At 41.0% G+C, this 144179-nt stretch overlaps 1 protein-coding gene across 1 annotated transcript; it reads right to left on the reverse strand.

The window, feature by feature from the left end:
- Window positions 1-9016: 9016 nt before the first annotated feature.
- BGN (biglycan) lies at window positions 9017-65013 on the reverse strand. The gene is made up of 8 exons (XM_070935177.1): window positions 64703-65013; window positions 32109-32362; window positions 25853-25965; window positions 25047-25260; window positions 20737-20847; window positions 18415-18508; window positions 13308-13446; window positions 9017-9232 (listed from the first exon to the last, which is right to left on the reverse strand). The coding sequence occupies exons 2-8, from the start codon at window positions 32344-32346 to the stop codon at window positions 9035-9037; spliced, it is 1107 nt and encodes a 368-aa protein (XP_070791278.1). The 5' UTR covers window positions 32347-32362; window positions 64703-65013; the 3' UTR covers window positions 9017-9034.
- Between the last annotated feature and the right edge of the window lie 79166 nt (window positions 65014-144179).

Here is a 144179-nt window from a genome sequence, read left to right on the forward strand (position 1 = left end):
ATTATAAATTTCATATGTTTTTATATGTTCTCTGTATTTGGATTGTATTTGAGTATAAGTCCACCAGTCTATTTCTCTGTGTAAATCTGTCTCCAATTGTTGTTTTGTCTTTAATTTGCCTTGATAGTCAATTGTATCTTTATATCTAATTATTTTTGTCTTCTCTGTTAAATTTGGGTGTCTAATTGATTCTGCCGGTGCTAGCCAATTTGGTGTCTTCATATAATGTGCAGCTCCTCCTCTATCTTTTGTATCCTGAAGCAGCTTAAATTTTATTCCTGGCCTTTTCCCTTGCCATATAAATTTAGATGTTATTTTATTCAGCTTTTTGAAAAACAGTTTATCTATTTTAATTGGGGTGACCTGAAACAAATATAAAAATTTAGGTAATATAGTCATTTTGATGGCCGAAATTCTTCCTAGGAATGAAATGTGTAAATTTTCCCATTTTTCTAAGTCTTTCTTTGTTTGTTCTAGTAATTTATCATAATTGTTTTCTTTAATTGCTGATGTTCTTGTAGATAACCAGATTCCTAGATATTTTATTTTTTTTGTTGTTGTTTGGATTTGTATATTATCTGTCAATTCTTTTGTTTGGATTTCCGTAAGGTTTTTTACAATTAGCTTCGATTTACTTTTATTGATTTTTAGTCCGGCCACTTCTCCAAATTCTTCTATTTTTTGGAACAAATTAGGTATAGATTCCATAGGATTTTCTATCAAAAACACTAGGTCATCAGCAAAGGCCTGAGCTTTGTATTCTTCTCAATTGATCCTTAAACCTTCAATTCCTTGGTCTTCTCTAATTTTTTTCAACAGGATTTCCAATGATAGAATATATAGTAAGGGGGAAAGTGGACAGCCTTGTCTGACTCCTTTTGTTATATTAAATTTGTCTGTTATATCATCATTCATAATTATCCTTGCTGATTGCTTGGTATAGATTTCTGCTATAATTTTCGCAAATTTTTCCCCAATTTGCATATTTTGTAATTGTTCAATCATAAATTTCCAATTTTGATTATCGAAGGCCTTTTGGGCGTCAAGAAAAACAACGCTGCCTGCTTCTCCGGGTGTGATTCATAATATTCTAGAGCATTAAGTACTATTATCATGTTGTTCTTTACTTGGCGTCCTGGCAGAAATCCATTTTGGTCTGGGTGTATATATGTATTTAATACTGATTTAATCCTTTAGGCCAAGATTGCTGCAAATATTTTGTAATCGGCATTCAATAATGAAATAGGTCTGTAGTTTTGAATTAACTGGAGATCTGTATCTTCTTTTGGAATGATTGTTATTATGGCTTTTGTCCATGAATTTGGTATTTTGGCTTTCTCCATAGCTTCATTATATAATCACAACATATTCTCTCCCAATACTTCTTGCATTGTTTTATATATTTCTACCGGTAGCCCGTCGGGTCCCGCTGTTTTATTGTTTTTTTGCTTTTTCAGTACTTCATCTAATTCTAATTTGGTTATTGGCCTATTGAGAGTTATTCTTTGTTCTTCTGTGATTTTAGGCATTCCTGATTTCCCTATGTACTGTTTTATCTTGTCTTCCTCTATTTTTCCCTGATTATATAAATTCGCATAAAATTTCTTAATAATTTCTTTTTTGGCCTCTTTACTATGTTGAATTTCTCCTTTCAATTGGTATATCGTTCTTTTTTTTGTTCTTTTTTCAGTTTATAGGCTAGCCATCTGCCCGTTTTATTTGCGTGTTTGAAATAATTTTGTTTCGCCATTTTTATTTTTTGGGCTAGTTCTATTTGGTTTATCAAATTCAATTTATGCTTAATCATTTCCCATTCTTCTCTTATTGTTTTGTTCTGGGGCTTTTCCTGGAGTTTTTGTTCTATTTGTTTTAGGTCTTTCTCTAAATTATTTAATTGTTTTTTCTTCTCTTTATTCTTTTTCCTCGTATATGCTATTACTAGGCCCCTTATATATGCTTTTAAAGTATCCCATGTGTTTTGTAAAGAGGTTTCCTCTATTTTATTTATCTGAAAAAATATTTTTACTTCCTTTTTTAAGATCAAATTAAATTCTTTTTCTTTACATAATCTTTGGTTCATTGTCCATCTCTTACGTCTTCTTTCCCCTTTCCAGTTTATGAATAGTGGATTGTGGTCTGCCCATTGGTTTGTGCCTATCTCAATTTTTTCTACTTCTATTTTGATATTTGGGGTCATCCATGCCATGTCCAATCTTGACCAGGAGTTATGCAGATGGGAGTAAAAGGTGTATTGGGCCTCTTCTTCATGTGTTTCCCTCCATATGTCTGCCAAGTTTAGTTCTTCAGCCATAGTAAAGAATTCTTTTGGAAGTATTTCTTTTTTCTTTTGTTTTCTTTTTCCCAGTTTTGTAGTCCTTCTTTGCATTTACTATTGCATTATAATCCCCTATTACACAAATATCGTCATATTCTAATTCTGCTAATTTTATATGTAGATCTTTAAAAAAAACCTGTAGTTTTTGGTTAGGTGCATAAATCACTACAATTAACATTTTCCTCTTTCCTATTTCTAGTTCTACCATCACCACTCTACCTTGCTCATCGGTATAAACTAATTTAGATTGTATTTTTTCTTTTACGTAAATCACTACTCCTTTTTTCTTTTTTTGGGCCAGAGATGAATATAGTTTTCCTAATTTGGGGTTTTCTAGGATTTTTTGATAGTCTTTTTGAATGTGTACTTCTTGCAGACATATCACATCTGCTTCTAATTTTTGTAATTTTGTGAAAATTTGATTCCTTTTCTTTGGGGCATTTAAGCCATTAATATTTACCGTTCAATTTCCCCTCAAGCCTTTCTTTGTGGACCAAAATGGAGCTAAAAAACAAAAAAAAATTATAGCTGTATTTCTGAACTGTTTTCTATTATCATTTGATCAGACATTCGAGTAAAGAATCACCTCAACTATTCCCTCATGGTGTCTGAGCAGGTTTGCACAATCCAAAAACCATAGTTTGGTTTAGTTGGTTTATTGAAGAATTCATAGCTGGGAAAGTTCACATAAACTGCTAGGCCATAAGCCAACTTTGATTTACAGACCATAATGACTGCATTTATACTACATGCTTAGCCCAAACCAGACAAACTACTTGGCTTAGTTTAGCACAGTATAAAAATCAAGCATCTGAATCCTCATAGATCTTCCTTCAGCTATTATTCCAACTCATCCTTGTTAGTTTGCAGCTATCCCTATTCTACAGTAGCTGTAGTGGCAGCTATGGCTATTCTAACCATAGCTGCCACTCATTGGTCTTTAACCAAGGATATTCACAGGAAAAGGGTGTCAAGATATTGGCTGCAACTGCATGGTTGTAACTGTTGCCCCTTTTATGTCATTCCAAGTAACAGAAGTAAAAAAAGGGGGGGCAGGGCTAACATAATATGGTTGAGGTGGCCATTTTGACTTTTTTCACCACCCTTGAGGATACACCTGCCAGTAACTATAAACCAATGAAATCCCTTAGAATGCTGAAGTTTTCCCCAACCTGATGCTTTCCATGTATGTTGGAATTTTAGCTTTCAGGAGCATCAATCAGCTTTGGTACAGAGGGTTGTGACTACTAAAGCCATCGTAACTTCTTAATAACTCTAAAAGCTTTAGCAGAAATTGACATGTTTCCAATAGCAAGCTATTGTCATAAAAGCTCCTCAGTTAAGTATAACCAGCTAATCTTTATAATTATCAACAAAACTATATCAGAAGATGCACTAATTTATAATTTTTCCACATTTTATACAATTGCCATCCCTTAATAGTGCAGTGATAATGGCTTCCTTGTTAAAAATTAAGAATTTGTGCTGTTTAAATGTGCATTTATGTAAAAAATTAGATTTGAAGCAGGCTGTTTTTCCCCCATCACTTATTTGTACATCCAGTAAGAAGTCCAATTTAGCTGTAAATCTCTCTTCAGCATATATGTGGTAAAATAGATGTTTGCGGCTATTTCAAGGATAGGAACAATATGCTGAATGCCAAAAATTTATTTCAGTCAGAAATACATTTGCATGTAGTAAACTAGATGGCCACATCACATACAATATTCAACAGCAGGTTACGTTCTTTTGCCAGTTACATACTTTATATTTTTAGATGGACACTTTAAAAAGTCCTAAAAGCATACATAGACATCTAAAGAAAATAATGCACAAAGTTGCTTTTGGTCTCCCTGCCTGTGGCTGCATTGGACTGCTGCTTGAGTTTCTAAATCGAAAAGATGTTTTATTCACCAACCCCAGTGATAACAGCTAAAGGTGGCAATTACTGCTAACTTTATTGGACACTTCTACAAGAGTCAATATTGCACTGGGCTTCATAATGTTTTTTTATATATATAAAACCCATAAATCTACTACTTTTTTTTAACAGGAGGAAGGATAAAACTAGGAAGTCAGTTCCTGCTAGCCAGACAGGCTTAATTATCCAATTCACAGCTAGACAGATTTTAGCTACATGACTCTACAGGAACTGGACATCATTGTGAAAAGTGAGTTTCTTTTTTCTAAAAAGTTCACCAAGAGAATGTGAGAAATCAAGAATTCATACCTGGGCAATTGTTCTTATTTTCCCTCATCCCTATAGTTGCATCCTTTCCTTTAACTAGATGTTTTTGTATTGAGTGGTTAACTTTTCCCTTTGTTCTACCTTGTGACAGTTTAAAAATATGATAATGCAATTCAAGACACTGCAGCGCTGCTCAGTTAACATTAATGCAGTAAAGATGAAGTCCCAGAGATCGCCTATGCAATGTCATTGATGATGAAGTGGCTATGCATAGCATGGCACTACAGGATGCAGAAGAAGCAAATAGGCTGGGAAAAAAATTAAGGTTCCCTTTATTCCATCATGCATTTCTGGACTATAAAAAAAACCAGAGGAAGGAGGTGAATAAAATAAAATTTCCTCTTCTCAAATTATTTCTTTACCGCCTCAGCTTAGCATTGTTTGTATCCAGAGATGGGGAACTGGCCCTTTTATGACTTGTGGACTTCAACTCCCAGAATTCCTCAGTCAGCCACAAGTCTTAAATGGACCATAGTTTCCCACCTCTGGTACATGTATAACTTGCCTGTTGATTTAAAAAAAAATCTTAAGAACTGGGCAAAAAACTTAGCAATGATATAGGATCCTTCACTGATGGGGCCTACGGTATATGTATCCAATCATGCAGATGGAAACATGTACATTTATTGATGAATGGAAACCCGTTATGGATTTTTTTGTGTAAAAATGAACTTGTGATTTATAGTTTTGATGATGAGACAGAATAGATTACAGAAAGAAGAGAGTCATGAGGTAACTTTAGAGAGAGAGAAGTTAAAATATAATTGTAGCTGTAACTGTTGTGAAGAAGACTGAAAACCACATCTTTTTATCTTTATATCTTTTTTTTCTTTTTCTCTAGTTTTCTTCCGCTCTTCTTTCTTTTAGCACTTTTAACTTTAACCTTTAACTTTTATTTCTCCCTTTCTCTTTCATTGTTCTAGTTTGCATTAGCTCTTACTATTGTTGTTAAAACTTTCAATAAAAAATATAATATATATGTTCATGCATGTGTGTAATTCTGTTTCTCATAGTTTCTCACAGGTTCCGTCTTCTTGCATTGCAGGATTTAGACTTGGTGAGGTTCTAAACATCCCTTGTTAAAAGGCTACTGTAGAAGGTTTTTGCTAAGGTCCATATCAAAAGAGGATCTTGGGTTGCCACAAAAAAATTGAAAATGTGCGTGCCTCTGTGTGTGTGTGTCTGTGCAATATACTGTAGGTGCGCACATTTATGTATGTATATATAAGCCTTTAAATTATTTAATAATATTTAAAGTGAAAAAAGTATTTCCAAATGTTTAGTGATTTATCACTGGTCTGGCTTGATTTTGCTCATAGATTATAATACAATATACCTGGAAATAATCATTAAATGTAATTTTAAAAATAATTTTAAGATACATTAATATACATACCAAACTGCTGACAAAATTACTTTTTTAAATATCACTAATAATGAGCTTGTTTGCAAAATCAGAAAACTGACATTCTGAAATTTTGTGGGGTCCAAAGCTGTTCCTTGTTTAGCTTCTGCCTAAATCCAGCACTGCTTCTAAGAATATCTCTTCTGATATCTACTTGGAAATGAAAATTGTTTGACCCAAAACTTGTGGGTAAACAATTCTCTCAGCTTTTCTTAACCTCTCTGGAGATTTCTTATATTTATTTCTTTTCTTTCCAGCCTCTGATTGAGCAAAAAATACCCCCCCACACACATACACAATTAAAGATTAAAAACAGGGAGATGTATTTTCTGAATTAGGGTTGGGATTGTCATAGCTGAGAGCTGACCTGAAGCTTCTGAGTTTAAAGTTCCTTGTCTGGGCTGAAGATCTGCTACTTAATGATATAAGGTGGATTGAGAAAAAAAAAAAAAAAGAGGAATCAGTCCACAACTGTGAAATGATAAAGTTGTCTTTGGGTCACACTCAGTGTAGGGTTATAGAAATGGCTTGTCATTGCCCTTTTCTGGAATAGTGCTTTTTTTTTAACCCTTTACATTCTCTGGGTAATTGAAAAGTGCTGTCCTACCACCTCAATTCCTAGTTTTCTCCCCCCACCCCCACCCCCAGCTTCTTCAATATCTCTACTTCTTTGATCATCCTCAATGTGCTGTCAAGCTTGCACCAGAGTGAAGAATAGAAGTGCAGGATTTGGGGCCTGCTTCTTCTGGTTTCATTATCCATGTCCTTCGGTTCCATTTCTATGGCACTGGGCAGAGCTGGGTATTTTTTTTAATCTAGATCCATTAGGTATATCTGGGTTCCAAATGCCCTATTTTTACCCCTTCCTATTTTGAGAAATCCCGTTGCTATCTATTCCCTGCCCACTTCTCATCTACTGTATAATAGGGTTGTGCAAAAGCTTCACATTGGCGATTCAGTTATGTAATAGTTGGACTGGACCTCTGAATCAAATTAACTTCCAAATCAGATTGACAATTTGGATCAAAAGGTCAGGATGCCGGAAAACTTGATTTGCCTATACAGAAAGGCTTTTGAGCATGAGCGAAAATCTCCCCCCCCCCCCCGCCCTGCCCCCCATTAATACAGAAAATCAGGCAGACTCAATTCTTTGAATCAGTTCCAAGTTAATCAAATTAACCATTCAAATCTCAGATCAATGAATCAGATTGGAGCTGAACAGCCTACCCCAATTGATACATGTCTAAGACTTTTGGACAAAAAGCTTCTCGGAGTTACCAACCGAAGGATCTCCTGCAGTTATTCCATTATTTACCTCCATAGCAGGTTTTTCTAAATGTTCTTGTAAGACAGAAAACTAAATTGGAAAAGACAGGTGAGTTACCAATGTAGGACAACATTGCTGGACCCCTCATTATATTCTCTGCATATAGCAATGAACACCTCTTTTAAATGCGTCTTAGCATCTGGGCCTCAGGAAACCAAGCAACCATGGGGGAGTTGGGGGGGGCATACATCTAATGATATTCAAAACACTTTGAGGGGGACGTGGCCGCAGGGACCAAGTCTCCACTTCACTTTTCCGGAGTAAATGAAGGCAGAACAAGGAGGGGTTAGAGAAGAATGGGGACAGTGAACTGAGAAAACTTTTCTGGATTTTCTGTGCACCCACAAGTTACTCTTATTGTCTTCTTCTTCGATGCAAGGCATGGCTAATTGGAATAGGAGACATGCTGGGCCTCTCTTACTTAAGAGAAAGAACCCTCAAAAGGGGGTGGCATTTCTTCCATCATCTGCCCACCCTTGCCAAAAATGTCACACTTGCTATGGTAATTGGAACCTGAGTTGAACAAAGTGCGATATGCTGTACTTTGATTTGTATTGAAGCTAGGAACTTTGGTAGCAGAATTTGCCCGGGATTGCTGATGTTGCAGTTGTTGCTGCTGCTGTTGGATGAGTTAAAAATCCCACATTATAGTTGCTCACATCTTAATCTTCTCAAACAACCAGCATTTCCAGATATCGAGACAGGCCACTTATACATTGTATAGGATAATTTACAAGGTCTATTTTTCTTCAATAAAGACGGTAATAAAGAGTAGAATAATGGGTGTTTGTCCAGCCACACTGGACAAACACCTTAGAAGCCAGATTGCCAGCAGCTAGAGGCTTAGGTATATAGAAGCCACAGTAGAAGTTTCAGTCTGTTTAATCCCTTCCTTGTCCCAAGGAATCTTGGGAGTTGTTGAGGTTTTGCAGCCAGATCACCAAACTATTCCTAGGACACTTTGGCAGAAGCCATGATAGTTTAATTGGTATAAGATTGATGTACATTATATAGAGGTGCCTTCCTCTTTTGTTTTTGTTTTTTTGTTTTTTAAAAAAGATATACAGAGGCTGATTTTGCAAGTTAAAGAAATGCAGAAACAGAATTCATTGGATCACCCAACACATTCTATAACATATGAAGGTTGCGGTCAGAAAATGACATCCATACTGCAAGCTGATAAATTCAGGGGGCACATAAGTCAATCACAAATCAACAATATACCGGTGTAGCAGGTCTGAGAGAGCGGACTGCTCATGCAAACAAAACTATAGGCCAGAATCCCTTCAAATCCCACCCCTCCACCCCTTCCCACCCTGTTCTGCCCCAGACAAGCCAGCAGTAGCATCAAAACTTTTTTGAACTAGAAAGACAAGTACTTGTTTGCAGATCATAACGAGCTGATTTCAAATGCAGGACTAATGTAGGCTAGTTAAATGGACCATATTGTAAGATCTTCATCTATTTCTCTTCCCTTTGCTCTATGAACTTCCTTCCCATCCCTTGCTCTATCCCGGACATTGGCTGGCTCATAGAAGTCAATAATTCTTGACTTTTTCTGTTAGCATGACTCTACCGGTGACTCCCACTTCTCCAGAATGGGCCTCATTTCACCATCGCCTGATTCACATCCCCCTCCCTACTCCCACCCCCTCATTTCCCCATTGGGTTTACCTTGTCCCTCTACCCAACCCTCCCACCCTCGTTTATTCTTGATTTTTATTTTTTGTAGTTGCCAAACTGGATAGCCAGGCGATCAGTGGCACAGCGGAAGGTAGCTGGTTGAACTTCCCAATAAGGCACAGGGTTGCCAAAAAGGCTGATTCCATGGTACGAGGCACGCTTGACCCCAAAGCCCACAGGGCAGAAATCATTAACGCCAACATGAGTAATGTTGTTGGAATGCAAGTACACCACCTGTGGAAGAAGACAGAAGAATTGGTTAGAAGCGGAGGGTCAACTGGGCTTACCTTCATCAATTGAGACATTTGTCTTGAACAAAGGGAGAACTCAACTTACGACCACAATTGGGGCCAGAACTTCTATTGCTAAGCAAGGTGGTTGTTAAGTGAACTCTGGCCGATTTTATGACCCTTTTTTTGCAATGGTTGCAGTTCTTAAATGAATCACATAGGCATTAAGCTTCTCCCACTGACTTGGAAGCGAGATGGGAAGGTCACAAATGGCAATCACATGACTCCAGGGCACTGCAACTATCATACAGACTTGATGGCTGCCAAGGACTCAAATTTTGATCGTGTGACCATGGGGATGCTGCAACAGTCACAAGTGTGCGGACCAGTCATAAGTAATTTTTTTTCAGTGTCATTGTAACTTTGAACAGTCGCTAAATGAATGTTTATAAGTTGAGGACCACCTGTACATCAGTTCAGATCTTAACACTTTTCAATGTAAAGACCTATCAGTATCCCAAAGGTGCTTTTTTCAAGAGGCAACTGGACTTTCTTGTTTTTCTTTGAAGATGTTTTGCTTCTCATCCAAGAAGCTCTGACCAGATGGTGGGGAATGGAATGATTTATACTCCTTGCAGACAGCTGGTCATTTGCATTCTTTTAGAGAGTCGTTGAAGCCACTAGAGGTTTATCTTAGGGTCACCTGAGTAGTGCAAATGGGTGTGGCGCCTTCTTGGAACTGTTGAAAGGACTGTGTTGTAGACTGGAGATACAGTAGATGATGTTGCATCCTTCCCCCTCTGTTAAGAGAAGGCTGTTCAATTTTAAGAAAGATGGCCTCTTTGAGCCCTCTTTCAAACCAGCGATCCTCTCTGTCCAAAATGTGGTCTTTACTGTCTTCAAAGGAGTGGCTTTTGTCTTTTAAATACAGATGGACTGCTGAAACTTGTCCTGATAGGTTTGTTCTTTTATGTTGTGCTATGTGTTTATGAAGTGGTTGCTTTGTTTCCCCAATGTACAGATCTGCACATGTCTCACTGCATTGTACTGCAAATACCACATTGCTCAGTTTATGTTGGGGTGTTTTATCCTTGGGGTGGACAAGCCTTCTGCCTTAGTGTATTCTTGGATTTAAAATGGACACGTATGTTATGTTGACTGAAGAATGTAAATCTGTTGACCTGGATCACTGAGAATTTCTATAGAGACCTATCTGTATGCTAAAACTAGATCCAGTGTTCAAGTTTCACATTTAGATATACTTGATGGCCCATAGCCCAAGAAATTAAGGTAAGATTAAGATTTTGAGGAAACAAACAGGCTACTTTTTAAAGCCTTGCCTCTCCCCATAATGAGAAGATAGGAAGTAACATTTCTGCACGTGGTAAGAACAAGAAGAGCATAAGCAAGAAGGAACATATGTATCTTCAGGGGTGGGACTGAAAATTTTTTTCAACAGGTTCACTGCCTGGTTGCTGGGTGGGCATGGCCATGGGCGCGAGGCCTACTCAGCCTCCTCCACCACGACCAGGAGTGTGTGCGTTTTTGCCCTCCCCATGCTCCGGAGGCTTTCCTTGAGCCTCTGGGAGGGTGAAAACGGTCTTCCCCGGGCACCCGAGATCCTCCAGAGGCCAGAAACGGGCCTGTTTCCGGACTTCCGGTAGGCCCATTTTTTGCCCTCCCAGAGCCTAGGCGCAGGCCCTGCACTTACCTGGCATCCAAAACAGGCTGTGTGGAGACTCCTGGGAGGGGTGGGGTGGGGTGGGTGGGGTCAGCTAGTCCTTGCAACTACCCATTCGCTGAACCAGATTAAAATTAACATCCAGTTCGCCCGAACCTGTCCGAACTGGCTGAATCCCACCCCTGCATATCTTTCTCTCAGATCACATTCATTTTGTTTTATTGTTGAAGCTAATAAGATGGCTGGAGATACCGCATGGAATCTATCATTCTTGAGACCATCATATATAAAAAAATACTCAGCTCAGCTTATTTATTACCTAAAGCACTATCCTGTTAGAGCAGCCAATGGCCATATTGGCTGGGAATAATGGGGGCTATAGTTCAAATACAGCTGGAAGGCACCATGCTAGGAAAAGTTGTTTCAGATATTGTTTACTTTGCCAACAATGGTTTTAGGAAGCCAAAATTAAGAACAAAAAAACCCAGAATCCCAGTTAAGTCATTGGGTCCTTTTGTATACCCATTTAACAAAGCTTATTTTAGCAACAATTAGAATTTGTTCGGAATGTGGTGGGGTTTGATTTTGGGGGGAGGAGAAAGGGAGGGAAATTCAATTGATACAGGTTGTCATAGGAAGGTTAAGTGTCTAAAGATCATGAATTCATATAATAGTTTTACAGCAACCAGAAATAAGCTCTATTGATTTCTACACAGTGTCCTTCCAAGGACATAACAATTTCCAGCTTTGCTGTTATTTGTATTGTTAACTGAGTTTTGTAAATTGTACACTATCCATTTCCCCTAGCAGGATAACTATATTTAAAACTCTCAGGTCTGTATCTGGACAAAATGGTGTATCATAGGGCAAAACCTTTTGAACCAAGCAACCTCAAATGGACTAACTTAGAGAATGCATCCAAAATCTGGGACCCATGACTCCTGTGGGATTAAAATTTGGCAAATTTTGTACATTTTATGGTAAACATTATCATAAAGCATTTTATGACTATTAAAAAATGTCATAAAGCATTTCGGACTCCTGATGTTTGACTGCACTATACAGTTCAGCATGGGATAATTTCAAGATAGATTCATTTATAAATATCTTCCTGAATTTTTAAGAACTTTTCAGGTACATTAGAAGCTCTGCCATTGTTGAAGGCATTGAAGGATCTGGTAAGGATATTTGAAAAAATAACCGAAAAGATCATGGATTTTCTAGTACATTTTAAAATTCCAAGCAAATAACCATGATTATTAGAGTAGCACAAGATACTCATGAAACTATACAGAATATAGATAACTACGATATATTGTTTTTATACACCACAGAGAATTTGCAAAATCAGTTTGCTGGGTTGCAGAATCATAGTTCTGGACCTGCAGTGCAACAGAGCCAGATTCTGTATGGAAAAGGATATGAAAGACAGTTTGGAACTGAAAAGGCAATATGTGGCAATATGTAAAGGACAGCAATGTCTTGTTCCACTTGCATGTTCCATTTGCATAGGTATTTCAAAACAGAATCAAGAAAACAGAGTTCTGGATTTCTTTGGGTTATGTCAACCCAATGAATTTTCTAAGGTTGCCCACTGTTGAAGCTTGAAGTATGATCTCCTAGACTTCATGCACTCCCTGAAACCTAGGAGATCATAGAATCATAGAGCTGGAAGGGACCTGGGAAGTCTTCTACTCCGACCCCCCGCTCAAGGCAGGAGTCCTTACTGCATCCCAAACAAAAGATTGTCTAATCTTTTCTTGAAAATTTCCAGTGATGGAGCATCCACAACTTCAGGAAGCAAGCCATTCCATTGACTACTTGTTCTTACTGTCAGGAAACCTCTCCTTAGTTCTATGTTGGATCTTCCTGTGATGATCTTCCATCCATTGCTTCTTTTCCTGTCCTCAGGTGCTACCTCCTCTTCCCTGTGACAACCATTCCAAGTATTGGAAGACGGCTATCATGTCACCTCTTCATTAGGCTAAACATACTTAGTCTCCTTAGCCGTTCATCATATAGTCTAGCTTCTAGACCCCTTATCATGTTTGTTGCTCTTCTGTCTGACTCTTTCTAAGATCTCAGCATCTTTTTTGTTTGATGGCGACTAGAAGCAGACGCAGTATTCCAAGCATGGCCTTACTAATACTATATAGAGCAGCACTATCACTTCTCATTACCTTGACGCTAGCCCTGTGTTGATGCAGCCTAGGACTGCATTGGCTATTTTGGCAGCTGCAGCACACTGCTGGCTCATATTTAAATGGAACACCTAGTTCCCTCTCACAGGTGTTGAGCCAGCTAATGTCTATTTTGTACCTGTGCATTTGGGGGTATTTTTCCTGCCTAAGTACAGGGCCTTACTTTTCTCGCCACAGAACTGCATTTTATTGGATACCTGCAGAAACTTGAGATCAGGTAATCCCGGAGGGACTCTTGAGAGCTTGTTGTTATCCAAGTGCAACTCACGTAGGATAGGCAAGAAAGCAAGACTGCCATTCTCAATCATGCGAATATTGTTGTGTCCGAGGCCCAATCTATGAGGAGAGAAAGGGGATATAAAGAAAATGGAGATTTAGTGTGATGCTTTACAGTGTACTTTACAGTGCAGGAAATCAGCCCTCACTTCACTCCCTCACTCTGCCAGTGAGGTATTTTTCCTCCCCTACGCCACCACTCTGCCCCAAAGTTCTTCCTCAAATTACTGGACATCTCAAAATTCAGAGGTGGGAAAGAGCCGTGAAATGGAAGAATAAGGACTTTTCTAACGTTTCCTTCCTTCAGCTATGAAATCTTTGTTGCAGTTGGCCTGTCTTGATTGCAAAAATGTACATGGAATTCTGATGATGGGAAGATTACAAATACTAATCACATGACCCAGGACAGTGCAACTGTCATAAATACAAGCCAGTTGCCAAGCATCCGAATTTTGATCACATGACCGGGGTGGGGGGAAATGCTGCAACGTTCGTAAATATGAAAACTGGTCATAAGTCACTTTTCTTCAGTGTCATTGTAACTTTGAATGGTCACTGAATGAATAGTTGTAAATTGAAGACTACCTGTGTATAGCACTCTAATTTTTCCTCTAATAAACTTTTGGGGAAGGGACCACTAAGAGACAGAGCCAAAATCACTCAGGTAGTTTCTGTAACTGAGTTAGAGTTGAAGCTGGGGCTTCCCAGCCCGAGTCTAGCATCTTCACCACTTCACCACTCTGGCTCTTACTTGTTTAGGGTTTGTCCAACTCAGTCCATTTCCATCTTATAAACAGCATAAGTTTGTAGACAGGAGCAAATCCCGCCCTTTGATAAAGCTTCAGTTCTCTCTCTGGGCCAAGGGAAAGTAAAATAGGAAGACCAGATTTATTTTGGTCCTGGTTGCTTTTTTGCAGCTTATCCATCAAAGATGTACATATCTGTCTATTTTACAGACTCCATATCAAAGTTCAGGTAATATATTTAAATATTATAGATGACAGATGAAGATGGTGATGAATGAGAAAACAAAGACACAGAGCATTTGGGCCCAGGGCATTTGGGTACAGACATTTCAATTTCCAAATGAAGCAGAAAGCAAATGTATGATTACGCTGCCATCTTCTGTCTGATTCTCTCTAGTCAGCTACCTCACTCCTTCATGCAGCAAGCAGATGTCTCGGTGTGCCACAACAACTGCAGCTAAGGATTGGATAAGTGGACCAATAAGGAAAAGGTGAGAAGGAGATGCAGAAGGATTTGGGCTGCTGTTTAGTGTAAGATATAAAAGTCCATATTTCTAGAGTGTAGCTGGCGATGCTATTGGGAGCCTATTTAAGCAGAAGTGAACGCAACAGAACCTTCTTCTTCTTCTTCTTCTTTTTTTTTTACTGTGCCACAGTGTTTTTGGTGGCTAGGGAATGCAAGCTGGGAATTCTGGGAATTGAAGTCCACACATCTTAAAGTTGCTGAGTTGAAAAACAGTGCTGTACCATCTCAGAATACACGGGAGGATGGGTGGGGGGAGAGAGTTGCGTGTCTGAAAACTGTGCTCCAGAAGTATTAGTGCTCTATGTGCAACTTTGTGTGAAATAAGGCCAGCTTTAAGATAAGTGACTCCCCTGCATGGAAAGACTGCCAAATTTCCTGGGTATGGCTTCAACTTGAATTTCAATTATTAGGAGCTGTCCCCAAAGGGGAGCGGTGCGGCAAAACCAGAGGACAAATCATATCCCTGTGTTTATTTATTATTTATTATTCATATTTCTATGCCGCCCACTCTCCGAGGACTCTGGGCAACTTACACCAAAGACAGTATACTAAATAGCATATTGCCCCCAACAATCTGGGTCCTCATTTTACCCACCTCGGAAGGATGGAAGGCTGAGTCAACCTTGAGCCGGTGAGATTTTGTTGTTCTCTTAACTGTGTCTTATCCAAGGCTAGGACTGCCCCATGCAGAAAAATATGTGGGCCTCCAATGGGCACTGAGTTTGATCTTATGGGGCAATAACAACTTTGGATGGCGATTCAATATGGGGAGCAACCCAAAGGGAAATATTAAATCCTTTTTCTAGCACTGCAGTTAAGCTTCTGAGCTGCTATTAACATTTTTTTACAAAAAAACCTCAAAAGATTCTTTCCTCTCCTTTCATTGCATCCAAATCAGCCCAAAACCAACGTATAAAAATCAAAAGTGGAGGGATTCAATCTTGAATCGATGACCTTAATCCTTTGGGCTTTGTCTGATTTTTATACAATAGAAGTGATGAAAGGAATGGCCCCTTGGGAGGCAGGGAAAGCAAATTCTTAGAAAAGGCTTTCCTGATCAAGTTTGCTTCTTCAGATCAAAATGCTTCAAGGAAAAGAATTAGAACACCCCTTAAAAAGTTGCTGACAAATATTGCTCTTTCCCCCTCTAGTGGCTGAAATATATATTGAACTTAAAAAGGCCAGACCATATTTAGACCTAGTTTAAGTACGTATTTGTGAAGCTTACAGAGTGTATAACAAAAAACTCCACCTCCTATTTCCCCCCCTCCCATTTTTCTCAGATGAAGCCTGACTTTATTGTATCTATGTTACATTATTTAGAACAACATTAGATATCCAAATATAAATTTGTGAGTTGGGGGGGGTAGACTAAAATTCAAAAGCCTGACTGGACAACTTAATATGGCTGTATTACTTCCAAGAGCGATTTTACTTTAGTTATTAAGTCATTTCCTAAATCAGATTAACAGAAAGCTATTGAAAAATTAAGAAAACTGGATTTTTCCCAGTTGTTTTTCCAGGCCTGCCTTCTCGGCCCGCCTAGAAACTGTTTAATTCTTTGAAATTATACTCTATAATAAAATATGGTGAAAAACAAATATTTTACCATTCTGTGACTCAAGGTCGTGCGTTCAATTTGTTTATCACATCCACACGGCCATCATCTTTGTTCATTGACAGTTTTAGATGTGTTTCTTTGGTTAGTGATATAGAGACCACTCAATAACTTAAACGGCCTGGTGCTGGCTGTTTTAAGTCATTCATGACAGGGTGAAAAGAAAGGAACCAGCTGGCACAATTGCACATGGTCACGCTTAATTATACACCATACTGAGCACGCTGTGCTAGTAGGCTCTACGTCTGCATATTTCTACCTCCCATTTCATGCTTGGAATACCTTCTGCTAGCCTGAACCATGGAAGATTACTTGTGATGAGCTCATACAGTCGCAATTCTTCTCTAGCTTGGAGGAGCAAGGTCACGAAAGCATCTCAACTAATCACCGTGCATGGATGAAAATGCTTTCACCTACAGCCTGGAGGGCAAGGGGGAGGGTGGCAGTAGAAATTTCTCAGGAGCTTGTTGCTAGGGAGACCACAGTTGAGCTGGGTGGATATTTTAAACCCTCAGACATTTTAACGTTTTAACCAGTTAAAGATGCTGAAGGAGTGCTTTTGTGGTACATACACAAAAAAGGAAAATGAGAGGGAGGCACTCCCGACCTCTCTGACACTGGTAGAAGATTGATGTTGCAGATATAGGTTTATAAACAGAGAAGTGGAATGAGTCTTTGCCTGCCCAGGGGGTTCTCCTTGGTTTTAACAGAACTCCTCTCCTTTCCTCTCCTCTCCTTTCCTCTCCTCTCCTTTCCTCTCCCCTATCCTATCCTATCCTATCCTATCCTATCCTATCCTATCCTATCCTATCCTATCCTATCCCTTCCATTTCTTCTCCTTTCTTATTTGGTAAAACTTTTTAAAGAAATGTACCTCTTAAATGCTGAACCAGAATTTATTGCCCGGTTGTAGGGATTGCAAGTCAGGAACAAGAGAGTGAATGGTTGTTTGTATTTTTTGGGCACCGGCTGGTGAAATGCTCTATTTTTGTGTTTTGAATTGTTTTCTCGTTGCAGTTACTGTTCGCTACTTAATAGATATCTGTGCTTTAAACACATGTTTCTTGAAGATCTAAAATCCTCAGTTTTAGCTATAATTTGTAGAAGGTTTTAATTAGGAGGATAGAAGTTGACCTTGGTCCCATACTTGGTATGGGCAGATTGCCCTCTGCATAGAAAGGGGCTGAAATCTCCAATATTTGTCAACTACCAAGTTATAGAAGAGATGGAACAACTTTGCTTATATGTGCATAAAGTTTAAAACTCAGTGGACCTCCTCCTTTGCTCCTTCTAACTCCATATATGGCAATACAACTTTTGTGGTCAACATGAAGTGATTCCCTGCAAAGATCTTGGAATTACAAGCTCAGAGGAAAAGGAAATGCAGAAGAAGGTTCAAGGCCAGAGACAAAGTATTTTTGTTACATCGTGCTAAGAATTGCATCTCTAGAGAAACTAAAAGCTGTATCAAAAGTTTCATGAGGATGACCAGTAAAAGAGAAACATTCCTTCCATTTTTTTTTAAAAAAAGAACCCTTACTATATGTTCACTCTGAACACATTCCCTATTTTCTCAACACATTTTTGTCAACTTGATAAAACACAGATTTGCCTCCCACTATTGCAGGGGTCTCCAACCTTGGCAACTTTAAGACTTGTGGGCTTCTACTCCCAGAGTTGAAGCTGACTGAGGAACTCTGGGAGTTGAAGTCCACAAGTCTTAAAGTTGCCAAGGTTGGAGACCCCTGCACTAATGTATTCCCCCCTCTTTTTTTTCCTTCTTCTGTGCAACTGACTTTGAAGCAGGGAGCTGCTTTGACTTCCTTGCTTAGAGTGCACAATGAGGAGCTGTGGACAGACTTGAGGTAGGATAATTTCCTTTTTTAAAAAAATACTCAAGCTTATTTTCATTTCTGATCTTTATGTTGCGAAGCCTGAAATCAACTGCCTTGTATCTCAGTCATACCCTAATTGGTGGTTCTCCAGATGTTGCGACTCATAAAAGCTGCAGATAGCTTAGCCAATAAGTTAAGTTGTTCTGTAACCTCTGAAGATTAGTGACTTTCCTACTTCTGCCCCAAATTTCATCTGCACAATCCTGGCAAGCTCTTCAAGAATTATTATCCTATTCACACTACCTGTAGATTTTGGCGTAGCGGATCAGATCCTCTAACTCAATTGCTTGGATCTTGTTGTGGTCCAGATGTAGCTCAGTTAAGGTTTCAGGGAGGTCTGGTTGGAGGAGAAGAGTAGGATAATATTAGCCTTTCTAAAATACAGAGCATCCTACAGGGCTTCAAAATAGGTAAAGCAACAATAAAAAGAGAGAAGCTATATTTACACAATGCACTAACAATGGTTAGCCAACTTTTATAGTCCCCTGTCTTAACTCAATGGCCTGAGTTCATGATTCAATATAGCATTGAATCATCATTAACCAAATAAGCTTGTTTTGTTGAATGAACCTTGCCACGAATGTTTTGAACTGAAAATGATGCTGCAAACGAAATAGAAATGGGATATAGCAATACAAGTAGTCCTCAACTTAGAACAATTCATTTCAAAGTTAGAACAGCACTGAAAAAAGTGACTTATGACCATTTTTCACAATTATAATCTTTGCAGCATCCCCGTGATCATGTGATCAATATTCAGATGCTTGCCAACTGGTTCATACTTATGACTGTTGCAGTGTCCCAGGGTCACACGATCCCCTTTTGCAACCTTTTGACAAGCAAAATCAATGGGGAAGTCAGACTCACTTAGCAACCATGTTGCTAACTTATCAACTGCATTGATTTGCTTAACAACTCTGTCAAGAAAGGTTGTAAAATATCACTCAAACAAACAGTCATAAGTCGAGGACTACCTGTAATGCATTTTGAAATGTTCCGAGGCCACAACATTTGGACTGGTCTACCGAAAAGGAGAAATTTTCCTTAACAGGAGAATAATTCCATTTCTATTTAGCCTTTATGAAAAAGTTCTGATCCCAGTGGAAAGAAACAGAATCTGGAAGGAGAGAGAATGACCCGTAAAGCTTCATCGGGATATTGTTACTATGCCATTCAATATGTCACCTCCACTACTTATGATGGCTAATCAATGCCTCATAGTCGAATTGTATGTGATTTCCTGGAAATTGCAAGGAGTTTTGCCTCTCATTGTTTAACATTAAATACTTCCCACCCCACATGATCTAAAATTAGCTCTCTACATGGGGCTCCCCTTGAGGAGCACCCGGAGGCTCCAACTGGTCCAGAATGCAGCTGCGCGGGTAATTACGGGAGCTGCATGGCGCTCCCACATAACACCGCTCCTGCGCGAGCTGCACTGGCTCCCAGTGGTCTTCCGGGTGCGCTTCAAGGTGTTGGTTACCACCTTTAAAGCGCTCCATGGCATAGGACCTAGTTATCTTCAAGACCGCCTTCTGCCACCGACGACCTCCCATCGACCCGTGCGCTCCCACAGAGAGGGCCTCCTCGGGGTGCCATCAGCCAAGCAATGCTGACCCCCAGGGGGAGGGCCTTGTCTGTGGGGGCTCCCACCCTCTGGAATCAACTGCCCCCAGAGATAAGGAGAATCCAAGACCTTCGTGCCTTCCGCCGTTCCCTTAAAACTTTCCTTTTTCAACAAGCCCGGCTGGCCTAACAAATCCTTTTAAATGATTTTAAATGATTTTAAATTTGTTTGTCTTTTTAAATTGTGGGCCAAATTGAGATATTTCCTTTTAATCTGTTCTTAATCTATGTATTATGTACTTATGTGTTTTTACTTGGCTGTACACCGCCCTGAGTCCCTAGGGAGAAGGGCGGTATATAAATCTGAAGTAAAATAAATAAAATAAATAAATAAAAATTAGGGAACTCAAAAAAGAATCCTTGCAGGAAAAGGAAAGATGGATTTTGGGGTTAAAGAGACCAGAGTTCTAGTGGAAGAATAAGGGAAAATAAAGAATTCTGTGTCTTATTTTTCTAAAATATAGTCTCCTTCCTGAGTCACTGTTGCGTTCCTGAATTTAGCTGGTACCTCTCAGTATTCTTTGAAAAAGCAAAATAGTAACCAAAATAACATTCTTTCCTGTGAGAGCCAAGGACGTCCCTACCAGGTCCTTGGAAGGCATGTACCAAAGACAGCTGGAGGAGGATTGTGACCTGATTGGGCCATGTGATGGATATGTGACCCCCAGTGGATCACAAGAATATCAGCATGAACTTTGGGTTTTGATTTCGGTGTGCAAAACCTCAGGTCCTTCAGAGTTGGGTTTTCACCAGCTGTGCCAAGAAGGCATTCCTAATAAAATTTTACTTTGAGGAAACTCCAGGTCTCTGAGCTTTGATTTCATTACTTGGAACCCTGACATATTCATTACTTCTAGGATTAAAAGCTGAGAGAAGCCGTAGCCCTGAATTTTATTAAGAGGTAGATATGGAGAAGAGAGAAGATGGAGAAGATATCACCTTTGGGTACACCAGTGAGCTTTGCTTCTGAGATCCTCAGGTAGTTCAATTTTAGGCCGTCAAAGGCTCCGGGTTCAAATCCACTGTTCTCCAGAGGGTTCCCACCCATCTCTGCAAAAAGAAATAAGTTTCATATTAGAACAACAGTGTTCGGCTCTATCAGATCCAGATTCAATCGAGCTATCGGACATCTTTGTAGAACTCTTGGCTTTCTATATACATGGCAGAAGGAGTACAACCAAATTATGAGAAACCCACTTCTTCCTGTGCACACTGATCTTCCTCATCTATCAATTGGCAGACTTAAATCCAGGAAGCCCTCTCTGGCATTCGCTCAACAGCTGTCTAACAACTTTGACGTCAACCCACTGTGGAAAGCCAAATGGACTGCTCAACGCCCAGATACAGGCAGACGACCCTATACAAAAGGTGCCAGGTTTTTGACCTTCCTCACCAGGATCCGTACCCAACATGGTGTCTGCCAGGATTCATTGTTTAAGTGGGGTCTTGTCTCCACCCCTCAGTGTGACTGTGGTGCTCCTCGACAAAATATCCATCACATTGTGTCCGAATGTCCATCAAGAGCTTACACTGGCCTAACGTGTGATTTTTTTCAACATAGACCACCCTGTCCTTGAATGGTTGGGTGGACTGGATAGTAACATTTGAACTACTATAAGTCCATGTATTTGCCATACGCTAAAAAATTAAATAAATAAAATCAACCAAGCCCTCTTCCACAACTTATGGCATATCTTACATTATTTATTTATTTGTCCTTCTCCTTCTCTCTCTAAGATAGCCATGTAAAGGAAGAATGAATGCAAAGAGTTACAAACATGGTGAGACAGATATTGCACATCGTGATCAGTCTTTAGGAGCCAAAAGTACAATCTGTTTCTATTTGATTATGGATTAGTAAGGCCCATCTCCTCCCACCCTCTTCCAACTCAGCTCCAAATTACCCTTTCTTGAACCCATTTTTTTTTCCTCTTGGAAAAAGCAAATTGTACTTGCTTGCCTGAAACATACAGTTCCACCCTCAAAGCTTATGGAAAAGCAATTAAATGTTCGCTAAATGCAATGGTGATGTTAAAAGAATAAGATATGTACTGTATATTTGATTCTATGCTTTGACTCAATCTGAATCATTTGCATTTTTAAATAAATTTATTGGTGAAGCAATTTGGGCATTTTTCTCCAAGTGATCTTGCCATTGTAATAAAGGCGGGGTACTCAGATGCATTTAACTATGATACAATTATTTTTTGATAAATGCCATTTCTGCCCCTTCCCCCTTGTCCTGCTGATATGCTCTCATTTTGCACCCCGGCCCATGAATGAGACAGGGTGGTCTTAAACTATCCTTAGCAGAATTGATTTTAAAATAGTGTTTCCCCTGTTATTCTGATTCTGTCCAACTACAGACTCAAGATGTATATTATCCATTGCAATTCACTACCCCTAAAAGTCAGGTCACTAGTAGTGAGAATAAGCACAGAAGTGCCAGTTGGGTACTTCAGGTTCATGATGGATTTCCCCCTCTTTTCAAGTCCCCAGTCTCCTTTTTTTTGCCACCATTTGGCTATGTGCTCCCTACAGAGCAGGACAGAGTTATTAAAGAAAACTACATGGACATGTCCTTCTTGTTAACTATGGTTGATCCTGATCAATAGGGGAGACCATATTACTTTTGAAAGCAAATATGATGTGGGAATTACATTGGGAACTAGAGTTTCTCAGGACAGAAATGTCAATTATGTCAAAAGCCAATAGTTGGCTTTGAAAACTGAGAAGCACAAAGCGAAATATTTTGAAATAGTTCTGAAGAAGCTTCTTGGATGAGAAGCAAAATATTTTGAAGCAAAAATATAAAAAATCAAGAAAGTCCAATTGCCTTTTGAAAAGCATCTTTGAGACAACCATGACCTGGATGACTGAGAATCTCCATAGACACAAGGGGAAAGGGAGAAATGCTGGAATTAAACCATTGGGATTGATAAGAATTTGTTTCTATTTTCTATCTTTATAGAGGGCAGTCAACTGTTTAAGATGTCTTCATCCCAGTATATAAAGATACTAAGCTAACTGTGCTATGTCAGATGTATAGCTTGCTTCGCCTAATTTTGGGCCCTGGAATCTGATGCTTGTGGAGAATGTAGAGACCACGATTGTGTAGGTCAGGGGTGTCAAACTTGATTTCATTGAGGATTGCATCAGGGTTGTGTTTGAACTCAGGGGGGGGCAGGGGGTGGTGGCCAGCTCGACGTCACTCGTGTCGGGGGCACCTGTGGCAGCCATGTGCTAAGGCAAGGCTTCCCTCAGACCCTCCCTCTCATTATAATCTCCTTCCTTCCTTCCTTCCTTCCTTCCTTCCTTCCTTCCTTCCTTCCTTCCTTCCTTCCTTCCTTTTCTTCTTTTTCCTTCCCTCTTCATTCTCCTTTCTTCTACCTTCCCCTCTTTCCTTAATTTTCCTTCCTTGTTCTCTTCCCATCTTTCCTTCTTTTTCTTTGTATTTCCTCTTTCCCTTTTTCCTTTCCTGTCCCTTCTTGGATGCTCAAATGCAAAAGGGGAAACATTTCTCCTTTTGTTTTGTTTTGTTTGGCTTTTAGTTTGTTTTTCTAGCCCTTTGCCGGTGAAAATGGAGCCCCCCCCCGGTTTTCGGCCACAATGGCCTCCTGCAGCCCTCTGTCAGCAAAAACGAGCCGTGTTTTCGCTGGCAGAGGCACCGTGGGCCAGTCCTTTGCTGTTTCGAGGACGGCCCCATGAGCCTTGAGTTTGACACCCCTGGTGTTGGTAGTTCGGCAGATTTGCACTACAGGGATAGACCGTTCATCTGATATTGTTCTAAGAACTGTCTCTATTGTTGTAGCCTTGCTGCAATGGCGGCCCACTCTCCCAGGAAATGCTAAAAGTGACTCACTTCCCTTTGTGACTCTTATTTGTTTTTTTTTAAAACCTGTAATTCAGCTTGAGTTGCACCTGAAAGGGATATGGAAGAAGGGGTACACAAAGTAGCCTAGCAGTGCCTAAAAGACTCCTGATGTCACACCTATCTTGTTCCTGCAGCTGTGCAGAGATTGAAAGATATTTTCCCTGCCTGTTGACAAAAGTGCTGAAGGGTTTGATCAATCCCTTGATCAATCACAAACTGCAGATGTGTATTTAGGGCAATATCCTTTGGAGCAGATTTTGAGTCAATGCAATAGATACAGGACAGGGATTAGCAAGAGAGGTGGGGACATAAATTTACTGGTGATGCAGTTTTCTGCCAATTTAAAGGTGAATAGTTAGCAAATAAACTCAGTCATGGGGAAAGGCCTAAAAATCTTGATGGGATTTTTAAAGATATAATGGATATTGTTGATTATGGCATCATATTTTGAATGAGTCGAATTTGGGGGAGGTGAGAGAACTCCTCAGCTTAAGATACTCTAAAAACTTAGAAATTTTCCAAAGCTGATCCAGGCATATAAAAGTCCTTTCAGGAGCCAGTAGAATAATTTTGTGAATATATTTGACTTTCTAATGGAAATGCTCAAGTTTTGCTGGATTGTGCTTTAATCAATTCTTAAGCATACTTAACGAACACAGTGAAGAAGAAAAGTATATGCAGATTCCCACTCATGTTTTGTTCCTAAGTAACTAAATAAACCAGAAATGAACACATTCAAACTTCATCTGAACCCAAAACCTAATTTATTCCTCCCAAATTGCTGGCTTGCAAATTTAGAGTTCTTTGGAAAGGTGGGGAAAAAAAATTGAACCCTCTGTTCTTGATTTTTTTTTAATTTGCTCATATGTTCACATGAACAATGGAAAAGAACTTCTATGCAAATTTAGCCAATTGACTCTGATTTGTTAGTGTTTATTCTCTCTCCCTCCCTCTCCCTCTCCCTCCCTCCCTCTCTCCCTCCCCCCTCTCTCTCCCCAATTACTTATCACTCTATGCATGCTATGTATTTATGCAGGGGAAGATGGTTATGAAAATGTATGCCAGGAAGGCAAATAAAGTCAGAATATAGATTGACTTACTAACTACTGAAGAAATTGTTAATGTATATTTGCAGTTCCAAAATATTGGGTAACATTGGGAACACAGAGCTCCAATGGCCTTTTTGTCTAGTCTTGCTTGATATTACACATGTTTTTTTAAAAGGACCAACCAACATGCCACACAATATTGGGTGCAATTTTCTGCATTCTAAAGAACCATTCATCAGGATCTGTGTCTTATGTTTCTAAAGGAAAGGAGCAAATACAAAGCATGACTTTGGGAAAGAAAAATGGGGAAAGGTTTGATGCCTCACCAATGCAATTCATGTTATGGAGTCCATTGAACACGGCCTTTGGGATCTTCTTGATTTTGTTCTCATGGATCCGGAGTTCTACCAAGGAGTTGGGCAGGTTAGGAGGAATCTCTACCAAGTTGTTCTTGGAGATGTAGAGTTTCTGCAGCTTAATCAGAGGACTAAAAGCCTTTGGATGGATCTTGGAGATCTTATTGTTCACCAATACCAAGGCCTGTGGGTAGAGTCATAGAAAGAGATGACATGTGAGCAGCATTTAAGCATGTGCTAGCATAGATGTAAGAAGGTGGAATCCGTTATTATCCTGGCAGCTAATTTTTGCAGCTAGAGAAATTTGTGAGGAACTCTTGCAGAGAAATTAAATACCAGACTCCCATTGGTACAAATAAGATATCTGCACACTTCCCAAGTCTACTTGTAGAAGGTAACATATAAAGAAAGAAGCAATATTGTAGATAAGTTAGATGCACTTGAAAATACAATTTAAGGAATGGAGCGAGACTTGTAGAAATCTTTTAGCAGAGTATCATGATAAATAATACAGGTAGTGGCTCAAGATTTCCAGGAAGAATAATCCCTGGGGTCCTGTGTTTTAATCCCAAGTGTTTGAGAGAAATGGCGGTTGCAAATAGTGAAGGCCATTTGTGTTCAGAAGTTCAGTGTTCCAGGATCCAGTCCTGGCAGAACGAATAGATTTTAATGCTACACCTGAGTGAAACTACTGTTTATTCAGAGTGGACCCAGCTAGGTTCTCCTGTCCTGCTTATATCCATCAGAAGTGGGGAGGGGTCTTTGGCAGTACATACATAGAGACGAAAGAGCCCTTTAAAGTCATCTTTGCGCAGCTCCGTAATCTGGTTGTTTTGCAGATCTAGTAATGTGGTGTCTGGAGAGATTTCCTTAGGCACTTGCTTGAGACCTGGAAAAAAACAGAAACAGGCAGGTCAGAAAGTCAGGATTGGCTACACAGACAGATGATGGGATATCCAAGATCAGCTAGACAAGACTGGAAAGCCAAAATGGACGAGGCCCTGTACTGTCAATCACAGAGAAGAGAATGAATTTAGCCCTTGCTGAAATTAAGGCTCTGGAGCAATGGTGGAATTCAATTTTTTTTACTACTGGTTCTGTGGGTGTGGCTTGGTGGGCGTGGCAGGGGAAGGATACTACAAAAACTCCATTCCCACCCCACTCCAGGGGAAGGATACTGCAAAATCTCCATTCCCACACCACTCTGGGGCCAGCCAGAGGTGGTATTCACTGGTTCTCCGAACTGCTCAAAATTTCCGCTACCAGTTCTCCAGAACCTGTCAGAACCTGCTGAATTTCACCCCTACTCTGGAGCCCTGACTTCTTTCGCACTTGGCTACTCAGCCCCATACATCAGTCACAGCCCACATTGATAAGACCATCTACCCAAGCAATGAGGTATTCAAGTTCTTCTTGTTTCACAATTTGTCAGCGAATTTTTTAAAAACCTTGCAAACCCTAGAAATATATTAGCAATATAGTATTCCACCACTTCCCCACCCCCTTCCTAAATACCATGAAGTGTAATCACTGATTGGGGTGAGTGGGTGAGGTAGAAAGCATCATGGATGGCCAGGGGAACTGAAAAGGGCAGCACTTCTAGTCCAGGATGCTTTCCAGTTTCTTTGCTCCCTTTGCTTGCAATTGTTTCCTTGCCAACTAACAATGTATGACACAAAGCAGCAGTGTGTGGGTTTTCCACACACCTGTGAGCCAATGACTTGAGACAGTCCAGCACAGAAGCATCACATTCACAACTTGACGGTTGCAAATGTCCACAAGAAAGAGAGCACAAAGATGGGATAGCTCCATCTTTTAGAGTATCACACTGCCTTACAGTTACCGGTAGCTCTGCATCAATATGCAGAGGGCATACGATCCACCAAGTGCTGTTGCTCAATTATTCCTCGCTGATGCTATTGTACCTAAGCCACTGAACCATAGGAAGCCATAAGCCGCCTTTGCAAGATTTGCTGTTTCTTCGAGAACAGTTATGGTCTGGTGACTTTCAAGAGCTGGGCTCCCCTGAATTGTCTTTAGAAGCTGTTTCGTGTCATATTACAGGGGAACTGCGTATTTAAGGATGGTGTATAGCTCAAGGGCAGAGGGGCAAATGCCTTGCATGCAGAAAACATCATGTTCTTTCCTTGCTCTCTGCAGCCAAAAATGGATCACATGGAAGAAACTGATGGGAAGGAGGGCGGGGGTGGCAGAGCTCCAATTGAGAGTTTGGAAGGACATGGCCACCACCAGCTAGAACTGGTGTAGATAAAACATAAATGCCTTCAGCAATTTGATTGTCCTCTTTCTCTCTAGAACAGAGCAAAAAAAAAAAAAAAGTGTGTTGCTTCAGGAGCTATTGTGCTCAGAAAATGGGCCACTGGCGGAATGCCAGTTCTGGCTCTCCTTCGAGGCTCAGCTGGTGAGAGCTCTGATCTCAGCATTTTGAGCAGCAGCGAAGATGTTTGCATGGCCAGCGCTGAAATATTTTGCAGCGGTTGGAGATGGGAAATGAATCCATGCAGAAGCGTCCTTTGATTATCTTCCCAACACACGTTATGACCTAGAGCTCCACATGTACAATATGCCATGAGCTATTCCATACCCGGCTGTCCTTCCTCCTCCTCCTCCTCCTCCTCCTTCTCCCCCTCCTCCTCCTTCCCAACAAATCTTACAATCTGGACTGACAAGCTGTGCCTGGGCTCTGATTAATGTCTAAAACAAACAGATGTCAGTTTTCCAAGGAATTTCTCTCCCTACATGGGTGGAACAATATTGGCAGCAGAGGTTACTCCTTCATTAGCTCAGTAAAATACAGGCCTGAGCCCTGGCACTATAGTCGTATTCTGATCTGAGTTCTGGATCACAATAAACCATGCTGTATTTTGGGTTGCTATTACAGTCACAATATCCTCACGTGGATTCGCTGTGACCCTGCCCACATACTGCATTCATCTATTTACCCTGTTTACAGTCACACAATGCTAAGTCACGCTTGGTAAATCTGGTGTGGCTCATGCGTGATTAATGTGCTAGAAGCAAACGTTATTCAAGGCTGCAGGAGGGAGGAGGGAAAAATACTGTGTCTGCACATGCCTGAAAAATATTAACAGGATTGTGGCTGCTGTATTAAAAGTTTGTGGTAGAGATCTTGTGTTTTCTTTATCAATTGCGTTGGGGATGCCTTGTCTGGAATGAACATTAAATTCATGCAAAAACTGCATCTGTTGAATGTCTGCCTGCTCCATGTTGCTTGCCTGTCTCTGATTTATTCTCTAAGTCTTAACTATTCATTTACGGTGATTAAGATGGCCTAACTCACAACAACATGAAGAAATCCTGTTGCACAGCTCAGAATTGTCAATAGTGAATTGTATTTTACCTTGACCGCTTCAAACAAGGCCATTAATGAGCTTGGCCAATGAAGAATGAATAAACTACTGTAAATGCCTGTTTCAAAAAATCAGAAGCAAAATAGAGGTTTCCAAAAGAGAAAATTATTTGCTCTGAAGCCTTTGTGAGTTTCACAAATACACAGATAACCTGACAATCAAAATTTCATTCCTAGCACCCTCTCCTTTTTACACAGAAGTTGGAACCATATCAAAATAACACATTCAGATACAGCTGCGCATTACAGACAAAAGTCATTGAAAGATTAACATTAAAATAAAGATGTTCCCTCACATTTATTCTTTGGGAATCTTTGTTTAAGTACTCAATTTCTTGGCTAATTCTGGCTACATCTTGACCTAGGAACCAGAAAAATTGCTTCACATTCAGAGTCTGGTGACTTGGCCATCCCTGATATGCCCCTCCTCTGTAATTTCTATTAGATTATACAGGTAGTCCTCACTTAGCGACCATTCAAAGTTAGGATAAACTTCCCTAGAGCTGCTTGCATCCCACTTCTGGAGTTCTGATGTCCACACATCCTGTGGTCATGTGATCACATTTTGGACGCTTGAAAACTGGCTCGCATTTACAGCAGTTTGCAGCATCCCACAGCCACATTACTGCAATTTTTTGTGGGGTTTGCCATTTACTTCCAGTTTCTGTCAAAAATTGCAAATTGAAGAAAATGGGTTCATTTAACCATCAAGGTGTTCGTTCACTTAATGACCACCACCGCCAAAAGGTTATAAATTCAGTCATATAGTGACCCATTTAATGATTGCCTTAATGATACTCACTGTACAACTGTAATTCCAGGCTCAATTACGGCTGGAAATTGAGGAGTACCTGTAAATGCTTTGGAATCAGTGTGCCCTTTTGTACAATCGGAAGAACACAGGATAAATCTCTGGGGGAGCTGCAATAAGGATATCTGAGTCCTCACTGTTTGACCACAGCAGCAACACTATCACTAGATTGGAATTATCAGGCAGAAGAACTGTCAGCTCGGTTAAGTTCTGCTCATGAAAACAAACTTCTGGTCTCCAAATTCTTTGCTTTTAAGTGCATATATTTCAACTAAGTCTCCAGATTTTGTTGTTGGTGGGGGTGGGGGTGGGGGTAATGGGAGTTTTAGTTAAAAATGAAACTGAAAATCACATAATCCTGAAATTTGCCTATCACTGCTAATGGAGATACATGCACGTGTATGTACATAAATGCACATTGTTCTAACCCTGGAAAGGGGCTGAAACCTTTTATAAGTCCAAAACAATGAGATAACATTAGGAAGCGGCTCAGGCAGATCCTCCCTGATTTATTATATGAATAACAAATCATATAATGTGATTTAGTATGAGAAGGCAAAGGAGTGACAGCACAATCAGTCTTGAAGGACGTTCTGTCTTAATTATTAGTTTTTGTTAGTTTCTATCTCTTTAATTTACAAAACTGGATAGAGTTTTTTTTTTTTAAAAAAAAAAAGACAGTCTCTGTTTTACTAGTGTTTCAATAGCAGCCACTGGAATGGCCTGGCAATCCTATTTTAACCTTTTATCCTCAGGATGGTGCCCTTGTCTCAACTCTGAACTATGATTAATGCAGCCCTGCACTTGTTACACCTGCAAAACACTCATCCCATTGAGAAACACAAGGGAAAAGTAAAGAGCATCAGGACAGCTGTAGCCCCTCACCCTCAAGCCAAACATTTTCTTTTGTCAAGCCAAGGTCTGGATTTCCTCGGAGTTACTTGTGGGGGAAGACCAACTTACCGTGAAGTAAAATAATTTGAGACAAATAATTTGAGACTGAACTGCCATGTATTTCACAGAAATATCATTGAATGTGAAATGCGACTTTGAGCAGGTGCAAAGAAATGAAGCTCAAGTGCTCCCTTCTTCCATTTGCAACTATATTAATAAATTGATTTTCCATTCATGTTCTTTAATGTTTAAGTAGAAGAAATAATTTCCAGACTGTAAAGACAGTTCTGGAGACCGTAATGTAAAAATTAACAAGGCTCCTCATTATCAAAGAGACCCAAAGTCTCCATCCTAACAAATCCAAAGATATATTGGTTTTAAAATACTTTAGAATTCTTGTAACACAATCCCTTTCATTTCAGCAAATCTTAATCGGAAAGAACAATTTTCAAAGAGGCAACTAGGCCTTAGCTGATTAATCTTTTATTTTATTTTAATTTCAAGGCAACAAATTATTTCTAAATGTATCACTGCTTAATGTTTGAATAAATTTGCCATCTCGATTCTGATTTTATTGTATTGTTTTTTCTTAGTCTGAGAATGGTTTTATTTGCCTAGATGCACCATTTATTATATTTCCTAGTTGGGAAGAATTTGAAGAAAGCCCTGGAAAAGAACTTTATTTCTCTTTGTACATATAAGTCCTACATCTCATATATTCAAAATATTATTTTATCACAAATGCTAATAATAATAGCTGTGAAATAAGTAACAAGGATGTTTTGTAGTATGTCTTACTTGGCAATCTAGAAAATGCTGATTCCTAATAAAGATATGCTCTGAACACAAGTTGTAAAATCTTATCGATTAGAATGGCTTGTTTTGTTCATACAGCTCATCTAATAAAAAAAGACAAACTAGCTTATGAAATTCTACTTTGGTGTGAACCCAATCAACTGTAATTTACAATGTGGCTTAGCACAATGGATAAACCACATAGCCAGGTTCCTCTTCTCTTCCTCAGCTGCATCTAGAGTTTGCCAAAGAGGTCTTTGTTTACTCTCAGAAGCCTGTTTGACAGACAGAATGGGGGCAAGGAAAAGGGAGCCAGATAGAGAGCTGTTGTGGGAAGTCCTGGCAAGGTTCATGAGACGCACTGCAGACTTCAGCAGTATGTCACTTCCCTGTATTTATTAATACTTTGCCTGATGGAGAGATCTAAAGATTCCAGATCATTGCTCTTATCTGTGTTTCCTTCCTTCCTTCCATCCATCCATCCATCCACCCACCCACCCACCCATCCATCTTCTAAAAGCATATCTGGAACTAAGGAGAAATTTCCTGACTGTGAGAACAATTAACCAGTGGAATGGCTCACCTCCAGAACTTATGAGTGCTCCGTCACCGGAGGTATTTAAGAAAAGATTGGCTGCAGGAGATGACCAGGCTGAGCCCGAGGGTAAGGTCAAATGTGTCATCAGTCTTGCGTCCCTGCATGCCCACAAGAGATCTAAGTCCAGCCCACCTTGAATTCCATTGACTCTTATCTACTGCCAATTTGCTTTGACTTTTAGTAGTTCAGATTCTTGTACAGAAGTTTAAGCTTGCAATAAACCATTATGTTCATTTGAACTGCTTGGGTTTCCTGATTTCTCACGCTTGAGAGCATTTGGCTGGAATGGTATAGATCTCTTGCTTGTGCAGGGGGTTGTTCTAGAAGACCTCCAAGGACCCCTCCCAACCCTATTATTCAATGTTCTAATAGTTTTTGGAACAACCGTTTTATATTTTAAACTCTTTTGTTTCCTATGTTTAATTTTTCCAACAATAGATGTTTACCTCTGTTCATAGCACTAGGATCTACAGAATGAATGCTTGATCACAGACTTGCCCAGTTGCCCACCCCCACCCCCCCCCCCAAAGGAAAGAGACTCACCCAGATCAGAGCATTGGACCACCCTTAGGTGGCAATGACAGCCAAAGGGGCAGAGGCCTGGGTAGAAAGGAATGTCTTCTGCCTCAACTCCACTCGAAGTAGGGAAGATCCCAGAAGCCTCTTCCTCTTCTTGGACCGAGGGATCGTCCATGGAGAAGTCCCAGAATCCTCTTTGTACAAATGGCAGTTCGCTGCTCACCAGACCCAGGAGGGGTATCAGAAGAAGGAAGTGCTCCATAGTGGAAGGTCCCAGGCTAAGGTATGGAAAAGATAGGCAGAGATCAGAGAGTGCTTGGAGCTGAGTTTCTCGAGGTCCTCAGGATCAGACTTTCTTTGTTATTGACAATAATAACTCTAAGCATGTTATCATTGGGCACCTAGCACAGCCCAATACTTTGGTAAGAGGACCATAGCTAATCTTCGGATTTTTCTTGTTCCTCTTCAGTGACATTATAAAGGTGGGACAAACCTTGCTCAAGCCCATTCTACAGCTCCCCACATTACCCGTTTCACTGGTTGCTCTGTCACAACTATCCACTTTTCCCCCATTTTCCCCGCTCTATGAGATCTGGAGTTGCTGCCCCCCACTTCTTCTCATCCCCAGATGACCATGTGATAAATGGAAATGTCCCTTTTTGTCCTTTTGCATGAAACTGTGGTGCAACAAAGATCTTGCTGCCATGGATATAACCAAGGGAAAGGGAGGAGAAAGGAGAGGGAGGGAGGGAGGGAGGGAGGGAGGGAGGGAAGGAAGGAAGGAAGGAAGGAAGGAAGGAAGGAAGGAAGGAAGGAAGGAAGGAAGGAAGGAAGGAAGGAAGGAAATGCAATGGACCCACTTTTTCTCCAGAAAGTTCAAGAGGGTATAATTTTCAATTCTTGCCCTCTGATGCTAGGTGCTAAGAAACAAGTTTGAACTGAGTCTCATCAAACCAATCTAGTAGGACGACAGAGTCCTGACAGCCAACACTTCTGGCAGCCCCAGGGTAAGGGAGGTTGCAAATTACTGTAACTTTATTTTTTATTTATTTCTGTTATTTTCAGTAACACTCTATTAATTTAATTTAATTTAGTTTAGTTTAGTTTTTAATAGGGAACTTTATTTAATTAATGCAACACTGACATGGATGTGGCAACCTAGTGACTCCATAATGGAATCCAGATTTGAATCAAGCAGTTCCTAGATGAGATTTTGTACAGTTAATTATTTCATTATACGAAGGAGACGAGACAAAACCCAAGCCCTTACGAACCAGGAGGGATGGGTGATAAGTCGGGAACATCAGAAAATGTGGGAGAGAGTGAGTATACTCACTCCAGTGTTGATTGTGCAATAAATATCTTTCAAAACTCAGCCCAGAATTGCTGGAGTAACCACTTGGATCCTTGCCAATGGCCTATCCCCCAAAGCTGGGTTGACTTGGCAACATATAGCTTAGTTTCATTCAGTCCAGGGCCTGCAAACAGCTGTAACACTGCTTCTCTGAGGGTGCCAACTCGGTCTGCCAAGAAAGACTCGTTTGAGAGCACTGGTGGAAGATTTTGCTTTTCTTGTTTGCAAAGGAAATGGGTGAAAAGGAAACCAGGCTGAGCTGGGGAAACCTCTTTGTTACTAAAGCCCTCTGGGCTTGCTTATTTCAATTATTAACCACACCATACTTCAACCAAAGGCAATATGTTCTCTGGCCATCACCCAGATCCTCCATCTTTCAAACCCAACTTTTTCTAATTAATTTGGGGTATTCTCTTATCCTCATTTTTGGGAGATGGGAACAAAGAGTGCCTCTTAGTTCCTGGCCCACAATTCCTCCATGCTCCTAGTTACTGCATTTGGAGCCTCTTATTGCTTCATGCTTTGGTTTTTGACTTCTGCTTTGCAGTTCTAAGCACTGTCTTTTAATGAAAGGCTGCCTTACTTTTGTTTATGTAACTGAACGAAAGCAGTTTCTGGCAGGGCAGTCGACCGGGTTAAATGTATTCCCCACTTTCTGTTATATGAGGTACCTTACCATCTAGACAGCAGTCAACCTCTGCCTCATTTCTCCTCCTGTGCCAAAGCAACCGTCAAGCAGTTTTGTCCTCTACACAGCGGCTGCTTCATCCTTTAGATCTGAGCTAACCTCACATCTGGCCTGCCACATCTCTATTATCTGCCTTGGTGGTCCTCTCAGCTATCCTGCTGGGACTCTCCTTCTCTAGTCAGTACAGGATACAAAAGGAATACCCCACAGATTTTCAATGCAGCCAGTTATTTCTCCTTTTAATCCTACTTAGAACAATTGCCATTCATCCTTCTAACTCTTCTAGTCTTCATCATGGAACCTGCTTTTCTCTATCGTATCTTTCCTCTCCTTGCCTTTAGAACATTTCTATAACTGCAAAGGCAGCTGTCCCTGTTTGGTGCCTACCACGGTAAAATCTGTATTGCATCCCATGATCCTCAGGTTCAATTCGAAGAATTGGTGATGACCTATCCATGGCATACAGTCTGGTTGCCTAAAGAATGGACTTGCTCACATGTTTTTTACCCACCACCCCGGTAAGATTCAGCAGAGCGGGCATGCTGCAGGTCCCATCTTTGAAGCAATGCACCTAAGCATGCTTTCTTTACAGTGACACCTGTCCTCTGGAATACTAGTCCCCTCCCTCCTGAAGTTTGCATTGCATTGCCTTGACCTTGTCATATTCTAAGTGAACCTTGAAAATAGAATTCCCACCTCCCAGGACCTGACAGGTTTTTTTTTTTGTTGGATGATATGCGTGATTAGGTCTTGTTCTTTTTTTTTTAATTTATGTTTTTTTTTTAAATCTGGTTTGACTCTCCTGGGGGATGGGGAGTTATCATTGGTTGTTTTTACTGTAAACCATCCAGGGTTGGTTGAGTTAGAAATATGATCAAGCAAACAAACAAATCCTCATCAAGTTCAGCAACTGCAACCAATAGCCGTGCTTCCTGGAAATTCTGGGAATTGTGCTGCTAAACATTTGGGGGGCATCATTGAGGAAAGTATTATATACAGCCTACAAATAGATTAGGAACCTTCTTTATCACATATAGTATGAGTGAAGAAGAAGCTGGATTTTTACAGTGCAGATTCTTTGGGAGTCAGGCGGTGCACAAATGGAGCGAAAGCAAAACACATAAATAAAAATTTAAAGATCAATGACACACAGGATTGTGTCTTTGAAAAAAAACATTTCAAAGTGGAATCAGCATATAGCAGAAGGTGAAAAATCGTCTCATTCAAAATATCACCATCAAAATTTTGTGCGTCTGTGCCTTTAAGCCAATTTTGCCTTCTGGTGATTGCCTAAACCTTTCTGTTTTCTTGGCGAGATTTTCAGAAGTGGGTTGCCCTTGCTTGCTTCTCAGGACTAAAAAAAAAGGAACTAATCCAAAAATCACCCAGCTGGCTTCATGATCTCTTGCTCTCTAGACTCATGCCCTAACAATTACACCAAACTGGAAAACAGTAATCAATGAACTCACAGGAAACTGTCTTCGGGTCAATATCATTCAATCTTTTTATTAATAACCTAGTTAATTAAAAGGTAATCAAATGTGCAGGGAGGCCTGAACAATGCCCAATACCCTCTGGATAGATTGGAAGACTGGACTAAGATGCCCCTTAACAGGAAGAAACATGAGGCATTACACCTGAGAGAGAAATACTATAGGGAACATATAGAAGATATAGGATTGATGGCTTGAAAGCACTAGATTGGAAAGGGATGAAGGCGTGGTCACTGACCACAAGCTAAACATCAGTGAGTAGTGTGAGACAATTGCTAGAATGTTTAAAGCAATTCTGGGCTCCATCGTAGATTTGCTGCCTGAACAACAAGTGAAGTGCTTATTCCCCTCTGCTTTCCACTGGTGAAAACACACCTGGATTATTTTTTTACCACTCAAATTTCCAAAAAGATATTGACAGGTTAGAAAGATTTTGGAAGACACCAACCGAGTTAATATAAGGACTATGAGGATAGGTGGCAGGATCTTGGATTGTTCAGCCTGTGGGGGGGGGGGGAAGAAGATTGAGGGGAGATAAGATATCAGCCACGTCTTGTGAATAGAATAGAATAGAATAGAATAGAATAGAATAGAATAGAATAGAATAGAATAGAATAGAATAGAATAGAATTCTTTATTGGCCAAGTGTGATTGGACACACAAGGAATTTGTCTTCAGTGCATAAGCTCTCAGCGTACATAAAAGCTAGAAGTGATAAATCATGATCATAGTCATCATAAAAATACATTCATCATACATCATAAGATACAACACTTAGTGGTAGTCATAGGATACTAAATAAGCAATCAACATAAATCATACTAGGAAACTAAATAAAAACAATGTAAATCATAAAGATTCAAGCAACAAAATTATAGTCATAAGTAGAAAAGGGGAGAGGTAATAGGAAAGATGGGAAGAATAATAGTAATACAGCCTTACTAAATAGTTTGACAGTGTTGTGGGAATTAGTTGTTTAGCAGAGTGATGGCATAGGGAAAAAACTGTCCTTGTGTCTGTTGTTGTTCTCGTATGCAATGCCCTATATAGCATCATCTTGAGGGTAGAAGTTGAAACAATTTATGTCCAGGATATGAGGGGTGGGTGGTTTAACTGATTTTTTTTGCAGAGGACTGGTTGAGATTCTTATGTTCCCTTCCAAGTCCACAGTTCTATGACTCTACAAGTCTAAGAATTGTTAATTGCAATTATAATTTTAAATTCAAATTCTCCTCCACGTTATCCTAATTGCAGTTATTTTCGTATCAGAGTCCTTCAGTGTCATTATGGGCTGAATGTTCTGCATTTAGCTGAAAGCAAATGTCAATTCTCCTAAAATGATTCTCCTAGAAAATTTACTTACAGGCAAGTGCTATTCAGAATAAAGGTCTTGTAGTATTAAAAAAGGGGGGTTGTTTTTTGTGTATGGCAATAAAACTCTGAATCCTGAAACAAGTACTCTTTAATTAAAGACACTACAACTGGTATAGTAGTATATTTCCATTTCACTAAAAGAACTGCTCTTGCCATTGCATTGTACTACCAGCCATCCCCATTCCCTAAATTTCCACAAAAAAGGAAATTCAGAAGAAAAAAAAAACCAGGATGCAATGACATGACGTTCCTTGGATATTTCAGAAAAAGTGAGCGATCAAAGAGCAATATGAAAGAAAAGAGGGTCAAAGGAACATACTTCCTGCTTATTTTTAGCATGGTATTTCCCATCTTTTCTTGTTTTTTTTTTTTTTTTCTGATGTGTCAGGAGACTGAGCTGCCAGCTGAAAATGCCTACACTGACCGTATGTCATTTTTGCATTGTTAGGATGTGGAAAGAGCATGGGAACAAAAGCTGCAGCTCCCCGCCTGCCATCCCAGGTTTTTATGCAGCCCATGCCCTTCAAGCAGCTGCTGCCAGTTTTGAAGAAATGTGTAAACCCTTTCTCCAGAGGTGGGTTTCAGCAGGTTCTGACCAGTTCTGGAGAACCAGTAGCGGAAATTTTGAGTAGTTTGGAGAACCGGTAGTAAAAATTCTGACTGGCCCCACCCCCATCTATTCTCTGCCTCCCGAGTCCCAGCTGATTGGGAGGAAATGGGGATTTTGCAGTAACCTTCCCCTGGATTGGGGTGGGAATGGAGATTTTATCTTTTCCCTGCCACGCTCACCAAGCCACACCCACCAAGCCACACCCACAGAACCGGTAGTAAAAATTTTTGAAACCCACCACTGCCTCTCTCCCAAATTTTATGATTTTAAGATTGACTAAAACAGGAAAAGGTAGATGGCCAGAGAAAAGAAAATGGAATTTAAAATAAATCTTTTTTTTAAAAAAAATCTCAAGCTATATCCAATTTGAGCTGACTTTGCCCCTTGTACCACAGATATGCCATTTTTACCAGTCACACAGGGCTCTTAACCTACATAGCTTTGGCTTCAGTTAGGAATGTACAATCTGCAGGATTTTCATTCCTGTATTTACATTTAATAAATCCTCCAGTTTTTCCAGACAAAGCTTGCTGGAAATGTTGCAGTCAGATTCAGGTAAAGGACGACAGCAAACCAAAACAAAATAAAATTTAAATGTAGATTTGTAGTTATAATAATGACATTACAAAAAGTACATAAGTTGCATAAGTGTGACATCCAGCTCCAAACCACTACTGTTAAATCAACAGCAACAGCCCTCCAAACAAACAAACAAACAAAAAAACAACTGAGTTTGATACAGCGATTCGAGGCTCTGGGCTAGAAACTGGTGGAAGATGGAGATTTTTAGGCATGAAGTCATCTGGGTCTCTCAGGGCTAATGATTCTCTCTCAGCTCTGGGATAAAGGCAGAAGCCAACCACTTCCAAAAATACTGCTAAAAAAATAATTTTAAAATGAGTTAGGATGTTGATGATAACCTTTCTGCCATATTAGAATATGTTGCGCCATCATAATATGCTAGGTGAGAAAACAAAGGATTTGCTGACCATCATTGGTCAATCAGGTTTTCACCTTTGAGATCTGAGAGCCTTACATTTCAGTCATGAGAACTAGAAGCTTTTTTTTTAAAAGTACATTTTGCATAACAATCCGTTTAATTAACTGCCAACTTCCCTTCTGACCCAAAAAGAAAGATGATGGGCAGCGCAATCAGTTCTTGCATAGAATCCCTAGTTAAGGCAGTGAAGAGGGATCGATCCCTCCACTGCTCACTCCCCGAATAGAATCAAAATATTCCATACCTTCAAATTTCTTAATACTTATGACCTGATTTGTTTGCTATATAGGAGACTGTGCAAAGGTTGAAATGCGGGTGAATCTCAGATCGAAAACGCACCCACAGTCAACTAAATGAGAGGCCAGTCCCCCCCAGATTTATCTATGCTACTATTTCAGATTGCAAGCAAATCAGCATGTTTATAACTGTTTATAAATACTTGGGAGAAAATATGGTAGCTTTCCCTGGGTTTTTGCAGTAAGCAGATGTCCTGTAATTGCATAAAGGAAAGGCTGTAATTTGGCCGTTATTTTAGCCTGCCTGTAGGCCTGTGGTGTTCAGAAACAGACAGATCCCTTGATCCCCAGAGCTGCCTTGGGAGCTACTTTGGACTGAAAAGCAAGCCATGGACAGGAAAGACAGGGAAAAGAATCCACACTGGCCTTTTCTCTTTCTCCACTCCCTGCTCCCTGCTTGTGTCCAGGTCTTTAGATGTGGAAAACTACAACGAGACATGACTTCCCAGAGGCAATGCCTGGAGAGTTGAGATCATTGTGTTCCTTTCTTGTAGAGATCCACACCTCTCTTTCGTCTGTAAGGAAGTGGGGCTCTTGAGAGCAGATGTCAGATTGTGGTTCAAGTGTATCCAGGGCCCTTTCACCAGGCAAGCAGGGCAGCAGTCTCCAACCTGAAGCTAAACATGGGGGGGGGGGTTTGTTTTTTTTTAATTTTTTTTTTCAGACACACAAACATAAAATACATAATTTCTGAACAGAGTATTGACTGAGTCAAAATTCATACAGCTTATTTTCTCCATATTTACTATATATACTCCAATTTCTGCCAATATTCTACTTTCCCCCTTTTAACTATATTTTTATAGAATATATAATCAATATTACCATCCGCCCTCGCCTCCTTATCTTCACCTATCACATTTTTTTAATCTATTGAAACCCTTTACTTTAAGCACAGTCATTCAAACATTTAATTTTTCACAATTATTTCTTTAGTGTCAATTTTTCCCAAAGACGGACCAACTTTTATCCTATCTTACTACTTTATCTATTATTTAAGCCTTTTAAGTATATATTTCTTTATATTTGTTTTACCATCTTTATCATTAATCATTTTACCATTTTACCCAAAACAATACAATTCTTCCCATTTACTTTTATAACCCCCTTTTTAAGTAAACCTAACTTCCATTTCATTCCAACTTTCCCCTTCAAATAATTACTATTTTACAATTCAAATTTTACAGTCCCAGTATTAATACAATTTCTTTGCACTTTCAGGGTTACAAAATATACCTCATCTTATTCAAATACTATAATCATCAATAATTTCCCCTTCTAAATAAATCATTTTATCTCAAATCAGTTATGCTGAAGCTGAACATGTTGGTTGGTCATTATGGGAGTGAATGACCAACACTTCTAGAAAAACCAAATATGGGAAAGGATAAAGTAGGAATCTTTGATTTCAAGAGCTTTCATCTATGTAGGTGGAGCTAGAGAGGAGAAGGTGGGGAATTCCAGTGTAGTGTAGGCCAAACTAGGACAAAGAAAGAGAGAAATAAAAGAACATAAGTAAAGCTCAGGTAAATGCTAAAGTTGAAGTATATATTGGGGGAGGGAGGAAGGGACATACGTCGCAACTTCATAGTGCAATTTCTTCTTATGTACTTATGTATGATGCAAATACAAAAGGGTAAGATTTTTTATTGTAGCATCTTAATGCATTTTTTTACTTTGATGTTATAATGGCTAGCAACGGACACTTCTGACCTGAAGCAATTTTATGGTGGTTCAAATGTTCTTTTTAGGGACATGGATGAAATCTGAAACCTGAATGGCTATGTTTTCAATCAAGACTCTCTTGATTTGGATTAGCTGCTGCTGATTTTCACTTTTACCCTTCCTGAATTGCCACTGCATCCACCATTCACCCAAAACAATCCCGGTCTCCATCCATCCACACACAACATTTCTCATTGTTTGCAATGGCTTCCAAGCCTATTGGGTTTATACTTGCTTAGGTAACTTCTCAGAGCAAGACTATGAGGTGACAGGTCAATCCAAAGAGCTCTGAAGCTTCATTTGGAGAAAACGCCAGATAGAAGCATCAAAGCTCAAGGCTATGCTGGCAGCTTTCTTTTCGTTAAGCAGAATGAATCGGTTGCTCTGGATAGTAGAGCAAATCATTTATTAGAAATATTAGATGCTTTGCTCCATCTAAAAGTGGGACCAGTCTTGCTAATGGTACTACAAGTAAAAAATGCTTCCCCCTTTCTTTTCCTCTGATCAAAGAAGAAAAATGGGGAATGCTTGGGAAAACACATTCCAACCTCCTTAACCTAAGAGTACAATCACAGAAGCCCTCTGCAGCTCTCTGCCAGCGAAAATGAAGTGCCCCCCACCCCCGAGCTTTGTTTTCACTGGCAGAGGGCTGCGGGAGGCCACTGTGGCCAAAAATGGGACCCAGGAGCCTATTTTCACTGGCAGAGTGCTCGGGCCACCACAGGAGCCCCTGACACGAGTGATATCATGCTGGCTATGCCCACCCTGAACACGTCCACCCTGGTCCCCCAAGGTCAAAAGCAACCCTGATGCGGCCCTCAATGAAATCGAGTTTGACACCCCTGGTCTAGAAGAAGCTGAATAAATTGCATACCATTTGAGAAAACCATAAAAATATCATTTGCATAAACACACCCTTATCTTTGCAACCATTCAAGACAGGCTGATAATTCAGTGAGTGGAGATGAAAAATTCTTTAGTTAAAAAAAAAAGATGAATGGGAAAAGCTGGACTGGAGCAAAAGAAGCTGTCCTTGGGATGCCTCCCACCCACATCCCTGCAACGTTTTGAGCAATAATAATAAACAAGCAATTGCTTTGACATATCCCATAACATGCTTAGAAATGCTCTGTGTGAAGATCAAGTCTTCCTTCTTGGAGGAAAGCAGGAGTATTTCAGAGGAATGCAGTAGGTAAGCATTACCTTTAATTCTTAAACTCCTGCCCCCCCCCATACACACGCACTAATTTGGTGTTAGAGAAAGGAGTGATGGCAAATCAAGGTTGACTGTAATCCAATATTCTGGATATGTAGATGGAGAAAGCCAGTTTTTCTAGAGGCTGGAATAAGTATTGAATGGTGAGAAATCACTACAGTACTATACCATCAACTAAATATAGATGGACAGAAAGTGCAACCCTGGATAAAAAAATTAGTAAAAAATGTTGGAGATGTGATATGGAATTAGGGACTTATGAACATATGTGGTACAAATGTGATAAAGTTAAAAAGTTTTGGCAACAATTGGAGGAAATGATATTTGAAATGATGGGGAAAGCAATAATATTGAGACCAGAAACTATATTACTGTTGATAATTAAGGAAATAGAACCAACAAAATATGAGAAAGAATTGATTAGAATTATGATTATAATGGGTAGAATTATAATAGCCAGATATTGGAAATTAGATGTGAATTTTAGAATAGAAGAATGGTATTGTGAAATGTGGAAATTAGCTTTAAATGATAAAATGACATGTGATATTAAAATTAGAAATGGTGACTATAAAGAAGACATTTTCTGGAAAATTTGGAAACCATTTGTGGACTATGCACTGGGAAAATTGGATGCTTCGGTACCTGTACCCCGAGAACGTGGATTTTGGCGATCATGAGGATATATCCGAAGAACCAAATCTTCCTTTCTTATGTATAGCACAGGGTGAAATATTGTATATGTCTTCTTTTTAATAAATAAAATAAAAATAAAAAGTAATAAAAAAAAACAGAAAGTGCAACCCTGATAAGGACAGCAATATTGAGCAAACGTCTGTTTCTGAGCTACTTCTCCTCTGCTGTTGAACTCCTTCTGTCTTCTGCAGCAGCATTTTTCTTCCCTGTATTTATTTTATGCAGATCTATGAATGTTCAAATGTTCAAAACATCACATTAGGCTTTAATTGCAGCCAGTGACAGATGGTTACTCTAAGAAATGCATACCAGATTTCAACATTTCCTGGAAACTATGCCTCTAAAGCTTGAAGCATTTAATTGTGTGATCATCGTGATCACTCAGTATTCTTTATGCATTGCTCCAGCAGGGTCTTAGTCCTAAACCCATTAACTCAGATGGAATATCAAACACTGAGGATATCCACCTGCATGGGATACTAAAACTCCTGTATATCCAATAATTCAGAGTACAGATGTTCAATAGAAGCAATTTTTTTTCTTATTCATCATGACTTTCCAGGGATCTTGGTTCTACAGTATGCTGTAACCGTCTTTCAAATTCTCCTTGGCAGCTGGTCCACTAAAGCACCCTTCTTTACTTTCCTTTAATTTTAACCTTTCTAAACTTGACCAGGAAGAATCAAACCATTTAATATCCTTCATTTCAGTTCAAGTTTAGCTATGATTAAAATTGTTTCAGTATAGCTGTGGTAAATGTTTCAAGTCTGTAAAAGATTAGAAGCCAGAATGCTTCTGGGACAGATTTATGACTGATTCACACATGAAAAAGAGAATTGCAACCAAACTATAAAAATACAACAACTATTGCCAATTTACACAGCTCCTGCAACTTTCCATTAATGTATTGCAGAAAAAGGGATGCAGCCACAATGCACCAGCAATTGCTGTGCTGTCTGATCGGTTCAATTGACTGATACTCCAGAAGTAGCTTTTTCCAATCTGGTGCCCTCCAGATATGCCACAATGCAGTTCCAGAATTCCTAGCCACATCTGAAGAGCATCAAGTGGAGGGAAGCTATTCTAGGTGATGATGCAACAATACCACATTGGTAGTTTCTTTTCATTCCCATGTTGCCAGGAAGAGTCAAAAGCAGCAGGCGACTCGTGCACTTTTGTAAGTTGCAATTTGGGACTTGGATATGACATGTTTCAATACTTAAGTTGCAGAAAGTGAGGTGAAAGGATGTAATTTGTTACCACAAAGGCTTGTCACTGAGGTGGTAAATCTGTATTAAAGGACTGAGTTGCACATGATGTTAAACCTGTCACTTGTGCTGTTCCTGCTGTGTTACTATAAATAGCAGCATATGGGAGGAGGTTGTGTTCACTGATCAGGAGGATGTTGGTGCTGCTGGAAAGGGAATTCTCCTCTGCTTTGCCCTGTTAAAAAGAATTGTCCCCTCAAGTTATTATTAGTGCTGGGGAGCCATGAAAGGAAAATGTCATTGGAATATGATGAAGAAGAATATACCTACGAAATGCTCCAGTCTCTTTCAACAACATATACATACATCCCCATTCAGTAAAACCAGTTTATTTTCTACCCCAAGATTACAGTAAGAACATAAGACTTTGGGAATAGCCCGTTTGCCTCTTAGTTCTGCATTTTGTTTCTTACAGTGGCCAACCAGACACCTCTGGTGAGACGTAGATATAATGCCTTTCCCATCAGTCTCCCACAGCAGGTGATGTTTGAAAATGTACTGACCCCAATCCAACTAATATAGCCTTGAGAGACCCACGCTACTTGAATTTATTCAACTTCCTTTCAAAGCCACTCAAGCAACTGTCCACCACTACACCTTTGTAAAAGAAGGTAGACTTGGCTTTGAGCATATGGAAGAAAAGAATAGGCCAGGGGTCAGCATCCCGCAGCTCTGGAGCCACGTGTGGCTCTTTCATCCCTCTGCTGCGGCTCCCTGTCGCTCATCATATGAGTCACAACTGCCAATGTGCGATACCCATCGGCACACAATTTATTGAGTTTTTCAACACCCAGTAGGCCAACCATGGATAAATCCAAGAAAAGAAAAGTTTCAGAAGAAAGAATGTTTAATTCAACTACATATGCTAGTTTTGTGAAATAGTCAGGCATGGGAAGGGTTTTGTGGCTCCCAGTGTTTTGTTTTCTTTGGGAAATGAGTCCAAATGGCTCTTTGAGTGTTTAAGGTTGCTGACCCCTGCAATAGGCCATTGAAGTGGGACTTTGAGGAAAGATTATTTGGTCCAAAGTAGGGGGGAAGGGTGAGAAAGAAACTCACAATAATCCTGCCTTGGTTTTGTTTAATATAGAATGAGTCAGAAACTCATACTATACTAGGCTTTCAAGACTCTGCTCTTCTACCCTATTGCAAATAATCCTTGACATTCAACTATTGGTTTAGCAACTATTGGAATTACAATGGTACTGAACAGAGTGAGTTATGACATTTTTTTAAATACAACCATTGCAGCATCCCCATAATCACGAGGTCAACATTTGAATGCTTGGCAATTGGCATGTATTTATGATGGTTTCACTGTCCTGGAGTCATGTGATTACTTTTTGACCTTCTGACAAGCAAAGTCAATGGGGAAGCCAGATTCACTTAATAACTGTGTTACTAACTTAACAACTGCAGTCATTCACTTAACAACTGTGGCAAGAAAGGTTGTAAAATGGTGAAAAACTCACTTAACAACTGTTTTGTTTGGCAATGGAAATTTTGGGTTCCATTGTGGACATAAAGGCCATTCCTGGAATTACTGCTTTATCTGTTGGTTGACTTAATCTACCTTGAAAGACTGGCATTTTGTGATAATGAATTTCACTAATTTATTATTCACAAGAGTTTCAACAGGTTGGGGGCAATCTGACAAAATTGTTAATGCCCAATCTAAAAATCTTTGGAATCAAAACTATATTCTTAATTTCTAGAGAGGATTTAGAATTATATGAGTGTACACAAAAAATTAAGAAATTATTTTCCAGTATAACGTACTGTTACCAATTTGCTTCTCCCCACCACCCCCTTACAACTAAATGTTGAAACATGATAGAAATAATATTCTAGAAATAAAAGCCCAATTGTTCCTTCTTAATTTCTGGCTCGAATTTGTGTCTGTGCAAACATAGGAGATTATCCAACCCTTTTTCTGCCTAAGCAAATTCAGGCCTGGCCCTACCAGACAGCAGGAGGGAGAAGGCTATTTTAGGAGGAAGGATTTGGGAGAGATGAAGGCAAGAACTGATCTTTAAAAGGAGTCCCAAGTCTGTTGAAAACATTGACTGTAGCAGAGATGGGTGTCACCCTCTGCTTTTCTTTATGCAACAAAATTTCTTTAGCAAGGAACTGAATTTCCTATAGCCAACCCTGACAACTCATTTCTGAGAATGGTTTCACTTTGGGCTCTTCGGAATATGAGGCTTAAGCTTTAGAGGGGCAAAAGTTATTTTGCTGAACACCCTAATGCAGGGGTGTCCAAGCACGGCTGGCTGGGGAATTCTGGGAGCTGACGTCCACAAATCTTAAAAGTTGCCAAAATTGAACACCACTGCTTTAAAGGAAGCAGCTCTTCCTTCAGTCCAGTTCAGCATCTAATGATTTCAGTTTTGATTGTTCTCTCACACAGTACAATGTTAGTATCACCTCTGCCTGAGAAAATATTATCGTATGCTTAAGCAAATTTCCTTTGAGGAAAGTTTATATCCTCTTGAGATTTCTATTACTGTCTTGAATGCCTTCCATTGTTTTGAATGGAATATTTCAAAACATTCCTTACAACCCAAAAGGAAATGCTGACTGTAAGTGGGACATTTGGTATTTAGCACATTGTTTCACTGTCCTCTAAATGGAAGGATTCATAATGAATTCCCCCAAAATAATGGGGAAAGTAGAGATTTGTCCTATTTATGGAATACTGGTTTTAATTTGTTTTCAGGGATCTTTTCAAGAGCTAGTGACCATTCAACAGACCACTTTTGATAAAAGCAAAGCAGAATTTTAGAATCACTTTTCCTCTTGGTCACATTTCGATAAGCACATTGTGCCAGTTTCATCTTCTCTTTTCCATTCATGCCTCGAAAAATAATGATGAGAGTGGGGATTCAGATTAGCCCAATATTTTGTGGCCAAGAAAACTAGGGTTGCAGGAAGCCATGGCAGCTGAAAATGGAGCTCGTGAGGGCCGCGGGCAGTACTCCCAAGCTCTGTTTTCGCTGGCAGAGGGTTGCAGGAAGCCATTGCAGCTGAAAACGGATCTCGTGTGGGCTGCGGGCAGTACTCCCAAGATCTGTTTTCGCCAGCAGAGAGTTGCAGGAGGAGCTTGGGAGTCCATTTTCGCTGGCAGAGAGCTTGGGCCACCACAGGTGCCCCAGCACAAGTGACATTGAGCTGGCCAACGCCCACCCTGGCCACGCCCACTCTGGACCCCTAAGGTCAAACACAACCCTGATGCGGCCCTCAATGAAATCAAGTTTGACACCCCTGCTCAGTCCTCACAGCCAGAATTTATTAGGAGAAAGATGAGAAAGATAAAGATCTAAATATAGAAAGTGTAAACTTGGTGGGAGCGGGGAATGTTGACATGGCACATGTCTCTTCTAGAGAGGGGCCCCTGTTTAAGGGATTTTCTGATTCGCCCATGGACCATTTTGACAAAGCAAAGTTGACCATCATTTGAGCCCAAAAAATGGCTTTAAAATCTTTCTCTAATTCAAGTTTATATATGAGGCAAAATTCATCCAGGGAAGCTTCTAGATTCCACTTCTTCAGATGACTATCCCTAGTGGACCTCACACCATTCCTAAGAGGTCTGTAAGGGGGTATGCATAAGTGTACCAGCCAGTGGTGGGTTTCTACTGGTTTGCACCGGTTCAAGTGAATCGGTAGCAGTGACAGCAGGCTCAGACGCTCAACGCATGCACAGACTATAAATTGTGGTGAACAGATTCCCTTTAGAATCTGCTTCCTATTCTAATATAGGAAATTATGCAAGAAACTAACATCTGGGAAGAGGGCAGTAATTAGTGAATTATGCTCTATTTCCCCCTCCCTTCAAGGCCACTAGCTCTGCAGTGCTGTTGGCTCATGGCTGGCCTCAGCTTGCAGAAGGCAGTAAACCTGGATAGTTTTAACCTTGGCTTATTGTATTACAATTCAAGGACACCAAAGATCAGACTAAGTCATGCAAATGTAGCTAGCAAAGGGATCACCTGAGACTTTGGGAGCTCCTCTGTACTTGCCAATGCCTTTGACTTAGACAGCAAGGGGACAAAAACAGTACAGAAGGTCAGAAAGAGTACAAAAATTAAAATAACAATGGGTAGATTTACAACTAAAGCAGACTGCTGACATGGAGTGACCAGATTTCATGGGCTGTGTAACCAGATGAGCTTAGCATTCTCCCCAGTTGTCACTGAAAAACTAATACCATGCTTTTCTGCACATGCTTTTTTTTCCCCTGGAGCAACTCAAAGCACAACCAAACCACAGAGATAAGAGCCAACAGCTTGACCGTGAAGCAGAATGAAACAGCTGAGTGAGATGACAGATTTCAATAGCTAGTTCTTTTTCCATTGTCTTTAACTACACTTAGGGTAATTTACATTTACATATTGAGGTGATTGACATACTAGAAGATCACATGCTTGCACACTTTTATATCTACATGGACATTATTTTGCACAAAGCGTGAACAGACAGGGCAAGACCTAATTGGAACACTTTCTGTTTTGGTGGGTGCTTTCAAGGTGTTGGCTTTATTTTTGTTCAAATTGCAATTGTTATTTGGAGGGAATATGTTAATGAATGTTAATTAATTAATAATACAATATATTTTTCCATTGCTTTTGCTACTCAACCTGGTGTCACACACGCATCCTTAGTGTTTTAATTGACATATTATTTGCATGTGAGCACAAAACAACTTCCAGTTCAGACCATAATTTAATTTCTTCTTTATTCCAATCATGTTGCATAATCATGTTGGGGTGTGCATGTCTTTTGTTCTTTTGCTTTTTTAACATGGCAGCTATACACCCATAGATACAAGCAACTGGTAAAAATATGCAGGCTTAAAAATACTAATCAATATTATTATTATTCAAAATAATATTCAAAAATATTATTCAATGTATTATTATTCAAAGCTGCCCAATTTGTGTAGATCACAGAGAAGAATAGCCTTGGAGATTAAAAGCAATCACAGATTTCTAGTCTGCCGGAATGGGAAGGGAAAGATAAAGTAAAATTATGTCAAGCAAGTGCTATGTTTTTAAATACATTCCCACCAATAAGATTTAATGAATTATGTCTTGGATAAGAATGTATGTAATTTAATTATGTAAGGAAAGCATATTCAGCAGAAACCTTTATTAAAAGGAGGGATAGAATATAAAAGGAGAAACAAAAGGAAAAGAATAGGATGGGGACCATAACACGTCACATGAGTGAGCTAGATATCAGAATGCCAGGATAATATTGTATGATCATACAGATTGACATCCGGTTAAACTAGTTATGTTTAATAGTGACTCTAAAGGTTTATTCTGTTCCAAACATATTGGCCTCAATAAAATATTCCTTGTTACACACTTGAGGTTTCCTTCCTTCTTTTTATCTGTTCCCAATATCTGCGCTCTTATATTTTTAACAGCAGCCTGCCAGGGAGAAAATAAGCCCTGAAGTTTTTTCCTCTCCTTTAATCTCCATGTTGGAGACAGCTTCCAATGATTTATTTATTTTTCCTTGTCAGACCGCTCTGCTGATGGCACAGGAACAAAGCCAGGGAGAAAGGTGGCAACTCTATCAAGCAGATTGTCTTTAGTGGGACAGCCCAAAATATGAATGATTGCGTTCCTGAAAGAGCTACTTCCAGTAAAAGCTGCTTTCCACCCAGGCTGCAGCCAACAATTACAAGCAGCAAGCATCTCCCGTGTCCCTTCCAAACCCACAATGCACTCCAAAGCCCACAATAGCAGCCTTTATATCCCAGGTCCCAAATGGTTGCGATTATAGGTGGAGTCACACCCAGTTTTCTATTCCAATTTTGAAGCTGACGCCAGGCTGCTGGAAGTCTCTCTCTCCCTTAGCAACTCTCCCTGGCTGTACAGGTAGTCCTCGGCTTACGACCACAATTGAACCCAAAATTTCTGTTGCTAAGCGAGACAATTGTTAAATGAATTATGCCCCATTTTTACGACAACAAATGAATTATTGCAGTTGTTCAGTTAGTAACACAGTTGTTACGGGAATATGGCTTCCCCATTGACTTCGGTTGTCAGAAGGTCATGAAAGGTGACCTTGGGACACGGCAACCTCATAAATATGAGTCAATTGCCAAGATCTGAATTTTGATCAAATCACCAAAAAAACCCTACTTCTGACCATTTTTCACACGTATGACTGTGTGAAAAATGGTCATTTTTTTTCAGTGGCCTTGTAATTTAGAATGGTCACTAAACAAGCTTTTGTAAGTCGAAGACTACCTGTACACACACACTGGGCCTGGGACAAGCCAATGCAGCTTGGGCTATGATGTGGTGTGTGGACATGCTGGGGAAGGAAGAAGAGGATGCGCTGCTTGACCAACCCAGTTTGATCACTGTTGCATAAAAGCAAGATGACCCCAGCCAAGCCTGGCCCCAGCCCCTCAATAATATGAAACATGATGTATTGGAAGGTTTCCTTCTCAAACTTCTCTGAAATGAAGGGGAGCAGGGCTTTAATTAATGCAATATTAGAAAGCATTTGCAAATATGCACAATTTGTACAAGATGATTAATATTCAGAGTCTGGCCAGAGTCCAAGATTAAGCACTTTTAGGAAAAAAATATACAAGTAGTATTCTGGAATCCGGAGTTTTGCTGGCAGATGGTGGATGAGACGTGTTTGGTGGTCCTTTGATATGATTTTTATTATGTTCATTGTTGGGAAATAAGATTTTGTTACTCATCTTATTCCATATAAAAAAGATAGGCTTCAAGTCCACACAAGAAATTAAGTTCTAAAAAGACCCATGTGGGACTTCAGAGCAGCCTCTAATGTTCTGCAGCAGCTTAATTGTCTCAGAAATGTGGGACTCAGTCCCTGCTGATAGGTTGGATCATAGAAGAAGCTGGCAGTCTGATATCCCTAGATAATGTAGAGCAGGGGTGTCCAACTTTAAGGCTTGCAGACTTCAATGCCCACAATTCCCAGTCACCTTACTTCATGTAATTCCCATGAACCCTAACTAAGTATGGTCAAAGCTGCAATTCATGCAGTCCCAAACTTATCCAGGCTACCAGGTTACCTAGTTTTAAACTGTAGCACATCCAAGTAGGACCGTGATGGCGAATCTAGGGCATGCATGCCAGAGGTAGCATGCAGAGCCCTCTCTGTGGGCATGCACAGCGTCGCCAGCTGCTCTTCTGGTTTCTGGCACACACAAGTGCACCGGCCAGCTGATCTTCACGGGCACCGGAGCACCAGAAAACGGCCTGAAAAATGGCCAAAAAACAGGCCCAAAAACGGCCTGAAAACGGTCCAAAAACAACCTGAAAATGGCCCGAAAAACAGCCTGAAAATGGCCAAAAAACAGGTGCAGCTGGTCTTCGGGTTTTCTGTGCTCCAGCGCATACACACACACACACACACACACACACACACACACACACACACACATGTTCCGGTTTGGGCACTCAGTGCTGAAAAGGTTCACCATCACTGATGTAGGATGTAGGATGGTAGTTGTAATCCAACACAGCGGAAGGACTCCCAGTTGGGGCAGGCCAACCTTTTGTGAGAAGCACCACACTTCATCCCCCTAATTTTTATCAGCCGAAAGCCATTGTTTCTCAGACGATCTTTGATCAGCATTTAAATGAACAGTTCAAAGAACAGTTTTCATTTCGGAAAAAAAATCAGCTGTGAAATGTACTTTTATCTTTCTTCCAAGAAAGCTCAGAGCATATCTATATTATAGATATATCCACACATTTATCCCCAAAGTAATTCTATGAGGGATTAGAGCAGGGGTGTCAAACCCATGTTGTCATGGTGGCATCACGTGACATATCGTGACTTTTTTCCCCCTTTGCTAAACCGGGCATGGGCATGGCCAGCACGTGACTCATCCGGCCCACGGGCCGCAAGTTTGACAACCCTGGATTAGAGCAACTAGTAACTTTTGTGGCTTGGCAAAGTATTAAAACCTATATCCCAGTGTCCTAATTAAACTACTTTACTCCTATGCTGCTCCAAAAATAATAGAGAGCAGTGTGGTCTGTAGGAGGGGGAAGGTGGATCATAGCAATGCAAGCAGCATTGAGGCATTGTGACTTTAAGCTCTACCTGTTTGCTACATTTATGACCATGTGTTCTGCCCCAGCTCCGGATTCCCAAGGATTATGACACACACCAACGGTCCTTATCAAAGTTATAACGTACCAAGAATAAACAAAGTCCAGCAAAGGTTGGCAACCAGCCCAGAAAACAAAATACAATAAGACACTCACTCTCCGAAATGCTCTGTAATAATTACAAGTTGTTTCCAGCAAGAAATTACTAACTGCGTGTGACTTAAATAGGCTAAGGGAGTGTCCAATTATCCTCAAACCTTATTCTCGAGGAGACCTCCTCCTCCTGAGTAGCCACTCCTGCATTTTGACAGCCCTGCGTGCTCGAGCATTGAGGAGAGGCTCCTCCACTTCGCTCTCTCCACTTGAAGGAGCCTCTGGAGGTTCTGAAGGCCCTGGCTGAGTCTCTGCCTCTGGCACCACATTCTCTTCAGCCTCCTCGCTGTCCGATGTGAGCGCTGGCTGCGCAGGCTGCTGGCGCGACCCCACACCAGCCTCCTCGTCGTCGGGATCAGCCATAATCCATGCAGGCCGCTGGCGGGCCACAACACCATGTCACCCTGATGCACAAGGCTCTGATGCTGCTTTTGTCATTCTGATGAAAACAGTGGGAGCCCACTGTGGACAGAAAACACTTCAAAAGGTCTAATCTAAACACAGGTCCTTCAGTGAGCTTCTGTGGCTCAACTGCTCATGCTCATACAGCCCTGGGATTAAGACAAATTTGTTTCATAATGGACAAAGCATTGGCATTTTTCTTTTTCGAAACTAATCACTGGCTGCAAGAACCAGAGACTGAAGAAACGGTATTCATATATTTCTGGGTTAATTCCAAGAATTAAAAACTGGGCATAGAACAGAAACCTGGTTCATTGCAGTCTTTCCAGATGCAGTGTTTGCATATATTTAATAGGCCTGCTGTACTCAACCTGGGACCTCCAATTCCCAGAATCCTCAACCATCATGAATAACTAATAGGCTATTTTGGAAATTGTAGTCCCAATCTGTCTAAAGAACACCACACTGGGGGAAAGCTGTTCTGGTTGACCGCACCACTCTAAGAAAAGTAAGCTGAGGTAAAAGAAAGCACTGATGTTTCCACAAGTGTTTACTTGGCTTCTCACCTAGGACTTCATTAAACGTGGTTTGAGTTTGTGATATGACACTCTCCAACACACTCCTCCCATAATTCAAAATCCCAGCCCTGATTAAACCATGTTTCCTTCTTTATAAGAGTAGGGTGGGTTTCAGAAAGGGTTAAGGTCCATCCACAGTCTTTACCATACTAGCTGCCATTACTTGGCAGATTCAGAAGAAAAATGGTACTTCCTGTAGCTGTCATTCTTTTTGGTGACTGATTGATTGTGCCATCAAATCATGTTTTACTCCTAGTGACCACATCAATAGTTTTTCTGTAAGACAATCTATCCTGGCCTAGACTGATATTTTATGTCTTCCAATAGTGCACTCATTGCCACGGTGCATTCTCTATGACTGTTGCTCAGCCTCACCAAATTTAAAATGTGTGGGCTTCAGTTCCCGGAATTCCCTAGCACTGCTGAATGGGGAATTCTGGGAGTGGAAGCCCACCCATCTTAAAGTTGCTAAGGTTGAGTCACACTGCTCTATGATAAAATATTCAAAAGGCCACCTGGAATCCCCTCCTGGTGCCATATCCAATTAGAGAAGCATCTCTCCATTTACCCTAAGTGGGAGGGTGTGGTGTTTTTTTTTTTTTTTTTTTTTTTTTTTGGGAGCAGAACCCACATGTGGGTTTTGAATGGCATCCTGGGGGCCATAGTTCAAAAATGTAGACAGGGCCAGGACAAAAAAAAATTAACATGGAATTCATTTCATTTAAACCTTATTAAAATGTATGAAATATGTTTAAAAAGTTTCTCCCATGTGCATTTAATAATTTAGCCTTTCTGTCATATTGAAACCAGACTTGGCAGCGCTGTCTCTTGAACTGGTGTGACCCCACTTTACACATTTACAAATATACCTCTCCCTTTTTCAAGCTTGCTTTTCCTTCGGATCTTCCCTTTTGTTCAGAATCAAAGTAGATGGGAAGTCAGTTAACTAGCAACTATGCAACTGGCGTTTTTTAAATACACATTAAGCAGCATCTGTGGGAAAGGCTCTCAAAAAAGTCAAAATGGCAGAAGCAAACATATGATTAAATACCTACCCCTTTCTAAGTCACACCTCTTTTTTGATCACATGATCAAAGACTCCATCTTGACTTTTTTAAGTTCCTCCCCCACAGTTGCCCTTATGTATATAGGTAGTCCTCAACTTATGACCACAATGGAGCCCAACATCTATGTTGCTAAGTGATAAATTTGTTAAGTGAGTTTTGCCCCCTTTTACCTTTCTTGTTACATTTGTTAAGCAAATCACTGCAGTTGTTGAATTAGTAACACGGATGTTAAGTGAATTTGGTTTCCCCATTGACTTTCTTGTCAGAAGGTTGCTAAAGGTGATCACATGACTCCAGGACACCGCAACGGTCATAAATGTGACTCAGTTGTCAAGCGTCTGAATGTAAATCACGTGACCATGGGGATGCTACAACGGTCATAAGTGTGAAAAATGGTCATAAGTCACTTTTTTTTCAGTGGCCACTTTGAATGGCCACTAAGTGAACTGTTCTAAGTCGAGGACTACCTGTATTGCAAATATGGACGCTCCCAAATTTGAAAGGGTCTTTGCAATGTCATTCTGGATTTGAGACCCATAGCTCCTTATTTGCATTGGAGGGAAACCTCTCAATGACTCCAGTAGCTGATGCTTTGGCGATGGTAGGACTAATACAGCTTAGGATCACCATAGACGTCAAAGATCACATTAGAGGCCAGCAACATATGGAGCATCTGGCATCCTTTTACATTTTCCTGTGGGGTTCAAATTGACAACACTGGGGATAAAGTGGGTAAGTCTTCACCTGATGTCTTTCTCTCGCAGAAAAAAGACAAACAGCTGAGCAATTGGCAATTGGAAGCCTAACTGTTTGGGAGAAGAGGTGTTGGGGCAGACAAGTGATTTAGTTAAAGATAATGTTGATTTTCAAAATCATTTTGTTAGGCATGCCATCCTGAAGGTTTGGAATAGATTGATTTGAAAAAGCACCTTTGGGACAACCATGACCTGGATGACTGAGAATCTCCATAGACATTGACTCCTAAAGTTCCTTCATGATTGTCACCCCAAGAAGCATTTTTCGAAAGAGAAATTTTTCATTTCATTTAATTTGTATACCGCCCTACTCCCAAAGGACTCAGGGCAGTGAACAGGCACAGGATAAAACACATAGAATACAAAAATTTAAGAGCAGAAGTAAAATCGAATTAAATCAATTTAGCCCAAGACAAATTTAAAACCCCAGGTTAAGAACAAATTAAAATTTACATTAAAATTTACATTAAAAAGAGAATGGGAGAGGTTAGGCCAGACTAGCCTGGTGAAATAAAAAGGTCTTGAGAGTGCGGCGGAAGGTGCGTAGATCCGGGAGGAGGGTTAGGGTTGTGCGCCCTCCCAGCCCTGCAACTGCCAGCCAGGGGGCCGCGTGAGGAGAAGGAGGAGGGTCATCTTGTGACATGTGACACCCCTCCTGCGCGAGCTGCACTGGCTCCCAGTGGTCTTCCGGGTGCGATTCAAGGTGTTAGTTACCACCTTTAAAGCACTCCATGGCATAGGACCCGGGTACCTCCGAGACCGTCTCCTGCCACCAATAGCCTCCCACCGACCAGTCCGTTCCCACAGGGAGGGTCTCCTCAGGGTGCCGTCAACCAAGTTATGTCGACTGGCGGCGCCCAGGGGGAGGGCCTTCTCTGTGGGAGCCCCATCCCTGTGGAACGAACTGCCCCCGGAAATTCGTAAGATCTCCGACCTCCGGGCGTTTCGCTGCGCACTGAAGACCCTATTATTCCGCCAGGCCGGACTAACAACACAATAGCTTTTAAATTGGGATATTTAAATTTATTGGAGTTTTAAATCTGAGCCACTTTATTTAATTATTTTAAATTTTATATTGTTGTTTTGTTTGTGTTTTTAAACAGGCTGTGCACCGCCCTGAGTCCTTCGGGAGAGGGGCGGTATAGAAATAAAATTATTATTATTATTATTATTATTATTATTATCTTTGGGGAAGCTGCCACCACGGCTTGTGCTCACTCCTCAGCTGCAGGCCTGTCCCCCTTTCTGTCGTACCCTCCTCCTAGATCCCATTCCCACCCCACCGGCCCTCATGTTAGTGAGATTGGTGTTGGCCACAGCCGGGTTTGGCCAGTGTCTCAGGGCAGAGAGCAGGTCACGTGACCGGGTCGGCAGGGAGCTGCGGGGGGGGTCAAAGAGCCACATGCGGCTCTGGAGCTGTGGGTTGCCGATACCCGGGCTAGGTATATAGAATTTATAGCCCTTCACCACCCATGATCACAAAGGCAAAGTTACCAAGATATAGGCATGACCAGAGGTGCATTAGACGGTACAGATAACTTTCTTCCATCTGGTCATTAGCCCTCTGAACTTACTGTTCTGCTTTTCCATTCCCTACCTATCCAAATTGTAATCTGCTCAGTTAATAAAAAAAAATTATAGACACATTTTCTGACTGGAAACCATTTATGTACTTTTTGCTAAAACTATAAAAAAAACTAATTTGTGATTTATGGGTTTGAGAAATAGCTAGGGTAGAATAAGGAAAAAAACAAAGCCACAATATAACTATAGAGAGGATAAAATATAAATGCATTTACTGTAACTGCTGTAAAGATCAGAAGCTGCTTTTTTGTATCTCTTTTTTCTTCTTTCTTTTCTACCTTTACTCTTTTATTTCTTACTTATTTACGTATCAGTTTAGTTTTTTGTTCTTTAAGTTGATATTATTTTTACTCTGTAAAGAATCTCTTCAATAAAAAATAACACCGTAGTACAGGAAAAAAAAATTGTAGATACATTTTTATGCTTGATTTCCTGTAAGTTTTTTCATTTCATATCACAATGTATGCAATGCCCAGATAGGATGTCAGAAGAGGAGCAGACAACTTGGGAAAGCCAAAGCATTGTCTTGCAGTTCAAGAATATCGGGCCCACCCTATTCAGGCTGCAGCCCTCTGGTTGGTGCTTGCTTGCATGCTGGTGACTTGCAAAGCGTGAGGGTCTGGAAAGAGTGTGCATGCATCTGGAATTGCTGCAGATGTAGGATAGGAATTGGTGATGCAAACAGCCAATGTTAAGATGGCATGATTTTATTCCAACTGGGTGGGGGGGGCAGGGAATCTCAGGAGAAAGGGCCTAGAAAGGGAAAACAGAGCTATTTCAGCGACCAGCCCCATGCTGTGAATGTCAAAGCAAGAACTAATAAGATTTGAACTTTCTCATCAGCCTTGAGAACTGGCAATACCAAATTCTCTTTTCTTTCTTGTTTGTTTAACTTTTAACACACTTTGACAGTAATAGGGAGGAATGTTGTAAGGAATGCGATATAAAGAAATGTAAACGAAGGAGCTTTCCAAACAAGGGTTTTATTGTGTGTTTGCCCTATTTCTTGGAATACTAGTCTCCAGTGAGTGTGTGCATACACAGATGTGTGCATAGATTTTATCCTCTGCCTTTGGAATACGCCTGTGTTTTCCCACTGCTTTGTTGGCCTTTTTAATTCTGACAAAAAAAATGATCTTCTATGGATGGAAACGTGGATTAGGCACATCATATTTTTGACTGGTAAGGTATAGAAATGTTCACACAAGCAGTCCTTGCTTAACTACCACAATTTGGACAAACAACTCCATTGCTAAGCAACCCAGTTGTTGAACAAGACATCATGTGACTGCGGCTTGCGATTTTGTTGCCGATTTCTTCACCAACTCTGCTTGTCAGAAGCTGGCTAGGAGGCATGCAAATAGCAGTCATGTATTCACAAGACGCTGCATGGGTCATAAATGCTTGCTGGTTGCAAAGACCCAAATCTCAAACACCTGATTGTGCAATGTAAGTGCAATGACCAGTCATGAAGTTACTTTTTCAGTGCCATTATAACTTTGAATGGTCATTAAACAAGGCAGTCATTACATGAAGACTGTTTGTATCTGGAAGCTCCTTCAGGAGAATTGTAATGAAAGACTTTGAGTATTACCCATCAAAAGCCAATGACTAGTGACTAGCTATTCCATTTTTTCTCTTTAGCAGATTTGAGACCAGGAGGAAACATTGGTCCATTCTGGATAGGAAAGGAAGATTATGCAAAGTGGAGAACCCCTGTACTGAGTGACTTTTAATTCAACCTTAGCCAACGCACAGACTCCTGAACTAATTGGAAGTTCTCCCTTGCACTCTTGGTGCCCCATTGCAGAGCTATTTTGCAATTGTTATTTATTTCAATGACACTTTCTCAGCAGCCTTTCTGGAGTGGAATGTGCTCTCCATGATTGTTAATTAGAGCGTGTAGGGGTGGATTTCCTGCAACCAATGATCTTGAACCAGCCTTGAACATGTTCACATCTTGGCTCTGATCTTGCAGCTTTCCCCAAACATCATGCAGTGCTCTACATGAAGCTGTCAATTACAGGCATTTCCCCCTGTGGCTGCCACCATGCCAGAGCCAAATTCTGCTTTTCATGAACAGAGGAGAAGAGCTTTGGTTCCTACTCTCATATGCACTGCAGCTCAGCAGACCTCTTCACCCATTTCCAACATAAAGTATCAAAATTGGAGCTTGCCTTTCAAATCATTTGGCTTCTTGTCCATACAAAATGCTCATTTAGGGTCTGAACTTTATTTTTAACAATAGTGCCAGTTGGAAGACAATGGCAACATAAGCGTGCCAGCAACCAGCTGGCTAAGACACCGGAATATTCCAGATTTCAGTAATGTGTGTGTGTAGGGGGGGGACATGTTGAAAAGGGAGGCTAAATTGCTCGGGTTGGATGAAAGGAACTATTGAAAAATAAATGCAGAGCTCTTTTGTTGTTTTGCATCTCCTGCATGAAGCTTCCTTTGGATCTTTCTTTGCTGCTATGCTGCAACATTCTGCATCCATATTAGAGGCAAGAAATTATACCAGCATAACATTTAGTATTCCCACTGCTGATCCCCATCCTGCCTCTGCTGCACCTATTTCAGAATCACTGCAGTCCCCTGATTTCCCTCCCTCCAAGGCATGACTGAGAAAGCCTCCTACATGTTATACATCTTGAACAGAGGTGGGTTTCAGCAGGTTCTGACCAGTTCTGAAGAACTGGTAGAAGAAATTTTGAGTAGTTCGGAGAACTGGTAGTAAAAATTCTGACTGGTCCCGCCCCCATCTATTCTCTGCCTCCCAAGTCCCAGCTGATCGGGAGGAAATGGGGATTTTGCAGTAACCTTCCCCTGGAGTGGGGTGGGAATGGAGATTTTACAGTATCCTTCCCCTGCCACACCCACCAAGCCACACCCACCAAGCCATGCCTACAGAACTGGTAGTAAAAAATTTTGAAACCCACCACTGATCTTGAAGCTGCCCTTAAGATAGTGTCAGAATACAGGTAGTCCTCGACTTACGGCTGCAATTGAGCCCAACATCTGGTTTCCCCATTGATTTTGCTTGTCAGAACATCGCAAAAGGGGATCACATGAGCCCGGGACACTTCAACCGTCATAAATATGAGTCAGTTATCAAGCGTTTGAATTTTGTTCAGGTTGACAATGAGGATGCCACAACAGTCGTAAGTGTGGGAAATGGTCATAACTCACCTTTTTCATGCCGTTGTAACTTTGAACCATCACTAAATGAACTGTTGTAAGTCAAGGACTACCTGTATATATAAAGGGGAGGGTGGATGTGCTAACCCAGGTAGGTACAGCTCAGGATGTCGCAATACAATCTTATATTAAAGGTTGGGAACAAAATGAGGACGAGGTCGTGGAGATGCAACAAAAACAAGATACATTTCATCTTGATTAGGTATTACCAGTATTTGCAATTCTTATTATGTTTGCATCATGGTTAAGTACAATTGGGACAAAAAATTTCATGAGTCCCCTGTGGGGAAACCATTTCCAGGTGACGCTATAGAAGAAGAATATGGAAGCATATCTCTGAGTTTCAGGAGACAATTTTGTGGTGGGTGGGTGGGTGTACGCAGGAACAGGTGATAGCTTAATGGTAATGCATTTTATTTCCAATTTCTGGTATCTCCAATTAAAAATGTTCAAATAGGAGGCCTTGTAGTAACTGTAGGAATTATGATAAATAATGATAGGCCAAATAGACTAATAATCGGAAAATTCCTGTGTTTTCAAACTGTATTTCTTTTGCTTTTTGAATGAAAAAAAATATCTTACACCTGACAATATTTCTTGAGTTGTTTACTTGTTACTTGGATTACTCCTTGTTAGGATGTGCCGTTAGTCCATAATTGGTTGTATTGCTCATCAAGAAATGATGCTTATCCAATGTTTCATGTGAATTGTGTGCATGTTCGAATCCATCCATAAGCCTAAGAAACTCGCAGATTGTTATGAAGACAGAAGGAATAACGCCTCCCCACAAGCTCTTGGAGGAAAGGTGAAATATATATGTGTGATAAATAAATCAGCTTGAAATTTTGACATATCATGAGAATGATGTGCATAATTAGACTACTTTCATATTGGATAAAGAAATTAGTCACTATTGCTGCATTTCTTGCTTTTTTAATGATTTCCTCCCTTCTGAACAAATACTAGTTACAGTATATACTCAATATATTTTCTTCTTCTATAGGATATTCAATCTTTCCGCCGTGCCCTGAAAACATTTCTATTCCAACAAGCTGGTCTGGCCTAACTCTCCCTTTTTAATTGGCTTTTAAACTGGCTTTTAAATTGGGTTTTAAATCTCTTTAGATAAATTTGGATGTTTTTAATCTTTGAGCCTAAATTACTTAATCTGTTTCTTAATAGTTTTAAACTTCTATATGTATTTGTATTTATTATGGCTGTTCACTGCCCTGAGTCCTTCGGGAGTAGGGCGGTATACAAATATGAAAAATAAATAAATAAATAAATAAATAAATAAATAAATAAATAAATAAATAAATAAATAAATCTGAAATTCTAGGCATACTTACCTATACTTATATTTAACAGGGCTTTCTTTGAGTTGACAAGTCTAGATCAACAGTGTCAACCTACTGCAAGGGAGAGTGTATAATTAAAGCACTCAATTTGTAGATTGAATGTCCCTGGCCTTTTCCTCCCTAGTGATTTGTGATATCTTATAGTGGTAGCCATCATCCCTGTGCTGTTAATCAAGCCTGCCTTTGTTACTGTTGTACTTCAAGTCATAATGCTTGGATGAGGCTGAAAGTCACTTGGGGAGAAAGGCAAATTTTAATTCCAAATTAATTGCAACTTAAAGCCTCAAAGCTGGAACACTTTGGTTACAATGTCACCTTAACCATTGGTGACATTGTCTTAATGTCATTCTTAGCCATTGCACCGCAGCAACATTTTACTTACTCATTTCTCCATTTGCTTTATAACCCACTTTCCTATGAGGTCAGGAAAACAAGATGGCCTGCGCAGCACTCCTGCCTCTCATATTTACTCCCACGAAAACAATCCTCTGAACCTGTAAGGCTATTTTGCCAGATTGCAGGGATGTTTTAAAGGGGTCCAAACAAAACACAATGCCATAGAGATATTGTATGCCTAAAAAAAGCCCTAGAAGAGTGGGGAAAAACATAGGACTGAGATATTATGTACACAATGCCTGACAAATTGATTTCTCCCCTATGACGTAAGGATACAGGAAAAATGGGGACAGAATTCAAGTGTCAGGACTATTCAGGACTATGGCTGCCAGCTTTGAGCGGTGGATGCTGGAATCCATCCAGGTATCCTGATTCCAGCCATGAGAATGTGGCCTTTGGTACAATCATGGGAGAAGGGGAAAAGATGGCGACTGGAAAAACCAAGTGCAGGATTGACTGACCAACACAGCTCTGGAACAATCAAATTAAAAATAAGAAGCCTGTAGGGGTGGGAATGGGGAATGCCACATGCTGTGGGTCAGAGGAGCCCGTGTGGCTTTGATATCTGCGGCTGTGTGGAGCCAGCTTGAGGATTCTAATGGCAGGCAGTGGGTCATGCCTGCCAGCTCAGCAAGCAGTGGGCTGCCAAGGAAATTGCATGGCCAAGAAAGGCAGAGTTGGCGCAAGGATGCAGACTTGGCAAGCAGGCATATAGTTTTTCTCCCAAGCAGCCTTTCCTCCACAAGCCAGCTGGATCTGCTCTCCCAAAGATGGAGGCAGCAGTCAGGAGCTGTGTGTGCTTACCACATCTGTTGGCCTAAGCACTTCTGCCACTCCCCTCTTGCCTTCTCTGTGAAAGCCACCAACTCTTCCCTATCTCCCATTTTAGCTGGATGCCTCTCCTATGTTAACCTTAGATCAGCTCAGTCTGTCTTAATTTTCTCCCTCTCGTTCTCTCTTTCTAACATCTATAACCATCTTCCCCACCTCCTTAGTGCTTGATCCACTAAAAGGATTGAGGCGGCTTTGCTTAAATTGGCAGACATTGTGGGTTTCCTATCCCCCCTGGGGGCCTCCTTGTATAATTGCTTCCAAGGGTGGGAATAGGAAGCTCCTGGAGACACTGCTGGCTTTGCAGTCCCGGTTTGCAAACATTTATGCTGGCTATGAATGAAAAACCCTTCCAGCCTGCTGTGCTCATGTTTCGACTCACACTGGACAAATCCAAGACAGCTTGGATTTAAGAAAGAATTTTTTTTAAAAAAAAGGCTATGCTAAATTGAGAAACTACAGAGGAGAATACAGGGTTTCTCTGTATACCCTTAGCAAAAGATGGGAGTCTCAGTGTTAACTCCTTGGCAAGATAGGCGGCAAATAAATTTAACAATAAATATCTGTCTCTACCCTCTTCAACTACTAGAAAAATCTGGTGCTGATTGGCTAGGGAAGATAAAATCCAAAAGAGTGCCAAATCAAAGAACAGCAATAAAACAGAAAGACAGACAAATAAAAGTGCTCTTCTATAGTTTGCAACCCCGTGTTTCGTTTAGGGAAGCTGTTCCCGCAAGATGGAATGGGAGGCTAAATGACTCCACAAGGGGCTTAGACAGGGAAGGCAGTGACTTGGAAGCTAGTTAAAATCACCATGACCAGAGGCAGTAAAAACTCTGAATATGAGAGACTGAAGAAAAACATCAGGGAAAGGCAGTTTCTGCCCTTCTGGCGAGTTTTGCAGAGTCCTCTAGCTGCTCCTGGGATATGATCAAACCTGGACCAAAAGGCGCTCCTCTGATGCCCAACCTTGCATAGTTGCAAGTGGAGCTAGAGGGCGCTAGAGTCAATGAGCATGTCTGAGACTCTCTTTTCATGGGAACTCAGAAAGGCCCTTTGGAGCTGCATTTCCCCCCAAATTCACCCTTTGTTTTAATTTTAACTTACTAGTTTGCAGAGGTTGAGAACAGGAGATTGTATCTACCCCTGAGATGGAAAAACACGAAAGGGAAAAACACGAAAGCCAAACGAATAAAAGAGAGGTGCTTTCAAAACCAAATCCTTTGGAAAGCCCTGCTTTAGAAAAAATCTGGTACATTCAGTTCACTTCTCTCTTTGAATACAAGGAGTTTGGGCACGGAGACCTTTGATGTATTAGCTAGATAAGCACAAATATAGCTCCAGCTATAATTCCATACTTCCAGCTTGGTTAATTATGGGAATCGTTGAGGATCCACCCCAGTCAGTTCCTACATTTACTCTGTTGCAGAAAATCTATACCTAGAAATTAGAAAGATCCATATTCAGGGATCTCCACTGCCACAAATGTTGGGATCTAAGACAAAAATATAAATGAACATACACAACTTCTATCCCACAATAAGTGCCATTTCTCCTCACTTCCTCAAGGCTGAACTCCCCAGTGAACTAGATCCTGGGGCTTCAGAGCTGTCCTGTCTCCTACTTAGCCACACGTAAGTGCTGACTAAACACAGTGTTTGAGATGACGGTCCCAAATTCCCTTCTTAGTAGGGTTTGAGCCATCCTTCAAAAAAGTTGGGGATGCACCACAAGGCAACCTGAATAAAGTGTGGCCAGCTGCTGAGATCAGCCTAGGTTCCTTGTGTTACACACCTATCGTAGTTCCTTTCCAGTTACAACGCAGGGGTTCCTTAAAAGCTTTTCCAGGGAACAAGAATGAAACAATCTAATAAGTCTTATAAGGTTAGGCAGCTGCCAAGTAGATGAAAGGAAACTTGAGAATAAGGGAGCTTAAGAGCAAGCTGTTAACAGTAGGATTCTCTTCAGTTTACAGGGAGGGGGAGCAAAATGTAGGGAATGACAACTGGAGAGAACAATTCCACCCCTTATGAACACACGAAATGTATGCAGCTGGAGAAAGGGTGGGTGAGAAGTAGATATGCAGAACTCTTACAATTTATTCCTGAGAGCGTAAGAGAAGTGATCTCTAATAGTTAGAGCAGGGGGTGGGGAGACAGAGTGATGGGACAGTAAATGGAACAGAGCGGATTTTTTAAAAAAAAATTAGGAAGGAGGAAGTTCTAATGGGGTTAGAGTAAAAGAACACTGTGGCTTAAGTTGAGGGTGAGAGCAAGGGATCTAAAAATCCAAATTCCCAGTTTCTGCTGGTTCCGTGGCTGAAATTCCTGTGTGGTCCACTGCATTTAATCCATTTGCCCCAAAGACTCTCCAAGAGAGAGAACAAAAAAACAAAAAAAATCCCCACCAAACTTTGGAAAATGAGTTGAGAGAAGAAAAAGGGAAAAAGAAAAAAGTACCTTCAGATCAGAGTTTGGTCCTCGAAATCACACCTGAAGCAGATCCTTCTTCTCCACCCAAGCAACTTCTCCTTGGCCGCCTTGTTAAAGTCCGTCTTTTTTCTGTTCCTCCGCTTGTTTTTTGTATGATTTTTTTCCCCCCTTTTGCCAGCAGACTGGAGCTGAGTGTGTCAAGCCCTTCGCAGGACTGGAGGAGGCTGTACTGTACTAGAGGGGATTGAGAGGGGTTGACTTCCTTGTAGGCAAGCTGGTTTCAATGAGGTACAGAGCTCACACACACGCTCGCACACACAGACACACAAATGACTTCAGGGGCTGAACCATCATGTGGTTTCCATCAACCACCTGCCAAAAATGGGAAAAAAATTAAAAGAGAGAGAAAAAACCGCTCAACCTCAAGGATGGAAGTTTTCAGCCACTTCTCTCCTCCACTCCAAAATGACAGACTTTTTTTGCCTGTTCTTTTCAAAGTCGTCACAAGAGTTAGTGGGTTGGGAGGACAGCAAGAAGACAAAACTGGTCCCAAAAAAAGTTGGTGGAGGGGGGAGGGGGACAACACAACAACAAAAAAAAACCCTCTCTGACTTAGTGGCGCCAGAAAGGATGGCTTTTGTGTTGGTTTAAGGCCATGCAAAATATTTGTCTTCCCTGACTGGGAGAGCCTGGCTTGTGATAAACATAGAAGAAAGGAAGCCATCTTGTTGGTAAAGAAATGGTTCTGTGCTTTGAAGAAACAATAAGTGGAAGAAGATAAACTATAAAGGGGGTGAGGGGAAGTCCTGGGATATGAAAGAATGAGAAATAAGAAATATAGTATGAGGGGGGTGAGGGGAAAGAGATGAATCGTTGATTATAGCACATTCTTTATATAGAATAAAGATGGAGAGGCTTAGGCTGAGGCATAGTAATTCATTGGAGTGCAGCTTCTAGCAGCCCAGAGTAACTAATGGCTGTTGGACATGGATGAGAGGAATAGTAATTAACAATATCCAGAGGGCCCTTTTTTCCCCTCTCCCCGGGAGGCAGACAGAAACATAAGAACTCTGCTGAATTATGCATCCATTTATCTAGCTCTCTACAATTCTATTTATTGTGGACTAAAAATCCCAAAATCTATCGTTAAATCCTCTGAGAATTCTGGGAGTTGGGAAGGTGCCAGCTTGGAAAAATGATTTATTGTTGTTGTTTCTAATCCCACCAATGGCAACCTTTTTGTCAGAAACAAGCAGAGGATGGAAACAGATTGCCACACCTGGATGTACACAGTTGTTACGGAAATCAGCCGTTTTACAGTTTCCCTTCCAATTTGGTAGGAAGTGGCTGTGTGAAAGGATCATTGCAAGTGGTTAGATCATGAATCGAATGCTTTTTCCATTTTCCTGCTCCATCTTTAGCCTAAAGATATGTTGTACCACTTGTTCTCTTGTATACACTGGTTGGTTTCAGTGAGATTTACTAGCAGCAATTCTTGCTGGATTGTATCTTATGGGTGAGCGAAATGACAAGATTCAACAATGAAGTATTTAATCACATTTGTATAGTCTCTCAGCTCACATAGTGATTCTGGGAGGTGTACACAGTAACAATAAAAAACACACAAAATCCTGAAAACAACCAATTGGAATTAAAACAAAATTAAAACATGATAAAAAGAAATAAAAACAAGGTACAAGGAAAACATATAGAGAGTATATTCCATTAATCCATATAACCATCTAACAGGTTCCACTTTACTGTGGGATTCCCAAGCTGGCTGACAAAGCTATATTTTAAGGGTCTCCCTGATGGCCAATAGGCTTGGGTTCAACCTTATTTTGGGGGGAATGATTATTATTTATTGTTATTAAATTTATTTGCTGCCCATTTCATGGTTCCAGGTGACCCTGAGTAGTAGTTATGAGTTGAATGATGTTCCACAGGGAGGAGGCTAAGCAGAAAAGGCTTTCCTCCTAGGTTCCACACAATAACATTCCCTAGCCAATGGGACTCACAACATGCCTTCCCTGCCAAACCTGATGTATGGGGAGAGGCAGTCCCTCAAATATCCCAGTCACATGCCATGTAAGCAGTAGTGGGTTTCACTTACCTTTGCTATCGGTTCAGAACTGTGAGCATGCGTGTATGTGCGTGTGTGCTCACTTCGCTCGCACACAATGCTTCTGCGCATGCACAGAGCATCCGTGATGATGTCCGGAAGGGTGAGCGGAGCCTCCTACAGACACTGCTACCAGTTCGCCTGAACTGGGGCGAACCAGTAGGAACCCACCACTGCATGTAAGGCTTTAAAGGCATTTTGAATTGAACCCAGAAGCAAACTGACCACCAATGCAGCTTGCATAGTAGAGGTGTATTGTGTACAGATCTTGGAGCTCACAATAACTGCCTATGCCACTGCATTTTGTACCAACTGAAGCTTCTGGATACACTTGTAAGGCAGCTCCCTGTAGAGCACATTGCAATAGTTCATTTGGGTGATGACTACGGCATGACTGATTGATAATAGAAAGTTGACATTGGGCAAATAAGTAAATAAGTAAAACGTTCAGGCTCGTTTTATTCTTTACTATCCTTTCCTAGCCTGGTATCTTCCGGAAATACTGATTTCAGCTCATTTCCACCCAACACAATAAACAGGAGAAGCAGCTTCACTTCTCACTACTACAAATCCCCTATGCTGATATAATTTGAATGCTCTTAAAGGAGAGCAAGCAGTCAGTCATTCTATTTGTGCAAAGGATGCTGCATTTTACCCCAGGCAATATGGGAAAAGAAGTATGACAGGATTTACATATTACATTGAGCAATGGCTTGTTTACCCATGCTTTCTTGGATAAACCATAATTGGCTGGCTTCATAGAACGCCTTAAGCTATAAACCATCTTTTGTGTACCACAATGTCAGAGTTCAGCCAACATACTAGATCAGAACTAAGCAAACCAATATTGATTGGCATGTACATCATTTTGCCTATAGGCAACATTGGCCCTGAGAGAATATTATAAAGATTTTGTCCCTTAAAGATGAATCGGAACAGCTGGTTGGCTAGATTTTTGCAAAGATAAATTGATAACATTGCATAACAAAGGGTTGCGGATGCCAAAATCCTGCCTGCCAAACACAGTCACTTAATTTATTATCATTCTTCTTCTTGTGAGCAAGCCACCTCAGCATCAAAACAGCTGGCACTGACTGGGAACATACAAGCCCACATTTGCACATCCATGCGTACCGATCATAAACTCTGAGTGCCTTAATGAGGTTTCCCAGAACTGGGCTGCAAAAATCCCATGACCAAAAGGGGGCACCCAAAGAATACACAAAATTCTTAATTCCATGCTGCCATCTAATGGTTGTCCTCATTGTTGTAGCCCAGATCTGATAACCTTATTTAAATGTGTTCCCAACTACTGGAGCATAATTTATCCAGTGTATATAACTTCCTTTGACAGTCGAATCGAACCAATTTTTCCAATAAGCTGGGTTTGTAGATGACCTCGATCCGAAAGGCACACTGTGGGAAACAAAAGTAGGAATTGGGGCACCTCAAAAGGACATGCACAGCTGATGGAAAGTGCCCATCAGAATTGTGAGTTGGAGATAGAAGATCCCAGGGAAGAATTTTGTTCACAATACTTGAACATTTGGAATATAAAATGTTTGCACTGTATATTATAAGTCTCAAAACCTAATCTCTGTTTAGATCAGGGCTGTCAAACTCCCGGCCCACGGGCCAGAAGCATCATGCGCTGGCCACACCCACGCCTGGTTTAGCGAAGGGGGGAAAAGTCCCAATACATCATGTGACACCACCGTGATGACGTGAGTTTGACACCCCTGGTTTAGATCATCCTTCCTTAACTTTATGTTTTTTTAGGTATGTTGGACATCAGTTTCTAAGCAAACTGATGAATACAGTTAATAAAGTTGTCTGGACCCCCCCAAACCTAGACTGTTTACACAAGATTTGTTCTTATGTTAAGGTAAAGGTAAAGGTTCCCCTCGCAGATATGTGCTAGTTGTTCCTGACTCTAGGGGGCGATGCTCATCTCCGTTTCAAAGCCAAAGAGCCAGCGCTGTCTGAAGACGTCTCCGTGGTCATGTGGCCGGCATGACTAAACACCAAAGACACACAGAACCCTGTTACCTTCCCACCAAAGGTGGTCCATATTTTTCTACTTGCATTTTTTATGTGCTTTCGAACTGCTAGGTTGGCAGAAGCTGGGACAAGTAACAGGAGATCACCCCATTACGTGGCACTAGGGATTCGAACCGCTGAATGGCCGACAAGCTCAGCGTCTTAGCCACTGAGCCACCACATCCCTGTTCTTATGTTACAAACTCTAATTTCTAGATGTTGTCTTTTTGGAGTATAGCTAACAGGATAAAGTGCTAACTGTAGTGAAAGAACCATCCATAACACTATACATACCCGTAGTTATACAATACAATATTGCTTAACGCATTGTAAGCCGCCCTGAGTCTCCAGAGAAGGGCGGCATATAAATCAAATTTTAAAAAAAAATACATGGTTAAATACATTTTCAGGCTGGCATATTGTATGGTTATCTTTATGTCTGACTCAGACTGGACTCTCCCTAAAGAGGTTTTCTTAGACTTTAGACCTTTCTACCCTGGTCCTGTAGCTTCTATGCCTTGACAATGTAGTTCTTCTGGAGATAGTTTGCCTGCAGTGAACTTGAGAAAAAGATGCATTTACAGATAGTCCTCGACTTACAACAGTTCATTTAGTGACTGTTCAAAGTTACAACAGCTCTGGAAAAAAAGTGACTTATGACTGTTTCTCACACTTCAGAACGTCAGATACTTGGCAACTGACTGATATTTATGAGGGCTGCAGTGTCCTGGGGTCATGTGATCTGCTTCTGTGACATTCTGGCAATGGGGAATCCATATTCACTTAACAACCGTGTTACTAATTTAACAAATGCAATGATTCACTTAACAACGGTGGCAAGGAATGTCGTAAAAAGAGGGCAAACTCACTTAACAAATGTTTCACTTAGCAACATATATTTTGGGCTTACTTGTAGTCATAACTCAAGGACTACCTGTACTTACTAAACTTGAAGAGTTAAGCAGGTCTTTAGACACAGCAAAGCTTTCCTGCTTACAACCTGCAACCACTGCAGTCTCAGCTGCAGGTTTAAAACCATTTGTTTAGCAACCGTTACAAGGGCAGTGAAAAAAAAGTGAGTTATGACCAGTCTTCACACTTATGACCATTGCAGCAATTTCATGGTCACGTGATGAAAATTTGAGCACTTGACAACCGGTATATATTTAAGGAAGTTACAGCATCCTGGGGTCATGTGAGTACTGTTAGGGTGTGTGTAAAAAGTATTTGTTGCTTGTGCAACGAGCAGAGCAGAAACACACAGGGAAGGAGATAAACGTGCAGCTCGTGTGAGAGAAATACTTTATATACAAGATAATAAGCAGTCTCGGTGTAGGTAAAACAGTCCAAGGTCATAAACAGTAATATCAGTCCAGTAAGTATCTTCCCTTACCAAAGCAAACAGACTTTAGTAACTCTCGGTATACTGTACCATATAACAATCCAGTCTAACACCAATCAGCAGAAAGACGCAGGAAGCAACAGGAACAGGAACAATCAGGAACAAAGAACGCTTCTCTGCGCTGCTTATTTATGCACTGTAGCCTAATTACAGGGTTCAGCAAACCCTGATTACGTGGCTCAGTTGTTTCTTAAAGAAACAGATATATTGCCTGACCAACAGGTTAGGAGTAAGCTACAAGCTGAACCTAACAAGTACGATTCGCAACTTTCCCAGCCTGCTTCCGACAAGCAAAGTTAATGGAGGCAGCCAAATTCGCTTAACAATCACATGATTCACTTAACAACTACAATAATTTGCTTTACAACCATGGTGAAAATTCAGCTCCCAATTGTGGTTGTAAGTCGAGAACGAGCTCTACTGTGGCTACTGTAACGATGAAACACAGTTGTTTTTATTCCATTGGGGTGATTAGAGAAGTTCAGTACTTTTCATCAAGTTCTGTCAAAATCTCAGACTCATGGGGGGGGGAGTCTAATAATTGTGAGAGGAGGAGGAAACTTAGGAGCCAGAGTTTGTGAATGCTGCTGAAGGTATCTGAGAAGGATTCAGGTGTATTGGCTAGGGCAGGGGTGGTATTCACTTACCTTCGCTACCGGTTTGCAAATGTGAATGCACGCACCAACTCCGCGCATGCGCAGGATCTTCTGAGCATGCACAGAGCATCAAAAATGGGATGTGATGATGTCTGGGCGGAGCCTTCCGCAGCTGCCGCTACCAGTTCGCCTGAACTGGATAGAACCGGCTGAATACCACCACTGGGCTAGGGCAGTGTTGGAAAACCTTTTCGTCACTGAGTGCCAAATGCACACGGAGGACCACTGGAAACCAGAAGAGCAGTTCCCCAGTGTGCATGCATGCGCCGGGAAGCTGAGCTTCTGGTTTCCAGCATATGCATGCACGCTGTTCACCTGGTCTTCCGGTTTCTGGCATGCATACATGCGCAAAGACCAGCTGGCTGGCACACATGTGAGCACCGGAAACCAGAAGCTCAGCTTCCCAGCGTGCACATCATTGGTGGGTTCAGTGGTGGGTTGCTCCCAGTTCACACTGGTTCTATAGAACCAGTAGTAAAACTGGCAGGAAGCTCTACCCACTGACCCTGACATCACCAAAATGCTTCTGCGCATACACAGAAGAGAGCATGCATACGCGGACACACTGCAAACCGGTAGTAAAGCTAAGTAGAACCCACCCCTGGTGCACATGCGTGCCACAGTGCTGCTCTTCCAGTTTCTGCCGCTCCCGTGCACGCAAAGAACAGCTAGCTGGCACCCATATGCACACTGGAACCCAGAAGACCAACAGGCGACGGCTGGCGTGCCCGGAGAGATGGCTCTGTGTGCCACTTTCGGCACGCGTGCCATAGGTTCGCCATCATGGTGCTATGGTATTTTCAACCATAAGCTGCCTAAACTTTTTCACTGTTTAGCACGTCCCCTTTTCTCTCTTTTTAAATTAAAGCTTTGTTTCCAGTCAAATGCACATTTCCTGGTTCTTGCTCATACATGTTTCTCTTGTCCATTCAGGAGCTGGTCCCAGCTGGGTCATGACAGCAACTGCAAGAATGTACCTGGGATGGGACATTGATGTAGGCAGACAAATTTTTGGTGCATTTTTAATCTCTGAAGGGGCTTTTGCTGGAGTCCCTTGAGAATCTTAAATCCTGTACAGAGCAACTTAGAATTTCCCCTCCTTCGTACCCTGTTTGTCACTAAACTTTCCTGATAAATCCATGGCAAGTTTTGAGTAGATCGCTAACAGCATTTGGGTTCTGTAAGGGAGCCCAATGTGGCAATGGCAATCCTTGTATGGCTGTATTACAAAATCTCCCTTTTTCTCAGATGTGGTTTTTGAGCGAGAATCTCTCAGCTCATTCAAATTGTCATTTTTCTCTGAAAGTCTTAGCAATACTTAAAGAAGCCTTTGAATTGGGTTGGGAAGAAGATATGCCTGCTGTTGGCTTGTAAGGATGCTGAGACTCAATTCTAGAGCTGAGAGTGGTGGCTAGGGACTAGGAAATCAGTTTGGGATTTCTTGTTGGTCAACCACAGCTGCCTGCAATTTACTGCTGGTTCGAATCTCTCTAAGGCTCAAGGTTGACTCAGCCTTCCATCCTTTCTAAGGTAGGTGAAATGAGGACCCAGTTTGTGGGGGCAATAAGTTGACTTTGTATAAAATATACAAAAGAATGAAGGCTATTGCTTAACGCATTGTAAGCCGCCCTGAGTCTCCGGAGAAGGGCGGCATATAAATCAATTTTTTTTTAAAAAAAAAGTCAAAGTAGCCTTGACATGTGGTTTTGCTCCAAGTTGATCTCAGCAATAGCACAACATTCTTTGCATTCCAGGAGTGCGTGACCATTCCCTCCTCCACCCCTACCCCTTTTTTTCCTTCTTGGTAATTAGCTTCAGCAGATTCCTTTGGGTTTATTTATCTATTTTATTTAATCCACAGATATGTGTTGCATTCTAGCAGACTAACACAGACTTTCTACAGGAAAGAGGAGCCCAGATGCAACAGAAGGAGAAGGAGCTAATTCTATGGAACCAAGCCTGAAAAATCTCAGCTAGTACATAAAATTGGAAGGGACCCTTGTGAGGTCTTCCAGTCCAACCCCTGCTCAGGCTGGAAACCCTGTACTGTAACATTTCAAGCAAATGTTTGTCTAACCTCTTCTTAAAAACCTCCAGTGTTGGAGCACCCACAACTTCTGGAGGCAAGTTATTCCCCTGATTAATTGTTCTGACTGTCAGGAAATTTCTCCTTAGTTCTAGGTTGCTTCTCTCCTTGATTAGTTTCCATCCATTGCTTCTGCCTTCAGGTGCTTTAGAGAATAGGTTGACCCTCTCTTCTTTGTGGCAGCTCTATAGATATTTTCAACACATCACTGCTAGAAGCTCTAGTATCAGTACTAGTACTGTGTTTCCCCGAAAATAAGACCCTGTCTTATATTTTTTTTGAACCCTGAAATAAACACTTGGCCTTATTGCCATGCTCTCAAAAGACCGACTGGGTTTATTATCAGGGGATGTCTTATTTTGGGGAAAACAGGGTAATAATAGTATCAATAGTAATAGGCACCTTGGATTCAATCCCAAAACAACTGGAGCACCTCTTGAACACGATCAGTATTGACAAAATCACCATCAGTCAATAGCAAGCTTACATCTCACAATAATACCTTTAACACCACCAAACAACATCTGTCTGTACACATTCTTGGGAAAGACTCCATAGGTGGATAAAAATGCCAAATCCAGTTTAAACATCTGGCAACCAGCCATAATAAATAAATTGGTATATAACCCAATAATGGTGGTGGTCCAAGTGGTTATAGACATCCTGATCACCATACCAGAAAGCCTTGGACAGCACTTAGTAAATCTGCACATTGATAATTTTTTCATCTGTAAATTACCTGGAAACTACTTGGAATCACACAGATACCATGTCAAACCATTATAATATCCTGTGTTCCGGGGGCATGATGTGATGTGAATGAAAATCAATACCAGTTAAACAAATGGCAGCTGAGAATTCATGTTGCAATGTATATTTTTATTAATAGCAATAGCGCTTAGACTTATATACCGTTTCATGGTGCTTTACAGCCCACTCTAAGCAGTTTACAGAGTCAGCATATTGCCCCCAACAATCTGGATCCTCATTTTACTGACCTCAGAAGGACAGAAGGCTGAGTCATCCTTGAGCCGTTCAGAATCGAACTGCTGGCAGTGTGCAGAGTTAGCCTGCAATATTGCATCCTAACCACTGCGCCACCAGGATCAGACCACTGCAGTTTTCTCCAACATTGTAGATATGTGGGCAATGTTGTGGGCAATGTTGTGTACTCCCACATACCTGGAAAACACCATTCTATGGAAAATTTAGGACTAATTGACATCAACCACATTCCCACTTCCCAATCCCTTACAAAACAGTTTAAGAATGACCTATGACTGCCTTCATTTCTGCTGGTCTTGAAATACAGAGAATAGGCAAAGAAATCAATGAGCCAATCACCACTAACTCTCCAACTGACCAACAAGAGAATGCAAAACGTGTGTTCTGCCCCAGCTACGGACCCCAAAGAACGCAGCACACACAAAATCCGTTCAAACCTTAGTTTACTAAATAAACCAGTTTTTTACAACAACGGCTGTTAATTAACTGCATTAACAGCCGCCAAGAATTTAAAGAATAATACTGAAAGCTTACTGTAGTCGGCAGAATGCCCAGAAGCAATTTGCAGGAAGCTGATAAGATAAGCAAGACAAGACACAAAGGTATGTGAATGAAGTTGTTCTCTGCAAATTGCTTCAGTCGGCGTTCCTCCTTAAATAGGCTAAGGGAGTGGCCAATTAGCCCCAAGCCTTACTCTTGAGGAGACCTCCTCCTGAGGAGCCACTCCTGCCTTTTGACAGTTCTGTGCGTCCATGCATCGAGAAAAGGCTCCTCCTCTTCACCCTCTTCACTTTAGGGAGCTTCTGGAGGTTCTGAAGGCCCTGGCTGAATCCCCGCCTCTGGCACCACATCTTCTCCAGCCTCCTCATTGTCTGACTTGAGTCCCAGCTGCACAGGCTGCTGGCACAGCACCACACCAGCCTCCTCGCTGTCGGAAGCTACTAGCTGCACAGGCCGCTGACGGGCCACAACAACGTATTAACCAATCAGTGTCCTGCCTCCCTCCTGAACTTCTCCCAGTCCTAGAATATGAAATAATCCCTCAGTCCCACTCTGCATAAAGGGGAATAACATCAATGGCTAGGAGTCCTTCCCTCAGTACATGTGGCTTTGTATGATGGGCTGCAAAAGAAAAACTGCAACATCTGAATTATTGCAATGGGGCAAGGTTTTCACCACCCTTTCTCTGTTGCATTAAAATTCCCTGTATGTGGTAAAAGTGAAAGTATAGCATACTAATAATCTTGCAACCAGGTACTTTCCCCAATACAGGTAGTCCTTGACTTACGATGGTTCATTTAGTGACTGTTCAAAGTTATAATGGCACTGGAAAAAGTGGGTTATGACCATTTTTCACTCTTATGTCTTTTGTAGCAGCCCCGTGGTCATGTGATCAAAATTCAGATGCTTGACAACTAGTTCATACTTATGATCGTTGCAGCATCCCAAGTTTATCTGCTCACCTTTTTGCAACCTTCTGACAAGCAAAGTCAATGGGGAAGCCAGATTCACTTAACAACCATGTTCCTAACTTGAAAAAAAGAGTATATTTGCTAAACTTTTAGCCAGTTCATTTTCATTATATTTGCTGGTAGTTTTGCCAGTATATCTGAAAGGCAGAGTAAAAACAGAGTTTATGGAGAACATTGGGGAAAATCCTTAAAATTTCCTTAAGAAAATCCTTAAGATCCTGAACCTGATCTTAATACAGTTTGCACAGACTTTGCTCACAAAACTCCTGAATTTAGAGCAAGGGTGTGGTCATACATCCCCAGAAATGCTGGAATGCCCAGCCTTCTTTTGTAACAAGGGTCCTGAACTTAATCAGTAAACTGAACATAGAACTAAATTAAAATTAATCATTGGAATGTCCCATAGTTATCTCACCATGATTATGTTGCTCTCCCTTTCAAAGAAAAGATTAATTTTCTTTTAAAGTTCCATTTTCAATTTGTGGATTAAACTCCGTTCAGAATTTTTGCACAAATAAGAATGGGGTTGGAAATTGTAGGCAACTTCAACATACTACCTTCCCAACTCCATGATTCTATTAAGAAACTCATTCAACTTGACTCAGGCTTCCTATGAATAATTCATTGTGAAATGCAAATGGTTACCAAGTCCCCTTCATTATTTTTTCCCAGTAAGCAGCTACATCTATATGGTGATTGGAATATTGAGACAGCTTTTATATATGACTCATCAAACCACAGTGCTTGAATCACAAATGATTTTAAATATGTCGATGAAACTAAAGTGAGGATTAACTTTTAAAATATTTGTGTGTCATTTTCAAATGCAAGAGTTAGCGATCAGAAAAAAAGTTGAAGAAACTATCATCTTCCAGATGTTACGAAACTACAAATTCTGTTATGCCCTATCATTTGTTATGTTGAGTGAAATCTCTAGGAGTTGTAGTTCAGCAACATTTGGTGAGCCATAAGTACTCCAATACTAAATAGCAAATACTACATATTACACACTAGAGAAGAATATGGCAACCCACTTCAATATACTGCTAAAAAATAATAATAGCACTTAGACTTACATACCGCTCAATAGTGCTTTATAGCACTCTCTGAGCAGTTTACAGAGTCAGCATATTGCTCCCAACAATCTGGGTCCTCATTTTACTGACCTCAGAAGGACAGAAGGCTGTGTCAACCTTGAGCCAGTCAGGATCGAACTCCTGGCAGTCAACAGAATTAGCCTGCAAAACTGCATTCTAACCACTGCACCTCAGGGCTCTGAATGAAATAAACATTCCCAATCAGGACATCAACATAAGTTGGAGATGACTACTGGGAGCTTTTGATATCAAAGGGAGGTAGATCAGGGAAGAGTCAAATTTCAACACTTGGTTTCACAACTGTTTTTGATGGATTCCAATGAAAAGTACAGATTAACAGATTAATAGAGTTAATCAGGTTATCTAGTCCAACTTCCCGCCCAAGCAGGAGACCCTACACCATTTCTGACAAATGGCAGTCCAATCTCTTCTTGAAAGTCTCAAGTGATGAAGCTCCCACAACGTCCGATAGCATGCTGTTCCATTAGTTGATTGTTCTCACTGTCAGAAAATTTCTCCTTATTTCCAGGTTAAATCTCTCCTTGTTCAGTATCCATCCATTATTCCTTGTCTGGCCTTCAGGTGCTTTAGAAAATAGCTAATATTGGAACACTGCTATCATATTGAAATCCTGAAAGAGAAAAGCCTTCAAGAAGGATAAAACAAGATACTGAAGTCACAAAGAATTCCTACTAGAAGGAAAAATGGGAGACACCAAAGCAGACCAGTGTGGATTTTTAAAATGCTGAAAGAAGAAGATCAAGTAAAGATAATGGAACGAGAAGTAGATAGTTAAAAGAAGAATATAACACAATCCCTAGGAACTGTAGGGATTGTATCAGGCTAAAGCTCATGATAAGCTGAGGCTTGTGAAGGATACCAAGAATATCAACAAAGGCTTTGAGGGGTAGGACAGAAACAAAAAAAAGCAAAGAAATTATAAGATCTGTTCTTGGGAGAAGAAGATAAATTAGTCATGAATGATGGTGAGAAAGCAGAAGGTTCTAATTCATATTTTATGTCTGTCTTCTCTGAGAAAGAAACAATGTCCTAGCTTTCAGGACTAATAGCTGAGACCATATTACAATGCCAGGAATCCCTTGCATACAACCCAAAGTATGGTATGTAGGTGACACTTTTGTCATAATAAAAAAAGAATTAACTACAGAACAGAAACGAAACCATCAATAACATCTTCAAAGGAATAAGATTCACTAAGGAAGAAGAAAACAAGACACTATCCTTCCTGGATATCCTCATTAGCAGAAACAGTGATTGGCAAATTTGAAACACAAGCCTATCATAAAACTACCCACACCAACCAAGTACCCCATTACCAAATTAACAACTCAACCTCCCATAAGGGAAGTTGTTAAGAATACTATTTAGACAAGCACAAATATACTGCAGCACCCTTGAACATCAGAAAAAGGAAACAGATCATCTATACAATATCTTCCAACAAATTGGATACCCATGCAACATTATAAAAAATGTCTGACCGCTCAATCCAATATAGCACAAACAACACAAACTGTGGAAAAGATAACACTGGCAAACATCAAAAACATCTCAGAAACCATCAACAAACTATTACAACCACATAGCATCAACATAGCACACAAACCAACTAAAGCCCTTTAAAAATATCCTAAGTAAACAAAAAAACCCAGCAGCTCTAGAAGAAAACATAGGAGTCATGTACAAGGACTGTATAAGGACTGCAACAGTCACTATGTAGAATAAAAAGACAGAAGAGTAGCACAGAGCATCCATGAACACCAACTAGAAGTCAGAAGACATGATAAACATTACTTAATTTCACAACACATGGACAGACTTAACCATAGTTTCAGCTAGGAAACTACAAGCATCCTACATCAAGTCAAGTCCCAAAAATTAGAAGATTCCTGGAAGTCTGGCACTCAGACTGGCCATTAACAGACACATAGATATAAACAATATCTACATTTAAAAGAGACAATCAAGAAGCCAAAAAGAAAACAAAAAGACCAAAACACCTCCTCACCAGCACTCAATACCTAGATGAGCAGAGATTAACACCAAAATTAACATTAAACCACCAATCAAGCAGCAAACAATACCCCAATGAAGGAACCACCACTTCCACCAACTCTGACAAGGCAAACCACTAGGATATAAAATGAGAGCAAACCCCACTCCTTACTAGGACTGATGATGTTACCTAATTTGGTAATGAAATGTCTGCAAGTAAGCAACCAAGCTCAGAGTGCACCAAGGACCCCACAAAGTTCTAGTTTTTGCTCTATTACTAGTAGTAGCAGAGTGGTGAAGCTCAAATTAGACAAAGAGAGGATAAAAGAATACAAAGTTAATTTAAATGAATTCTGGTATCCCAAGCCAGAGGAATTACTTCCTATGAGACCAAAGGAACCAAGTGATTGCAAAATCACTAGTTATATTTGAGATCATCTGGAGAATTGGTACGATGTGATGGAATATAGTGAGGAGTTGGATTCCCCATGAGGGAGGCAGTGCATTCCAGATAAATAAGAGGCAACTCAGCCTAGATATCATATGTGAGAGAGGGGGGGTGAAAACTGTCTCTCCCTACTAGTTTACAGATTATATTTTAGATGTAGTAGTAGTCTTCATTTTGGCTATAGGTGTGAAAAATAAAGACTCAGCTTGAAAGAAATGTCAAATATCATTCTTAGTTTGGGGCCTTACCTATGGCTATCCAGCTTCTCAAAAGCCAGAGAAAGTTTGATGCTCTGGGTTTACAACTGGTATGTGGAATATCAGAAGCATGAATCCAGACAAATTTGGTACTGTTAGAGCACAAATATCAAGACTGAATATTAACATTCTAGGAACCAATGAACTGAAATGAACTTGTTTTGGTTACTTCACATCATAGGAGCATCAGGTTTTCTACCATATATAAGAAAATCATAAAAGAAATTGAGCAGTCATCATTATTGATTTACAACTAAAAAAAAATCATGATATGATTATCTCAGTTTGAATTAAAGACAAACCAATCAATTATAATGATCCACCTTGAGATGATATTGCTACTATTTGATGAATAAGAGTAAAGGCAATATCTATTTTTGTTTTATATTTTTTTACTAAGGCTTTCAACTGTGTAGAATAAAGCAAATTGTGCATAGTCCTTAAAACACAGATATTCAGCCACTTAATTTACTGAAAAATTTGTATGATCATCAAGAAACAATTAGAACATGAGGTAACTAAATAGGAAAGTAATGAACCAAGGTTGTTTATTGTTGCTTTACTCATATTGTTGCTTTACTATAAAAGAAGAAGTAGAAATTGGAATTAAAATTAAAATTGCTGGAATGAATAACAACAGTCTCAGATATGCTGAGGACTCTGTTTAAATAGCTGGAAGTAATTGGGAGTCTGTTTTTTCTCACAATATAAATTACTTTAATTTTTTTTTTTAAAAAAAATAACAGAACAGAAATTTAAAAACATGACAAGAAAAGAGAGGAAGAGAGAAAAACAAAATAAAAAAAATGAAAAAGAGATTTATAAGATGCACAAAACTTAAAGGTAAAGGTTCCCCTCACACATATGGCTAATCGTTCTCGACTCTAGGGGGCAGTGCTCATCTCCGTTTCAAAGCTGAAAAGCCAGCGCTGTCCGAAGATGTCTCTGTGGTCATGTGGCCAGCATGACTAAATGCCAAAGGTGCACGGAACACTGTTATCTTCCCACCAAAGGTGGTCCCTGTTTTTCTACTTGCATCTTTTATGTGCTTTCGAACTGCTAGGTTGGCAGAAGCTGGGACAAGTAACGGGAGCTCACCCCGTTACACAGCACTAGGGATTCGAACCACTGAACTGCCAACCTTTCGATCAACAAGCTCAGTGTCTTAGCCACTGAGAATGTCCAAAATAAAATTAGCTAAGTACTAAAGATGATCTCATATCAGTTTTAACTATTATTAAAATCAAATCAATACAATTAGCAAAGGCAATCAATATGGGAAGTGTTTTTAATCAGAATAAACAATAGGAATATCGGTTTAAGAAAGTCTATATTTATTATAACAGATCAGACAATATTTTAAATCTTACGTTGAAGAAAGCCTAAATTTCATGAAGTTTATGTGTGAATTACAGTCTATATATAGATTCTGGAGTCGAGTCAAGTCAATTCCATGTCAGGATCACTTGCTGAAGGTGAAAGAAGAAAGCACAAATCCACTTTTCTTCTAAGATAGATAATGTCAATAGGCAATTATAAATGCAAATAGGCAGAAAAGAATTGAAGCTAGTAATAGGATTTATCTACCTTGGCTCAAAAATTCACAGGGGCAATGACTGTAAACTTGAAATAAAAGACATCTGATTCTCCAGAGGAAAAACTGTGAAAAAAACAGATCAAATATTTTGCATGAAGATATCTCACTGACAACAAAGTCAACCCATGTTTTTTACAGTTCTAATATACAGTTGTGACCAAAAAGTGACCAAAGAAAGATTAACACCCTTGAATTGGATGCTGGAGAAAGTTGTTAAAAATGCTTTTTAAAAAAGAACAATTTATTCAGAACTAGTTGAAGCAAAAGAGACTGCTTGCTGGAAGCACTAATAACAAAATTAAAACCTATCTACAGGCCTGACCACTACAAATCTTCAGTTTGCTACAAAAACGCATGTGGAAATCTACCCTAATTTTAACAACCACAAAATGGTCAATCAATTTACTGAGTCTGACAATATATAAAGAAAGCATTAGATTTTTTTGTGATTTTATAATGCAGGGAGGTTTATACAGCAGAAAAATAATATGATGAAAATGTGCTTTTGGTATGCAGCATCAAAGATGAGGGTTTTCTATTAAATTTCAAGAGACAGAAGAGAAAAGGTCATGCATTTTGATTGGACTACTTATGAATTTCCTTGGGCTAGATGGATTCTTTTAATATAAACTTTTGAAGGAGACTTGAAAAACAATAACAAAAATGATACTGTCAGATCATGTGTTGTTTAATAATATGCCAACAATGTTAAATCTTAAATTGTCATTCCATTATGTCTATAACCCAATTGCTATCCAGAAAGTTATTTTGGCTTGGATATGCTGAAGACGTGCTGGAATGGATGGGCATCAGAATTCCTCTTCTTTCAGTCCCTCAGTGCCATATTCTAATTTATTCTGAAGACTTAATGAGATTTGTCATGGGTATCTATAATTAAAGAAGAAAAAAGCAAGGAAGAAGTAATTGCTTGTTTCTGATTCTTATTTTCCTACAGCTTCATCTCCTAAACCAGGCGACCTCTTAAATACCCACACACACAAACAAAAGAAAACATCTGTCATCAAAAAAAGAAAACACTAGAAGAAATATAGCTATGTTTATTTGCAAAGATGCAAAGGTAGAAATAACAACTACAGATTATTTCATCATAGTGGAAAGGCTGTGATGATCCTTGATTTATAAATTACTCCTGGCTGCGGCCCAGAACATTGATGGACTGCTTTAGGATGTCTGACTACACTCCTTAGCGTAGTTGAACTATAAACCACCCTTGGCATCCCAGTTCTTCAACTAGAGGACTGTGCTATAGAATGTAGATATTATGAATGGCTCATCCTATGTCAATTAGCATCCTCACATGTTAATTAGCATACCATCCACTCCTACTGAAGAGAAGATCTACCTGCATTGCCTGTCCCTCTGCCATCTGAGTCCCACACTCTCCTCTTAATTGTGTCTCCCTTTCATAGAATTTGAGATTAAAAACCACCCCCTTGGAATTGAACCCTATTCCCTACAGTACATCAAAAGTGCAGTGTTCATTGTTGTTATTAATACAGTAACTCTGATGAAAATTTTCATTTGTGTTTTAGAATGCAGCCACATACAAGGATCCACAGATCAGCACGATCACACATTTATTCACATTATAGTTTTAGTAAAGGTACTAGTAAAGGTTTCCCTGTCCAGCTGTGTCTGACTCTAGGATCAATGATGGGTTGCCCCCGGTTTGGACTGGTTTGCAAGACTGGCGGGAGGCCCCACCCACCACCTCGGATGTCGTCATCAGCGATCTGCGCATGCGCAGAAGCAAGGCATGCGCACAAGCAAAGCAGCATGCGCGCATGATCCCGTTGCAAACCAGTTGTAAGGGTAAGTAGAACCCACCCCTGTCTAGGACACAATACTCATCTCCATTTTCTTGGCCAAGGGAGCCAGTGTTGTCCGAAGACATTTTCCATAATCATGTGGTCAACATGGCTATATGCTAAAGACACACGGAATGCTATTACTTCCCCCCCAAAATTGGACCTGTTAATCTATTTGCATTTGCAAGCTTTTGAACTGCTAGGTGATGGGCTTATAGGTGGGCATATAGATGGAATATAGTTTTAGTAGATTTAGACATATATTCCATTTACAGCTGTGTCTGGAAAAAAATATTGGTGTAGACTGGAAACTATTCTTGATTAGTAGGAAATTCCCATGCAGATGAATCAAGACATCTTTTTCACATTTTCCAGGCCTTAGTTTTAGCTCTGAACCAGATTTCAGGTGATGACAGAAATTGTGCCTCTTCCCTATTCTGGCAAAAAAATTTAACCATTTTTCAAAGCTACTTGGCTCATAGTTAGATGATTACTGATTTACATTTACATAGATTATTTTGGCTAGTAATATCTACAGGACATACTCCACATCAGTGGTGGATTGCACCCAGTTCGGACCAGTTCACAAGAACCAGTAGTAAAACTGGTGGGAGGCTCCGCCCACTGACCAAGACATCATAGGTGATCTACGCATGTGCAGAAGCTTCTGCACATGCGTAGAAGAGCGTGCGCGGCTGTGATGCAAACTGATAGTAAAGGTAAGTAGAACCCACCCCTGCTCTACATGAAGCCAAAATGGGAAAAAGAATCGGTTTCTGAAGCTTGGTAACAAAAGTGGTTCAGTGGGTGCTGGGAACAGAGGAACAAGGGATATGGAAAGTGTACTCCATGGACTTGCAGCTTGCTTTGGGGAATTAATATTGCTAGGCCTTTAAATTACCTGCTAGCAGTAGTGGGTTGCCCCCGGTTCTCACCAGTTCTATAGAACCGGTAGTAAAACCGGCAGGAGGCCCCGCCCACCGACCCCGACATCATCAAAACACTTCTGCACATGCACAGAAGTACACGCGTGCGGCCCCACTGCGAACTGGTAGTAAAGGTAAGTAGAACCCACCCCTGCCTGCTAGGTCAATTTTTCTCAACCTTGTGGACTTCAACTCCCACAATTCCACAGCCAGGATGGTAGCTGTGGAGTTCTGAGAATTAATGTCCACACCTCTCAAAGTTGCCAAAATTGAGAAACACTGTACTACATCTTGGAATGATGGGCAAATCTAGGCTAACCACGTTCAGAAATTGCTTATTAATGGGATTGTCCTATTCTACCCATTCCAGCAGAAAAGGCTTGCTATGAACCCCAACTGTCAAGAAATTTCAGCTGGTAGGATCCAGGAGAAGAGACTTTTCCACTATGGCCCCTGCCTGTCAAGTGCAAGAAATCAGGGGTCCAGGCAGTTCAAATGAATATACAGGCTTATTGCAAGCTTAAACTCTCTACAAGGATCTGAACTACTAATGGTCAAAGCAAATTGGTGGTAGATAAGAATCAATGGGATTCAAGGTGGGCTGGACGTGGGACTCTTGTGGGCTCAAAGGGACTTAAGACTGGTGATACGTTTGACCTTTCCCTCAGGCTCAGCCTCATCATCTCCTACACTACCCTTTGGAATATTCTGCTACTGGTGAGATCCACCCCCAACCTTTTGGCCTTCTGAAAGGCTTAAAACCAGGTTCTCCTGGCTGGCCTGGGGCCCAATGAGGATGTTCTATGGTGGGAGTGCCTGATGGGGCAGAGAGAAGATCCCACTCCTTGCCGCCCATCCTCTTAGTTTTTACTTTCTATTTAATCCTTGCTAATTTTAACTTTTTTATATATTATGTTTTTATCATTCTTAAACCATCCATAATTGCATCAACATAAGATGGGTGACATAAATTTAATAAATAAATAGGAGTAGTCCACATACTAGTCTGGTTCCTCCATTTTCAGCAATACCAAAAAAGGGAGAGCCAGAAGCAGATTGGATCTATTTTATAAGGAGGCGCACCAGTTCAGGAAATGAAGAGCATAAAGTCTTTTGGCTAGGAAGAACAAGGAACTGAGGAATCTTTCTTCTATCTCCAAAATGTAAGCTCCTTGGGAAAATCCTGGGATTAAGATACAGAGATCCCACAAACCTTAAGAATAGTTTGTACAAGAAAAGGTAGCTGGCTCAGAAGATGGAGATTTTATCATCAAGATCTTCAGCTTGGAAGAGGACAATAGCTGTAGAAGGAATTAAAAGGAGACTGGCATTCTCGCTGCCCCCAAGCAGCTTTTCCAGTAATCAAATCCAGATGTGCATTTATTTCATCACCAGGCTGGGATATTTCCACTGTTGACTCTGAACCTCTATACCATTGACTTAAAGTGATGGTGGGAGGGGGGTGTCCTGGATATAGTGATGGGTGGCCTTTGTTTTAACTGGACCGAACAGCAACACAGAAGGCTCGAAGGACCTTTGGAAAAAATAAGTTAGAGGAGAGCTAAACTGAATAGGAAGGGATTATTTACTCCAAGCATTAGAAAATCAGTATCTTTAAATTCGATATGATAATTTTAGCAATCAAAGTTAGATTTCAAAGCTTTGAATGGATACTGAAGGCTTCCACTGAATTTCAGCCCCTAGGGCAAAAGCGCAACTACTGCAATTAGGTAATTTTAGACTTCAGCTTTAATAGGTTTACCGGAAATGCTCTTCAGATGGCAATGTGGTAAGCCTGCCCAAACAGTTGGGGGCCCATTTGTCCATTCTACTAATGGAGACCTGGAGTTCTCTCCCCAAAAATAATGCCATATGGTGAAATCATGAAGTCATTATTTCCATACCAAATGCCACAAGAGAACAGTAATAATTGCTCCAGAGATTAAAGTCTCTGGTGAGCCCAAGAATTTATGCCTCCCAGAGGAGGCTACTTGCAGCATCTCTGAATGATATACTGCTCTGGTCTTATTTCTTTCCACTCTACTTTTGATGGGAATGGTTTCTTGAATTTTTCAATTCTGCATTAAGTCAACCATTATTCTCAATGTAGAGGAACCTCTTATAAGATCATGATTGCAACAAATAAATAAAGGAAATTCAACTAACTTGTACCAGGTCATCTTAACTGCCCATCCAGCCAGGGGTGAAATGCTCCCGGTTCGGACCGGATCACCCGATCCAGTAGCGATGACGGTGGGTGGTTCGGAGAACCGGTAGCAAAAATCCCTGAGCCCCCCCCCTCATGCCCAGCTGAGCCGCACGATCATCAGAGGCTGTTTTTTTTTACTTTTAAAAGCAGTTTTTCTACAACCTCATTGTAGAAAAAAAAATGCCTTTAAAAGCCTCTGACGATCCCAGCTGAGTTGCCTGATCGTCAGAGGCTTTTAAAAGCATTTTTTTCTGCAACCTCTTAAGGTTGTAGAAAAAATGCTTTTAAAAGTAAAAAAAAAAAAAAAAAGTTGGCCATGCCCACCCAGTCACATTACCCCCACCACCACCAAGCCACAGAACCGGTAGTAACAAATATTAGATTTCACCCCTGCATCCAGCCCACTACTGTCTGCTATCCTGACTATGAGCAGAATCTCAAGAGCCAATCAACAATCCTCACTGCATACTTTATATATTGGGCTGAATCAGTGGTGAAATCTAATTTTTTTACTACTGGTTCTGTGGGCATGGTGTGGCTTGGTGGGCGTGGTTTGGTGGGCATGACAGGGGAAGGATATTGCAAAATCTCCATTCCCACCCCACTCTGGGGCCAGCCAGAGGTGGTATTTGCCAGTTCTTCGAACTACTCAAAATTTCCGCTACCGGTTCTCCAGAACCTGTCAAAACCTGCTGGATTTCATCTGTGGGCTGAACTTGTATACCAAATAATAGATGCCTCAACAGTCATCCCCAATCTCGTAACCACCAGATGTTTTGGGACAGCAGCTCCCAGAATTTCCCATTAGCAACTCTTCTGATTTGTATTTTGCCTATAATATTTTACCCATGATTAAGGAAAAACGCCTAGTCTGAATCATTAATATACTAGAATATTAATACTGGAATATTATATACTGGAAAACATTTTTAAAAAGTTTTTGTCCCAAGGTTTTCATTTCTGCCTCGCCCTCCCACTTCCCTCTTGTTAGCTTTGAAAACAAATCATTCTAATTCTAAAACATTAAATATTAAATATTCTTAGCTAGTACAGTTATGTAAGATGGCAGTTAATTTGGATTGCAAAGCATGTTTTTTGAATATTTGAGTTGCCAAATGCATGCTTTAATATTATTTTGGGAATAGATTCCACCGTTTGATGTGCAAGATGATCAGGATTTAAACAAAAGTTCCCCTCCACTCTGACTGCTGGATCACATTTACAGCATGCCATGCTAGTAAACTTTATTTATAAATCTTCCATATATTATAAATTTAATTATGCATATTCATACACATGCACACACACATACACGAAGATAAAAAGAAAGATTTTCTCATAGCAAATAATAATACCTAATTAACACTGATTGATTTCAAGGAGCTAAATACAGCTGGATTTGGTTAAAACTAAGATAGGAGACCACTAGGAAATCTATGGACTATATAGCATACATTGAAAAACTGAAAAATGGCAAGTCACTTCCATGGTGTTTTCTGGGAAATAATATGAAGGGCTCTATATCATCATCAGGAGTAGGACTTGACTCAAAGAAGAATTTGCCAAAGTACATCTGATAGGGATTAATTAAACACTTTATCTTCTCTGAACAGACCAATAGTCCAATTTAGAGCAAGCTGGAACAATGCCAAAATGATTGCAGGTAGTTCCCAATTTACAACAGTTCGCTTAGTGACCATTTGAAGTTACAACGGCACTGAAAACAGTGACTTATGACCATTTTTCACACTTATGACCATTGCAGCATCCCCGTGGTCATGTGATTTACATTTGGATGCTTGACAACTGACTCAACATTTATGACGGTTGCAGCGTCCTGGGGTCATGTGATCCACTTTTGCGACCTCCTGACAAAGCAAAGTCAATGGGGAAACCAGATTCACTTAACAACCATGCAGTGATTCACTTAACGAATGTGGCAAGAAATGTCGTAAAATGGGGCAAAACTCACTTAACAAATTTCTTACTTAGCAACATAAATTTTGGGCTCGATTGTGGTCGTAAGTTGAGGACTACCTATATTGGTTTTCATGCAAATTGCTTGCTTGGATAAAGACGATGCAAGCACTAGCATTTACCTTATGACATCGTCACACATGTATCTTCATTGGCCTGTGAGGTCAGTGCAGTGGTGAAATCCATTTTTTTAACTACCGGTTCTGTAGGCGTGGCTTGGTAGGCGTGGTGTGGTATGGCTTGGTGGGCGTGGCTTGGTGGGCGTGGCAGGGGAAGGATACTGCAAAATCCCCATTCCCACCCCACTCTGAGGCCAGCCAGAGGTGCTATTTGCCAGTTCTCCGAACTGCTTAAAATTCCCACTACCAGTTCTCCAGAACCTGTCAGAACCTGCTGGATTTCACCCCTGGTCAGTGAATCCTTCCTATCTTTTTAAAAAAAAGGTGCTGCTATTAGAATTCCTACCTTTTTCCTGAAATAGAATGTGGATTTCTGTAACTGGCTCTTTCTCGATACCAATTGGGACAATATAGTTGAGTGAATCTAGGATAGGCTCTCTTCTTCCATGTGTACACATATTGGCCAGTTTTGCTAAACCATTATTTTTTTAACCATGTCTTGTTCAAGTAGCCAATATTGGATGGGATTTGCACATTGCACTAAGCACAAATGCCTGGGTTCAAACGCAAGCCATATAAGGCAGCTCCCTAAGTGTCTCAGTGGCTAAGACACTGAGCTTGCCGATCAGAAAGGTCGGTGGGTTCGAATCAGTGGTGGGTTACCCCTGGTTCGCACTGGTTCTATAGAACTGGTAGTAAAACTGGCGGGAAGCTCTGCCCACTGACCCTTATGTCATCAAAACACTTCTGCGCATGCGCAGAAGAGCTCGCACGCGGCTCTGTTGCGAACTGGTAGTAAAGGTAAGTAGAACCCACCCCTGGTTCGAATCCCTTGTATAGGTCTCCTGTGTGAGCAGCAGGATTGGACTAATTGGACTTCCAACTCTGTTACTGTTACTTCGAAAGTCATAAGTGTAGAAAGCCATGCTTTTCCCTATCATTTTAAGTCTGTTTCTTACCTGACCTTCCAATGAACTTTAGGACAATTAAAACATCTAGGATTAAACTGGCAAAGCATGGTTTTATGTGGATGAAATTGGCAAAATTAACTTAATATTAAGAAAATCCCCTCTAGGTATTACAAATTCCTCACGATAGATGAGAAATAATAGATTTCATTGTGCAAACCCTTCACCCCAAGGTCACCAACTTGATTCACAAAAGGTAAAAGATTGCAAAACCACACAATGAGCCAAGCAGCGTTTCCTCTCTACCGGACCCGGTATGCTTTCCAGTAATCGCAACCAGGTTCTTGTGCTTTGTAAGAATAATAGAAAGACTACTCTATAAAAGTAACTGCTTTTAAACTAAAACTCCCACTTTAAACTAAAATGGCCATCTTCGATTGCTGTGATTGTTTTGCCTTTACTTCTACTTCAAAAAATTGTCCTGTATTCTTTGGAAAACTCAGCTTGAATCAGACCAAGAAATGCATCTAATATAGGGATGGATCAGGGGTGAAATCCAGCAGGTTCTGACAGGTTCTGGAGAACCGGTAGTGGAAATTTTGAGTAGTTCGGAGAACCGGTAAATACCACCTCTGGCTGGTCCCAGAGTGGGGTGGGAATGGAGATTTTGCAATATCCTTCCTCCAGGAATGGGGTGGAAATGGAGATTTTGCAGTATCCTTCCCCTGGAGTGGGGTGGGAATGGAGATTTTGCAGTATCCTTCCCCTGGAGTAGGGTGGGAATGGAGATTTTGTAGTATCCTTCCCCTGGAATGGGGTGGGAATGGAGATTTTGCAGTATCCTTCCCCTGCCACGCCCACCAAGCCACACTCACACCGGTAGTAAAAAAAAATTGAATTCCACCATTGGGATGGATTGCTTGTAAATCTCTATCTGGCTTGGCATCAAAGAGCCAAGATCATCTATTCCAGTCCGAAAAAACCTGTCTGACATGCACTGTTACATGTAAATGCCCAACATTGTGTGCCCATGGCAGGGCAAGGGTTAATACCACCCAACCTACCCAGCACTTCCCTTGACCCCTCCTTCCCTTGACCCCATCTTCCAGGTATATAAGGTTTTGTCCAGGAGTCCATGTTGTATTCCAGAAGGGTATCTGCAAGAGATAAGTAACATATATTAATAAACAACTCTTGATTCAAACTTAACCTTGTGCTGGAGTTATTGGGCTAGATCCTTAGAAACACTTAACAGATTGGTAGCATAGGATAGTTTGCCCATAACTCTGAAAAATGAATGGATCAACTGCTTGCTCTGGAAAGAAGAACAGGGAAAACGCAAGACCTTTCACCAGACAGATGGCTGTACAACTAACACCCAGGGGTGCTGCAGTGAGAGATACAATGACAGAGAGTGAGCAGGGCATCAGCCTGAACTCACTACCCAACAAAGAGAGGCTACAAGAGAGAACAACCGAACCTGAAAAAGAAATGCCACAAGAGAGGAGCGAGCTCAGACTGTCCATCCTGAAGCTGATGGAGTCGTGCAGCAATGAAGGAAACCTCATCGCGGACCTCCAGAGCCTTCTTGAGAAACATGGAGCAGCGATCGAGGCCCCAGAGATGACCCAAGGAAATGCAGCACCGGTAAGAGACAGGCCAGCCCAGTCAGACGACTCCGAGCTAGCCGAATCCATTTTTGCGCCCTTTTCCCGGTGGCCATCTTGGAATGGCCAGCAACCAATGGGAAGCCAGGATTCAAACCTAATGGCGCGAAACCGCCAAGACCACAAAACAAATGGGGAGCATCCAGGAAACAACTATAATGGACAAACCCAAGACAATCAGAACTCACCTAGCGAGCTCGAGATAGAAAAAGACTCTAGTGGCAGCCTTTGGCTCCGCATTCAAGCCTCCCACACCAACCGCAAGCTGCAAAGAAAACCTCGAGGGCCAAAAAGGCACCAGAGTGACCACCGGCTACGAGACACCAACCCTATCACTGCCAAAGGGGGCAACGTGCTTCCACGATGACCAAGAAACCCCGACCGCCTACGGAGCAGAACAAAGGCAGGACTCGAACTCACCACCCGCCTCACTAACTACGAGAGATCCAAGAAAAGAAAGACACGCCAGCTACTTACCTGCTCCGCAACCTCTGCCAGGCTTCTCCAACCGACCAGGGACCAGCACGTCCGGATCAGGACCAGCCATTGCTGCCACCGCCACCGCCGCGCCGCCGATCCTCAAGAGTCCTCGACTTACGACCGCTTCAATCCCGAGCTTCCAGCCGTTCTTCGCCAGGGATTCCACAGCCCAGCAGTGACTTCCAGGGTCCCATGACGCATCCAGACCCACCAGGGGTGAGTCAAGCGCTCCACCAGCAGGCCTAGGCCTAGGCCTGAGAACTGCAGCCATGAGCTCCTCTCCGGACGGCCTCCAGCACGAAATGAGCTTCGTGCATGACCGGTCGCCATCTGTAAGAAGAGAAGAGAGGAACATAGAGATAAGTCAGTATAGAATAACATCTACCATTCACATGCCATATTGCGAGTTCCCTCATCTGCAAAACCATGGACAGCACCAGACTGTGAGTAACTTACCACACAACTCAATGACTTTGCCAGCTGATTTCCACAAACTAAAGCTAGATGGGACTAATCTTTTAGAGTGGAATCATCAGCTCCAGATTGTTCTCTTAAGGGAAAATTTATTGTTCTTAATCAATGACCCACCAAGAAAACCTTGGACTTTTGATACAGATTGCTTGCACCACAGGGCTTATTACATACTGATTGCAAGCATCTCACCTAGCATCTACCCTAGCCTGGGTCACCACTTGACTGTAGCAGAAATACTGCAAAAAATATTCAATCTGTTTTATAGCAAGAGCGTAGCCACAACCACCAGGATATCTAGGGAGTTCCATTCAGCCAAGCACAAAACAGGGACCCCCATGCGTGAGCATATCCTAAGTTTAAACGCTACCAGGGCTGATACAGAGAGGAGAAGTAATCTCCAAAGAAAGCATGAAAAGCATAATCATTAACTCCCTAGATTCTAGTTGTGACAACTTTATAGTGCATCTAGATAGCCTCAACATCGAACATCTCATACTAGAAACACTTACAAACAGGCTGATAGCTGAAGATAGCTTAAGGAGGGACCGCGCCATGAGCCGCAGAGAGAGTAGACCAGTAAAGAGAGTTGAATTCCAAACCAGGGGTCACAACACCCCCGAGTACTTCACCTGTGGCTCCAGGAGCCATTATAAGAGGGACTGCCCTAGAAATTCAAGGGATAGGGACTACACTCAGCGCAGGGACAGACAAGGCCGAAGACAAGGGTTCTCAGACAGGCACTCATCCGACAACCGATACAGATGTAGGGACTCTCCCAATCCAAGGGACAGGAGGGGACACAGAGACAGCTCCAGGGATAGCCAACCTGGATCACTGTATGGCCTTAGGGAACATCAGAACACACACATGCAATCAGGAGAAGGGAATGCATGGCTCCTAGATTCTGGAGCCACCAACCACACTACTCATGACAGGAAAATCCTCACTTCATTCACAAAAAGGAATCATCACATCAAGGTAGCTAACCAGAATGAAGTGCTAGTGACAGGAGAGGGAAACACGCACATAAATGGGATAGGCAAAGTAGAGGGGGTATTACTCATACCTGAAATACCACACAATATATTAGCTACGCTCAAGCTTAGCAAAGACATGGGCATAGAGACTACTTTCAGAGGGGGAAAGGCCTATATGACTAAAGATGGGAAAGACATTGGTAAGATAGTCATCGATGGACGACTAACATACCTTCAACCCGAAGGGGATTGTCAGCCAAACACAAACACTAACATAGGAAATAAGGGGAACTCATGAGGAGATAGAGGGGGACTAGACAGATGACACCACCAAAGACAAACACCCTCACGATGCAACACAAAGGAGAAATTGTTCATTGGAAAGCCCATTCACAATAACTGTGCCCACTTGCTCCACCGGAAGTTGGGTCATGCCAGCTTTCCAGTCATCCAGAAAATGACCGATTGTTCAAATGGTTTACAAGTAAAAAACTGTAAAAATTACCTAGAGTGTTCTGTGTGTAAATGTTCCAAGCTTAAGACCAAACCTAGATGTAAAAAAGCCACACGCACCACCAATTCAGTTTTCCAATTAGTGCATATGGATTTAGTGGGCCCCATGAAGCCCTCTATAAAATACAAAAAGAAATTCTTTTTAACAATAGTGGACGACTTCAGTCGTTACGGGTATGTATACACACTCAACCACAAAAGTGAAGCGTTTCAAAAGTTTAAGGAATTTTATAAAAGAGTAGAAACACAACACAACACAAAGATAAAACAGATAATGACGGACAGGGGGTCTGAGTTCTTGTCAAGGGATTTTTCGAATTGGTTAAAGAAACAGGGGATATTACATTTTACATCTTCGCCGTTCTCTGCATTCCAGAACGGAGTGTCAGAACGAAAAAATGGTATTCTGCAGACCATGGTGAGGTGCGTGCTAGAAGATGCAGGGCTAGGACAATCTTTCTGGGCAGAGGCACTCACATACTCCAACTACACCCTGAACAGACTGTGGTCTAGTGTAGTGGGCAAAACACCTTACGAGGTCATGTACAACAGGAAACCTCAGATAGCACACCTACACATATTTGGGGTTACTGCAGATGTGCATATTCCAAAACAATTGAGACGTAAGGGAGACAAGGTGTCAAGGAGATTAAGGTTCATGGGGTATGAATCTGGAACAAAAGGATACAGATTCATTGACAAAGACAATAGATTTGTCATATCTAGAACAGCAGTATTCCATGAAAACACAAACTGGTCCAAAATACACCTCAATCAAGTACTCCCCAGGCAGGAAATTACAAATGACATAAGGGATGAGGGTAAACAAGACACAGCAGAAACCAAGGCACACAAAAAACACAAACCCAAGCTCCAAGGGATAACTACCAAAGAATGGAAAGAAGACCACCCAATCATAAAAGTAGACTCACTCACGCAAAAGGAAGCCAGGTACATGCACGACACCAAAACACAACCCAGTAGACCCATAAGGCAAAACAGAAATAAGATCCCAAAAAGACTTGAAGATTACGTACTATCCATACACACAACCAAGACAACACCCAACTCATACGAAGAGGTGCTCAGGTTGCCACAGGAAGAGAGGATTAGGTGGGAACAAGCCATGGAGAAAGAGATGGCCACTTTGGGAGAACTAAATGTATACACCCCATCTAAGGCCCCAGCAGACAAAACACCCATTGGAACAAAGTGGGTCTTCAAAATTAAAGAACTTGAAGACAACAAGACCCTATATAAGGCTAGACTCATGGCACAAGGGTTTGCACAGAAATACCCTGAGGACTACACGGATACATACTCACCCACTGTTAGGGCTGAAAGCGTCAAGAGCGCCCTGGTAATAGCATCCATACGAGGCCTCGAAGTTTACCAATTTGACATGCAGACAGCCTATCTACATGCAGAACTAGACAAGGAAATCTTTGTCAAAGCACCCCCTGGGAAAAATACGCAAAAGAGAGATACTTGGCTATTAAACAAAAGTTTGTATGGACTGAAGCAGTCTGGAAAGAGGTGGTACGAATGTCTAGCAAAAATCCTCATGGATATGGGCTACGCAGCCACTTCTGCTGACCTCTGCTTCTTCATCAAGAGAGAAGGCACTTCCATTGAATACGTGCTTGTTTACGTAGATGATATTTTATACTTTGGCCAACACAAACGGAAATGCGACAAATTCGCAGAGAAACTTGGGAAACATTTCGCACTGAAAACACTAGGGAAAGTGAACAAGTTTGGACCTAGGGGTCCAAATCAACAAAACACAAAAAGGATTCAGAATCTCCCAGAAAGAAAAAATATTAGAACTCTTACACAAATGCAACATGAAGGATGCCAAACCTTGTGAGACACCCATGCAGACTGACTTCCTGAAACACATGAACGAAGAAGGCGAACCATTCAACGACAACACACTATATAAGTCAGTCATCGGATCCCTACTACACATAACCAACTGGACAAGGCCTGATATCCTTCTAGCAGTCAACCTCCTGTCCAGGCACGTCAGCGAACCAAGAAAATATCACTGGGAGGAGACGAAGCGTATACTCAGATACCTTAAATACAGCATAGATGCCTGCCTGTGTTTAGAGCTGGTGAACTCCAAGGAACCACTATTAACATGCTACGCAGACACTGACTGGGCAGGCGACACGAAGAGCAGAAAAAGCACCTCAGGCTACCTATTCTTCATTAACAACTGCCCGGTACACTGGTACACTGGAAAACAAAATCTGGTGGCCACATCCACAGCAGAAGCAGAGTACATCTGCCTGTCAAAGGCAGCCAATAACTTGACGTGGTTTGATGACCTGCTTTCTAACATCTGGACTGAACCAACTTATCCGATAATTGTGCATGAAGACAATAAAGCGGCCAGAGACATTTCTACGACAGACGCTGTAGGCCAAAGGTCAAGGCACATAGACATCAAACATAAACACGTCAGGCAATTAACAAACATTGGGTTCATCAAAGCTGTACACTGTGAGACTGTCGAGCAGATTGCTGACATCTTAACAAAACCCTTACAAAATAAACAGCACCTTACCTAACTTCAAAATTGGGTGTACATATACAACACGCGCACACTACCCCAACCGTTAGGCATTTAGAGGGGGATTTGTTACATGTAAATGCCCAACATTGTGTGCCCATGGCAGGGCAAGGGTTAATACCACCCAACCTACCCAGCACTTTCCTTGACCCCTCCTTACCTTGACCCCGCCTTCCAGGTATATAAGGTTTTGTCCAGGAGTCCATGTTGTATTCCAGAATGGTATCTGCAAGAGATAAGTAACATGTATTAATAAACAACTCTTGATTCAAACTTACTTTTGTGCTGGAGTTATTGGGCTAGATCCTTAGAAACACTTAACATGCACATCCTGGGAAGAATGATTGGCAATCCACCACTTCCAGGAAAACAGGAACAGGAGTTTCTCCAACATGGCCCCCATGCTTTGGTAAGCTTTCCCTTAGAGGCGAGTGTTGCCCCCCAAATTCCTGCCTTCCAGAAGGAAGGAAATTAAAGATAGAGCTCTTCAAGTTTAATGTGATAGTGTCATTATGCAATTGTTTTTTGTGTATTGCTCCAGTTGTTTTACTATGAATATGAATTGTCACTGCTCTTCCTATTTATTGCTGCTCCATGGACCTTTTATCATTTTACTCTGGTTGTTTTGTATTGTTTTGTATTGAATTATGTGGTATACTGCTGAGTTTTGTGACTGCAGCAAAATAAATCAGTAAATAAATAAACAATCAAGCAGGCTAAGCAAATCCAGATAAGTCTCTTAGCATGAAGTACAGATTTAATCAAAACCACTGGGCGCCGAGAAAAATCTGGGAACTGCAAACTGGGTAAAATATAGTGGAAAAGAAAAGGTGTGCTGTGACATCATTTGGAATCATTTCCCTGCCTCAATTTGTCATTGGCTGCTCCTTACAGGGAAATGAGTGCTATTACACACTTTCCCATTCCCTCAGGAATAATATTGCATTATTTTCCACTGTCTCTAGACTCCATCGCTTCATTTAGCTGCCAGGGTCTCAGTAAGGGATAGGATTAGAGCCTGCCTTGCTCAAAAAACAGCCAGGAAGACCAGTGCTGGAATCCTTCATAGATGCCTGTAATGTTGCTAAATAGTGAAGAGGTTCAGCTGAACTTAGTCTCTATGAGGTGAATATCTGAAGCTTGGGGATGTAGGTTTGCACTTACTTTCTGCACCTACACTATCTGGGGCCCTGTTCTTGTGTCTGATTTTATAACCTCACCAGATGAGGAAGTAGCCATAGTCAGACAGAACCAGGATTCTAGTGAATTTTGGCTCAACATTTTGGTTGAGCCAAATTTTGAATTTTGGTTTTTCTTGTCAATAGGAATAACTAAATTAAACAGAGACAGAAAACATACCGTAATGTTCAAATTAAGGATCTTATTTGTTGTTGCTACACAAACTAGGATTTTGAAGATGAAACTTGACCTGATTAACGATCCTGGTTTATAAGAGACATGAGAAAGAAGAATTCCAGGGTAAATCCCCACTGGCACTTACTTATGGCACCTGGTGACATTGATTTAATCTCACTCCTTAAACCCATGAGTGACATAGCTCCTTGGCTGAAATTGTGTTTTACTTGTGTTTTTCTCTCTCACACTCCCCCACCCCTGAATATTCTGTCACTGTCCAAGGACAACCTCGAGGTATATTAAATCTCTTCATCTTGAAGGCCAAGGCTATCATCTCTAAGCTAGGTGGCAACCAAGAGATAGAAAACGCCTGCCTCTGTGTCATCAAATGGTCTTCTGGATCTTTGCAGGCCAGATATGAAAGCTGTATGTTGGAGGGAAATCTGGTGATTTTAGCAACATGAAACAGAGACAGCCTAGACAGGATAAGGATCGGCAGCAGGGAGAGCAAGTTTACTGCCAGGGATCTCCTAGGGGTCATCTCAGCTCTGGAAAAAAGCTCTGTCCTTAAACGTGAAACAGGCTGTGTGCCCACAGTTTCTTCCTGCTCAGCCTGGATTCCCCAAGTGGTTTGCTATTATTTAAAATCTGCTTTCTAAATTGCTTTAAGCTCATTTTGTAAAGGAAGGTGGGATTTTAAAAAGTAAAATGAAACAGAATAAAATGTCAGCCAAATGGCAGATGAGATGATGTAAGCAAGATCTCAGTTTAGGTCACTTTGGATTGTAGGCAAGGACTTCTCAACACAAAAAGGTTGCTTTATATTGCCTTTACTTGGAAATTTTGCCTAGGCCTCTTATTCCATATATTTCTAATGTACAGTGTCTGGATGCATTTTTATTTATATTTCATATTTCTAAACCACCCATCTCCTTCAAAATGGGGCTGTAGGCGGTGTTTATTAATGGGTTAGATTATTACCAATTATGTTTGAAATTATGTAAGGCAACATCTTTCATGAGTCCCACCTAATTTGCTCCAGTTCAGACAATGGCTGTTCCCTTTGCATGGGCTGCTTGTGAGGTCAACCTGGGCAGGGTAAAGGCATCACAGTCAGCTTCCCTCCCTGACCTTGTCTATTTATTAACATCCCATGAATAAAAGAGCTCAAGGCCCTGCTTCTTCCCATTTGTCCTGACAACAACCCTGTGAATGTGGCTAAACTGCGAGAGACAGTCACTGACCCAAACCACCAAGCTGGCATTTGTGCCATGAGCTGGGACTAGAATCTGAGACTCCCTGGTCTTAGGCTAACACCTTAACCACCACTTACCTTTTCTAGCAGCTGAGGTTGATGGGGTTGGATCACAAAGTGTGAGGTTCTCCCTCCAGGGTATGGCGAATCAGCAATAATGGCATGCCACATTCTCAGCCTTCTGTAGAACAAAAGGAAGGGGAGAGGGGGCATTGCCACTCCTGCGAGAGACCTGGAGGATGCAAAACAGATAATGGGGACACTCTGAGTTTTGGCCCTCTCAGGGAATATGGCTGGCAGAGGCCCTGGGTCTCTGAAAGGGTCAGTCAGGCTAAGCCTGCCTTCCAGCACCTCTACTCCCAGGACCAGCTTGCATGCAGCATCACTGTTTTCACAGCTGCAGTTCTCACATGCTTTTGAAATGGCATTACCTCACTTCCTCCCCCCCAGTGCTAACAAGCAAGCAGCAAAGCTAAGGCTGCTTTGAGAGGCAACCTGAGACCAGAAAGATCCAGACAAACTTGGTTCCTACAAGCCACCTTGGTCAATTGAGAGATTGTTGCTCTCCAGGTAGACCTCGTATTTGCTTCTGTAGAAAATCTTCTGTTCCTCCTTAGCTGGCTGCCATGAACAATTTATTCCTGTTTTCCCCAACCTGCTATCATTCATATATCTCTAGATTGCAGCTTCCCAATCAGAACTGATGCATCTGAAGGCAATGGACCAAGGAGGGCTGATTTATTGTATAAGAAATAATAACACAACCCTTTCATAAAGACTGAGTCAACGTAATACCCTGAGCCAATGATTTTCCAACTTTGCAAAGTAACAGATGACCTCCGATAATGATACAGGAATTTACATGGCAACCACCACCACCTCAGCCAGGAATCAATGAAGGATTTAATTGGTGTGAGGGTTGAGCAGGAAATGAGTGTAAAATTTAATTTCTGTATTGCAATGTGTCTCTAACTTGGGGCACTACTACAACTGCCCAATGACGCCTGCTTGGGTAAAATGAGGAGCAAAACTAATGCAGATTTTCACAAGCCTTTCCCTTTGCCTATACAAGCCTGATTTTTAAAAAAATGTGAGCTGTTTCTTAAGTTATCATGGCCTCCTCAGTGCTCCTAAGTCTCGGTTTGAGAACTCTTATTCTAAAACATCTTGCAATTTGCTTGGTTTTGGTGGAAACATTATCTGACTCAGCCATTATGGTTTATAAACTCCAATTTATGGTACAGAGGGTTATATGAAATCACCTAACTGTAGTTCAGCAAACTATAGCTTTTAGTGCAATACTTGTTTATATCCCCACATCATTATTTCTAATCGAGCTATTTCTAATCAAGCTCCTTACATTTCCTCGCTTATCAAGCTATCCAAGGGAGACTGATGAGCTTGTGGTTTATATTTTTGTAACACACACTATTAAGTTTAGCCTCTACAGCAGAGATGAGGAACTATGGCCCCTTTATGACTTGGGGACTTCAACTCCCAGAATTCCTGAGCCAGCATGATCCACAAGTCATAAAAGTCAGCATAGTCCACAAATCATAAAAGGCAGAGGTGGTATTCAGCAGATTCTGACCAGTTCTGGAGAACCGGTAGCAGAAATTTTGAGTAGCTCGGAGAACTGGTAAATACCACCTCTGACTGGCCCCGCCCCCATCTATTCTCTGCCTCTCGAGTCCCAGCTGATCAGGAAGAAATGGGGATTTTGCAGTAACTTTCCCCTGGAGTGGGGTGGGAATGGAAATTTTACAGTATCCTTCCCCTGCCACACCCACCAAGCCACACCTACAATAGTAAAAAATTTTTAAACCCACCACTGCTAAAAGGGCCATAATTCCCCACCCATTTTAGAGGATGCATAAGAGTGCACAGGCTCAGGGAACGCAGGACCCCATAAGTGACAAGTCCAGCAATCCGTCTTTCATGTTTCATTTGGACGTCTTGGCAGGTGGCATAGCCAATGAATGATTGAATGATCTTTGGCATCATGTTCTCACAGCACTGTGCTTTTGGGTGGAAGTCTGAATTAATTAGAATATTTATCTTTCCAAGCCTCCCCCTTTCCACTTCTCTCAAATTACCCAGGGCAGACTCAAGGCGAGGAATCCAATTTTACACGCAAGGTGGGTGGGAGCCTTGTGGCCTACTCACATTAAACAAGAAAAAAAAACCCAGCTTTTGCAAATTTTGTCTTAGGATCAGTTTTCTTTCCTACTTAAGTGTTCTTACTTATATGACTGAACTGTTTTTGTATCTGGGACAAATAACAACTCTTTGACATAAAAAGTAATGAGTTAATTTCATCCACTTTAAACAAAAAAAAACCCAAACCCTTAGCGATGGCACTCAAGTTTGCCTCGTTCTTCTTTTCCTTTCCAGATAGAAGATTGTTAAAGTATCTCAGCAATACTGAACACTCTGCATGTATTCCTTGGTGCTCTTGCATTGTATCTGCTGCCCACAGAACAAGAGTTCTATGTCAAATTTAAGTGAAAGAAAAGGGACAGTTAAAATCTTGCTGATAGATATCATACAGATTAAATTGCCCTCATCATTTCACATGCCTAAATCCATGAGAGGTCAACTGTGGGAATATTTGTTCAGAAGCAAGATTTCTCATATTTAGAAGAATTATAGTAAAATAGAATAGAATAGAATTCTTTATTGGCCAAGTGTGATTGGACACATAAGGAATTTGTCTTTGGTGCATATTCATTCAGTGTACATAAAAAGACAAGACACATTCGTCAAGAATCATAAGGTACAACACTTAATGATAGTCATAGGATACAAATAAGCAATCAAATCATACTAGGAAACAATCAATATAAATCGTAAGGATACAAGCAACAAGGTGACAGTTATGCAGTTATAAGCGGGAGGAGATGGATGATAGAAACGATGAGAAGACTAATAGTAATAGTAGTGCAGACTTAGTGAATAGTTTGACGGTGTTGAGGGAATTATTTGTTTAGCAGAGTGATGGCGTTTGGGAAAAAACAGTTCTTGTGTCTAGTTGTTCTGGTGTGCAGTGCTCTATAGCGTCGTTTTGAGGGTAGGAGTTGAAACAATTTATGTCCAGGATGCGAGGGGTCTGTATATATTTTCACAGCCCTCTTTTTGACTTGTGCAGTATACAGGTCCTCAATGGAAGGCAGGTTGGTAGCAATTGTTTTTTCTGAAGTTCTAATTATCCTCTGAAGTCTGTGTCTGTCTTGTTGGGTTGCAGAACCAAACCAGACAGTTATAGAGGTGCAATATCTATGTACTCACCTGGAGAAACATCTTTTTTTTTAATTCTCAGTAAGAAATGGTGATACATAGCAGTGGTTTAAATAGCCGCATATTTAATGACCGAGTTCAAGAAGCATACAAAACTTTGAAACTCTTTGTTCATATTATAAAGTATGGTCCCAACAGATCTGGGCTGCAATTCACACTATCACTAGCTTCAAGGATGTCCACAAGTAGGGTCAGAAATATCATGCTGGTGGTACCCATGATTCCATGATTAAAGCACATAATGCATGGAAAAAAGGGGAACATTGATCATACTGTCACAGCAGCCATCTTGGCTTTTTTTTAAAAAAAAAACTCTCTCTCTGTGGATATCCCTGACAGCAGTATGCTGTATGGGGGGGCCTCTATTTTTTTGCAGCCCTATAACAAATCATAGTACCATAACATGATGGCTTGATTCCCACGAAGTGATGAACCACAGGTTTTCCAACCTTGTTTTAGTCTAATCTAGTGTATTTGTGCAAACCCAGCCAATGTGTAGAATAACCAGGTCAGACACTGCTTTTTTAGAATAATGAAACTTTAGAATAATGAAACTTTCTAAAATTCAAAAGATAAGGTAGTTCTTCAGCTTCATCAAATATCATCATTCAGGTACACAGGTAGACTATAGTTTCACTCTGATTTTTAACCACTGAAAAAAACACCAATATTTTGGGTCCTTCCAATGTATCCACCTCAAACAGATCCTATTTTCTCTCATTCTTCATGGTTGAAAGTTCATTTAATAACTGAATAGAAGTGTGTGCGTGTGTACATTCTGATAGAGACACACTATAAAAACGGTAAACTCTTGCTTCCCCCAGCCCTAAAGTGGCTGTTTTCAGAGTTCTTACAGAGACACAAATATATCTGAAAATATGCGGCCAGTACCTCCAGCTGTTGAGAAGGAAAGCTTTAGGAGTTTGCGTAGTTATTATCCCTTCCCGGCCCAAAACTCTAACGTAAAAAAATAAAAGACCAATAAAATATAATTGAATTATGAGATTCCAAGACAAATTACATGTTACAAACATGCATGCAACAATTCCTTAGCCTTTTCAAAAACAAAATTAAATTTAACTCCCCCCTCCATCAGCTGTAGCTGCAGCAAAAGGAAGAGTGGAGAAATTGCAGATGCAGAAAAACAATTCGTCTTTTGCCCCCCCCCCCCGATTTTCCATTCAAAATATCCCTCCTCCCAAGGGGGAAAAGGACACAGATCAGCAGCTGTGTCTTTCTTGTAATTTCTGGTTCTGCCCTCTGGCAGGAAAACTAAAAAGGATCCATTATTGTGAAAGAAATACCTGCCTGGACAATTTAAAAAATATATATCAAGGGTCTTTACAAAGGAGATCCTATTCCCCATCAAATGTTTGATTCACTCTTTTGCCAATCCCTTCTTGTCCCAAAAGTTTTCAGGTGATGTGGATTGACAGCACAGGTAAAGGTGGTTAGGACACTTACACAACCATTCTCCTCCGGTACACAAATCTACACATCCATTTCTGCATGTATTAATTTCTTTAGGCAGGAAGACTTAATGAGCTACTTCCATCTTGGCTGACTCTTGTGTTCCTAATTTATAGCAAAAGGCTTGAAACTGTAAATATGGGAACAGTAATAATTTCTCACTTCATGTCATATTAAGAATCCCCATCTTACTGTGGTGAAAAACCAATCATATCAATTCTAAAGACTTTTTGAAACACCCAGGTCTTGATGGAATTCCCAAACCTTATGTGGATGGGTGCTGATCTGATCTTGGCAGGAAGGCTGTTCAAAAAGAAAGGATGGCAGCAACTGGGAAGGCCTGTCTTCTTGGTCCCTGATAGCATCATGCCTTTGGAGTAAGGGTCCAAGGGAACCCTGCCTTCCAGATCTTTTTAGATGACAGATACTGCTAGGAGCAGGCAGTACTAAAGGGCTTAGAAAAACAACAGTCAGCATTTTGCATTGTATTTGGAAGCCAACCAGTTCAGTGCTCATAGTTGTGAATCACCCAGGTGAAAAAGGCCTCTCTCACCTCAAGAGTCCCAGGAGACATCACAATATAAACCAGTTCAACGTGACGGGATTTAATCCTGTACAGGACCAAAGATGGAATGTCATGGTCTTCAAATGGCTTCCAGATCCATAGCCACTCTATTTAGGAAGGACTGAGTCTGTTGTTCCATATCCAGGCTCTCACAGCATCCAGGTGTCAAAATAACATGTGATAACTTCTCCTGTTCCCTTAAGTATTGAGATGTTGTATGCAGAAATAACTTTTGGGAGACATGGTAAAGAGATGCAACCAAAGGAACTGTAAAATAAAAGGCAGTTCAGCCCACAGTAGGAAATGGGTGGAGGAAGAGGTTCAGAAGAGTCTCTTTCTTGTACTGTAAAGGAGATGGGGGTAGGGTAGGGGTGAGACATGAGCTTTCAAAATTCTGTTAATGTAGCTTTTCAATAAAGTAAAATTAGCTCATCTGGTTGTATTTCCTGTCTGATCTACATCATAAGACTGACATCAATCGTGAAAGTCAGAAAGCTTTGGCAAAACTGTGCACCAACATCTCCTCAAGTATTTTCTTGAATCCAAGCAGATCTACCGGTATTCGATGCATGGGGTGGTTCCATCAAATAGATCCCTCCTCCCTGAGGAGGTTGATAGCTCCAATCATACATCATTTTAATGCCTTTCAAACAACAGCATATTATTCTATAACCCAACATTTGAATTCACATATTGTTCTAAGACAAAACATGGTTTATATAGTTTGGTCTCTCTTAGCCCAGTGCATGAACATAGGCAATTGTGAATTACAACCCATGGTTTTTGACAGCCTTCTCCATTCTGAGCACTCTTCAGATATATGAATGTCAATTCCTGCCTTTCCGCAACAGCTATGCTAGTGGAGGATTTTGAGCAATTGAAATCCATTCATTTGAGCATCCAATTTGGAAATACTGATTTATGGCTTACCACGATGCAGGAAACTATCCAGTTGGTCCTGGTTAAAGCAAAGAAGGCTTAGTGTGCTCTCTGAACCTGAACACACATACTGTATGCGGGTTGTTGTTGGCTGTTGTGAGGCAGAAAACAGCTGGGGCATGACTGTATGATTTATGTTACCCAAAGGATGCTGAAGGGGAGGAATCGAAGTCTTCTTGTCCTAGGAGGAAGGGAAGGAGAGCTGTAGGTCAACAATCTCTGAAAGAGAAGATTGTCATCTCCTAGCTTGGAACCAGAACAGGAAGTAGAGTTTCATACACTCACTTTTGAGGGAAAAGGTTCATAAGTAGCCTTATTCACTCATGAAATAATGCTCAATGGCCAGGAAGAAAGAAGACACAGCAAAATCTACAGATGGCATTATACAGTTCTAGTCTCTGGGTACTCTTTTACTGCAGGGCTTCACAGTATTTTGACTCCTATATGGTGTAAATCATGATATCCTATGGATAGAGAATTAAAAGTAAACTTGACTAAATCAGACTAAAAAGCCATCTACTCCACTACTTCAGTTTTCCACAGTGACCTCCTGGGAATCTCACAGGCAAAATGGAGGGAAAGAGGATTGAAAGAGATAGGGAATTATCCAATATAAAATGCTTTATAACACAACAATAATTTTATCATTGATAGTTGCCAGCATCCTACAAAACCTGGGTGGGAATCAGAATTTTAACCATTCCTCCAGTCTAAAAGGGGAGATTTGGTTTTGTGAAACTCTTGCACAAATATTGCTACTTAGCCTTCCTCACCTTTTCAAATGGCTTAGATTTTGGCTTCCATGATCTCCACTTAGCTGGCTAGGGCTATATGGGAGACAAAATCTAGTACATTTGGAGGTTGGAGAAGATTGTAGCATCATGTGTGGACTTTGTGCATGAAAGCTCCACCTTAAGACACAACATCTGTTTTTTCCTGACTTGTCCCAAGGAAATATTTTGGAAACTCAGATCAAATGTTATTCTTCTCAAATATTAAAATATTCTGAAAGCATATGGTTGCATAACATTCCCTCTTTCCTGATAAGGAACAGAAGCATTCCTTGGGCAATGTTGGGTAATATGCTCCTTTGCTTACAGCTGCAATGAGTTGAGATTTCCCCTCCTCCCTCAACAGATCCTTGGCTTTCAAATATGTTCCCTTTTAGATAAGTGTGACATGTCATTGGAGTTCTTGTCTTAACTGGAAAGCAGCAAGCAGTGGAAGCAGGGACATCTGCCAGCAAACAAGACACTTTTGCACTGAGCTGTAATTTCATGCACTCATTCCAGTAACCCAAGTTCCCAACTAAAACCTTCAGAGCCATTGGATTACAACTCCCTGAATTTCCAGTGAACCCAGTGGTGGGATTTATCCGGTTTGCACCAGTTCAGGTGAACCAGTTGTTAAATTATCCACCGACCCACGCACCCGAGGTGAAATCCAGCAGGTTCTGACAGGTACTGGAGAACCGGTAGTGGAAAATTTGAGCAGTTCAGAGAACTGGTAGCGGAAATTTTGAGTAGTTTGGAGAACTGGCAAATACCACCTCTGGCTGGCCCCAGATTGGGGTGGGAATGGTGATTTTGCAATAGCCTTCTCCCAGGAGTGGGGAGGGAATGGAGATTTTTGCAGTATCCTTCCCCTGCCATGCCCACTAAGCCACACCCACCAAGCCATACCATGCCCACCAAGCCATGGCTACAGAACTGGTAGTAAAAAAATTTGAATTTCACCACTGCACCCACTCTGTTATCAAAATGGATCCTGGGCGCTGCACTGTGCTGCAATGGAGAAACGGGCAACAGAGCGGCTGGCACGAGGGAAGGAGAAGGTTGCTTTTCTTCTTTCTTCTCCCTGCTCCTCCTCCTTCCCTCATGCTAGCTGCTCCATTGCCTGTTTCTCCATTGCAGCATAGCGCAGCACCCAGGATCCACTTTGATGGGGGGGGGGGTAATTTAACAACCAGTTCGCCCAGGGTCAACAACCAGTTCGCTGTCACGAGAGGCTCATCCCACATGTGCAGTGGAACTGGAGGACGGGGATGGACCATGCCTCCGATGACAGCCAACCTGACCCCGAGCAAACCTGTTGTTAAATTATTTGAATCCCACCACTGAGTGAACCTCCTAAGAATGGGAATCCAATACATCTGGATAATACTGGACTGGGGAAAGAGACAATGGGGCTCAGGATCAGATCATTCTACCATTCACATCCTCCCACATATGCGTTCTTTCATTTGTTGTACACAATGGAAGAGCACCATTTTGGGGGAGGTCAGCATAGTTGTTATTTCTTTTCTAGCCCTACGTGATTATTTTCTGTCTGTCAACTCCCAGTTTAAATCTTCACCTCAGGACTTCCTGGCCTCCTTTCTATATTAAGAGTTAATATTTTCACCAGATGGCTCCTATTAGGTTGGTTAGCAAATGAACCAATGGTTCTTATCCTCCACAGTAGTGTGGGAGTCCCTTCTAACCAGGGGTGAAATCCAGCAGGTTCCAACAGGTTCTGGAGAACTGGTAGCGGAAATTTTGAGTAGTTCAGAGAACCGGCAAATACCACCTCTGGCTGGCCCCAGAGTGGGGGGGGGGATGGAGATTTTGCAGTATCCTTCCCCTGCCACACCCACCAAGCCACGCCCACAGAACCAGTAATAAAAAAAATTGGATTTCATCAGTGCTTCTAACCCTTTCTACTCTATAGGTGGGGAAAAGGTACAAGAATTGAACACTGTTTTAGGCATAAGTAGAATTTATATTTTCTAGACTGCAGTGGATAGAATTCTTTCACGATGGCTTCTTAGCTTTTCTTCAATAAATCAGGTGTTCTTGCATTCTTGGTGTGCCTGTTCATCCCTTCCATTCCAGGTCACCAGGGAGATGCCTGACAGGGGAAAAGGCAAGGCTGCAAGTGGCAAAGTAAACTTCTCCCTATTGCTCCAGCACAGGAACTAAATGATCTGGAAAAAGGTGACGTGCAGCACACATTAGACAGATGAATTGGGGCAGACAACATTGAGTCTTGTGCGTATGTAAGCGCATAAGACATAGGAGGAAGTTAAGGCCCTGGAGAAATGAGACAGATAAGGCAATATAAGCTAAATGAATGACAAATAATAATTTTAAAACACTCAGGAATTAATCCAAGAGGAAACTCTATAATAACTCCCCCCACCCATCCACTCACTCTTTTTTTGTTTATTTGCAATTAACCTTGTAGGATAAATGCTTAGAAAAGGAAAGGAGCAGATATTTGGGGTGGGGGGGGAGATTTACCTGTATCCTAAGTGAATATAAGAAGGTGCACTCTCAGCCCAACTTGTACGCTTCTATTAAACTTAAGTTAACAAAATACAATTGCTATGTTCACATAATGATGTATCCCAACTAATAAACCGGGCCTACAAATAAACTTGCAGCAATCCAGGCAACTACTAAATGGCAGCAAAGAGTTAAAGGTCTCCTGGAATTTAGAGCCCAAATAGAATGGTCCAATATACAACCTTTTCATTGTAATTTTGCATTCTCATTAAAATCAGATCTACAGAAAAGCTAATGGGGGCCTCAAATCTCTCCTAGGCTATTTCTGCAGGGTGCTGAGGAGCTTTTTGATATATTCGTTCTTGTTTTCAAGTGTATACTTTATTTCTTTTCTTTCTCAGGTTCAGAATCACTTTGAGCTACCTGGAAAAAATAGTAAAACTTTAAATTAACTGGAAAAAGATAGGTGTACCAGCTGTCAAGCAATATATAGTTTGGAAAAGAAAAGAAGGTGGAGATGGAGGAAGCTTTTCTCTGGCCAAGATCAACTTGTAATAGCTTGTACATTCATTTGCTGCAATCACAGATAAGAGTAAACGTATATATTTAAATCAATTTAAGCAAGTCTTGATAACTTAGTTAACACACAACACTAAGCTATAATAAGTGGTTCACTTATTAGGGCAAGACAAAAAAAACCTACCTCCCACCCAGGCATGTAAAATCATACTAATAGCCTATGATAATGTTATGACCACAGCATCAATATGCACTGCCTTTTTCCATTTTTCTTTTTTCCTTCCAGCTCCCTGATTGTATAGCCTGTTTTCTCAAAAGCACTCTTGAATTGCACAAATTGTATCTAGGGCAGATGCAACACAATTTCCTAACACGACAAGGATGCACGCAGTTTAAGCAGTGTTTTCCAAACCTTGTTGAAACCTTGAACTTCAACTCCCAGAACTCCCCTCCCAGCGTGAGCACATCAAAAATAGTGTGGGGTAATGGTTAAATTGTTTCTCCACCACTGCTGAGTCCTGGGTTCTAGTCCAAACATTAGCCATAGAAGCTATTATCAGCCATTCTCTCAGCACAATCTACCACACAGGGATGTTATGGTGGCAGAGAAAGGATGAGAGAAGGAGGCACTATATATGCTTCTTTGGGTTTCTGGGGAAAAACAGTGAAATACAAATCAAGTAACAATAAGTGTCAGTTTCCACAGTCCCACTGCAATTTAACTTCATGCCCAACAAGTGAATCTAGGGTGGAAGTGCACAGAGAAGAGCTGCAGCTGTGCAGATAAGGTCAGGTTTCTTCCCAAAGGATTCTGTGGGATTGAGTTAATTGGATGCACATGATAAGACTATTACAGGGATGGAAAAGCAGCTCCACTTAATGGTCTGGGATCAGCTCCCATTCTTATCCAAAAGAGAGTTTAAAAGGCTGTTCTACCCTGCCATTCTCTTGCACAGAAAGCTAATGGAATGAAGCTGAATTAAAATACAGATTTCAGCCCCTCCTCCACTTGAGCCAGACTGTTGGCCTATCCAGACCATGTTTACTATAGCCACTAGTGGTGGGTTGCTCTACTTCTTTATCCCTTCAGGACTGGTTTAAAAACATCGCAGTTTGAGTACCATTTTTTCACTGATGTGGATCAGGAGGGGAAAGTGACAGATCTCTTCTCAATTTCATGTCATTCGGAGGAAGAGAAGATAGAGGCAACACATAAATGAACTTATATACATAAACACAGAGACGTCTACATCAGTGGTGGGTTTCAAATTTGTTTACTACCAGTTCTGTGGGTGTGGCTTGGTGGGCATGGCTTGGTAGGCAAAGCAGGGGAAGGATACTGTAAAATCTCCATTCCCTCCCCACTCCAGGGGAAGGTTACTGCGAAATCCCCATTTCCTCCTGATCAGCTGGGACTCGGGAGGCAAAGAATAGATGGGGGCGGGCCAGTCAGAGGTGGTATTTACCAGTTCTCCGAACTACTCAAAATTTCTGCTACCGTTTCTCTAGAACTGGTCAGAACCTGCTGAAACGCACCTCTGATCTATATCTGTATTTACATACACATGATTTTCCATTGTTTTACCAGTGAACATGTAAACAAATAAAATGACTTTGAAGAGCAGTACCCAGTGACCAGAGGGGTGGAAGTGCTCTTGCTATAGCACACAGCTGGAGAGGTTGTATTTGCATTCAATGAAATGACGGGTAGTAAAAAAAAAAAAGACAGCACATCTGTCACAACTACTTCTGATGCACAGCAGAAAAGTTTGGGCAAAGATTGCCTTTCTGGTGGACTCTACCTAGGTACAGATAGAGGAAGATGTATGTACTTCCCCCCCACAAGAATAGTATGTAGCCTGTACATGTGAGGGAGCAAGAAGATCAGCCCCAAGTTCTTCAGGGAAACTCATTAGCTGCCGTTTACTTTGATGAGGGCAAAAATGCTGCTACCCCTTGCCTGATCACTGGATCTTTGCTTGAGAGACCCTTTGAGAAGTATTATGGATCGTCCTGCTGCAATTCCCTGGATTCCTGCCAAATATAAACTTTATTTCTGGTCACATGTTATAATGATTGATGTTTGCTTATAATGTCTGTATTTACTATTTATTCTAACCCTACAACTCAGCAGACCATACTTGAGGCAGCTTAAATTGGGTTTGTCTAGTCTAGCGAAAAGAAGGACTAGGGGTGACTTGATAGCAGCATTCCAAATATTTGAAGGACTGCCACAAGGAAGAAGCCGTCAAACTATTTTCCAAAACACCAGAAAGCAAGACAAGAAACAATGGATGTAAACTAATCAAGGAGAGAAGCAACCTAGAACTAAGGAGGAATTTCCTAACAGTGAGAACAAATAATTACTTCCCTTCAGAAGTTGTGGTTGCTCCTTCACTGGAGGATTTTAAGAAGAGATTGGTATCCATTTGTCTGAAATGGTATAGGGTACCTTGCATGAGTAAGGGGTTAGACTAGAAGACCTCCAAGGTCCCTTCCAATTCTGTTATTCTGTTAAAGTCATAAAGCCAGGAGTTGATGGGTTTTCCTTTGTTTGCTTTTATGGGTTTTTTAAAAACTGTTTTTATAATTTTATTGTTGCTCGTGACCCATCCAGGATGCTGCTGCATTAACTGGACACCTGTATAGATCTTTCAAGTAAATACACTTTGCCTTTAAACAACAAGTCATAGAAATTTGCCACAGGTATACTCTGACATGTTTCATTGATCATTTTGGTCAGTCCTGCAATCAAATGGTCATTGAAATCAACCCAGCCCCTCTTTAGGTTGATGTCTTTCAGATCTTTTTTGCTAGAAGAGAAGAAGAGTTTGGTTCTTTCAAACTGAGCTCTTCAGCAATTCACCAGTATCCATTGGGTCTTCAAGCCAATTTCTGGGTCAAACTGAAGACCAGCTGACCACTGGCAGAAACAAAGTGAAGGAGGAGAAGGAGGGCCAACTTTCTGTTATTTCATAGTGAAACTTTCCCCATGCTTGTCAACTATTGTTTAGGCTGCTTTTGAACATGGACTTAGTGCTTTTTCTAAAACAGCACTCTTCCAGAATATCTCATGCCTAAAAGGAGTTCAACTATCAAATGGTATTAGCTCAAGTTGGACTCCTTTTGAACATATCCATGCAAAACACTTACCCCCCAAACAGAGTAAGTTTTCACAGTTGGCTGAGCTGCCAATCTGTCACAATTGGTTTGCTCCATAGCCCCATCCTACATTATGGAGAACTGTAAATAAGGACAGACCAACTGCTGGCATTGTGCCTGCAGCAAGTTAGGGATTATCCATGGGGGCAGCAAATTTTATACTAATGTATGCTGGTTCAAGGACTGGTGAATAGCATTTTAACTCACCCATGAGGAAGAAACTTCAGTCTCTATTAGCTAAGATATTTGTCAGAATCGTTTTTGACCTCAGCTGATCTGGCTAAAGAGGAAAGGCTCAACAATATGCCCCTCAGATTAATGACACCAGGAACAACCTGCTATCTCCTGTGTAAGTCCAAGAGAAATGAAAGGGCAATTCACAGAATTCTTGTATTCTTGTAGTCTAACCATTGTTAGTTTATGGTTCTTGGACAGTTTATGGCTTTTAACTACTGAACTAGCTCAGAAAAAAATGGACTAATTCAATGATTGGATTCAATATATTGTGTAAATATGTTTCCTATGTATATAGCTTTGGTTATCATAGCTTTTTTATATAAGCCCTGAAATCGCCCACAGCTTGATTGATCGCAGATTGTCAGCATCTCGCATGAGATGGGCCAACTCTCTTGTCTGAACTTTTTAAAAATTAAGATACTGAACCCTTCTGCATTTCAAGGTTGTATTCAGTCTCTTAACAATGAGTCCTTCCTCCTTCAAAAAGGTTTGTGTAAGGCAGGGTGTCAAACCCATAGCCCACGGGCCAGATGCATCATGCGCTGACCACGTCCACCCCTAGTTTAGCAAAGGGGGGAAAGTCCTGCTATGTCACATGATGATGACGTGACGATGTGAGTTTGACACCCCTGGTGTAAGGGAACCAGGCTATTCTACAAAGCACCAGAGGGCAGAACAAGAAACAATGGTTGGAAACTAATCAAAGAGAGAAGTAACCTAGAATCAAAGAGAAACTTCGTAACAGTGAGAACTATTAACAAGTGCAACAGCTTGCCTTCAGAAATTGTGGGTGCTCCATCACTGGAAGTTTTTAGGAAGAGACTAGACAGCCACTTATCTGAAATAGTATAGGTGCTCCTGCTTGACCAGGAGGCTGGACTAGAAGACTTCCAAGGTCCCTTCCAGTTCTTTTCTATTCTATATTCTATTAATTGTGTCCCATAGGTCAGATATATAATGTATATCATACATACATTGCTTCCCGTCTCCATATCCCAAGCTTTTATTGTCAACCAGATTAATCCAGGAAACTCGTGAACAGATCTGAAGGCTAAGACCTAATTGGTATTGTCTCCTATAAATTAAGTCTTCAGAGCATACTTACTTCCACTGTTGGAGACCATATGGAGTTGTGAAGACCAGGGCTGTATCTCTCCTTTGAGAAACATCTAAATTTATGGTTCCGTCCCTACCTGCAACCTATTAAATACTTTTAAAAGTATTGGATTTAAAAAATGATGTTCATTTTATCAGCTTTTTGAAACATGTCTATTTATCTTCAAAAGTATGGAGAGAAGGTAAATCTCTTTCTCTCTCTCTCTCTCCTTCCCTCCCTCCCTCTCTCTCTGTCTCTCCAGCTTTCCATATCATGCAAGAACATGTCAGTGTGAAAAAAAATGCTTGTAGTCATCCAATGAGTCACTTCTGGGAGTGATGGAAATTGATTGCCTTTCTCCTTTATCCCTTACTCACTCTTTTAATGCAACATGTTCTTTAAGCTGCCTATGTTGTATCCCTTCCCCATCACTAGGCCCCCAGAGGGCTCCATCAAGCCCAGCTTGCTGCTACAATCTTCTTCTGATCTGGATCATAACAAAGGCACTTCCTGTTTTGGGAAGGTCAGGGGGCCAGCAGTAAATGTTGGCTTTGGCTCGGGTTTTGCTGTTCTCTCCAGTCCTTGTGCTGCATTGACCTAACCCTGAGCTATGTAAATTGGAACCAGCTTTGGAAGCTACGTCAGGAAGCAGACGCTCCTCCTGCTCACCAGCACAAGAAAGCTGAAATAGCCTAAAATGTGTCCTTTGCCTGCTTTCTGAGAATAGCAAAGTAACAGAGTTGGAAGGGACCTTGGAGGTCTTCTAGTCCAACCCTCTTATCAAGCAGGAGATCCTGAACAAGGATTTTCTTGCTTGGTTGTACAATTAAATGCAGATGACTTTCACTCTTGTGGAACCAGGTTTGCTCTCCTTCCATCTAAAGTCACCCACACACCCCGTGCTCCATATTGCAGTAGTAGGCAACATTTTGAGGGTGAGGAGGTATACTTAATATTTCAGGGGGTCTGAAAGTGGATAAGTCATATCACAGTGCAAGGTCAGGTTTGGGGAAGGAAATTGTGAACTTTGGGGTCGATTTAGGTTATGCTATATCGGGCATAGATTGCAACTTTCCCAGATTTCCATAATGAGAAAATATGCTGTCAAATGTCTGCAATCTAAGTCCAAGGGACCTGGGGGCCACATGTCCCCTCAGGACAGAGAGTATCTATCTCTATCATATCAGAGGAAACACAAGATTGATTTTCCTTGTGTTTTTTTAGATAGTGAAAATCTTTATGGCCATTGGAATTATTGATTTTCTGTAACTGGGAAGGAAGGAAGGAAGGAAGGAAGGAAGGAAGGAAGGAAGGAAGGCCAAATCTAGTAAAGAGATTAGATTGGGGATCATTACAACTCTCTTTTTCAGCTCTAGGAATTCTGGTTGCAATCTTTCAGAGGGGAAATACACATTTTAAGCTATGGGGGTGGGGCTCATTCAAAACCAATGAAGGGTATTCCTTTGTGTAAAAGAACCAGATGTTGATCTCACATATTAGTTCCACTCTTGGTAAGATTGCCAAGTAATCAAATGATTAAGTTGGAAAACGATCCTTATAAAGTGATGTTTTAGATGTGTTTCTTTGTGAGATGGATAAAAATGGAAGCTTTGAGAAATGTTTTAGAAATCTTCAGCATTAAAGAACTCAAGGAAAAAAGACACAGCCAGCGATCCCTACATCCAGAAGAAAAAAAGGCTGGCGATTGGTTGCACTGCTGTCTGCTAAGCCCGCCTTGCTGGCCACGCTGGGCGATGCTGCTGCCTGAAAATTCTAGTGCAGAATCAGAAAGGCGGTTAGTGGATTTCCCTGCCTTCATTTCCTCTTCTACCAATCATCCCTTTCGGGGAGGAATAATAAAGAACTGTTCTGAGGGAAGGGGAGGTGGGGTAAACCGTGCTTGGCATGGCCGGTTTAGCTACCTGTCATCATCTCCATCTGTGCAACCTCTTACTTGGATTATTTCTTAACAAGCATATATGATGCTCATCCTAAACCTGTAGCCAAACCTTAGCCTGGCTGCGATGCTACAAGGATGGAGAGAGGTATGGTTGGAAGCAGGTGGACAGGATAACAAGTGAGCTCCACCTCTGTAAACCTTACAAGAGAGTGGCAGGAGAAGCAGAAACTGTCAATGAGCAGCCACACTTGAAAACAGCCCTTGTAATACACAAAACAGGAAATCCTCGCCTTACAACCGTCTGTTTAGTGACCCTGCTAAACAATGACACTGAAAAAAGTGACTTACGACTGTTTTTCCCCACTTACAACTGTTGCAACATTCCCACAGTCATGTGATTAAAACTCAGTCATTTGGAAACGGGTTCATATTTATGAGTTCCAGTGTCCTGGAGTCATGTGATTCTGACAAGCAAAGTCAATGGGAAAGCCAGATTCACTTAATAGCCGTGTCACTGACTTAATAATTGCAGTGGTTCACTTAACAACCGCAGGAAGAAAGGTCCTAAAATGGGGCAAAACTTGTCTTGGTTAGCAGCGGAAATTTGGGGCTCAACTGCTGAGTTCTACCTGTAACAATTTAAAAAATGCAGTGCGTGAAAACCCTTAGCCAGTAACTAAGATGGCTTTTTAAATCATTGCCATTCTGCCTTGGAGTTGGTCTTTGACCCTGGCAACTGCTTGGACAGTTGCCGTTTTCTTGGCAAGGTTTTTCAGAAGTGGTTTGCCGTTGCCTGCTTCCTAGGGCTGAGGCTGAGAGTGATTGGCACAAAGTCACCCAGCCGGCTTTGTGCCTAAGGCAGGACTGGAACTCTTAGTCTCTTGGTTTCTAGCCTGATGCCTTAAACACACCACCAAACTGGTCTTGGGGCGGCATAGAACTATGTAAAATACATAGATAAAATAAACCCAGTTAGGCATTTATTTTACAAATTGAAACCATGAGAGGGGGAGTGGGGGAATAAAGAAAACTAGAGGAAGAGTTTGGAGTTTCAGTGAAGAAATACAGAATAAATATAACATCAATTACATTGTGGATGAACATGACATCATATAAACGATTATTCAAAATGATTGCTGTTTTGAGCAAAAATGCCCTGTGGGAATGTTGCTAACATGAGAAATTAAATTAAACCAAACCATTGACTTCCAATCAGCTTTGATCTTTCAAGATAAGGCGTACCTGGACATTTGAATACACACACACACACACACACACACTTCGTTCTCTTTCCTTATAACATTTGATAGCATCTAATATGATCTATCTCAGCTTTTCCCAAACAGAATTTCAAATTAATTTAATATTTGCAAACTGAAGATGTTAGATCGTGACTTGCATCCTGTCATCGTGGATGAGCAAAATTGTCCAATAACTTTGAAAGGCATATAGTTGCAATGGCTGGTCTATTGGAACAGTAACATGAGTTGTACATCCCAAAGGTGCTTTTTCAAGAGGTAGCTGGACTTTCTGGTTTTTCTTCAGAGCTGAAGAAGCTTCTTGGATGAGAAGCGAAATGCCTTCAAAGAAAAACAAGACAGTCCAGTTGCCTCTTGAAAAAGCATCTTTGGGACAACCATGACCTGGATGACTGAGAAACTCCATAGACAACAGTTGTACAGATTATTTCAATTAAACATGTTCTATTACTAGGCTAGTAAAGTAGACATCAAGCATTTAATTATAAAAATATTTTTGCATGGATAAAATAAAAAGCAAATTCAAACACCTGGCACATCAGGACTTTTATGTATACATATAGATTTGAGTGGATAAGGCAATAAAACCTACAGCTTCTGACAAAAGAGCTTAGGGTGAAGTGAAAATGAATAAACGACATATATTTAATCCTTTTTTAAAAATTTCAGCAGCATACAAATGACAAATCAAAACAAATTCTTGTGCAAACTACTATTGCAATGCAGTCAGCAAAACAGACTCTGTGTGAGTAGCCTATGGCCACCATTTCAAATCAAAGGGAACATTTGGCCTCATGCAGAAATCTTATATCAAATATGACAGGCTGCCTTGAAAGTCTGCAAAAAGTACGAAAAGAGGATTTGGGAACTGAACTTGATGAATCAGCTTGGAACTCTTTAGAGCATGAAAGTCCCTTCTAATCTGTTTCGATGATTCATCAAGAATTGGCCATAAAAAACAATTCGCAGATTATATTACTCCCATTCAAATTACATTATACTAAGCCCTTGATGTAATGGACTAATGGGGTGGGGTGGGGTGAGAGATATCCATTGAAACCAAATGTCCATTAAATGTTAATTTGGGGCCCCCAAAAGGACATGTGTATATTTTAAAAAAGAAGAAGAAAGGGGGGGAGGGGAATTTGAGTTGCAGCTGGAGAGCAAGAGGCAGCATGGGTGATCACACATGTGGCAGGGTAGCATGCCAAAAATGAACTACAGCCAAGAGGCCATATGGTGAGTGAGGATCAGTACCTAGAAGCACCAGAGCTGGAATGATTGCACAATTGAGCTGTTCCATGGATCAGAGAAGCTATCAATGCCAAGTAAGAGATGGTAGAGTAAGCAGTGTACTGGGCACTAGGCAGCGCCAACAGCAGCAGCTTTCTGGTTCCAACACATTTTGAGAAATTCATCCGAAGGTTGCTAAACCAAAGTCTGTTAAATTGCTGGTCTACTGGATGTTAAGCTAAACCTTTTTTAGACCGGGTAGTCTGATCAAACGGCTATTAGGAATGGTAATAGGTTGAGCTATATATCTTATTTTAAAAGAAAAGTGGGAAAGCAATTAAACCATCTTGGACAATTATTCCTATTGTAGGTTTCTCTTCCATAAACCTGCAATAACAAAAAATCAATTCAATTTCTTATCTTTACCTGTCAAATTTATTCTTGTTAAACTGTGAATGCATTTTTCTTTGGATCAAAGGTATTTCAAAAAGTGGCAAATTGCATTCTCTGAGAAATTAGCATTAAAGAGTCTATCAATTATAGATCATTTTATTAACATCTTGGCTCCATATTTTAATGTGATTATTATCAAATTATTTTCTGATAGGTTACTTTTTGTCTATCCATCCCTTTTCTGGATCTCAAATGTTCTTTTCTTGCTGTCCTTTATTATTGCTTATTATTTTATTATTGAAGTGTGTCTGTTTCATTATAAACATAAAGAAAAAGATCTACAGTACCTGGATGCTTGTCTGGTCTTTTATATATGTTTGCAAATAATGTATTTCTTTCTTTTTTTTTAAAGAAAACTATATTCTCAAGAGTCACAAGAAAAGGCTGCCCATAACTTAGATTTTAAAAAAAATAGAGTATAGGGGGTGGGAGGCATGGAACATTGATTGTAGAGAAGAGGAGATATAGGTAGATGCAGCTTTTCTTATTATTTTAGTAGCATAATAATCCTGAACAGCAGAGACTTCTCTAGTCATCACCCACCTTCAGGTTGGGGGGGGGCTTTCTTCCCATACTAAATTTGGGGCTACTTCAATGCTGTTGGCCTAATTCCCCACTAGCTTAGTAATCATCTTCATTCTGTTGTGGTCTCAGTATCACACTGTGATAGGCTTTGATACAGGAGAAAGCTGTGGGAGGGACGCGGCGGCGATCAATCAAATTGTTTTCCAAATGCACAGACACAATGTTCGAATCTTCTGACACTCTCGTGTCACAGATAGAGTTCAGGGGCACATGCCTAGCAGAAAGAAAGAATAAGAATACATAAAATACATAAAAAGGACTCATTGAGAGTTTTGCAGTACATTCTGTAACTTATCTCCACAGTCCTTTAATGTGGAGCAAGGTTAAAGCCCTTTCAAAAATTGGAGGACTGAATTAGCTAAGGCCCCTTAATCACAAGTTACTGAGACTGGACTGGCTGACACTTCCTGGCTCATCTTAGAACAAGGTACAGCTGCTGGGAATCTGCTTTTCCATAAGATGCTACTTTTGAGAACTTTTCTGTATAAGGCCCCCCTTAACTCTTCCTGGATTAGGCCAAAGTAGGAGTGTTCAAACTTTCCACTTTGACCACCTGGATACCAACAGAGAGGCAAACAAGATTATATTGCAACAAAGAATTAGGAAGTCCAGCATAACAACTTCATCTCTTTTCCTTGGGACCTCTTGCTAAGTAAGAAAGAATGAGCACATTTCCTGCCTCTAAATTGAGTTTGCTGCAGCAATAAACTTTGGAAGAATTTAACAAGAGCTGTTTTGTGTATGCCTCGTAGGTATAATATAGGCTTGGAACGGCTTGAGCACCACTTAAGATTTTGAGGAGACTGATGCTGCTTGAAAAGTAACTTGTATACTACTTGCTTACTGGATGCATTCATAAATAAATCAATATGGATGCATTCATAAATAAATCAATATGAAGCAGAAATGACCGATCACCAGCATTCTTTCCTACACAAAAGTCACCTTGATTAAGAGTCAACCTGGGATTCCTCAGCTTTTGGGAATATGGGGGAAAAAACATAAAACACGGATGCCCAGAAGAGAGCTGTATCACGTTTTCATTTTCATTTTCCCCCACCTATTTCTTTTTGCATTCAGGGTAACAATTGGCCAAACCTACTTAAAAACATAGCTGAGCCCCTTTCTTGTACATGATAAGAATGGATTCAATCTTTTGAGGGTATCTAATATTGAGATGAGCACTTGCTGTTTTTTTCTAAGGCACAGGTGTCAAACTCGCCATGTCACATTGCCATCACTTGATGTTTCACGACATTTTTCTCTTTTGCAGAGCTGGGGTGGGCATGGCCTGTGTGTGACGAATCCAGCCTGCAGGGCGCCAGTTTGATACCCCTGCTCTAAGACAATATTTCTTCCACTGTTTCTCTCAACTGCCCTTTTCCCCAGTCTCCAATAATATAATTTCTCCCACAAAAAAAAGGGATCCTTATTTTACAGAAATATTTTGGCAGCTCCCGCCCCAAACTAGATACTTGACTTACAAATAATGACAATACCCCCAGAATATGCCCAAATTACCCCATTGTTTAAGATTCTTGTAATTAGCCCCAGTTTAATTAACCTCCAGTTTAAGAACCACTGCTTTAGGGGTCTAGACCTCCCTCAGCCAAGCAACATGTGCATTACGGTTGAAGAGTGTTTGAGACCTAAGCCCTTGGCTAATAAAGAGTATTGGGGCATATGGTCCCGGAACATGGGATCAAACCAGGAGTGAAATCCACTTACCTTCGCTACTGGTTCACAAATGGGAGTGCGTGAGTGCGATAGCTTTGCTCACATGCAACACCTCTGCATATGCACAGGACCTTCTGCACATGCGCAGAGCTAAAAAAAGGGATGTGATGATGTCCGGGTGGGTGAGCGGAGCCTCCCACCGCCGGCACTACCGATTTCGCCCGAGCCGGATAGAACCGACCGTATTTCACCACTGGATCAAACCCAATTGCCTCTGTCCAAGAGCTCCTTCTACTAGAAGAGTAGACATGCAAGACACATGCTCTTCCTCCAGTACTCCAATTACCCTTCCTCAAAGGCAACCAAAAGCAAAACAGAATCCCTTTACCGGATGTGGTTGTGGCTCAGCCGTAGAACCTGCAAGCCCTTTAAGTTGATGATGCCACGGGGAATGGCCTGGAACTGATTGTTGTCCAAGAGCAGCTCGGCAAGCGAATGGTACAGCCCTAAGAAGGAGACGGCATGGATGCCGTCATCCCGCAGCACATTATGGGAGAGATGCAGGAATTCCAGGCCAGGCTTCATATGGGCAAAAACGTAGCCGGGGATACGTTCGATGCGGTTGTGATGCAAAGTCAGCTGTTTCAAACGTCGAGGCAGAAATGAGGGCACATGTACTAAGCGGTTGTGAGACAAATCTAGTGCCTCCAGTTTCCTGGAAGTGAAACAAACACAAGGGTCCATCGGGATTGTCAACCGCAGTTATCACTTTTCTCTGGAGATAAAAACCATATCCAGATATTTAGTCATGCTCTATGACCGAGAAGAAGAAGAGCTCGAGATGGGTCTGTGCAACTAGAGGCAAGGCTGAAGGGACACTGGCACTATTAGATGCAGAGAGCAAGCTCTTTTTAAATCTGTCTTAGGGATGGTTGCTCTTTTTGTATCCTGTATATATGACATTTTACTCATCCTCAAAGGGGCAAAATAAAAGGAAAGAACAGAAACCAAACTCTGTTCCTGCATCCTGGCCAGGACCTGAAGCTATGGAAAATACCCAACGTTTCCTTCCACTAATCAGTGGAGGGTCAGTCAGCTTCCCAAGTGGATTTGTAGCCACATCTGGCACGGCCATTAGAATTTATGGAGATGCATTGCAAAAGCTCTTTTCCACAGTCATTGCGACATAATGTCCTTTCAAAAGGCAGACTGCTGCATCACAATAATGGACTTTTTGCTACTTTAAAATGAACTATCAGTAGAATTCCAGCCAAGGAACAGTTCTATTGCTCAGTCGAGACAAAGCAGAGTTATGCTGATTTGATGTCTACAAACATTTTAGTGGTTAAAAAAGTGGATGGGAGTGTTTATGTAAACCACTAAACTAAACCCTCTCACTTGCTTTTCTTGAATGCTTTTTATTGTCTCTTTGTAGCTGATCTGCAGCTGGGTTGCAATATGCCGTATACAACTTTCTGTGTAAGGGAAATCAATAAAATATTTATTTATTTTTTACAAAAGTAAGCCTTCTTCCATTAGCAGTCCTGGCCTGCACTGGGCTGATGATGTGACATCATAATGCAGGCAATCAAATCTGGCAATGTGGTGATGCTTTACAAAATCAAGGCAGAGTGAAACCAGGCAGAGTGAAATAGCTTTAATTATGCTTTCTGACAGGAGGACCATGTGGTCAAATGAGCTAAGGGAGGTTGCTGGCACAAAAACTGTATCAGAGAACACATGCACACACCCCCAAGCATTGCCAAAACACACACATCTCGGTGATGTGTGCTACAATATGAGTTTTAATTTGTTTTTGTAGAACAACCTGTTTTAATCATCTCACTTTTGGATTGTTGTGATGTTTTACATGGGATTGCCCTGAAGACCTCTCAGAAACCGCAGCTGGTCCAGAACTGGGGGCAGGGTTGTTATGCCTCAGTATGCCCATGTAACACCTCTGTCTAAGAACTGCAATGGCCCCTGGTAGGCTTCAGGGTAAAATTTAAGGTGCTGGTCATCACCTATATAGCCCTTCATGGCAGAAGGTCTGGTTTCTTCAGAGCCCACCTGTCTTCCATAGCTGCTGGCCATCCTATATGATCTGGCAGATTCTGCATGCTCTGGGGCCCCTCAACTAAGCAATGCCTCCTGATGGGATCCATAAAGCAGGTCTTCTCCACTGTAGCCACCTATCCTCTAGTCTAGAATGATATCCCTCCAGAGACTCATATGGCTCTCCCTGATCTTATTTAGAGGAGCCCTTAAGACCTGGCTCTTCTCCCAGGCTTTGACCACGGTGGGTGGCAGATCTCTCCGGGGTGCCTAGTTTGTATGATGAGGGATGTGTGTGTTTGCCAGACACTCTTTCTGTATTCTATGTAATGTTTCATTTTAAATTTTGAATACTGTATGCCACCTAGAGTTAGGCAGCTTATATATTAAATTAAATTTTAAATTAAAATTAAATTAAAACATATGAGCCACAAAAATCATTGCCGTCTAGGGTCAGACTTAACTGAACAGAGCTATCAAGTCAAAGAAACCCACCCCCTTTTACTCAGTGCAACAAGCGAGAAGGGCAATAACCTACCTTAACAGGATAACAGGGCTCGCATCTTTGACCTTAGTTTAAACATAACATAATGTAATATGACATAACGTAGCATAACATGATGGAGTACTCTTATTGTAATGTGTTATGTTATGAAGTTATGTTATGCTGTGTTTCCTGTTACATTATGTTATTAAATCTGGTGTAATTTTTCATTCTAATTGTCAACTCAGAAAATGCAGGACTATTTTCTCTCTTGAAAGAAAAGTAGCGTTAAATTCACTTGCAGACTGCTATCATTTCCACCACTGCTCCATCCTTCAGAAGCCATCCTGCCATGAATGCACAAACATCTCTACTTCTGCTGATCTCAAAGTGGAGATCTCAAAATGCTGTTTGTGCATTTCATCAAGTGTTAGGAGCCGAGCCACATTTCCTCCAGTTGACCAAGAATAGGTACCAAGAATATCACTCAGTCAAGGTTCTATCCTGAACTGCTCTAACTCTTGGAGTAATGAGCTCCCCCCATTACCTTTGCACACAAAAAAAGGGGATTGCTGGCAAGTCCCATTTTCACAAATGTTTGTTCTGCTTCTGCAGAATCCAAGGCTTTTATCCAAATGAGGTTTGTCAAAATGATGAAATCTGCATCACAGAAGCTCGGCCATTTGTATACATGTGTAAAGTGTCACTCACAACGCATATAGAAAAGGAGTGATGTAAGACTGATTTTGTCATCCCCTTCCTTAATCCTCCTCCTCAAACTAATGATGCAACATCTCTTTTATCATGTTATACTGGAAGAAACTGAGTCATTCTTATGTGGAAAAGTTTCCTGGTGGATCTTGACAATTGTTACCATACGCATTAGCTGTTCTTTTCCTGGCAGGACACCTAGGTCTTTAATAGCTGTAGAACAGACAGAAACTCACAGTAGTTACTTTTGCCTACTAGTGAATCGAGGTTCAAAGAAAAAGAACAGGCAGTCTTGAATTTCTGATTATCATCACATTTGCAAGTGGGGATGACTGGCAATCCTAGCCCAAAGATAAGTAAATTTTAGCTGTTTCCTAGGAATGGAAAGACTGTGTTACTCACAGGAGGTCAATCCAGGCACGTGGAGCAATACGATCCTCTTCCAGCTTATTGTTGCTCAAAACCAGCACAGTGAGATTCAGGGTTCTGTTGAGGACACCCTCAGTCACCTCCTCAATGTGATTGGAATCTAGATGCAGCTCCTGGAAGTAGATGAGATGATGCAGACACAACCAGAAGCATCTCAGCCACCATCTTCCCCCTGCCTCTCCTATCCTGCTTCCCAATCTGCTCTGCCTCATTAGCTGACATAGATATGTCATTGAGGTAGAATCCATAGAGAGCACTTCTCTACCTTGCCAGCTATCAAGCACAGAGGGAGATAGGTTAAATGAGGCTAGCCATTGATCTATTTTTGAAGGGAACTCAAAGTGATTTATAGATAGGAATGCAGATGGCAACATAAAGTCCTCTATCTGCTTTATCCTCTTATTGCTCTCTTTCTTTAAATCAGATTTAGGTAGTTTTTCAAACAGAGGAGTATGAAGTTGTGGCCTGTCAGTTTCCCAGTGAGAAGGACAGCCTTAATAATTACCAAAAATTTCCTGAACAACCACCTCCAGCTTTTCAGAGCGCACATAATGAACCACTGATCTTCCAGATTTTGCTTTTAGCCAGGGCTAGGTGGTCAATATTTTCCAAACCAAGTGTTGGCAGTACATCAATTACAACTGTTGCAGAGGTGGTATTCAGCAGGTTCTGACCAGTTCTGAAGAACCGGTAGTGGAAATTTTGAGTAGTTCAGAGAACCGGTAAATACCATCTCTGACTGGCCTTGCCCCCATCTATTCTCTGCTTCCTGAGTCCCAGCTGATTGGGAGGAAATGGGGATTTTGCAGTAACCTTTCCTTGGAGTGGGGAGGAATGGAGATTTTACAGTATCATTCCCCTGCCATGCCCACCAAGACACGCCTACCAAGACAAGACACGCCCAACAAGACACACCCACAGAACCCGTAGTAAAAATATTTGAATCCCACCACTGAACTGTTGGGCTACAACTCCTATCACCTCCAATCTGCACACAATGGAGATTGCAGTTCTGTAAATGTGGAAGCATGTTAGCTTGGAGAAGTCTGCATCAGGAGTTACATTGAGATCTAAATTTAAGGTATTCTGCTCACCTGCAGAGATGCAGGCAAACCTGATGGGATAGTCCGAAAATGGTTCCGGTCTAGTCTCAGATACATAAGCCTGCTGAGGACCCTGAAAGCAGTAGGGGGAACATTGCCATCATGCAGCTGGTTTCCTTCTAGCTCCAAGGTGAGCAGCTTGAAGAGGCCTGTGGAAGAAAGAGACAGAGGCAATGAATGCCTTTCAGAACTAGATAGAACAGTGGTGGGTTGCCCCCGATTCGGACTGGTTCTATAGAACCGGTAATAAAACCGGAGGGAGGCTCCGCCCACCGACCCCGACATCATCAAAACGCTTCTGCGCATGCGCATAAGAGCGTGTGCGCATGTGAGCTTTGCTCACACACGCGTGCGGCCCCATTGCGAACCAGTAGTAAAGGTAAGTAGAACCCACCCCTGAGGTAGAACCACTTTTTTGAAAATGCACAAATCAGGTGGAAAATAAGCTGTAATATACATTTTACAAAATGCTGCTCAATGTTAGAATGGCAGTGATAAATTATTGTTAGTTGTGAAGTCGTGTCCAACCCATCGTGACCCCATGGACAACATTCCTCCAGGCCTTCCTGTCCTCTACCATCCTCTGGAGTCCATTTAAGCTCACGCCAACTGCTTCAGTGACTCCATCCAGCCACCTCGTTCTCTGATGTCCCCTTCTTCTTTTGCCTTCAATCTTTCCCAGCGTTAGGCTCTTCTCCAGTGAGTCCTACTTTCTCATCAGGTGGACAAAGTATTTGAGTTTCATCTTCAGGATCTGGCCTTCTAAAGAGCAATCAAGGCTGATCTCCTCTAGGACTGACCGGTTTGATCGCCTTGCAGTCCAAAGGACTCGCAGCAGTCTCTTCCAGCACCAGAGTTCAAAGGCCTCAATTCTTTGGCGCTCAGCCTTTCTTATGGTCCAATTTTTACAGCCATACTTTGCAATTGGGAAAACCGTAGCCTTGACTATACACACTTTTGTTGGCAGGGTGATGTCTCTGCTTTTTAGTATGATAAATAGAATATGGTATAAAATACATTGCTGATTCCCAACCTCCACATTAAGCCAAATCAAATTCCATGCTCCCACAGCCTCCTGAAATCAATAACTTAAAAGACTAACACAAAAGGTAAGGGCGTTATAATTCAAGCATTGCATGGATATACATCAATTATAAAAAAGTTGGTCCAGCTAAATGGTAACATTTACATAACATTACTAGGCAGCTTTGGCTGATTTTGAAAAGTTTAGCGGAGTCAGACCAGATTAGTGTAAGAAACAGCCAGAAAAGTTTTGAGCTGTAGATTAAATTGGAAAATGCAAAAAGCACTTTCTAATTTAAGTGTGGCAAATCACTGCAGTATTGCTGCCAAGAAAATGGATCAGATGTGCTCGTGAAGTCTCAAAGAGATGCACTCAACTTGAAGGTCTATGGAGATTCTCAGTCATCCAGGTTGTCTCAAGGGTGCTTTTTCAAAAGGCAGCTGGACTGTTTTTTTTCCTTGAGGAAGAAGACATTTCACTTCTCATCCAAGAAGCTTCAAAGTTCTGACATAGTCCAGTTGTCTTTTGAAAAAGCATCTTTGAGACACTCAACTTGAAGTAGATTTTATAAAAGAATTGGTATCTTTTCTCCTTATTTTAGAAGAAAGGACTGAGAGAGGAGATGATAGGTCTGTAAATCCCTTAGAAGACTTCAAATTGAAGAAGGTCAAATCTTATTCTCCATCTTTACAGACATGGGATAATAGATTTAAGTTATAGACAGGCAGATTTTGAAAGGAAAACAACAGCAATTCAGCACTGGGACAAAATGCTCAGACATAATACAAATTCTCGTTCACCTGATGTATTTAAGTGGAAGCTAGAAGCCATTTATTAGTGATGCTTTAATTTTAAGTTCCTGCTCTGATCCAAGGGTTGGGCTTGATGGCCTATAGCTCTTCATGGACCCTGCTTTTGTGTACATCATCTTCTATGTAACCTACAACAATTTGGCAAAGAGAGGGGAAAAACTACTCAACTGTTACTTAACCCACCACTGGAAAATCTTTTAGAAGAAGGTTAAAAAGGAAAAGCTAACATTCCTGGTCTTGGTAATTCCAATTTTGTAACATAGGACCTGGCAATTTTAAGCAAGAAATGAAAAAAAAAATCTAAGTCATACAAACGGCAATCTTGTTATGTACATAAGCCCCATTTCCAGAAGGAAATATGAAATAGGAACTATTAGACCATATTTTATCCTCAGAGAGAAGATAGAAACAAGGGGCCTCTGTTAAGTGCAAACATAACAGAATTTGCTTACAGTAGGTCCAGTGTGTGTGTCAGCTTCCTGTTTACATACTATTTATCAACTGGTAACAAGCTGCTTGGAAAGCAAGCTGCACATCCAACATGGGAGGTCATAGAAGAAGAAAAAAGTAGACCAACAAATGCTGTCTTAATTCTGGATTGACTGGAAACCTCTACTTAATACTGCTTGGGTGAAAAGGTACACTGTAATGTGTGTGCTGTATTAAAGACAACGTGATGTTGTGATTAAGACATTGGACTAAGGCAGAGGTCTTCAAATTTGGCAGCTTTATGACTTGTGGACTCCAACTCCCAGAATTCTCCAGCCAGCTATGCTGGAGGCTGGAGAATTCTGGGTGTTGAACTCCACAAGTCTTAAAGCTGCCAAATTTGAAGACCTCTGGACTAAGGCCATAAGAACCCAACTTCAAGTCACTGTCTCTGAGCCTATCATACTATGCCATACTGTAGATGTGGAACATAATAACAAAGAAATGTCATAAACAAATATGTATACCAGATATGTCCTTATTCTGGCTTTCAATTTTCAATTGAGGAAATACCTTTTGTGTGCCTATCCGAGTCAATGGCATTCTATTCACTGCTTTTGTCTATTTGACTGTTCAGCAGTTTCAGATATTTAGACACATGGATGCTGTTAGCAAAATGAGTTCATGTATAATAATGGCAAGTCCTATTATATAATTGTTCTACTGTCTACATCTTGGTAGCACATGTGTTGCGTAATGTGTAAAACTGCAGAACAGTGATTTTTCCCTAACGTCCTACCCTCCAGGTGCATTGAACTATACAACCTATCATCAAATAGCAGCATCTACAAAAAAATTATGGTCACCATGATGTACTTGTTCCCAATGCCTGATGCAATTTATAGCAACTGTGTAGTGATACTGTCATACCCATGTTGTCATTTGTCCTCTACCACATCTCTAATCTAACTAGGACTTCTGGTAGTTGTAGTTCAAATATATCTAGAAAACGGATCGCTTGGATGCAAGGTTGGATCAGTGCTTCTGTATTTCTTTATACTTCAAAAACTCAAAATCAACAACAACCAGAGTTTGAACCTAGATGTTGGCTGGATTCCCGCATGAAGCTAATTCATAATCTAATTTCCTTAATGTGGCTTACCTAATATGTAAATCTAGCCACTACTTATGGTTTGTAAATGATGATTTATGAATTAATGTCTTGTGTTAATTCAATGAATCGTGGATTTGTCAACACGGTTAAAAAGCATGGATTAATACATAAGTGGGTACATGTTCCATGGGACTTTATGTGTCCCAGCCCTCCTTTTTATAACCTAGGGCCGTGATGGCAAACCTATGGCACACGTGCCAGAGGTGGCCCGCAGAGCCCTCTCTGTCAGCACATGTACCGTCGCCAGCTGCTCTTCTGGTTTCTGGCCCGCACAGGTCGTTTTTCAGGTGATTTTCCAGGCCTTTGGGGGGCTGTTTTCCGGGCTGTTTTCAGGCCATTTTTGGGCCATTTTCAGGTTGTTTTCAGGCCGCTTTTCGGGCCTTTTTTGGGCCGTTTTCAGGCTGCTTTTCAGGCCTTTTTTGGGTCGTTTTCAGGCCGCTTTTCAGGCCTTTTTTGGGCCGTTTTCAGGCTGCTTTTCAGGCCTTTTTTGGGCTGTTTTCAGGCCGCTTTTCAGGCCTTTTTTGGGCCATTTTCAGGCTGCTTTTCAGGCCTTTTTTGGGCCATTTTCAGGCCGCTTTTTAGGCCTTTTTGGGCCGTTTTCAGGCTGCTTTTCAGGCCTTTTGGGGGGCATTTTCAGGCTGCTTTTCAGGCCTTTTTTGGGCTGTTTTCAGGCCGCTTTTCAGGCCTTTTGGGGGCCATTTTCAGGCCGCTTTTTAGGCCGAAAATGGCCCAAAAAATGGCCTCAAAACAGCCAAAAAACAGGCATGCACGCCCAGGCCAGCTGGTCTTCAGGTTTCCGGGGCTCTGGCGCACATGAAGACCAGCTGGCCAGCGCGTGCATGCATACTGGCCAGCTGGTCTTTGGGTTTCTGGCGCTCTGGCGCGTGCACATGCATGTATGTTCCGGTCTGGGCACTCGGTGCCAAAAAGTTTCACCATCACTGACCTAGGGGGTGAAGGAACTGAGCAATTTTAAGGGACATACTTTTAGCAAAATATATGAAACACCATTGTAACCCCTATTTCTTTAGCGCAGCACATTCTTCTGGAGAAAAGGAAGCATTATTATGTCTAGGATAAGGTGACCAGATTTTAACATTGGTTAAGAGGGACATTGTGGGCGTGGCTTATTTTGTGGGCGTGGCTAGCTGGTCATGTGACTGGGTGGGCATGGCTAGCTGGTCATGTGACCGGGTGGCCATGGCTATGTGTATAGGGTAAGGTGAACAGATTTTAACATTGGTAAGGGGGACACCATTGTGGGCGTGGCTTATTGTGTGGGCGTGGCTTGGAGGCCATGTGACTGGGTGGGCGTGGCTAGCTGGTCATGTGACCGGGTGGCCATGGCTATGTGTATAGGGACTACTCAGAGGGCTGGAAAGTCATTTCTGACAGGTCCTCACACTTTTGACTGGTCCTCACACTTATGACCATCCTCACATTTATGCCCGTGCAGCATTCTTAACAACCATGTCACTCATTTCACAACTGCTTCTCTTCACCATGGTGACAAGATAGGGCAAAAACGTAAAATGTGAGGACAGTCGTAAGTTCGAGGACTGGTCAAAAATGCGAGGACCAGTCAAAAATAACTTTTTCAGCCGTCTGAGCAGTCCATATGCACAAAAGGACTAACCAGAGGGCTGAAAAAAGTCATTTCTGACAGGTCCTCACACTTTTGACTGGTCCTCACACTTATGACCATCCTCACATTTATGCATTCTTAACAACCATGTCACTCATTTCACAACTGCTTCTCTTCACCATGATGACAAGATAGGGCAAAAATGTAAAATGTGAGGACAGTCGTAAGTTCGAGGACTGGTCAAAAGTGCGAGGACCAGTCAAAAATAACTTTTTCAGCCCTCTGAGTAGTCCATATGCACAAAAGGACTAACCAGAGGGCTGAAAAAAGTCATTTCTGACAGGTCCTCACACTTTTGACTGGTCCTCACACTTATGACCATCCTCACATTTATGCCCGTGCAGCATTCTTAACAACCATGTCACTCATTTCACAACTGCTTCTCTTCACCATGATGACAAGATAGGGCAAAAATGTAAAATGTGAGGACAGTCGTAAGTTCGAGGACTGGTCAAAAGTGCGAGGACCAGTCAAAAATAACTTTTTCAGCCCTCTGAGTAGTCCATATGCATAAAAGGATACAGTAATTGAGAGGGATGAAGGAAGGGAAGGGAAATTAGAGTAGGAGTGACGGTTAAGAGAGGGAGGAAGAGAGGAGGAGAAGGAGAAAGGAAGAGGAAGTAGGGAGGAGAAGAAGAGGGGGGGAAGAGAAAGTAAGAAGGAAAGAAAAGAGAGGTGGTAGGTTTGAGGAGAAAGATTGCTGTACAATAAAAAAGATGAAAGGGAAGAAAGCCAACCCCAAACAAATATAAAGATATTAAGATAAAGAATGAATTGTTAAACTTTAAAGAATAAAAGAGAACAAATATGAATAAATAGCAATAATTAGAAACACACATACATACAATGTATTTTCTTTGAACAGAATATTTGGCTGGTTCACAAATTTAAACAGTGTTTAGTCATTTCAATTAAATTTACAATTTCTATATTTCCTTTTTGCCATATTTATTCCTCATCTATTTTTTTAAAAAAACAATATTACCCTTCATCCTCATCTCTAATCTTAATCAAATTCAATTTTTCCCTTCTATTCTATTTTATACCCCTTCCCATTGTCATCTATTTTTATATCCATCCTCACATTGGTTAATTATGTAATTATGTAATACAGTTGTTTAATACAAATTCAACATTTTAATATAAATCAATTAGTTATATAACTATCTTTTTTGTATATTAATCAATATGAACATGAATATTCCAATTATTTCCATGCAATCCAATTTCTTACAAATCAATTAATTATACTTACCAATAATAATAAACCAAATAATTTCCCCCATATATTCCTCCAAACCACAACTTAACAATTAATAATATCTCAATTATTACAATTCCCTAGTTAAAAAGAGCTTTTTTTTCTTTTGTGTTTTAAAATCTTGAACTCTCCTCTTTTGCCCTAAATAATTTTCCATTGTTTGCACTTACCTTTTTTGGTGAGGAAAAGGAAAATAAATCTGCTGCCTAATTTTCCAACGTTGCAAGCAAACCGCAAAGCCAACAGCCTGTTTTACTTTCACTTTCGTTTTGAGCTTGGTTTGCACAAAGAGGAAAAAAAAACTGAGCAATTTAGCAAGAGCAGAGCCCTGTGCAAATCAGCTGAGAGGGGGAAGCCGAGCTAATTAACGTAGGGCGGCCCTTTGAAGCCCCGCGGCAAGAGTTTAAACAGGTTTTTTCCCTCTAGCCATCAGCGGGGATTCAGGAGGCAGCCGGGAACCAGGAGGCAGAATGAAAAATCGGGACTTTTTTAAAACGCCGCGGGACGCGGGACAAATTGCTCAAAAGTGGGACTGTCCCGCCAAAAGCGGGACGTCTGGTCACCTTAGTCTAGGACATGGCAGTATTACATAAATCTCTCAGAGAAGTGGATTAACCTAACTAACCTCTCTGGCTAGCAAAAGTTCTAGAATTTTGAAATGAAGGCCCCTGATTACATGCAGAGTTTGTCCATGTCCCAAGACTTTTTGCTATTTTTGCTATCCTAGGAAAAGGCAGTTTGTGAGAGGTCTCATACCTCTGAAGCTCTGTCTCTGAAGTCCTGCTAAATTATTGTCATTCAGTTTAAGTTCATGTAATGAACTTGGCAAGGCTGGGATTGAAGTGAGCTGGTTCCCATCCAGATTTAGACGCTTCAGTTTGGTGAGGTTCTGCGTAGGAAGAAAGAGGATCGACAACAATAGCAGAAAAGAAGTAAGTAATAAACATTGAAATATCGCTGTATTGCAAATAGGCAAAACAAGGTTCAGTAGCAGTGGATGTGCTCTGAATATAAACATGGAGCAAGGAACTGGGCCATGGGACCGGATTACTTGTGGGCCATCTTTTCCCACAAGAGGGGAGTTATAGCTACCTGTCTTGTGACATCCAGTAGGAAAGGCATATTCCAGATCTCGATTGCTGGTGCGTCTCCAGACAAAAGCCTTTTCTGTTGTGATGCTCTCTGGAACATCACTGCCCCAGAGATTAGATGTGCTCCACCCCTGCTGTCCTTTTGTAATGTAACACCCTAAAAACCTGGTTTTGTTGCTGAATCCAGGGCCCAAGATGTGGGACTGAGTCCATCTCGTGGTTATGTTGACTGCATTCTTAGTTTTACATCAGCTCCTATAATTATTATTTATTGTTTTTCCATGTTTGTTCTGTTTTTATTTTCTGTTAGCCATGCAGAATCATATGTTTGAGATGGGTATAAATTAAATACATAACTAAATCTCTGGTCTAAATGCTGCATTGCCTGCACTTTCAGCCTCATTTCATACAGGTTTTCCACACAGGTTGAAGAGATACCATAGCAAGTGTGAGAGAGAGAGATGAGATGGCAGGGAGTGAGAGAGAAATGGGACAGCAGAGAGAAAGACAATTTGGCAAAATTACCAAATGTCATTTATCTACAACTGTTACTTACCTATTGACTATAGCTTCTGCTTCACTTTCCCCATAGCATTTCTTCATACGGGTTTTCTATGCTTGATTCAAGAACCCTTAAATTCACTCCTCCCTGGCATTTTCCCCTTCCATTTCAAATAGCCCTTCCTTTCCAATTACCTTGAAGACTTCTGGGTGCAGGCCGGTCGATTTCAGCTTGTTCTTGCTGAGATCCAACCATTCCAGATTAGGTAATCCCAAGAAAACTCCAGCTGGGATATTGTTGATTTCATTCTCTGGGGGCCGTGGGGGAGAGGGAAATGTGAAAGGTTACTGTCTTAATTAGAGACTGTTTGAATTCTTGAACTACATGTTACACAGTCAGGCAGTATTTGATTCCAAAGGAGGGTGACTGTGTAGGAGTTTCACAGGAGAGGGTTGGGGTTTTTTAACCATCAAACTCACATGCAGCAACTCACAAGATCAACCTACAGCTTTTTCCTACTGCTGAGCAGAAGGTGCTATTCACTCATCCTTGACCTCTACTGGCACTAAATGAGTTGCCTCCATAGCTGATCTCTTTTCTGCTTCTACCCTGATTAGATTCATGCAGTGCATGACTGGTAAAGTGATTGGTTGGTTCTTCCTGCTTTGCTGCCCTCCCTGTCACCAGCCAGCAGGAAAAAATATCTGCCAATCACTGCACTGTACAGGGAACCGGTTGTGCCTGATACCAACTGTCTGATGCTTGGTCTGGCCCATTCCTTAAACTCACAAGTTCAACCAATTGTGACATTCCCCCTCCTCCCCAAAAAATCATAATAGTAAGAAAATTGAGTTTCTGCCAACATCTCCTGAGGGGAAAATTCTTTTATTCGGGATTTATTTTCTTTCATTCTTTTATTCAGGATTGTTTTCTTTGTTTTCTTTTTCTTCAGAATCATGTGTAGAATTTTAGTGTTGAGACTAACTTTTGGGGCATTTCAATAGAATTTCACCATTAGGCTATTTCAGCCTATTACATTACTCCATGATTCCTTCCCCAATGACATCCTATTGTTGGTAGCTTTCCCAACATTTCATGTGATACACCACTCAGTCTTTAGGCACTGAACAGCAGAATGACAATGGAAGAGTCAATGTACACATCAGAGTGAATTTTCCAATGAATGTCTTTGATCCATTTTGCCCATTATTGGCGACCTGTCTTTGTTGTCAGAGGTGGTGAGAAGTCTAGCATTTAGATACTTGAGGCTACTTCTGGATGGTGTTAAAATTAAAGAGATATTTAACCAGATGCTCAAGGAACCTCAGGGGGGAAGTTGAAGGAAGTTGAAAGTCACTCCCACCCTCATTGTGCTGCTTTTTTTTTTTCCTACCTACCCATGGTCATTCTGTTTCTCTGTTTAGGTAAGAAAATATCTCTGAAATGATGACCTAATGACTTTCTAAAACACAGTAGCTAAGTACCCACAATATGCTTGAGGACCCTGTTTGAGGGGGCAATAAGCTGACTTTGTATAAAATATACAAAAGTATGAAGGCTATTGCTTAACGCATTGTAAGCCGCCCTGAGTCTCCGGAGAAGGGCAGCATATAAAAATAAATAAAAAAAAAATGCTGAACCCACTTTGCATAAATGTCTATGGAGCTTCTCAGTCATCCAGGTCATGGTTGTCCCAAAGGTGCTTTTTCAAGAGGCAACTGGACCTTCTGGTTTTCCTTTGAAGACGTTTTGCTTCTCATCCAAGAAGCTTCTTCAGCTCTGACTGGATGGTGGGCAATGGAGAAAAAGCACTTTTGGGACACTTTGCATAAAACTTTATAACTTAGCACAACCAGGCTTAGATATATGACTCCATCCAGCAGAGCGCTTAGAACAAAATTCAACAGCTGAAAACGGGTGCATGGATGATTCAGTGATTCACCTGCCAGGTAGAGGGTTTTCAGAACAGAATCAGTCAGTTTGGGCACGTATTTCAAGTTGGCATTCCCACAGGCAATGGCGTGTTCAGACAGAAAGCAAGTGGGAGGCAGGGAAGGCATGATGGACTTCTTCCTTTCTTTGGGCTTTGCAGGCTGCTTTTTTGGTGAGCCTATCCTTCCTTGGGAGATATTTGTATGAGGTAAATTTTGTCCTCTCCTAGTTTTTGATTGGGTGATATTCCCCAGCTGAGCCTGGACAGGCTTCTTGCTTTGTAGGCCATGTTCAGTTCTGGTTAGGGCCCGGCTGACATTTCTATGGGGAGACCCTGGCTCCTGGCTGGGTAATGACCTGCTTGCGTTCCTGTAGCAAGGGCTCTGGGGCTTGTCTTTTGCTGCCCAGCTGGCATTCCTTGACTTGCTGCTGAGTCTTTTTCCTGGGGATATTCCACTAGCCACCCTCAGAGATGAAGTGAGCTTTTCCTGCAGAAGGGACTGACTAGCATTTCGTGAGGAAGTTGTGGAATCCTTTCTATCTTCAGTCTGGCTACACAGAGTAACCAATCCTTTTGCCAGCTCTACTTGAATGCCAGTTCTCTTTTTGCCAATCTTCTGGAAGGTTCCCTGCTTTTCTCCAGGAAGCCTCACAGGGACATTTGCAGAGGGCATTCCCTGCAACTTCCCTTTTGGGGGTGGCCTGGCATCCTTGTGGAGAAGCCTAACCTCTTTCTCTCTGGGTGCATGAGTGCTGTTCCTAGTGCGAAGGCCATATTCCTTCCAGGTCACTGTGCGGTTGTCATTTTCCTTGAAAGTGCCCTGAGCTTTTCCTGTTGATGACCTATTGGTCTTTCTTGATGTGGAGCGGTTCTGCTTTTGCAACAATACCCAACTGGCATTTCTGTGGAGAAATCCAGGGTCGTTTCTTTCTTTTGTCCGAATGACATATTTATAGACAGAAAAAGAGGATGTCCAGTTTTCACTTCTATGCCGAGGGTCTAGAGCTTGTCCCGTTTCCATCTGAGCCACAGTCTTACATTTGCAGGCATCTCCTTTTCTTGCCTTTTTCTTGTGGATGACAATGTCTCCCTGCACTGGTGCTGTTGTGGTATGATTCAAAACCAAACCTGCAGAAAAGGAAATGCACATTGAAAGGCAGAGCCAGATTGCAATATTTTAGAACCTAATGTCTGGAACCCCTTCTCGGCTGACACAGAGCCTAGCACTTAATGAATGACCTCAGAGCCAATTAAGTACAGCCATCCTTATTCAACCTGGACATAGAGTGTAATTAAACAGGCATTCTCCTCTATGAGCCCAGCATAGCTCTTGAAGAATTCCAGTGAAATCTGCTCAGATGAACCTCCTCATTTCAGTCTTCCACCACTCAGCCACTCTAAATGGTCCCTGAAGTCTTAGAGCTGCTCCATGCACTGTTAAATTTCTGTGATCTGCACAGATTATTTCCAACTTGTTGTCCAAAGGATTTGGACTTAATTGGGCTATTTTAACCGTTAACCAAAAATGGTATGGGCTAATTGATATCAATTCTAACCAAGTGTTATGCACACAGCAATTATTTCTGGAAGACGCGGGCTAAGCCATCTATTACAATCAAGACATGTTTGCAGATGAATAATTGGCCATGTGCATTTAGAGCAGCGTTTCTCAATCTCGGCACATTTAAGATGTGTGGATTTTAATTCCCAGAATTTTCCAGCCACCATTTGTGGGAATGTTCTGAGAGATGAAATCCACACATCTTAAAGTTGCTGACATTAATACTGACCTGGTGGACTCCAAGGGGCTACTGTATGGAGGAAAAGATAGGTTCCATGCCCCGCTCAATTGAGCCAGTTAACCCCGCAGGTTTGCTGTGGAAAAAGAATGGCAAGGAGGCGAACTATGTATGCCTCCTTAAATTCCTTGGAGAAAAATAGATACATAAATAAATAAATGTGTTGGATCTTTGCCAATTTACTATCAGCCACAAGGAAATTGCTCTTCCAAGGAAAAGTATCTGCTGGGTGGGTGGTTTTTTTCATAGAAAACATACTTGCAAAATTCTCATTAGAATGTAGATAGTAGCAATAATCACCCATCACATTGCTGTGATGGTTCTATGTTGAATTTATATGTACTGATTCATGTACAAACAAGCCTCTCTCATTAATTTATTTGTTAGTTTGTTCCATTTACATAGCTGCCCACTTGCCAGGCAACTGGCAACTCTAGATATATGAAATCATTTCCCCTTTTCCAACTAATTGATCCCAAAGAACCAACAGTCTTTGATTTTGTATTCAAGCACCATAATTAAAGCAGATTAGAAATCCGGCAGCATCTTAATTGTAAACATTAAAGAGCCATTCAGAGAGTGAGTGACCACAAAATGCAATCTTTTGATGTTCCAAATGTGTGAGAACATGAGGAATCATATGTCAGGATGTGAGTGTCTTTGTGTGTGTGTGAGAGAGAGAGAGAGACTGCCTGGATGAGTCCCTGCGGTTTCCTTGGCAAAATTTCAGAAGTGGTTTGCCTTTGCCTGTTTCCTAGAGCTGAGAGAGAGTTACTGGCCCAAAGCTAGCTTTGTGTCTAAGGTAGGACTAGAACTCATGGTATCCTAGTTTCTAGTCTGGTGCCTTAATCACCACCCCAAACTGGCTCTCTAAATTCATTGCCTTGAATAATAAATGAACCCCTTTATAAATAATGGGGGAATCATAGGGGATCATCTTTAGCAATAACTACTCAGAAGTGAATCCCACTAAATTTTGTTGGATTTATTCCCCTAATAAGCCTGCTTGTATCTTACATTTAGGAGGTCAAACTGAAAATAGAAGTTCTGCAGATTAACCGAGAGGCTGATTTTTTTTTTCCTTAACAACTTGTATTTCACTCATACCTTCTGGCTCATATCTGTTCCTTGCTTGGGTGAGCCTGCTGTTGGTCTCCAGGCCAGTAGCTTCTGGTATAGCATGCAATGCACTCCTGCTCTCTGTTTTCTTAACATTCAGCACTTTCTTCCCAAATCCAACAGACTCCTCCACTTTCTTAGCTCTGTCTCCTTTTTTCCATGTTTGGTCATCTTGACGAATTGGCACCTTTCTCTTCAAGGCATTGTTCTTCAGGATGGAAAGCTTCCTTCTTCTCAAAGGCAGCACCTTTCCTCCACCAAAAAGTTTCACTTCAGTGGCAGCAGATCTGGAGAGCTCTAGAAAAAGAAGCAAGAAAAAGTGATTTAGTTAAGGGTTTTTTTCTTTCTTTCTTTCTTTCAATATACCCTCTGCACTCAGTTTCAAAAAGTCCTATTATGCCTTCCTCAACACCCTTCAACGTATGTTGGACTACAAGTCCCACCATCCTTAACCTGAATGGCTCAGAACAAACAGTAACTTGATTATGTAGAGGAACAGTTTGTTTTTTTCCCCTGAAAAAAATTAGAAGCAGGAAGCTGATTTTACTTCTGAAAACATGGCTGGTCTTGAAAACGCTTTTTTCTTTTCTTTTCCATTTCTATGGGGAAATCAAAACACGCTTGTCATGCTGTTAGCCACTAGATGCTACACATACATTCAGTTTGCTAAGAGAGAAGTCCAACATCTTGCCCTCAGGATGATGTATCTATGCTAACTCAAGAATTGCAATAAAATATGATCTGGTAAAATATGACTTGTTCATTATTGATTTGTGGTGGGAATCCAATCTTGTCTACACTGGGTTTGACACTGGGTTCACTTATCACACCAAGCCATAATTTTGCTCACAATCCCCTCTTCCCCCTCGTGACCTCTTGTCTGGACAACTGTAATGTGCTCTACATGGGGCTGATCTTGAAGAGCATTGGGAAACTTCAACCGATGGAGAATGCGTCTGCACAGGTAATAAAGAGTGTTGGGTATATGTAACTCCACTACTTCATGAACTGCAGTGGTTGACAGTGTGTTTCCAGATACAATTCAATTCAAAGTGTTGGTTATCACCTCTAAAGCCTTAATGGCTTGGGGCCAGATTACATAAGGGAGAATCTTCTTCCAGTTGTTTCAACCTATCCACTTCAGTGAAGTTGGACATGCTGCAGGTCCCATCAGTCAAGGAATGTCAGCTGGTGGGAACCAGGAGACATGCCTCCTCTTCCATAGCCCCTGCCCTCTGGATTATTCACCCTTCAGATATCAGGATAATCTCCCAACCCTGTTGGCCTTTTGGAAGGTCATGAAGATTTGGTCGTGTGCCTCAGCCTGGGGCCCTGAGTGTGTTAAGGGCCCCACATCTATAGTAGCAGCTATAGAGAGTGAAATTGAAAATTATGCAAGATGTTCCAGAAAGAGGAGGCCTTAAACTCCCAAACCTACAGTTATATTATGATGCAGCAGCTTTAACTTTAACAAGTGATTGGTTTGGAAATAAAAAGGCTGGAATATTGAATGCAGAAAGTTTTGATCTCGAATTTGGATGGCATGCTTACTTATTTTATGATGATAAAGTTGATAAAGTATTTAAAAGTCACATACTCAGAGATTCTTTGATGAGAGTTTGGAAGAAGCACCGACTCAAATGGGATTATAAAATACCGCTATGGCTGGATCTTGGTCATACCTTGTGGAATACAAATATAATGTCACTCGGGGGGTTTTTATACAAAGAGGTTCTTTTTACAGATGCGGGCAGATGGCAGCTGAAGACATTGCAGACACTGTTGGATGAAGGGATTAATTTAACCTGGTTACAATATAATCAATTACAAATGAGATGGAAAGAGGACCAAAAAACTGGTATTATGTTGCATGAGGAAGAATTGGTTAGACATATAAGAGAGAAAGGTCCAATGCATATTAAAAGGCTTTATAATGTTTTGTTAGAAAGAGATTCAGAAACGGAATTAGTTAAAGACTGTATGATTAAGTGGGCACAGAATTTTGAAGAACCAGTGATGCTGGAAACTTGGGAAAAAATTTGGGTTCAGAACGTTAAATTTACACAGTCGCAGAACTTGAGGGAAAATTTCTATAAAATGTTTTATAGATGGCATTTAGACCCCAAAAAATTGTCGTGTATGTACCCTAATGTTCAACCAAAATGCTGGAGATGTGATTGTTTAGATGCTACATATTATCATGTTTGGTGGACCTGTAGGAAAGTTAAGGCTTTTTGGATAAAAATTTGGTGGGTCATGCAGAATGTTTTGAAGAAAAAAATTCAATTTTCTCCACAACTGTTTTTATTGGGTATAGTTAAGGGTTTTACACTGGGTGAAACAAAATTGATATTGTATATGATAACAGCAGCAAGATTGTTGATAGGTAAATACTGGAAGAATGAAGCTTTGCCTACTATCGAGGAATGGACTCTGAAGATGGCCAGCTTTGCAGAGATGGCGAAGATTTCAGCTTATTTAAAAGATTGTTCACAAGAGACTTATGAATGGGAATGGAAAAGGTGGATAGAATATGTTCAGAACAAATATCAAACTAGAAAGTATCAAATAGCTTTTATATGAAAATAATGTATTAGAAATATTTCAATGTAAAGAGACAAAGAGGAAAAATTATATAGGGGGAGGGATGGGTTCAGGTTTATATATTAGTGTTATTAGTTATGAGTATGTAATAGGGAAGTCTGGGGGGGGGGGGTTAGGGAGGGTTAGGGAGGATGGGAAGTTTGGGGAGGGTGGTGGGGGGGTGAAAAAAAGGGGTGAAAATGTAATTGTAAAACTTTTGCAATAAAAAAAAAAAAAAAAAAGAATTGCAATAAAATATGATCTGGTAAAATATGACTTGTTCATTATTGATTTGTGGTGGGAATCCAATCTTGTCTACACTGGGTTTGACACTGGGTTCACTTATCACACCAAGCCATAATTTTGCTCACAATCCCCTCTTCCCCCTCGTGACCTCTTGTCTGGACAACTGTAATGTGCTCTACATGGGGCTGATCTTGAAGAGCATTGGGAAACTTCAACCGATGGAGAATGCGTCTGCACAGGTAATAAAGAGTGTTGGGTATATGTAACTCCACTACTTCATGAACTGCAGTGGTTGACAGTGTGTTTCCAGATACAATTCAATTCAAAGTGTTGGTTATCACCTCTAAAGCCTTAATGGCTTGGGGCCAGATTACATAAGGGAGAATCTTCTTCCAGTTGTTTCAACCTATCCACTTCAGTGAAGTTGGACATGCTGCAGGTCCCATCAGTCAAGGAATGTCAGCTGGTGGGAACCAGGAGACATGCCTCCTCTTCCATAGCCCCTGCCCTCTGGATTATTCACCCTTCAGATATCAGGATAATCTCCCAACCCTGTTGGCCTTTTGGAAGGTCATGAAGATTTGGTCGTGTGCCTCAGCCTGGGGCCCTGAGTGTGTTAAGGGCCCCACATCTATAGTAGCAGCTTTACTTGGCATCATATACAGTATATTTATTTTGTACTGTTTTAATAGTTATAGTAATTGTTTTTTATATTTTATGATGTATGCCACCCAAAATCACTTGTTGAGGTGGGTGACTATAGAAATCAAATGAATAAAATAAAAAGTAAAGTAACAGTTAATAATGGTTTAAAAAAACACAATTGCTTTGATTCAGACATATTAAATTGAAACTAATCAAAACATGTTTTGGTTTCATGTAATGTATGAATAAAGAGGAAATAACTGTTTTGACATCACTAAAAATGGATACAGAAATTGGGAGGTGGATCAGTTACAGTATGCTGATCGCTGGAGGAACTTGTTATTCTTCAATTCTCTGATTGAAAACAAACCTGAAAATGCCATCAGACCTATAATTTCTCTTTGCATCAGGAATCTGCCTATACAAAGATTATCCCAAGAATTTTAAGAAAACTTGAAGAGTCCTTATTTTGAAGAACATGGCCATTGCAAAGAATATCCAGAAGAGCCTTTTCTGATCTTCCACTACCCAGTTAGGATGGTGTCACTTTGGGAATGGATAATCTAGAAGGAAATATAATTTGGATCAAAAAGGTCTTGTAAATTACTCCTGGACTTTATTGAAGTTGACAATAGAATCTATTATCCAGACAATTATCCTCTTTACTGAATAGAGTCAAGTAGAAGCTAGAGAGCCATTTGTCTGGGAAGCTTTGAATTTGGTTCCTGAATTGAGTGGAGGTTGGACTTGATGGCCAAAAATTGTAACCTTTCCAGCAATCTTGTTCCCAAGAAGTTTCTGGACTTTATTTACTAAATTAGTCCTGCACATGATGGGACTGATCCAGAAACAATCCAAGCCAGGCACTGATTGAAAGGGGATGTAGAAAGAAGGCCAGGCATTTTTTTTTCTAAAACAAACAAAAAAATCAGATTAGCAAATCCAGAATTGTACTATTCTTTGGTTCTGTGCTCAGCTGCTGCTCAATGCTGATTGTTTCCCTGTAATTTACTGAATGTAAAATTAAAATAGAAGCACTCATATACCACATACGGTACTATAGAGCTATGAACCAATGGTGCCCTGCATTGAACTGATCAATATCTTTGCATATTATTTAGTAACAAGTAAATTCTATTCAGCAAAATTTCTTGCCAATAATTAAATTCTTTAAAAATGTTTTCTACTTTGTTTGCCCAGGGCTGGGGACTTAACTGATGAATAGTGTGTTTCTAACTCCATGAATAGCTTTCCTTAATTGCTTCAACATCGGTTTCTTTTTCCTTGTGGTTACCAATTTTCTTGCATTTCATTTTATGTAATAAAGCAGTACCTTTTTACTTAGAAAAATATAATGAAAAAACCCTAATAATTAGAGAAATAAAACCTATGTGACCAGTAGAAAGTAACAGTGTGATTCTACATGTTTGCTCAGGAGTAACTGCCACACTGTTTTATGCATTTTTACTCCATCGTAAATGGAGTCTCTGTGTGTGAATTGGTCAGCTATATAAATTTGTTTAATAAATAAATAAATGTATTTAAAATTTCAGCCTAATAATTATGCTATTCACAAGGCAATTAGCAGGCAGTTTTTCACTAATTTTCACCTGCCATTAAAGTTAAACTAGAAAATATGAACGTTTTAATTAAAGTCATGGGAATTCTGTGAAGCCTCCGGCTGCAACATGTAAAACTAATCCCATGTTACAAGTGGAATCTCTCTCCCATTTATTACCATATTGCTGTCTTAATTGTTAGATTTAACAGATGAGTAGGCAAGGAACAGTGTGGATGGTCACATCCAGAGTAGGAAAGGGGAGGAGCGGGAAGGATGGACAGAGTAGAAAACAGAGTAGCTTTCAAAGTTAGCTTTATCTAGAAATGGTGGTTTGATGTCATTCACTGAGGTAGCTTCATGGCCACCTATCTCACCTCCCCATTATTTTTCTCACAACTTTTTTTTTTTGCCTGAAGCCCCTCCCTTATAAAGTTCCTACCATCCAGCCCAACCTTTTCCATGACTCACCTTCCTCCATATCCTTTCCCAGGTTTAGCTCATTCTCCATCAGCTGCCTTTGGCTTTTCACTGGATGGGCTGACACCTTTAGATCAGGAGAGAAAGAGGAACTCAGATCCTCAACTGGATGTTTGGGCTTATGTCTGACAGCCCAGTAAGTGGGAGCCCAGAGGACCAAAACAAAGAGACCAAGGAAAAAGAACCTCATCGTGCCTCAGTGCAGGCTTCTCAGTGCAAGCCTGCTATTCTCTAGGTTGGGATCTCTTAACTCCACCTATCATCCTGTACAGTGAGGTTTTATATTCTTCTTCCCCTCAACTTTGATGAGGGGGAGGAAGGAGGAAGCCAAGCAAATGGAGCAAACACTCTGGCAGTCCAGAGGGCATTCGGCCATTTACCACCAGTTGGGAATCTGACTTGCCTAATACAGGGGACTTTCTCTATTAGTCTTTGGCCAGGCTCCGAGGTCTCACACATTCATGAATGGCTGCTTCTGTGAGTGTACACAGCCAACTATTGTCCAGAAATCCATGAACTGTTTCCATCAAGAAGGAGGCATGATATTCTCAGAGCTAAACCAGCCTGTGTCTGCACAGGGCCAAGGCTGTGACTACTGACATCAGTATCTGTCTCACCAAGCACCAGTGCTGATTATTGGTCAAGCCTCGTGCAGGAGGTAGGATGTTCATGGTCTGCTTGGTGTTGGGCATTGAACATCTAGTGGAGGTTCTCTTGAAGGAATCTCCCATACCGATGTAACATACAAAGGTCGATCCATATGTATCTCCTGAAGCAAAGAGACACCAAACCATGATTTTTCTTGGCATCTGGTATCCAAATGGGGGAAAAGGGTGTGGCCTACATGGAGTTATTTTGGACTTGTTTTCCTAGAAACCTCTAAGCCATCATTGAGTTCTATTGCCTAATTTGGAAAGGAGAGATTAGAACACATGTCAGCTTAACAGCAGCAGTAGAAATACAGGCAATCTACGTCTGCTTCTGTAGCAAAGATTACGGATAAGAAACGGTCTGAGCAGTTTCCATTTCTTGACTTTCTAGTTTGGCTTTACCAATAGACCTCATGGCTTTTAATTATTTACCACAACAAGAAACCTCCCATCATAAGAAAGAGGGATGACGATCTGTGTGATCATTCAATCTATCATTCAGTTTTGGTTGGCAGAATCTTCTCAAATATCTCCTAATTTTCTGTCCAGTATTTTTCCATTTATATGGCTGTCTGGAAGGATAAAAGGGAAAAAGAAGGCAAACTGACGTGATTAGGAAAGCAATGAAGTCTCCTGGGAGGAAC

The sequence above is a fragment of the Pituophis catenifer genome, unplaced genomic scaffold (genome assembly GCF_029215685.1).
Source record: "Pituophis catenifer annectens isolate HBS135680 unplaced genomic scaffold, rPitCat1.0.hap2 SCAF_2, whole genome shotgun sequence".
Taxonomy (NCBI): Eukaryota; Metazoa; Chordata; class Lepidosauria; order Squamata; family Colubridae; genus Pituophis; species Pituophis catenifer.

Bases quoted from the DNA above. Each gene is read 5' to 3' on its own strand.
- BGN (XM_070935177.1), bottom strand. From the start codon at position 32,346: ATGGAGCACTTCCTTCTTCTGATACCCCTCCTGGGTCTGGTGAGCAGC. The intron at 18,509-20,736 runs GTGATATCTTCT...TCCTCCAACCAG, and splicing joins GCTCACTGGTGTACCCAAAG to ACCTCCCTGAAACCTTAACT. The intron at 9,233-13,307 runs GTATCCAATAAA...CTTCTTCCACAG, and splicing joins CTGATCTCAAGTTTCTGCAG to GTGGTGTACTTGCATTCCAA.